This window comes from Pan troglodytes, chromosome 3 (genome assembly GCF_028858775.2).
Source record: "Pan troglodytes isolate AG18354 chromosome 3, NHGRI_mPanTro3-v2.0_pri, whole genome shotgun sequence".
Lineage (NCBI taxonomy): Eukaryota > Metazoa > Chordata > Mammalia > Primates > Hominidae > Pan > Pan troglodytes.
In genome coordinates, this window is record NC_072401.2 from 151700621 (window position 1) to 151817764 (window position 117144).

At 38.0% G+C, this 117144-nt stretch overlaps 1 long non-coding RNA gene and 1 other non-coding gene across 2 annotated transcripts; one reads left to right on the top strand and one right to left on the bottom strand.

The window, feature by feature from the left end:
• The first annotated feature begins 11087 nt into the window (after positions 1-11087).
• LOC112209047 (U6 spliceosomal RNA) lies at positions 11088-11195 on the top strand. The gene has a single exon (XR_002943731.1). It is a non-coding gene; the product is annotated as a U6 spliceosomal RNA (small nuclear RNA).
• Positions 11196-35781: 24586 nt separating this feature from the next.
• LOC107974438 (uncharacterized) lies at positions 35782-95081 on the bottom strand. The gene is made up of 5 exons (XR_001717224.3): positions 94856-95081; positions 78678-78778; positions 70993-71082; positions 45831-46004; positions 35782-44348 (listed from the first exon to the last, which is right to left on the bottom strand). It is a non-coding gene; the product is annotated as an uncharacterized LOC107974438 (long non-coding RNA).
• Between the last annotated feature and the right edge of the window lie 22063 nt (positions 95082-117144).

Genomic DNA, 117144 nt, shown 5'->3' on the forward strand with positions numbered 1-117144 from the left:
TTCAAAATTCCCAGAAATTCTACATTTCTATTCAGAATTCAGCCAATGAGTTACAAAGCAAATATCTCGTCATTGGACACTGTTTTTCAATTTTTCCTAGAGGCTGTCCGCCTTCGACGCAGTAGTTTCCTTGTCAGTAATTTTACCTCTGCTTCCTCAAGTGCAAATCTAACATTATTAAAGATTATTCTTGTCCAGTTTCCACATCCTTACTAGAAAGATGACAACTTCGTGCAAATACCGTGTAACAGGATCACTGGCTGCTTATTCGGCATTTCTGGGAATAGGCAGAGAATGTCACAAACCAGCTTCAGAACAGCACATTAAGCCTGGAAATGTAGTTTATAATTTCACTTGACTTTCAAATATTTGATTTTTACACTTGGTGGGCGGCATTTCTAATCAATAGTGAAAGGGGAAAGGTTCCCTTGTCCCCCTCGCAGGGTGTGTAATGGGGAAGTGGCTCGCTTCTTCAGTGCCCCGCTGCTCAAACCTCTAGGGGGAGCATAGAGATGGGCAGGCTGTGGGGCTGTGACCCCACAGCAGTGTCTAGGGGTGAATGTTTACAGCTCCTGAAGCCCCAGTGGGTGAGTGTTACAGAATACTCTTTTAGTTTGCCATCTACTGGCGGCTTGTGTTAACCAGCTCAGTTAGATCCCCTTCCTTATCACAAAGACAAAGGGATTTCTGTATTCCAGGGTTTCTTGCCTTGGTGTACCAGAAGAATCCGATCACGCATGGTCTTGGAGAATGAGTGCAAGGTTTTATTGAGTAGAAGTGGCTCTCAACAGATGATGGAGCCAGAAGAGAGATGGTTTTCCCCTGGAGTCAGGCTGCTAGGCAGCCCCGGCTCTTCTCAGACTGCTCCGGCCAAACTCTGGGACATTCCGCTAGTGGATGGCCTGCCGGTCTGCTGGTGCCTGTCAGCATGCTCTCAACGACAAGCCACCCATGTTTTCTTCTGCCAGAGTATTCTTCATGACTTCCAGCTGCTTCTGTCTCTGCCTTGCTAGGGTCTCAGGTTTTTATAGGCCCAGGCTGGGGGTGTGGCGGGCCAGGGTGGTCTTAGAAAATACATTTGGGTTGGAAGGCAGAAATGCCTGTCATCACCTAGGTCCATGGGGTTGGAGCCCTAGCCAGGGACAGGCCTTTCTCTACCCAGCACTTCCCTTCCCCGTTCCTTATCATTTAAAGGGACCACAATCTTCCCTTCCCAGCACTCCTGTATCAATAGTATTGATAAGCACTAGGCAGGTGACAAGGTGGAACTAAATGTACCATAGTTACACGCAGAGCAGTGTTTCAGCAATGAAGTGCCTGAGATCTTAAGGCAAAATTGCTTCAAATTTCATTGTTCACTTAAAGAAAAATGTTAAAAGATGACTCAAAGACTGTTCCTTCACAATTAATATTCTTTAAACTGTACTCTACTAAACAGAAATTGTGAGGTCAGGCCAAGCATACATTAAGTTGACTAACGCATTAGATAAAAGTAAAATAATCACAGCACTTTGGGAGGCTGGGGTGGGTGGATCACCTGAGGTCAGGAGTTCAACACCAGCCTGGCCAACATGATGAAACCCCATCTCTACTAAAAATACAAAAAATTAGCCGGACGTGGTGGCCCACACCTGTAATCCCAGATACTCAGGAGGCTGAGACAGGAGAATCACTTGAATCCAGGAGTCAGAGGTTGCAGTGAGCCGAGATTGCACCACTGCACTCCAGCCTGGGCGATAAGAGTAAAACTCCATATAAAAAAAAAAAGTAAAATAAAAGTAGGTTTTCGTACCACAGCTGACACTCTGGTTAACTCTTATTCAAATAAAATGTCCCTCAAAGTTTAATTCCAGACACTTAGTTCAGAAACAAAATATTGAAGTACTTAAGGTTTTTTTTTTCTGATAAAATGTGTGCAAGCTTATATAAAATGAAGATAAGTATATGAAATAAAATATGAAAATGCTTTCACATAAAGAATTTCCATTTTTCAGTCTTCAGATGAAGTATCTTATGAATGTATTGGTGTTCATTCTGACCAAAGCTGAAGAAATGTTGAATGAAATGAAAGTAACATGCAATAGACTGAATGTTTGTGTCCCCCCATAATTTATATGCTGAACTTCTAATCCCAGTGTGATGACATTTCGAGGTAGGGTCTGTGGAAGATGATTAGGTCATAAGGATGGAACGCTCATGAACGGGATAAGTGCTTGATATAGTTTGGATGTTTGTCCCCTCCAAATCTCATGTTGAAATGTGATCTCCAATGTTGAAGGTGGAGCCTAGTGGGTGGTGTTTGGGTCATGGGGGCAGATCCCTCATTAATGTCTTGGTGTCCTTCCCATGGTAATGAGTTCACATGAGACCTGGTTGTTAAAGACCCTGGCACCTCCTCCTCTCTCTCTCGGTCCTTCTCTTGCCATGTGATATGCCGGCTCCCCCTTCACCTTCTGGCATGATTGTAAGCTTCTTGAAGCACTTACCAGAAGCAGATGCTGGCACCACACTTCTTTTTTTAAAACTTTTAAGTTCAGGGGTACATGTGCAGGATGTGAAGGTTTGTTACATAGGTAAACTTGTAGCATGGGGGCTTGTTGTACAGCTTATTCTATTGCCCAATATTAAGCCTAGTACCCATTAGTTATTTTTTCTGATCATCTCCATCCTCCCTTCCCCCCACTCTCTGAAAGGTCCCAGTGTGTGTTATTCCCCTCTATGTGTCCATGTGTTCTCATCATTTAGCTCCTACTTACAAGTGAGAACATGTGGTAACTTTATACCATAGTATTCCATGGTGTATATGTACCACATTTTCTTTATCCAGTTTATCACTGACAGGCATTAAGTTGATTCCATGTCTTTGCTATTGTGAATAGTACTGCAATGAACATACTCATGCATGTTTCTTTAAAATAGAATGCTTTATATTCCTTTGGGTATATATCCAATAACGGGATTGCTGGGTTGCATGATATTTCTGTATTTAGGTCTTGGAGGAATCATCACACTGTCTTCCACAGTGGCTGAACTAATAATTTACACTCCCACCAATAGTATAAGCATTCCTTTTTCTCCACAACCTTGTCAGCATCTGTTATTTTTCAACTTATTAGTAATAGCCATTCTGACACACCATACTTCTTGTACAGTCTGCAGAACTATGAGCCAAATATAACTCTTTTCTTTATAAATTACCCAGTCTCAGGTATTCCTTTACAGCAATACAAAATGGACTGGCAGAGTGCCTTTATAAGAAGAGGCTGGAGAACTAAATAGCTCCCATTCCACCACATAAGGATACAAGGAGAAATTGGCTGTCTACAGCCCAGAAGAGGCACCAGAACCTGACCACACTGGCACTCTGATCTTGGGCTTCCAGTCTCCAGAACTGTAAAAAATAAACTTCTGTTGTTTATAAGCCACCCAGTTTATGGTACTTTGTTACAGCTGCTCAAACTAAGACATAACAACCACCAAGGAACTAATGATAATCATCTTTGAGTTTACAAAACCAAGAATAAACATCAGAATATTTATTCTATATTTTTAATGTATTAACTGTGCCCTCCTACTCACTTCCAAATAATAATATATGGTGAGTTAGACAAGACTTTACAGAGTAAATTTTATGATATTAGGTAGAATGATTAGGTACAATGCTGCAGGGTATTTAGAGTCAAATTTATCTTACTCTTGGGAAACTGCCCATTAGAACCTACTTCCTTGGCCACATTTGACCCAAGAGCCACCGGCTACAGGTTGTCATGCAACTTATATGAAGATCTAGGAAAAGACTCCTAGCCACTAGAGATGTTTTATCGTAGATAGAGATGGACTCACCGAGTCAGATCTCACTCAGGAGTCTGAATACAAGACAAATATAAAGTGTTAGAAACAGTTGATGATGAGGGCAAAACCCAAGAGATAAAATATTAAACTCAAACTACAGGGCAGTAAATGTCATGTTAGCTGTTTAAGTAATTGCCTTTAATGTCAAATAAAATGATTCTACTCAATTATTTGCATCATCCAGCCCACATGATAGCATAATCTTGTCATCATCTAGTATATTTAGGGAAATTGAGTTTTTCTCATGCCTCCATCCAATTCAATCCTCCTCACTGCCAGCTGGCTTCTAACCATTGTTCTCAGCTCACTGGAGATTTGCTACTGTCCCAGACTGAAATTCTCATTGCCTTTATTCCACCAACACTCTTCACCTAAGGCCATTACATATAACATATACAACATATGTTTACTGAGGATAATTAAAGTCGGGAATAACTTTATAGTGAACATTAAACACCAGTATCTCTAGCAATTCATCGGCCATTCCCTACCACAGGTTAATTACATTGGCCATTTTTCTAGGTAAGCCCTGTCTTTTCTCCATTCTACAGGGCACGTTTCTCTCCAGGCTTATATGCATATGGGTGCAAGGCAATAAAGTTAATGAGTAGCTTTTACTTTCACAAATAAAGTTTTCTTCAAACACATGGCTTTGTCAGCCTTTCCTTTTGCAAATTTTTACCTTATTCTTAAAGTTACTGTTTCTAAAAATATATATTTGTATGTATGGTGTGTGTGTGTGTCTGTGTGTGTGTCTGTGTGTGTGATGTGATTGATTTTGGCCTCATTTTCTAGTAAGTAGGGGATGGTAAGCACTCAAACAAACTAAAAAGTGCCTTCCTCTTCTAAAGGAGGCAACTGGTCTCCAGCTCCAGCCTCTGTTGCCGAGGCAGGATGCCAACCCAATGCCACCAGATCTGCCAACTTTTCAAGAGAAGCCAGATATCCAGTATGTATAAATTTCCTAATTTTAAAAGACCTGGCTACTATTTTAATTTTTTAAATACTATGTGAGAAAAATAAAAATACTTCCTTGGCAGTCTATCCAGCTAGAAGAAGACCCTGTCTTCCATCTCAAATTCTAGGGTTCCTTTCTGCTATTGGAGATACCAATGGACAACTCTAAAATTTCTGTTTTAAATATTGTAGTAACAGTTTGAACTGGTTTAAGAAAGGATAATTCATTGAGTGTATCTTATGGGGCCCAAGCTGAGGAATGTGGCTGGATCTTGGGAACACTGGGTTCAGGGATTCAAATCTCATCAGAATTTTCCAGTTGTAATGGCTACTTTTCCTCCGCAGCTCCTTCATTTCTCTCTCCGCCATACCTTCTCTCTCTCTCTCTCTCTGTCTCTCTCATTGATTTGATTTTATTCATGTCTTCTGATGGCAAGGCTGCAGCCATGAATAACTCCCAAATATTTTTACAAGATTTAGGCTTCTAAAGAGAGCTAGCCACCTCTTTCTTGATTTTCAAAATTCCCAGGAAGCACTCTGATTGTCCAATCCTGGGTCAGGTAACCAAACTTGAACCAATCAAATATGACCACAATGCGGTAATGCTCAGACAGTAAATATGTAACCAGAAGGGGCTGAAATAGTAGAGAATGTTGCACTGAAAAAAAAGAAAAAGGTGTTGCTATGCAAACACCATTGCAAACACACAATTACATTCACAAACTTTAAGTAACAGCAGGAAGTTGCCCATAATTAAATGTGCAGCTCTGTATACAAGCAAGTTAAGCTACAGAATTTTCAAAGGATTTATTAGCTTAGAATTAGTAGAGAAAAACTTTCTGTAGGATGAGGGATATGAGCTACCCTCTGAAGTATACATAAGATTTTGTTTGATTACAGGGAGCCAAAGATCCAAAATGCAAAGCAGAGCCATGAAGGGCGACATTCCATTCAATTCCACATAACTTTTTCAGGGACCTGTGCAGTATAAGGGATTGTACCAGAAACCAAGGCCCAAAGTCAATCGTGAAGAATTAGACAATAACAGTCTTTCTGACTGAACTCTTCTTGGTTAAGCAATGTGCTCAAAGAATGTTAATAGATTTTTGTCAATATTAAGGGAAGTCCCTAGATGCATTCCACAGAACATTACAGTCTACTCTGACTCTTAAATGTGTTATCAACTTAAATAAAGACATTTAAAGCATGCTCACAAAATCTGCTGAGAATACAAATTTGAGAAGGTTTAAAAATGACTATTTCAAAATTGTAAAATAATAGGTCAAAACCAGCATAATAAAATGTATTAGGAATCAATGTGAAGTGCTACACTGAGGATCAAAAGAAAACTGCCTTGGAGTTCAGAATGTGGTAGATCTGGCACAAGAGCAATCAAGTGGGGCAAAAAAGCAATCTATGAGCTTCTTTTAATTGCAATGTGGCTGTGAGTAAAAAAAAATTTTTTTTGAGACAGAATCTCACTCTGGCACCCAGGCTGGGGTGCAGTGGCACGATCTCCACCCACTGCAACCTCCGCCTCCCAAATTCAAGCAATTCTCTTGCCTCAGCCCCCCGAGTAGCTGGGATTACAGGCACCCAACACAACACCTGGCTAATTTTTGTATTTTTAGTAGAGATGGGGTTTCACCATGTTGGCCAGGCTGGTCTCGAACTCCTGACCTAACTGATCCGCCCCGCTTGGCCTCCCAAAGTGCTGGGATGATACGTGTGAGCCACCAGGCCCAGCCAGCTATCGGTCAAACTTCTGGCAGGGCACTAACATATAAGATGCATCCTTAAGGAGAATTAATCCTTGTGTCCAAAACAAGAATATTGGTCATACCACTACTCAATATCATTACATCTAGATGATTCTATTCAACTCTGGATTCTGCATTTAAGGGATACATTGACAAACACTTCCAAGGAAAGAGGACTAGAAAGTGGAAGGGTCTAGAAACCATGTCATAAATAATAACTTAATGGGGTCTAGAGAAAAAAGGACCAAACAAGAAAAGACTTTCCTGAGAACTTAGACTAACTCTGAGGGTCTCTAGCGGGTGGAACTAGTACCAATTTAAGGAAGTTGACAAGAAGCAGTGTTGGATTCACTTTGAGAAAGAAGTCCATAATGAATACTGCTATCCTATAAAAAATTGATTGCCTTTTAAAGCAATGAACTAGATAAATACCTGCCAAAGAGGTATTGATTATATTCCTGCCATGAGAAGGAGGTTGGGTTCACTGACCTAATAATCTCTTCCAACATTCTATACTCCATTAGTTTCTTTTTCTGTATTTATTTACATATGTTTACATATAAAGGGATGGCTCCTTTAGCCATGCCAAATAAAAAAGCCAGCCAATGTCCTTTGGCTTCAACATATTCAGAGTTTAAAAACTAATATCAACTCAGCAAAGATTTTTGGCAATTTTATTTTGTTCTAAAAACCTCAAATTCAATTTCCCCAGAAATAGACATCATAATATCAATTCACGGATGACTTACTTAGGTAAGAATGAACTTGGAGATTCAAATGTAAATAATTTTTGCCTGAAGATCAAACCAGAAATTGTACCAGTGTCTACAACTCATTTCAGGACAAAATAAGTACTACTAAATGTTCTTCCATGAAGCTTCTGTCTATGGCTGCTGAGACAGACTCTCCAATAGAAACTCAGTTTGAGTATGGGCTATGTTGCTTACTAGTTATTTTAACTTGGGCAAGTCATTAGACTGTCTGAAGCCCAATTTTTCATCCGTAAAGTGAAGCTGTTTGTTAGTGCAATAATATCTTCCACGTACCTTTTGGGGTACAATGATCAAGTTTGATAATATGTGTGAAAATATTTATAAATTGTAAAATATTAGCTATTATACGCTGAGGAAAAACAGCGTATATTCAATTACAAATTTCTGCAGCTGCGATACTGAAACATTTTAATGTTCCATAAAAATCCCAGCTTCCACCTGCAAGGCTCTCTGGCTTTACTATACAGGGTTACATTTTAAAGATAAAACCATTCCCTAATTATGGTTGCCGGCTACGTTATAAAATTAACTGTTTTGCTTTAGTGCAGAGTTTAGCAGCTGGTTCAACCTTAATGCTTTTTACTCAGACTACACACTGTGGCATAATATCCTTTCATTTTATTCCAGTGTTTCACATTAATTTTATACTTAATTGTCCTTTACAGTATTTCTGTCTTAAAAATTTTTTTGGAGGTTAAGTGAAGCTTATCCTAGAACCAGGGGCAACCAAACAATCAGAACCTTCACTTTTCCTAATAAGTCATTCAAAAATACTGTAAAAATAAAACTGTTCAACACCAAAGCTGAGATTTTAATTTAAATTATTTATAAAGCAGAAGGGCAGAATTAGGTATTGCGGAAACAAAAAGATTTTGCACTTTCAGTATGTTAAATGATTTTACATGCACAGTATGTTTTTAAAAGTTTACTGATCCCACATTTAGTAATAAACTCCATGGGATGTCTGGCAGAAATTCCCAGCCACAACAGTTTACGCCGACCATCTGTGTCTGCAAGAAGCTTCCAGATATTCTGCCACCTGATTCACTGTCCCAACTCTTCTCACTTCTATTCACAGGCTTCTTTTAATTTTCGTCATATACTATATCTACCCTGAGAGGAAGAAAATATTACCAAAACAGTACAGTGTTACATATTTCTGAAACCAAAATAAGTTGGGAGAACTTTTAACAACCAATTCAATTTGTAATGGATTGATGAATCTCTTGCTCTTCAGAGTGAGGCTATATCAGCAACACAGAATATCACAGAAGGAAGGGTCTTTATAGATTGTCTAGTTCACTGCCTTCATTTGACAGATAAGGAAACTGAGGCCCAGGAAGTCAGAGGCTTGCCTGAGGCCCCACAGACTGATGCCAGGGAGCAGGGAGGAGAGTGTGGGGTGCAGCTGACCCCACAGCATGAGCATTTTTCAACACACCATTCAAATTCAGCTGTCCTATGTCACTAGTGACTGCCTTGGTTCTAGATCCAAAGACCAGCCTATCAATTCCCAATCTGGCTTTGGAGAGTAGACCTACCTAATAAGAAGGAAAAAATTTACAACTAGATAAAGGCTATCTGCAAAGGCCTCTTTTCACTGACCCTCAGCACCCAATCTCCCCTCACCCAGTGCCTCCAAACTCTTGACTCCAGACCAGTGGAAAGCACACAAGCTTTGGCATCAAGACTCCAGAGTTTCAAGTCTCAGTTCTGCTATTCAGCTCTCTGCCCTAGGGCATGTTGCTAACCACTCTATGCCTGCATTTCCTTCTCTCTAAAATAGGCTTAACATTCTCACTTGTTAGGGCTCTGTGAGATTTTAATGAGATGTATTTTTGGAAGCCTTACGTATAAGTAGTCAGTGGCTTAACAGAACCACAGGATTGTCATGGGCACTAAGGAAATATCTGACTGAACGCTACAACGGGAGTTCTAAAAAGTCTGTCAAGTTTCTCGATGTTTGCAAGAGAGACAATTCTGCAATTTTTTGTAATCTATTTACTACTCTTTACTTCAGCATTCATTTACCTAAAAGAATTAGGGCCTATTATGTGAAAAAATAACAACCCATTGCAAGACTGCTTCTGTAGATAATGATCTCGATGTAAGAGGGGCAGAATAGGTCAATAAATCTGTTTCCATATCTCACTTGTTCACTACCTGCATATTGGCCAGGCTACTCTTAGGGATCCCCGATTATTTGCAGATTGTTCAAATCTCTCCTGTGGCCATAAATATGAGAAGGTGAGTCTACAACTTCTCTTTGTAATTTAAAATAAAATCAAAAAAATTTCACTATAAACAGTTGAGTAACCACGGGTCAGGGGTGGTAAGGATGCTTATTTCTAAGGAAAGTAACTTCAACCTTGACCTGTACTCAAAATAAATCCCATCCATCATCACTCATTTTAATACTCTAGTATTCCATGTTAAGGTTGGTGAGTACTTACAGGTTTAAGAGGAGCTGAGTGAAAAGAGAAAGTTGAGTTTAGAAATACAGTAGCTTCTGCTTATACTCAGTTTTGCTTTCCACAGTTTCAGTTACCCACAGTCAACCACAATCCTAAAAGATTATATTGAAAACTCCAGAAATAAGCAATTCATGAGTTTTAAATTGATAGCTATTCTAAGTAACATGATGAAATCACAAGCTGTCCTGTTCCATACCACTTGGGACAGGAGTCATCACTTTGTCCAGTGTAGCCATGCTGTAGAGGCCACCCACCCACTAGGAACTCAGCAGCTCTCTTTGTTATCAGATCAGCTGTTGCAGTATCTGAGTGCTTGTGTTCATGTAACCTTTATTTTAATTAATAATGTCCCCAAAGCACAAGAGTAGTGGTGGTAGCATGTTGTTATAGTTGTTCTATATTATTATTAGGTATTGTTAATCTCTCAATGTGCCTAATTTATAAATCAAACTTTATCATAGGTATGTATGTATAGAAAAAAAAACATAGTATATATGGGATTTGGTACTATCCATGATTTTAGGCATTCACTGGGGGTCTTGAAACATATCCCCATGGAAAAGATGAAACTGTTATAGCCAGTTAGTATCTGCTACACAGAGGAAGCCTATTAAACACACTTCTAATATTCTGTCATCTTGAACTTTTATAGGTCCCTGGATTTAATGATTAAGATTTTGCCACACTGAAAATTGTGGCAATGGTTGTAACAATTCCAAATTAAATTAGTGCAAACATAGTAAAGAGAATCGAGAAGAGAGCTAACTAGCTAATGAATAATTTTATGAAGTGTCAAAAGCAGCTGACAAGAAAATAGTAATATTAATTAATACCAACTGGCTTCTTAAAACATATCTAGCAGCCCCTCTTGGGATATGTGATTACTGGGTCACAGTCCACAGATTCACATGGCATTTGGAGTGAGTCCTGCATCTCTCAACATTCTGGACTGTGAAGAAACCTCAGATGGAGCAATGATCTCACTCAGTGTAAATCGTGCCAAGCCTTGGGTAACTCCCCCATCCTGTATTCTCTGGAGAGATGCCACCTCCCAAAAACTGTGGAGTGTAACACATTAATGTCTCAGAAGGTGGGAGGTGGGGGGGGTGTAGATTTTCTCTGTTAAAATGTTAATACAATTATATGAGTTTAAATGTTTAAAGGAAGATAATTAGGATTTTTCAGGGCAAGTTGATAATTTTCTTTTTTTCTCAATAACTTCTGTAACTAATTGCAAAAGTAATGCCCACTTGGAGGTGATAGAAAAAGAAGTGCTTGCTTCAGCAGCACATATACTAAAATTTTAACAGTACAGAGAAGAATTAGCATGGCCCCTGTGCATAGGTGACATGAAAATTCTTGAAGCATTCAATTTTTTTAATTAAAAAATAAATCAAGGAAAAACCCAAAGAAATGAAATTAAATTCACCAATAATCCCCTCCATTCTGAAATGACCACTATAATAATTTATTATGAATTTGGCAATGTGGAAGCTGAACCAGGACTACGATGACAAGACTCGGGGCAAGAGGAAAACTTTGGCTAAGCCAGAAACACAATGATGCTCGGGGCAAGAAGAAAAGGGGTTAAAAATTTTTTTTAAGAAACCTATAAACATTAAGGATTATTTTGGTGAAAACTAGGTAGAACATTGTAAGGGAGGTGCACATCCTCATTGCCACACTAGACTAGTTCACAGGGGCAGAAGCTGAGATGCACCTTTGTAACTTAGCACCTAGCCCACCTGGAAGGAAGAAAGGAACTCTTTGCTGTCATTCACCCCAATCAGGCTCTCAGGCAGAACTCGCCTGTGTGAGAAACAGCTTGATTTTACATCAATGAAGCAGAGTCCTTGGGATTTGTCCATTTAAGATTCATATTCTACACCTTTTTTGCTTTCTCAGTCCAGAATATCTTAATACATAACATGTCTGTCCTCAAAGCAGTCCTGTAGTCCTTCTGCTCTCAGGTTCAGATGACATCTTTCCCTTTGAGTTATCGCCCAGAGCCCGCACAGAATTTGAATGTTATGCACATCAAATACTTTCTATTTTAAGTCAGAAAATCACAAGCATACTCCACGGTTGGGGAATATTTGTTCAGCGATTTTCCCATAATATAGTAGCATGCAGAGAGAAACAGCTAATGGTGGTCAATTTCAGCTCAGTTCACTGCAACAAATATTGATTATGTGTTGTGTGTCAGCAATGGTCCTAGGTATGAGTATATAACAATAAAGACATTCTCCCATCTTGAGAATCTCACAGTCTGTAGAGGAGAGACAGACACAGAAATTATTTTTGTACAATTGTTAAGTACAAGTGTCTCTGGTACATGAAAGAAAGAAGGATACTGTATTCCCTTCAATTAACTTTCCTCTACTCATAAAACTAACCCTTTAGTTTGTTTGTTTTGGGGTTTTGAATTACTTTTCATTCATTAAGCACCTATTACATATGGCTGCCATTGTATTAAGTGCTTTGTAGATACTGTCTAAACTCTAACAACCCTGTGAAATGAACATTACTTTCCATATGTTTTAAGCTTTATTGAGGCATAATTGGCAAATTTAAAAATTGTATCTATTCAAGGTGTACACTGATGTTTTGATACACATATACCTTGTGAAATGATTACCACAAGCAAGTAATATATCCATCACCTCATGTAATTACTTTTGTGTGTGTGTAGTGAGAAGACTTAAGATCTACTCTTTTAGCAAATTTCAAGTATACGATACATTATTATCAACTATAGTCGCCATGGTGTACATTAGGTCTCTAGCACTTATTCATCATAGAACTGTCCATTTGAAGCCTTTGACCAACATCTCCCCCATTTCCCCTATCCCCAGGTCCCTAGTAACCACTGTTCTTTCTCTGCTTCTATGTATTCAACTTTTTTAGATTCCACATATAAATGAGGTCATGCAGTATTTTTTTTTCTGTCTGGCTTATTTCACTTAGCATAATATCTCCCAAATTCATCTATGTTGTCAAAGATGGCAGAATCTCCTTCTTTTTTAAGGTTGAATAATATCACATTGTGTGTGTGTGTGTATATATATATATATATATATATATATATACACACACATATATACCACAATTTCTTTATCCATTCATTTGTCAATGGACACTTAGGTTGGTTTCAAATCTTGGCCATTGTGACTAAAGCTGCAATGAACATGGGACAACAGATACCTTTTCAAGGTACTGATTTCATTTCCTATGGATACATGCCCAGAAGAGGGATTGCTGGATCATATAGTAGTTCTGTTTTTAATTTTTGAGGAATCTCCACACTATTTTCCACAATAGTTGTACCAATTTACATTCCCACCAACAGTATACTAGGGTTCCCTTTTGCTCACATCCTCCCCAACACTTGCTATCTTTCATCTTTTCATAATAACCTTCCTAACAGGTGTGAGGGATATCTCACCATGGTTTTGACTTACATTTCCCTGATGATTAGCAATGCTGAGTACCTTTCCATATACCTGTTGGCCATTTTTGTGTCTTCTTTGGAAAAATGTCTATTTGAGACCTTTACCCATGTTTTAATCAGGTTATTTGGCTTTTTGCTATTGAGTTGTTTGAGTTCCTTTATATTTTGGATGTTAATACCTTATCAGGAATGTGGTTTACAAATATTTTCTCCCAATCTGTCAGTTGCCTTTGCATTTTGTTGATTGTTTTCTTTGCTGTGCAAAGCTTTTCAGTTTGATATAGGTCCATTTGTTTATTTTTGCTTTTGTTGCCTGTATGATGACCAAAATTACATTCCAAAGCCAATGTCAAGGAGCCTTTCCCCTATGTTTCCTTCTAGAAGTTTTATGGTTTCAAGTCTTACTTGAATCCATTTGGAGTTGATTTTTATGTGTGGAATAAGATAAAGGTCCAATTTTATGATTTTGCATGTGACTATCCAGTTTTCCCAACATCATTTACTGAAGAGACTATCTTTTCTCCATTATATATTCTTGGTGCTCTTGTTGAAAATTAGTTGACTATATATTCCTGGGCCTATTTCTGGGCTTTTAATTCTGTTCCATTGGTTTACGTGTCTGTTTTTAGGCCAGTATCAAACCGTTTTGGTTACTATATATGCAGTAACTAATTTGAAATCTGGAGTATGGTGTTTGCAACTTTGTACTTCTTTCTCAAGATTGGCTATTTAGGATGTTTTGTGGTTCTGTATGAAATTTAGAATCTTCAGGATCTTTTGTGGTTCTATAGGAATTGTTTTTTCCATCTCTATGAAAAATGCCATTGAAATTTGATAAAGACTGCATTGAATTTATACATTGCTTTGAATAGTGTAAACATTTTAACAATATTAATTCTTCCAATCCATGGACACAGGATATCTTTCTACTTATTTCTGTCTTCTTCAGTTTCTTTCATTAGCGTGTTATAGTTTTCAGTGTATAGATGCTATGGTGTAAATGTGATATTCTCTCCAAAATTCATGTTGAAACTGAATCTCCATTGTGGTTATATTAAGAATTGAGGCCTTTAGGGAAATGATTAAGTCATGAGGGCTCTGACCTTATAAATAGATTAATGCCCTTATAAAAGAAGCTTCAGAGAGTGTTCACCTCTCTTACTCTTCCATCTTCTACCATGTGAGAGTGCCAATGTGAGAAGACACTATCAATGAAAAAGGCCCTCACTAGATACTGAACAAGCTGGTTCCTTGACCTCAGAAAAATAGATTTCTCCATGAGACAAATCTTTGCTTGGTGTAGCCCATGCCACAGCTTTCACCAATTAGAGTAGGGTGCCTGAGGCTTTTCATTCTTTATAAATTACTAAGTCTCAGGTATTTTGTTACAGCAGTACAAATGGACTAAGACAACCAATCTGTCACCTCTTTGGTTACGTTAATAAAATTAGAAAGGAAAGAAGAGACATTACAATGGATGCCTCAGTAATAAAAATTTTAAAAGATCACAAGGGACTATTATGAACAATTATATGCCAATATATTGTATAAGTGAAAATGTATACATCTGTGGAAATATACAACCTATCAAGACTGAATCAAAAAGAAATAGAAATCGTGAACAGATTAATAACTAATAAGGAGATTGAAATAGTAATCAATGTCCTCTCAACAAATAGAAGCCAAGGACCAGATAGCTTCATCACTGAATTCCACCAAACATTCAAAGAAAAATTAACACCAATTCTTTTCAAACCCTTCAAAAAATAGAAGTAAAAGGAATGTTTCTAACTCATTTCATGAGGACAGCATCATCCTGAAACCAAACCAAACAAAGATACCACAAGAAAAGTAGACTATAGACCAGTATCTTTGAAGAGCATAGATGTAAAACTCCTCAATAAAATATCAGCAAACTGAATTCAACAACATATCAAGAGCATTATACATTATGACAAAGAGGGGTTTATCCCCAGAATGCTAGGCTGGTTTAACATACACAAATCAATCACTGTCATACACCACAGTAACAGAATGAAGGATAAAAATCAACCCAAATGTCCAACAATGATAGACTGGATTAAGAAAATATGGCACATATACACCATGGAATACTATGCAGCCATAAAAAAGGATGAGTTCATGTGCTTTGTAGGGACATGGATGAAGCTGGAAACCATCATTCTCAGCAAACTATCGCAAGGACAAAAAACCAAACACCGCATGTTCTCACTCATAGGTGGGAATTGAACAATGAGAACACATGGACACAGGAAGGGAAACATCACACACTGGGGCCTGTTGTGGGGTGGGGGAAGGGGGGAGGGATAGCATTAGGAGATATACCTAATGCTAAATGACAAGTTAATGGGTGCAGCACACCAACATGGCACATGTATAGATATGTAACAAACCTGCACGTTGTGCACATGTACCCTAAAACTTAAAGTATAATAAAAAATAAAAATAAAAAAATAAAGCAGAGGGAATAAATGGAACCCCAAATAAAAAAAAAACACAATCATCTCAATAAATGTGGAAAAATCATTTGACAAATTCAACATCCTTTCATGATAAAAACTCTCAACAAAATAGGTATAGAAGGAAATTCCCTCACACAATAAAAGCTATTTATGAAAAGTCCACAGCTAACAGTACAATCAGTGGGAAAAAATTGAAAGCTTTTCCTCTAAGATCTGGCATAAAGCAAGGATCCCAACTATCGCCACTTATATTCAACATAGTACTTGAAGTCTCCACCAGAGCAATCGGTTAAGAAAAAGAAATAAAAGACATCTGATTTAGATATCAGAAAGGAAGTAGTAAAATTATTCCTGTTCGCAGATGACATGATCCTATATGTAGAAAACCCTAAGAGCTCCAAAAAAAAACTGTTAGAACTAGTAAAGTTGAAGTATACAAAATCAATATTCAAAAAAGTGAGGTTTAAATTTAACAACATTCTGCAGCTGGTAAAGTTGCAGTATACAAAATCAACATTTAAAAAAATTACATCACTGGTCATTAGAGAAATGCAAATAAAAATTGCAGTGAGATACCATCTCACATCCAATTAGAATGACTATATTAAAAAATCAAAAATAGCAGATGCTGGTAAGGTTGTAGAGAAAAGGGAATGCTTATACACTGTTGGTGGGAATGTAAATTAGTTCAATCATTGTGGAAAGCAGTGTAATGATTTTCCAAAGAACTAAAAACGGAAATACCATTCAACCCAGCAATCTCATTACTGGGTATATACCCAAATGAATATAAATCATTCTATCATAAAGACACATGCACGTGTATGTTCATTGCAGCTCTCTTCACAACAGCAAAGACATAGAATCAACATAAATGCCTATCAATGTTAGACTGGATAAAGAAAATGTGGTACATATACACCATGGAATACTATGCAGCCATAAAAAAGAGTGAGATTATGTCCTTTGCAGGGACATGGATGAAGCTGGAGGCCATTATCTATAGCAAACTAATGCAGGAACAGAAAGACAAATACAGAATGTTCTCACTTACAAGTGGAAGCTAAATGATGAGAACACATGGCCACATTGAAGGGAATAACATACACTGGGACCTACCTTATGGTGGAGGGTGGGAGGAGGGAGAAGACTAAAAAATAAATAAATAATGGATACTAGGCTTAATACTTGGGTGATGAAATAATCTGTACAAAAAACTCCCATCACACAAACTCACCTATGTAACAGACCTACACATGTACCTGTGAACAAAATAAAAATTAAAAATTTCACACCTGCAATCCCAGCATTTTGGGAGGCCAAGGTGGGTGGATCACAAGATCAGGAGTTCAAGACCAGCCTGGCCAGTATGGTGAAACACTGTCTCTACTAAAAATACAAAAATTAGCCAGGCATGGTGGCAGGAGCCTGTAGTCCCAGGTACTCAGGAAGCTGAGGCAGGAGAATCCCTTGAACCCAGGAGGCAGAGGTTGCAGTGAGCCAAGATAATGCCACTGCACTCCAGCCTGGGCAACAAAGCAAGACTCCATCTCAAATAAATAAATAAATAAATAAATAAAAATAATAATAAATTTTAAAAGCAGTTGCATTTATTTCATTTATTCACACTAATAACTATCTAAAAAGAAAATTAAGAAAATAAATCCATTTACAATAATAGCATAGAAAAAAACAAAATACTTCTAATATCTTACAGATATAAAAGCTAAAACTCATAGATTAGAAAATTTGCCCCAAATCACAAAATTAGTAAAATGACAAAGTCATAAGTTTGCATCAGAATGCAATATTACAGTCTTCAAACAATCTTACTTTTTTCGTGATTGTACTTACCTGGGCCCACTGAAGTTCTCACAACTAACTCAGTATCATGCATTCCATCTCTTAATATCCAACCATGTTACAAAGCTGGTTTAACTTTGGAGGTATCAAAATCAAATAATTACAGAAGAAAAGTTTGCCACTCTGCTTTGGTCATATAATTTCTTTTAAGCAACAATTTCCAAAGATTTACCATTGCCTTTCAGAAAGATTTCCATCCAAAGCAAAAACCCTGACATTCAAGGCCTTGTTGTATGTAATCTGTTCCACTTCCACTGTAAAGCCTATCTTTACAAAGCCCGTTTTGAGCCATCTTCCTCCTTAGGTAAAATCATTTATCGGGAGTGTCTCATTTACCATATACTACCCAATAAAAACAAATCTCCATTATATGAACATTCGAATTACTGATGGCAATATGGAGGAACAATTTTATTTGATAATGTTACCAAAAAAATGCAGTAATACATGTGAGGTGCTTAGAAGACCAGGCAAAAAGCGATAGGCCAATTTTATTGTCATTTAAAAACTGGAACTACAGAATGAATTGTTTCCTTTATATTTTGGACTTGCTGCTCTCACTCATTCTCTGGGCTTCTTCCTGTTCTGCAATGTTTGGAAAACATTTCCATTTTGGTTGAGAAGTAATTTGGACATTTTTCTCTAGCCTGTCTGAACTGATAACCTCCAGCTGTGTTGCTAAGCAGAGTCTGTGGATGCTCATGAAGTTATCTATAAAAGAGAGCAATTCACCATCAAATGAATTTGTACTTCCTTAGACGTTCAAGACTTTTTCTCTTTTTGCTTATCTGCCCCATCTCTTGGGTTTCTCTTTACACTAGAGTTTACTTTTTCATGAACACAGACACAAAATACAGTTAATAGATTTATTTTGATAGAGACAAAACATTTTTTCCAACTGAATGTTCAAAAAATAAATTTTGAGAAAAACGGTTTCACACAAAACATGGATATACACTAAAAGGTTAAGAATAGTAATCTCTTGGTGATAGAAACATGATATTTTAATTTTGCTTATCTGTACTTTCTAACTTTCTACAATGCAGATATACGGCTTTTATAAAAATTAAAAAAAAAACACAACTCTGGATCAGCTCAAAATTATGGCAGTTGTACTGTTATTGTCTTATTCAAATAAAAACTTTATATAATTTGAACTTGATCTAAGAGAAAGAAACCTAAAAGTTCTTTAGTCTGGATGCAGAATACAACAAAACTGAATTCCCAATAAAGTCTAATTATTTTTCTCTTAAATTATTAAATATATATGCTAGCCATGAAAAATAGCAAGTACTTTTGTCATTTTAGACTTATTTTAATTTTAGTCCTATGGGTAGAGTCAATGCTCACTTTCAGTTCTATTTATTGGAGGTTCTCTATTCATCTCTTTCCGTTGCTGTTTGTTCTCCAACATCATCTTTCAGAAGGGCTTAGGGGGAAATGTATTCTTTGACTTTTTAGAAGTGCAAATTTTTCCCATATTTTTATATTTGAGGCTTATTTGGTTGGGGATTAAATCCTTGGGTTACTGTGAAATAATAAGACATATATGTAACTGCCCCTAGCCCCTGGCCCAGAGCTCCTAAAATCCTTGCATTTTCCTGAGTGATAGGGGTGCTAGGAGAATCTTTTGTTCAATATTTGATCTTTGACTCTGGTTCCTGACAATGAGCTCCTAAATCCCTTGAAATTTACTGGGTAATAAGAGCATATTTTGTTCTAATGAGGTGACTTTTGCTGGGCTCCTAAAGGGGGCTGGTCACCAGGATGACCAAGCCATGATTGGAAGCTTGGAGCTTTCAGCCTCACCCCTCATTCTCTAGAGCAGACAGAGGGCCTGAAAATGGAGTTAATAAACCTCCATAAAAGTCCTTAAACTATAAGGTTGGGAGAGCTTCTGGACTGGTGAATGCATCATGTGCTGGAAGGGTGGCACAACCACGTAAATGGGCACAGAAGCTCCTGTGTTCAGTCCTTCCAGAGCTTGCCTTGTGCCTCTCTTTATCTGTATTCTTTATTATATCCTTTATTGATAAACTGGTAAATGTAAGTAAAGTGTTTCCCTGAGTTCTGTGAGCAGTCCTAGCCAATTATTCAAACTGAGTTGAAGGTCATGAGAACCCTGATTTATAAATGGTAGGTCAGAAATATAGGTCACAGCCTGGAACTCGTGATTAGAATTTGAAGTAGGGGAAGAGTCTTCTGTGACTGAACCCCCTGTGGGATCTGGGGCTACCTCCAGGCAGACAGTGTCAGAATTGAATTGAATTGAATTAGAAGACAACCCAGCTGGTGTCCACTGGAGAGTTGCTTGATTTGTGGGGAAAATCCCACACACATCAGGTGTCAGAAGTATTGTGTTGAGTGGTGAGTGAAAGCGGGAAAACAACTTTTCCGCCCGTATCTCAGAGTTGTTTTCTTTCCTGAAGATTTTTCATGTATTTCCCATTTATGTATTCATGTTAAATGTTGCTGAGGAGAAATCCAAGTTGAACCTAATTTTTTTCCCCTTACAGATGGCTTGTTCTTCTCTGCCTCAATGCCTAAAGGATTATTTATCTGAAGTCCTTTCATTTTACTTGGATATGTGTGGTTTTCAAACTTTGTGTGTTAAATTTTCCTACAACAGTGTGTTCTCTTTCACTCTTCAAATCTTTTCATCTTCTTTGATTTATTCTTTGTTTTTTGACTTACATATTTAAAAAATCTTAATTTGTTTCTCATAATTAGAGATACCAAACACCTACGATAGAGCTCCTTTGTCTTTAATATCAGTCATTTTCTCTCTTTTGTTTTTTAAAAATTTTTTCACTTTTCTCATTTCTATCTCATGTGTCCCTTCCTTTGTTTCCAACAGTCTTACTTTCTTGAGTTCATTTCCATCTTTTTCTGGTATCTGACCAACTTTTCTAAACTCTTGTATCTTTGCTTTGAATATCTATTTATTAATGCCATCAAGTCCTGGCAATGAATTTTTATTTTATAAACGTCTTCATTGCTTCTTTTTTTAAATTATACTTTAAGTTTTAGGTTACATGGGCACAACGTGCAGGTTAGTTACATATGTATACATGTGCCATGTTGGTATGCTGCACCCAGTAATTCGTCATTTAACATTAGGTATATCTCCAAATGCTCTCCCAACCCCCTCCCACAACCCCACAACAGGCCCTGGTGTATGATGTTCCCCTTCCTGTGTCCATGTGTTCTCATTGTTCAATTCCCACCTATGAGTGAGAACATGTGGTGTTTGGTTTTTTGTCCTTGCGATAGTTTGCTGAGAATGATGGCTTCCAGCTTCATCCATGTCCCTACAAAGGACACGAACTCATCATTTTTTATGGCTGCATAGTATTCCATGGTGTATATGTGCCACACTTTCTTAATCCAGTCTATCATTGATGGACATTTGGGTTGGTTCCAAGTCTTTGCTATCGTGAATAGTGCCACAATAAACATATGTGTGCATGTGTCTTTATAGCAGCATGATTTATAATCCTTTGGGTATATACCCAGTAATGGGATTGCTGGGTCAAATGGTATTTCTAGTTCTAGATCCCTGAGGAATCGCCACACTGACTTCCACAATGGTTGAACTAGTTTACAGTCCCACCAACAGTGTAAAAGTGTTCCTATTTCTCCACATCCTCTCCAGCACCTGTTATTTCCTGACTTTTTAATGATTGCCATTCTAACTGGTGTGAGGTGGTATCTCATTGTGGTTTTGATTTGCATTTCTCTAATGGCCAGTGATGATGAGCATTTTTTCATGTGTCTTTTGGCTGCATAAATATCTTCTTTTGAGAAGTGTCTGTTCATATCCTTTGCCTACTTTTTGATGGAGTTGTTTGTTTTTTTCTTGTAAATTTGTTTGAGTTCATTGTAGATTCTGGGTATTAGCCCTTTGTCAGATGAGTAGATTGCAAAAATTTTCTCCCATTCTGTAAGTTGCCTGTTCACTCTGATGGTAGTTTCTTTTGCTGTGCAGAAGCTCTTTAGTTTAATTAGATCCCATTTGTCAATTTTGGCTTTTGTTGCCATTGCTTTTGGTGTTTTAGACATGAAGTCCTTGCCCATGCCTATGTCCTGAATGGTATTGCCTAGGTATTCTTCTAGGGTTTTTATGGTTTTAGGTCTAACATTTAAGTCTTTAATCCATCTTGAATTAATTTTTGTATAAGGTGTAAGGAAAGGATCCAGTTTCAGCTTTCTACATATGGCTAGCCAGTTTTCCCAGCACAATTTATTAAATAGGGAATCCTTTCTCCATTGCTTGTTTTTCTCAGGTTTGTCAAAGATCAGATGGTTGTAGATATGTGACATTATTTCTGAGGGCTCCGTTCTGTTCCATTGGTCTATATCTCTGTTTTGGTACCAGTACCATGCTGTTTTGGTTACTGTAGCCTTGTAGTATAGTTTGAAGTCAGGTAGCATGATGACTCCAGCTTTGTTCTTTTGGCTTAGGATTGACTTGGCAATGTGGGCTCTTTTTTGGTTCCATATGAACTTTAAAGTAGTTTTTTCCAATTCTGTGAAGAAAGTCATTGGTAGCTTGATTGGGGATGGCATTGACTCTATAAATTACCTTGGGCAGTATGGCCATTTTCATGACACTGATTCTTTCTTCATTGCTTCTTTAAGATTTTATTGATGTTGTGGAGGGTTTTGGTCACAATTTTCATGGACTTGGTGGCTACATTTATCTGGTAAGCTTTGTGTGTTACTTGTTTTCCCTGTTACTTTAGTATAATAATGCCGATAGCCAGAAGTCAAAAGAGATCATTTAAAGTGAACTTTTCAAGTAATGGATATACAATATACTTAAAGGTAAATACTTAGAAAAAGAATGTAAATAACTAAAACCAACTAGTTGGGTAAAAGCAGTCAGAGAATGTAGAAATATACTCATTTTCTCATTGCTTATAGTATGGAGTTGATATATTTACTAAAAAAAAGATTAAGAATATTTAATAAAGTTTTAACCAAGTACAAACCCTCCAAATTATCAAAAGAAATAGAAAGCAAAGCAAAGGCAGGTTATTTATGAGTTTTTTAAGTTACAGAAACAGAGTGAAACTTAAGATAATGAACAGAACTAACAAATATATCAGATAAGAAAACTCACTCAAAAATAAAGAGAGGAAGAACTGATTGAACTCAGCAAAATGCTAAGATATAAAAGAAACAAATTTAAAAAGTGATTCAAAAAACTTGAAAGTGAAAAATAGTGGGCAAATATGTCAGCGTATATAAACCGTTAGGAAAGAAGTAGTCATGATCTTAATATCCAGATCCAGCTGAATTCAAGGCCAAAAGTATTTAACCAAAACAAAGATATTTTATCAGAATAAAAAACATGACACACAATGGATATCTAAAAGTAACATATACCTATGCACCTAATAACCAATCATCAACATTTATGAAGCAAAAATACAAGGTACTACAAGAAGAAATATACAGAAATATATTAATGGTAGTAGTTTTTATTCATTTTTCCCAGCTTATGAATGCTCAAACAAAAATAAATAAGAATTTAGGGAAAAAATGCCTAATAAAATAGATATATATGCTATTTTTTTAAAACCACTTTTATACTCTGGAAAGAGATGATAAACTTTTTTTCCAAATATCTATGGACCAATCATATTATTTAAAAAAAAATCCTATAATAGCCCTCCCAAAAAAATGCTAAATTCTGAAGGAAAAAATAATTAAAAATAATATTTTCTGATATGAAAGACTGTAGACTAAAAAGACAACAGTGTGGTCCTGGCATATAAACAGAACAGAAAATGAAATAGAATACATCCAAAAATAGACCCAGTAAAAAAATTAACAAAGTGGCATTTCAGAAGTGTGGATGACAATGAATTACTTTATAAATACTGTTGGAACAGGCAGATAGCCATCTAGAAAATTAATAAAATTGGATCTTGTGGCACAGACTATGAAATATCCCTCAATATTCATTCTCCGCTTCTTTTTTTGTCACAGAATTCCTGATCTTTAGCTGGATACATAGTTTCATTTCCCTGATTACCTGACTGTTCACTGTGGCCTTGTGACTTCAGTACTAGCCAATAAGGATGAATATAGAATTGATATACAGCTTTCAATAAGTGTTTTTAAAGGGAAAGGATATGGCTTTTTTCATCCTTTCCTCCTTCCTGCTGGCTGGAATCCGTAAGTCTTGGATGGCACTCCGACAGCCATCTTGGACCATAAAGTGACCTTGGAAATAGAAGTTTCTGATAGTGAAGTAATGAAATGGAAAGAGCAGAAATCCTTCATTATGAAATATCATACAAACTCTGAATCTGCATGAGAGAGACACAGAAACTTCAGTCTTATCCGTATCTCATTACTTTAATTATCATTCTTAGCTGAACTTAACCAGTAGAGTTCCTTTTGTCCCAGTATCATATCTTACACCAAAAAAAACTTCAGAAATCTTAAATATTTAAATGTTAAAAACAAAACAAAAACTATAAATGTATGAAAACATGAGAGAATTATTTTTATAATTTTGAGGTAAGAAGGCCTTTCTCAATGTAATACAAAACTAGACAACATAAAATGAAACGTTGATAAATTCAACTACATAAAAACTCTACGTGAAAAAAAAAACACCATCACAAGGTTAAAAGAAAACAACAAATTGGATAAAATATTTGCAATATATTTTGCATTACACTAGGGCTGAATGCCACTAGCTCTGTTGAAAAACTGGCAATGATTATGAACAGACAGTTTCTAGAAAAGAAATGTGGAGAAAAGACTTACGACCTCCAAAACTATAATTTAATAAGTTTGTGTTGTTTTAAGCCATTTAAAAAACAGGAAATGTGAATAAGTCTTAAATATATAAAAAGATGCTCAGTCTTACTCATAATAACAGAAATACAAATTAAAGTTACTAAGAGGTAGCTTTTTCTACCCATTAGATTGATAAGAATCAAAAACTTGGGAATACCTAAGAACCTGTTTTCTCAAAAGCTTGCCCAAAGAATATATTATCAGTGTAAATTGATACAACATACTGACAGCAATTTGACAATATATATGAAAAGCACAAGCGTACATAGTTTTTGACCTAGGAATTCCAGTTCCAGATATTTATCCTACAATGCGTATGAATATTTGCCAAATTATGCATGCACAAGGATATATATCATTGCATTATTTGGAAAGATTGGAAAGGACCTAAATGTCCGTCAACAGGAGCTGCTTAAATAAAATATAGTATATTTACACAATGGAATTCTATGTAACTGTTAAAAGGAGCTTTCTATATACTAATTTGGAATAAAAAGATATATTGTTAAGTGAACAAATGCAGAAAAATATGTGCATTATAATTCTTTTTGGGTTTGCAGAAGCAGAGAAATATATATATACACATACATACATATGCTTGCTTACGTAATGAATATCTTTCTAAACATATATAAGAAACTCATAATAAAGGTTGCCTAGAGGGAGGAGAAGCTGGCCAGGAGAGAGGAAGTAAGGGAAATGTACTCTTAGTATTCATGTCTCTGTGCATATTTTTAATGCTGTAATATGTTTATATATTAACTATTCAAATTAATCATTTAATTAGATTTAAATACAATAGAATAAAAATGAATGGCTCACAAAATGAAAAAGATAAAAATTATAGTTTATAATCTCCAATTAAATGTGTCATCCTGGGCTAACATTAATGTTTGAAAAGATATGTAGGCTTTCAATTTCAGGTAACATTCCAGATAAAAAGTTGAAAGATTTCAATTAGATAGCTCTATAAAATGCATTGTTGCAACAACAAACCTAATGTTGAAATAATTTATTTATAATTGAAACTTAAAAAATAATAATTCAAACTTGAAAAAGGGACAATGTTTATTTCACTGTGTAAAAACAACAGTTACCGCAATCCCAAATAGCCTCAGTGTTCTGCCATTAAAAAAAAAAAAATTAGTATGGAAGGCCAAAGCAGGCAGATTGCTTGATCCTAGAAGTTTGAGACCAGCCTGAGCAACACAGTGAGACCCTGTCTCTACAAAAAAATACAAAAACTAGCCAGGTGTGGTGGCACGCACCTGTAGTCCCAGCTACTCAGGAGGCTGAGGTGGGAAAATGGCTTGATCCTGGGATGCGGAGGTTGCAGTGAGCTGAGATTGCACCACTGCACTCCAGCCTGGGTGACAGAATGAGACCCTGTCTCAAAATGAAAAGAAAAGAAAATTAGTAAATTCAATGAGAATAGAGTCTTTGTCTTGTTCCCTGTCATCCCCAGAGGCTGTGACAGAACCAGACACAGTATAAGTGCACAAAAGTATTCTGAGTAAATTAAATATGTAAATTGAATTATATCTAAAAGAAACAAGGAAAAACATAATGCTATAATGTATCACTGAAATTCTTTGTAAATTGGGCTTTGTTTTAACAAATATTAATCCAAATTTCTGCTGTTCTGATTTTCACAACATCTAGGGTCTCACTGACTTTTTACCTGGCACATTTACTGTACTGTTAGCTCTGGAGAACAGACTGTAAGGTTTACAATTTATGGGCAAATTTTCATATTGTGGCACTTTCTCTCTCTTCACACACACGCACGTGCACACACACACACACATGCTCACATGCTTCTCACTTTTACTGTTGTCAGGCTGCTCACTTCTCACACCAGCTGCTCCTCCCACCTGCTCCCTCCAAACATAATGTAAAGCCTCCATCTGATGCACAGAAGGGACACCAACAAAGATAAGAGTAAGTTTCTGAGGCTGGTTCTATTCTCCATTGAGGCAGAGGGTGTTGAAAGAGTTCAAAAACTAGGTAGCAGGAAGATAATGTGGTTTCAGTCTAGACACGAAAATAGAAACACTGGCACCAATCAAAGTAAAGGAAATTGTCCTTTTAGGAAAGGACTTTTCCTTCTAGATGACATTCAAAATCCCAAATCCCTTGCTAAGAATGAAGGGCATTTAGTGATAAAGATTTAGTCTCTTCTGAGAAAGTCATGGAATTCCTGATAAGAATTTCCATGTCTTGATTTCCAACTAGTGGTGGGGTTTAGTAAGGTCATTTTAGGTGTATTTCTCATCACATAAATTGATTAAAGAATTTGGGCACTCTGAGTTCCTGGAAGAATATCCTGAATGTAGATTTTTTTTTTTAGTAAAACTTTCAAAAGTGGTTCATAATAAATAGTTTCGTTAAGTCTTACAATTGGAGTATGGAATTGAATAACCAACCCATGTATTATTTTTAATTGTCTAATTAAGATGACCTCAGCTGGGCATGGTGGCTTACACCTGTAATCCCAGCATTTGGGGAGGCTGAAGGCAGACGATCATGTGAGGCCAAGTTTGAGGCCAGCCTGGGCAACATAGTGAGACTCTCTCTACAAAAAAATTATTTTTTAATTAGCCAGGCAGGCTGGAGTGTGCCTGTAGTCCTACCTACTCTGGAGGCTGAGACAGGAGGATCACTTGAGAACAAGATGAGGCTTCAGTGAGCCATGATTGTGCCACTGCACTCAAGCCTGGGTGACAGAGAGAAATCTTGTCTCCAATATAAATAAATAAATAAGAATAAAAAATTTAAGCTGAGCTTAATTAAAATTATGTTAAAATCTGGCTTTTATTTTTCTTTTTATGAAAGTATAGCTTATTTTTGTTCAATTAAATTTTTTTTAATTTTAATTGGAATGCATCTGCTATGGGAATCTAATCCAGTCAAGTCAGTGACAATGTCACAGGAGCCATTGCTAAGAAGGAAAGCAGCAGGAGTTGGGAGAAATCAGGTCAAACAGCAAAAACCAGAGGCAAAAGCCGTAGTGGAGAATCAGGGTGACATGGAGCAAACGTAACAGTCATCTACAAAACAGAAGCCTAGGGCCCAGCCAAACCAAGATAATAATGTGAAAAGGATTAGATGAGACAAAGTGAGTATAAGCAGAGAGGTTTTTGTTGAAGTGCAGCACTGCTGAGGGGAGGAAAAGGAACTACCAATTGTACAGCCAAGCCTGACTCCTGGGAGTTCCATTTGCACCTTACCCAACACATATTAATTGATACTGTTTTCTGTACAAACACTATGCTGAGTACTGGGGTAAAAGAACAGTCTCTAACTTCATGGATCTTATATTATGGTAGGGAGCAGGGAGTGGGCAGCAGATCAAACAAATAAATAACCTGATTAGGAAGTAAGCAAATGCCACTTTAAGATTATGATAGAGCTATGAAGGAAGCAGGCAGGATGCTGAGAGGCAGAACAGGGAGAGAGGACCTATTTTAGAAAGCACGGTCATGGAAGGCTGAGAAGGAGCCAGGCACAAAGAAAAGTGAAGGAAGAGCTTTTTATACAAAGGGCACAGCAAGTACAAAGATCCAGAGGCAAGAAAAACCCAACCTATTCAAAGAACCGCAAGAGAATCCATGTGGCTGCAAACTGGTTCTCCTGAGGTGGCTCCCAACACCCATCACAACTTATCCCACAGCTCACAACCCTCTTGAAATCATAGCTTTACTGTAGTGTCTAAATTATTCTTCCTCTTTCATTTCTCTTTAGAAATATTGTCTAAATCATACCCTCAAGATAGTGATAAATAGAAAGAAATTTTCTTCACATTGTTTTTTGTTTTGTGTTCGTATAATGATACAGTTCAAATACAAAAAAAAAAACCCTAGGAAATTGTTTAATCAATGAATATGCATTTGTATGTGTGTCTACAAAAGCCCGCCCACATGACTTAGAATCACCCACCCTTCCTTGTTCATGAGGTTACCATGGCACACATCTTTTCAGAGCACACAGCTTGTATCCACATCTAGCTGTGTTGGCCCCGCTAGGTCTCAGTGGGGAGAAGTCTCTTTAGAGAGCTACAGCTAGAGAAAGTCAGTAGGCGATCTAGATCTGATGAGAGAACAAAATATGCAAGATTAAATGAATCATGCAGTCTGAAGTCAATTTCCTGCCTTGTATTTGTTGGTGGTAATGTTAATACAGCATTTTAAAAATAAGTTTTTTATATATGAAAAAGGTTTGATTTTTGGTCCACAAGCTAGTAATACAAAAAAAGTCACATTTCTTTATTTCCTTTCTATAAACCTAAATAAAACTCAATCTCCATCCCAGCAGGTGGTGGGAAATTCAATTTTAATCATTATGGGGTTTTGTTTCTTCCTACTCACTGCCACCTCCAACTCAAGGTCATGCAAAGGTCTCCTTTTAGAGAGGTAAAAATGACATTATCTGAAGGCTCTAGAACCAGACCACCTAGATTTGCATCCTGGTCCTGCCACTTACTAGTGTGAGTTGGGTAACTTAATTAACCTCTTTGATGACTAATGGAGATATGATAGTAACTACTTCATAGAGTTTTTAGACAATAGATGAGTTAATATATATAAGTGTCTTAGAATGATGTCTGGCACTTAGCTGTGCAGCAAATATCTATCATCATCATTGTCATCATTTTCACATGATGTGAAATTATCTAAGATATTTCTCCAGCTGCTGGTTCACTCTGGTTATCAGAGAGGCCCAGTCTCCCAACCCAAAGGATTTTCTCATATTTCAAGGTCCTGCTGCTTCTGCCTGGAAGCTCCTAAGCCTCTGAGTTGTTGTCCCCACTCCAGGACAACACCTTGGAATGACCCACAGGCCCCCATCAATATTCCAACTATTTCCCAAGAATCTCTTTGCAAGCATCTCCTCCATTTTCCTCTCTTAGGACCACTGAAAGCTTCCCCTCCCTCTCAGAACACCCAGCAAAATGTCTTCAGTGAGCTTAGACTTCACAACAAAACTCAACTTCAGAAACTAATAGAAGCTCCAAGCAATTTTTGCTGCTGGAAAAAGGCTGGTTACCTACTATGTGGGGAGGAGTCAGGGGAATGGAATCGCACAGAGAGAATAAATACAAATCTTTATTTTCCTGTCACACTGATTCTGTCATACTTGCTTAGGCTGACACATGCTCCAAACGACTGTAAATATTGTACAACCAACAGCAGTTTCACAAGTGAAAACGAATCTGTCTTTGGTAATGGCTGATTGTTCCTGCCTGTTTCAGGTGGTGCTCCAGGATAGAAGAGCAAAAGGACTGTGACAGAAAGCACAGGAGCCCTACTAGGTTTCATTTTTAAAAGAAGGAGAGAGGCCAGGCATGGTGGCTCATGCCTATAATCCCAGCAATTTGGGAGGCCAAGGTGGGTGAATCACTTGAGGTCAGGAGTTCAGGACCAGCCCGGCCAACATGCTAAAACCCCATCTCTACCAAAAAATACAAAAATTAGCCAGTCGTGGTCCCAGCTATTTGGGAGACTGAGGCAAAAGAATTGCTTGAACCTGGGAGGCAGAGGTTGCAATGAGCCGAGATCATCACTGCCCTCCAACTTCGGCAACAGAGTGAGACCCCGTCTCAAAATAAAAACAAAAACAAATAAAAGAAAGAGAAAGAGAATTTGGGAAGCCCCAAATGACTGGGCAGTGTGGTTTGCAACCTCCACTTGAATTTGGGGACCATTAGAGTTTGGAGATTCACCCACATTCAAAACAAATCCTGAAACAACTGCAGTATAAATGATACTGAGAAAAGCAAACTAGGACAGGACAGAGACACAGGGACGGGAGTACTTAGCAGGTACAGAGGAGCTGTGACAACAGTGAGCTGAGGTTGGGGGACCAGTTAAGGGAGAGGAGAAATAAGTACTGGAGATTCAGGCAGGGAGCCAGAGAGGATGGTTGTCCTTGATGCATTTGGGCAGCAGAGGCAAGCAGGAAGTCCACTCATGGTGGGAGCAGAGCAAGCGAAAGCCCTGAGGGGGAAAGAAGGAGACACAAATCCCGAACAATGACTGGAACCTAGATGGCTCCACCTCGTTCTTTGACACTTTGCTCATCTTTTGTTGACACTCATACTAGAAGCTCACTTTGATTTTTTCCATATGATTATCTCTAGCTTTGTTTCTAACTGTGCTATCTGACTTGCTTTCCAGGCCCACACTTCTTTCATCTGTTGGGGAAGACAAGGAAGGGAGAATTCTGAGAAGAAAACTTATTTATTCAGTAAGAGGACCACTGACCCTTTCCATGGCTTTTGATCACTTGAATTTGTCAGTCCTTCTCTGAGCCTGGGCAGAATTCCAGCTGAGAGGGACAGGGGGTTGAAAGAGAGGGGTCACCTGTCCTTTCTCCCCATCCTAGGTGTCTTTACTCCCGATGACCCATTTAAGGCTTGAGGGTGGTGGAGGGGGAAGTCCACTTCTCTGAATGCCTATGCACTAGTTGGGACAGAAGGGACAAGTTTTTCTTTCTAAATAGACGTTCTAAGATGTGACTTTCTACCTCCAGGGTGTCCTAGATGAAGTTCTCACTTTGCCTTGGCTCAAGAGTTCATGAACCCTGTCCTATACTCCTAACAGGAACTGCGTCACCTCCTTTTGGATGGAAAGCAACCTCTTGCTCAACTAAAGTGGCTTTCTAAAGGCAGCCAATGCCTTTCTTTTAATTGGCCTTCAAAGTTTCTAAAATAAGTATCAAAGGAAACTTTCTTGTTCCTTCCACAGCTATGTGGAGCAGGGTGCTCTGTGGTGTGTGCCCCTGACACCCTCCCCATAGGCAGTCATATTTAACTGCAGCACACACCTATATATGGGGCTGAGGAAGTTAGCTCTGGGTCCAGTCTCACATAAAGGCAGGTAAAGACTCACAGATGGGAGCCCCACATATACTAGGAGACCCTGATGATTGAATGATGGAGGACCAAGCCTTGTCTATACTCCTTACAGCAACAGCTGGACCTCACTTTGAAACCTGAAAAGTCATTCAGCTTTAGAACACATTGAGATAAAAGTGGACTTCAGTATTACTATTTGCTCTTTCTTACCTTGGGAGGTTACTGCCTGAAGTCTCAGTTTCCTCATGTATAAAATTAGCATAATAATAGGACCTATCCCACAGAGCTGGTGTGAGGATTTAATGATATCATATGCATATAGCTTGCAATAAAATGCCTAGCACAGAGGAAGCACTCAACAAATACTAGTTACCTACCTTCACTTTTTCTTTTTTTCTTTTTTTCTTTTTCTTTTTTTTTTTTTTTTTTTAGTTCATTGGTGCCATCTCAGCTCACTGCAACCTCCGCTTCCCAGGTTCAAGCAATTCTCCCACCTCAGCTTCCCGAGTAGCTTGGGACTACAGGCACCTGCCACCACACCCAGCTGATTTTTGTATTTTTTGTATGCTGGCCAGGCTGGTCTCAAACTCCTGACCTCAAGTGATCCTCCCACCTTGGGCTCCCAAAATGCTGAGATTACAGGAGTGAGCCACCATGTGTGGCCTCACTTTTCCTTTTCTATAAAAAGACCACCATTGTCTATTCTTCCTGACTTAAAAGTTTCATTATAAAAATCACTTTTTTGAGTTTAAGCAAAGGTATAGTCTCAAGAAGACAATAATTAAATGCCCTTGAATTATTGGGGATGTAAAGGGGGTTGAGGGTTTAACCTTTTTTCAAGAACACATTAGCCTGGATTTGGTTTTATTAAACAAATAATATGTCTACTATTTATCTCATTAACCAGTTTCAAGGAAGTAGCAAGAATGGCATAGGGAGAATGGAGCTTCAGACCTGTACCCTTATATTTTTTTGTGAAGGCGAGGAAAAATCATGAAATGTCTAGAGCTTAGCAGTTACACAGGGAGAATAAGCCTGAGATAGAAATGAGGGAAGGGGTCCTGTGGCCTCTTGCCAAGGGACAAGTATCAAGTCACAAGGAGGAGAGAATAAAGACATGGTTTTCTGAATTTCTATTCTCCCTAGAATCAGCCCTGCATTAGAAAATAAAATAAAATAATGCAGATTATTAATTGTATCAGCAGGTAGGTATTTTAATCCACTCTGCTCAAACATGTCAATAAGAACTTGCAAGCAATACTTCTTGTCTTCTTAAAGTTAACTATATTCTCTTTCAATGACAGGGTTTCTCTAAGACTAAAGAATTCAATTCAACCAGCATCTATCATGCCCCTATTTTGTGTCTTCACCCTACAAGTCTCTGAAGTGACAGGGAATAAATCTTGTCTCCACTAAAAGCCAACTCTGAAAGGCCCACTCTGAAAGACAAAACAGGGATTCAGGAGTAGCATGCTAGTCATACAACGTTAGTAATATTAACACAGAATTTATTGTTTCTGTTCCACTTATAGTTGGATTGAGACTATCATAGTGATAAGAGGAAAAATAAGTTCTAGTGATTAACACAGAGGGGTGTGTGTGTGTGTGTGTGTGTTTGTGTGTGTGTGTTTTACATATTCTTTATTTTCTTACTCTGTTCAAGGCCAAGAGCATTCTCCAAGTAACTGATATCTTCAGCAGAAGGTGGTTGATGAGGTAATTGTGCTCTAAAGCCTATAATGCTCTTCAAAAGAAAGATCAATGCTGGGATAATTCCAGCCCAGCCGACAGAAGGGCTATGGAAGACGCTGAAGTTTAGGGTGCACAGAGAACTGAAGACAAGCATGAACCACATGAAAGGCTTTAAGAACATGTAACTGATGATTCATGTGATAACAAATGCAGAGGGAAACCTGGGGTATTGTTGATCATGAGGGTCTTGGAAACAGAACAGGGAAGGGAGGACATTCCTGATAAGGGCAGCAACATAAGAGAATGCCCATCTTTGGAAATAATCATAGGTATTTGGAGACACATATTCAAGAAAAAAAGTGCGCAGAAACTAAATCACTCCACCAGTCAACCTCAAAACCTTCACATTGATCTCTGGTATACCTTTTTGCCATTTAACTCTACTTAGTATGGTTTATTTTTTTTATATGGTTGAATCTATATAAATTGAACGGTGTGTCAGTGCTTGTCTTACACTTTTTTGTGTATACTTCTCAATATAGTGGCTTGCAGATAATAGACACTCAGCAAACATGGTTGGATTCATAGTTGATGCCCAGGCATTGGAAACTGGATCATCAGCTGCTCACTCATAGCGCTTTGCTAGTTTCACTCCATCTGTTCTATGTTCTCACCTGACTATTGATCTGAAAGCTGCACTACTAAACTCTAAATCATAGGTTTTCAGCCTTTGCTGCATTGGCATCTCCTGAAATCCTGGAGCCTGAAATACCCACCCCCAGATATTTTGATAACTGGGTAGGGCATGACTTGGGCATCAGGATTTCTAAAAGCTCCTAAAGTGATTCCAATGTGCTTTAGAAGCAGAAATGAAACAAGAACAGGAAGGCCAATGGGGAAAAGATGAGTCCAGAAAGTTGTCTTAGCTATTTTAAAGTCATTTATCTCAGTGTTATTGGTCATATTAAAATGGCAACATTTAAGTAAGCATATGAATAGAAATGTCTTTGCTTGAAGAACTAAGAGAAAATTATTATGTAATTTTAGGTCATTACTATTATCGGGTATTATTAATAAGTACAACTAATTGTAACCTTTGGATTAGATGAAACACATATGATACACTTATAATTAAACTATTTGAATATAGAATACATTGTGTTAATAGCTTGAGCAATTTTAATGATGTATATATGAAAATTTCAAAGCTTGAACTCTGTATACATGTCACAGATATTTCAGGAAAGATGTCCATTATCATACCAACTAAGGCAAAATATCTATATATTGTGCTCCACACTGAATAACTTGCCTTATGTTCCTAATAACCATAATAACAATAGTTACCACTTATGGAAGCATGGTAATAAGCACTTTGGGGTTATTAATGTCAGCTTCATGACAATCCTTAATGCAGGCATTGTTTTCTCCTTTTGATGAGGGAATTAATATGATGAAGCCAATACGGTCAGGGTGGTAAATTTGAACCAATGACTGTGGGACACTAAAACCTATGTTCTTGTGTACCACACTAAATTTTGAATCTAACAAGCAAGCAAATTTGAACCAGTTCAAATTTTTGTATTTTAGTGTTTATTAACAAAACTACTCCCAATCTTAGAACATAATTTCAATTACAACCTAACCTTTTCATCTGGTTGTACATAACCCCCTGCACTTTTCTTACACTCTGTTCAAACTATATCAATCTTTCTTTCCTGGATAATTCAATGATATTTTTCTCTTCCATTGCCTTAGTCCATGCAATTACTCTGCCTAAAATGCCCTTCCAAGTCTTGTGCATCTTATCATTTTCCTCACCCTTTCATATCCATCTCAGATGTTACCCCTTCTATATGTCTTCCTTGATCCTTTGGTTTCAATCTGTCCCTCCTTGAAATTTTCCTAGAACTATCTTGCTTTTAGCACCTGTATTGTACCTACTTGCATTACAATTATTTCTTTACTTATCTTATTCTCTCTAAATTATGAACACTTGACCATAGAAACTCTTACTTTTTGTCTTCATATTTCCCTCAGGGCCAAAAGAAGAGGTTCTCAACATGTGGAGCAGCATCACCTAGCAAATTATTAGAAATGCAAAATCTCACACCACACTCCAGATCTACTGAATCAAAAACTGCAGGGCAGGGCTCAGCAGTCGTGGTTTGTTTTTGCTTTTTGGTTTTTTTTTTTAAACTTTTTGTTTTGAAATAATTAAGGATTCACAGGAAAGTGCAAAGAAATGGACAGAGAGATTCCATTTGCCCTTCATCCAGCTTCCCCTCCATGTTAACATCCTGAATGAGTATATAAAGCAATTTCAAAACCAAGAAATTTATATTGGTACAATCCATAGAACTTATTCAGAGATATCACCATTTGTGTGTGTGTGTGTGTGTGTGTGTGTGTGTCACATGAGCAAATTTATCACAAGTGTAGATTTATGTAACCACCACCACAACCAACATATTTAACTAGGCCACACACAGTGGCTCACACCTATAATCCCAGCATTTTGGGAGGCCAAGGTGGGAGGATCACTTGAGCCCAGGAGTTTGAGACCAGCCTGGGCAACATGCAAAACCTTGTCTCAACAAAAAAATACAAAAATTAGCCAGGTGTGGTGGCACACACTTGTGGTCCCAGCTACTCGGGAGGCCGAGGTGAGAAGATTCCTTGAGCCGGGAGGTCAAAGCTGAAGTGAGCTGTGATCACACCACTGCACTCCAGCCTGGGCAACAGAGCCAGACTCTGTCTCAAATATGTATATATATATATATATATGTGTGTGTGTGTGTGTGTGTGTGTGTGTGTATATATATATATATATATATGTATGTATATTTAACCATACCATCACAAGATCCCCTGTGGCACCCCTTTATAGCTATACCCATCCTGAACTCCTGGAAATTACTAATATGTTCCCTATATTATTTCATGAGTGAAATCATGCAGTATGCATACTTTTTCATGTAGTGTATGTGCTTTTTTTCACTTAGCATAAATTCCTTGAGGTTCATTCAAGTTGTGTGTACCAATAGTCCATTCATTTCTACTTTTAATAGTGGTCCGTGGTGCTATGGTCTGAGTGTTTGTGTCCTCCCATAATTCATATCTTGAAACCTAATTCCCAATGCCACAGTATTAAGAGATAGGACCTATGAGAATAATGAATTAGGTCATGAAGTTCCAACCTCATGAATGTGATTAGTGTCCTTATAAAGGCTTCTGGAGGGAGTTAGTTCACCCTTCCTACCTACCATCTGAGGATGCAGGTAGAAGGTATATGAAGCAGAGAGCAAGCCCTGACCAGACACTGAATCTGCTGGCACCTTGATCTTGGGTTTCCCAGCCTCCAGAGCTATGAGCAACACATTTCTGTTGTTTACAAATTACACAGTCTACAGTATTTTGTTACAGCAGATCAAACTAAGACACATGATATGGACATACAGCAGGTCATTTGACCATTCATCTATTGAAGGATAGTTTAGGTTGTTTCTAATTTGGAGCTCTTAAGAACAAAGCTGCTAAAAACATTCATAGAAAAGTTTGTGTACAAATAGGTTTTTATTTCTCTGGAGTATATTCCTGAGAATGTAATTCCTGAATCATTAAAAAGGGGTATGTCCATTTTTAACTGTAAAAGAAACTACCAAACTATTTTCCAGGGTGGCTGTACCATTTTACATTCTGACCAGCAATACATGAGTGATCTAGTTTCTCCACATTCACATCAGCCAGTGGCATTTATCACTACTTTTTACTTTTAGCTTTTAGCTGTTCTGATAGGAGTGGAATGATATCTCATTGCAGTTTTAATTTGAATTTCTCTAATGCCTAATGATATTGAGCATCTTCTCATCTGTTTAGTTGCCATTTGTATATCCTCTTCTGTGAAATGTCTGTGTATGTTATTAGCCCATTTTCTGGTTGGATTGTTTGCTTTTTTTACTGTTGAACTTTAAAGCTTTATTTATATATTCTACATACAAGACCTTTGTTAAATATGTGCCTTGAAAATATTTCCTCCCCATCCGTAATTTATGTTTGATCCTTTTAACAGGGTCTTAAGCAGAACAAAAGTTTTTTAATTTTGATGAAGTTCAGTTTACCAGTTTTCCCATATTTATGTATTGTGCTTTTGATGTCAAGACAAAACAAGGGAGGAGTAATTCCTCCTACTTTATTATCCTTTTTCAAAATCATGTTTATTCTACAACCTTTCTCTTTCTAAATAGAATAAGCTTTTCTATGTCTACAAAAAAAACCTTGCTGAGATTTTATAGGAATTGCATTAAGTCTAACAATCAACTTAGAAAGAATTCACATCTTTCCTATGCTGAGTCTTCTAATCCGTGAACACGTGTCTCTCCAAATATTTAGGACTTCTCTGATGTTTTTCAGAAGCATTTTATAATAGTCATCAAACCAATCCTGTACATGTTTGTTAGATTTAACCTAAGTATTTCATTTTCTTTGGAGCAACTATAAATGGCATTTTTAATTTTGGTTTCCACTTATTTATTGTCAGTATTCAGAAAAACAATTATTTTTTCTATGCTGTTCTGGTATTCTGTGACCTTATTGAATTCAATTAATTATAGGAGTTTTGTTTATTTTTGTAGATTACTTGGGATTTTCTATGTAGACAATCAAGTCATCTGAAAATAGAGACAGTTTTATTTCTCCTTTTCTAATCTATATGCATTTTCTTTCCTTGTCTTGGCTTAGTTCACTGACTAGAACTTCAGGCATGACGTTTAATAGAACAGTGGTGAGAGCAGACATCCTTAACTTAGTGGCAAAAGTATGATGTTAACTGAAGTTTTGTGTTCATGCTCTTTATGAGTTTGAAGAAGTACTGTATTCCTAGTGTACTGAGTTTTCTCATAAATAACAGCTGAATTTTGCCAAATACCTTTTCTGATATGATTATGTGATTTTTATTGTTTAGTCTGTTGATATGGTGTATTACATTGATTGAGTTTCAGATATTAAACCAATCTTGTAACCTGGAATACATTCCACTTGGATGTGATGTATTATTCTTCTTATACATTGTTGGGTTTGATTTGCTAAGATTTTCTTGGGGAATTTTAGATCGAAGTTCACAAAAGATGTTGGTTTGTTTTCTTCTAGGGGTACTTGTCTAGTTTTAGCATCAGGGTAATATTGGCCCCATAAAATGAACTGAAACATGCTCCCTTAATTTTCTAGAAGAGATTATGTAAAATTTATATTAATTTTTTAAATATTTGGTAAAAATCCTACAAAAAAAGGGCCTGGATATTTCTCTTCAAAGAATTTCTAAATGACAAATTCAATTTACTTAGTTATTAAAGTGTTCTTCATGTTATCTACTTCATCGTGGCTTAATTTTAGTAGATTGTGGTTTTTGAGATATTAGTCCATTTTTTCTAAGTTGTTTGAATTTATTAGTTTAAAGTTGTTCCTAGTAAGCCTGGACTGTCCTTTTAATGGCTGTGGGATGTATAATGGGATCTCTTGTCAACACAGATATTGGTGATTTTTTTCTTCTTAATTTTTTTTTGTTTTTTTGAGTCAAGGTCTTGCTCTGTCACCCACACCGTAATGAAGTTGTACAATCTCAGTTCACTGCAGACTCAACCTCCCAGACCTAGGCGATGCCCCACCTCAGCCTCCCAAGTAGCTAGGACTACAAGTGCATGCCTCCATGCTTGGCTATTTTTTTAAATTATTTTTTGTAGAGACAGGGCCTCACTATATTGCCCAGACTGGTCTTGAACGCCTAGGCTGAAGTAATCCTCCTGCCTTGACATCCAAAGTACTAGAATTACAGGCATGAGTCACCATGCCTGGCCTTCTTCTCTATTTTTATCTTTGTCAGTCTTACTAGAGGTTTATCCATTTCATTGATTTTAAAAAAAAGAGAGGGATTTGCTTCATTAATTTTTTCTAATGTTTTCCTATTTTAAATTCCACTGATGTCTGCTATCTTGATATCTGCTGCCCATGTTTCTGCTTGCTTTGGGTTTATTTTTACTCATTTTTCTAATTTCTTGAGGTAGAAACTTAGGATGATGGTTAATTTTGTGTGTAAACTTGATGGGGTCACAAGGCGCCCAGAGGTTTGGTTAAATATTATGTCGAGGTGTGTCTTTGAGGATTTCTCTGGAGGTTAGCATTTAAATCTGCAGGTCCTAAAGCAGAAGTAAAATAAAGAAGTTTGCCCTTCCCAGTGTGGGTGGGCCTCATCTAATCCACTGAGGACTGAAAAGCACAAAAAGATAGAAGAGAGAATTCTCTCCGCATGACTGCTTGAGCTGAAACATCAGTCTTCTGCCCTTGGACTAAGGCTTACACCATTGGTACTCCTGGTTCTCAGGCCTTCGGACTTGAGCTAGAATTGACACCACAGATTCTCTGGTTTCTCTGGGCTCTCAGGCCTTCAGACTCAGACCAGAACTGGCTTTCCTGGGTCCTCAGCATGCAAATGGCAGAATATGGGACTGCTCAGCCTCAATAATTACATCAGAGACAATTATTCACAATAAATCTCTTTCTAGATACACAGATATCTAGATAACTATATATATCCAGAGAGAGATCAATAGATAGATCTCCTATTGGTTCCATTTCTCTGGAGAACCCTAATACACTTAGATTATTGATGTGAGATCATTCTTCTCTAATGGAAGCAGTGAGCCCTCATCCCAGCTTTATCTGCATTTTGCAAATTTTGATATGTGTTTTAATTTTTATTCAGTTTTATGTATTTTTTAATTTCCTTTGAGATTTTAGCTTTGACTCGGATTATTTAGCGGTATGTTGTTTAATTCCTAAGTGCTTAGAGATTTTCCAGTTGTCTTTCATGCAGTAATTTCTAGCTTCATTTCATTATACTCAGAAAGCACATTCTTTGTGATTTTAATTCTTTAAATTGCTTAATGTTTGTTTTATGACCCAGGACATAGTCTATTCTCTGAATGTTCTATGGTGCTTGAAAAGAATGTGCATTCTGTTTATGTCAGTTGAAATGTTCTATAAATGGCCATTAGATCCTCTTGTTTGATGGTGTTGTTCGGTTGCATATCCTTGCTAATATCTTTTCTAGTAGTTCTATCAGTTCCTGAGAATGGGGTGCTGTTGGTCCCAGTCAAATACAATAAGAGTTTTAACAAGCTCTCCAGGTGATTCTAATGTGCACTAAAGTTTGAGAGCCACTGGCCTAGAGTAGAATAATTCAATTAAGTTTGTTGAGTTGGATAAAACTTCACTTTCTTATAAACTGTAAATTAGAATGGTTTATTTTATAACTTGATACTGTTTTTAGGCAGTACAAAAAATTATTCTGAGTTAGGAAGGTAGGAAGACAAGGGAAGTTCTCACCCTGTGTTCCCATATGTAACTAAAATAATTATTATTTTAATTATTTGCCCCACAACTCCTCCCATAGATACAGGTGTATCTCAAGCAGCAATGCGTATGCATATAAGGGAGCAATGCATATAAAACTCCAAAAAGCTTCAGAGTTTTAACTAAACCCAAGTTGTAAATTTAAAGCCAATATTAAACTTAAATGAAGAGCCACATAATACCTTAGCCTACCATTTCTGAGACTGGTCAGTTTATTTATGTGTGCATTTGATTAATGCACATTTATTTTCTCCTCTCATGATCCAAGAACTGTACCAGGTGCTAGAAATAGATTAGAGAATAAGACATGGAGCTCACTATATATGCAAATATTTAGTGTCATTGTAGCAAGCATTATCAAAAAGATGTACAGAGTGCTAAGATAGCACAGCAGTAGGCCTAGCCTGGTCCACGAGGATCAGGGAAGGTTTTCCTGATTAAGTATCAGGTGATCTGAGGTTTCAAGAATGAGTCAAACTTGGCTTAATGAAGAGGAAGAAAATGAGATTAAAAATCAAGCAAACCACATTTGCCAAGAGCTAAAAGAAACAGCTTGACCTCATACACTGGGAGGGGCAGTAAAGCTGCACCATCAAGAAAGTCCAGGGTGATGGTGGAAACTAAAGGAAGTACCCGTCTACCTGAAGTGTTCTATATGAAGATGACGGCTTCCAGCCAGCTCAAGTGCATTTCACCAAGTCAGTGAGACTGAGCACCTGTAAAATCACAATAGGCTCCACTTACCCAACCCAACTATCTTCTGGGAACAATACCAGGATCCTTCTGAACATTCACTCCTGTAATTTCTTGGGTCTACATCAACACAGTTTGGCCTCTACTGGAACAAAAGCCACGAAGGGGCGTATTTACAAAGTAAATGGGAAAACAATCTGCATTTGGATTTCCAATTCTGCATTTGGAAACCTTTTTCCATTAACCCCTGGGCATTGGAGGAGGATAAGAAAGTAACCCAGAGACAGGAAAGAAAATTAACATTTTTCAAGTGCTTACTATCTGCCAGGCACTAGACTGAGAGTTTTACATATGCTATCTGTGTTTATCTTTTCTAATCTTCACAGGACCCCAGGAAATGGGCATTATTTTTCTCATTTTAAAATATGGGAACAAAATACAGAAAAGTGAAGTAACTTTCTCAAGGGGGAAGTAAATGGCCAAGTCCAGAGCTGAGCCCCGGGTCTGTATGGAAACAAGCTGGGCAGATCTCCACTTGGGGCTGCTTCCCTGGGAGCTGTGTTCCATCCCAAGGACACAAGTCCCCCTTTCTCTTCCACCCCCATTGTTGTTTCTTTTCCTTCTGCCCTCCTAGTCAGCCCCGCAGATTTACTCTAACTCTCCCCCGATATCGGCCCCTCTCTGATTCTCCCTCTTACATGTACCAAAACTTCTTCTGCAATACTCAATCACCAAAGCAGGATGTTCTCCCCAAGAACCTGAACATCTATCTTATAAGTGTAATGTTGAGAATGTATAGTGCCAGCCATACCGTGCTAAGAAAGTTCAAAACCACTATTTGCCTACTTCCTTTATTACAGTGTTATAGGCAGAATCTTTGGACTCAACAGTCTAAAGGAAACATTTTTAGCTCTACCACTGATATATTACTCTGTTTCAAGATCTTATTGCTATTGTATTCATATGATTTTATTTGGATTCTAATATGACTTTGGGGGAATGTCAGACCTGTAAAACATATTTATGCAGCTGCAGTAAAAGAATTGAGATGGCTGTGAAGGGAACAAGAGAGAACAAAACACTGGAAGATGCCAGGAGTTACCGTGGATACACTATTTCTGTTATCTGTTATGGAACTCACACAGGAACAATTTCCTAAAGTATACAGATTAAGATTGAAAAGCCAAAATATAATTTCAGTTGAGAAGAAGATTGTATTAGTGTTTTTTTTTTCTATTCTAGACAAAGGACATATAAGCTCCAGAAAATAATATTTTCCAAATTCTAGTGTACACATTTATAGTAACTTTAGATTTTAATCAGTTGTAAAAAACACAATCACAATTTATCTAGGCTGCAATGGGAACTATCAAGTAGAATGAGTATGAAAACATGTGAATACAGTTTTTAAGATGAGGTGATTTCATTTGATGGAAGTAAAATGTTGAGAATCTATGAAGCTCATATACTTTTTTTTCTCATCTCTGGAACCAAAGAAAGCATTAGCTTAAAATGGCCTGATTATGAATGTTATTTCAAACAAAATTTCTTTATTTTTTTTCTCCAGGTGAACAAATATTGTACAAATATTGGCACTAGGTTAGCATCACTGTCCAGGCAAGCAGAGAGTCCTGGAGAGTCTAAACAATAAAGAATAGAAAGCCACCCTCACTTACTGTAGTAGCTACCTGGCAATACTGGCAGAGTCTTATACTGTCGAGAAGCAGAGTGAAGTATTTGGTTTTCTATGCGGCATTTCGTTTTGAACTCTCTATGTTGTACTTAAGACCACAGATTTACGTCCTTAGAGGAAAAAAAGCTGCCAACAGGAATTATTAGCCTGACTCTAGCTGCCTTGATTCAGATGCTCATTTAGTGCTGATGGACAGACTAGCAGATATTCTCTGGCTTAGGAAAGCTGCTTGGGAAAAGGTTGGTAGCGCTCTTAGAAAAAAAACTCTAACATTTTACCTTTCTCTGGGATCACCAACTTCAGGCAGACATTTAAGTGGACTCAGACTAATAAATTGACTGAATTACTATCCTAGCCTCCTGAAGTGTTCTTGTTAGTATGTGCATGTGTGCACATGTGTCTGTATTGATATTTAGGTGGGGGAGAAATCTTGTCACCCTTGATCAAATAGCAGACATGCTAGGAAGCCAGATCCTTGGCCATACCTATAAACCATGTCTATACTCACCTCCCCACACAAACACCTTTCAGATGTATTTATCTTATGAAGGAACACACTAACAACCACACACACATCCAATAAACATGTATCACATACAGCCAATGTGATTCTGCAAATATGTATGGGCCACTTTTATGTTATGAGCATGCATGTCCTAGATATCAGCACTGGAGATATGACAATGATAGGGCACAAGCTGTAACTTCAGGAGCTCACAATGAATCTAGATCTTAAAATATTTCAGCAGTTGAGGAATAGAGAAGAAAACAAGGAAGATACTTCAGGTGAAGTAAAACACATGACTCCAGGAGACAAAACTGCCTACTATTACTCCAGGTAATAGTAAAGCTCATAGGAGTCAAGTTGGTCTTAATTTGTCCATGAGAAACTAGGAGCCATTGAAAGGTTTTTGTGGCTTTTCTTGGGGTGAAAGAATGACAGTACCCGAGTCATATTTTAGAGATAGGACTCTGGCAGCACTGTGGAAGAATTGGTGTGGAGAGGGAAATGGAAAGCAGAGGGACAATTTAGAAGACGATTTTCACAGTGAAAACAATACAACAGGGAAGCAAAGGTAGAAATTGGGTAATTTTTAAGAAATAGAATTTACAAAACTGACTAAAAGAGAGAGAAAACCTAAAGAGGAATTAAAATAGAAAAAGAAAAAGTTGTCAAAGAGCTCACTACCTCATCACCCACCCCGCCCTCTATGCACACACACAACCATCTATAAAAGGACCTTGTCCAGATAGTTTTATAGGGGAAAAAATCTACCAAACTTTTAAAGACAAGTAATTCCAATGCTACTTGAGTGATTTCATAGTATAGAAAGAGGCATGTATAAATGAAAATCCACATTAACACCTAAATCTGAGAGAGCACATCAAAAAATACAAAACCATAGGTGAACATCTCAAGAATGTCAATGCAAAATGCCTAATAAAACTATCAACACATGGCCGGGCGCAGTGGCTCACACCTATAATTCCAGCACTTTGGGAGGCCGAGGCGGGCTGATCACAAGGTCAGGAGATCGAGACCATCCTGGCTAACACGGTGAAACCCCGTCTCTCCTAAAAATACAAAAAAAAATAATAATTAGCCGGGCATGGTGGCGGGCACCTGTAGTCCCAGCTACTTGGGAGGCTGAGGCAGGAGAATGGCATGAACCTGGGCAGCGGAGCTTGCAGTGAGCTGAGATCGCACCACTGCACTCTGGCCTGGTGACAGAGTGAGACTCTGTCTCAAAAAAAAAAGTGTTAGAAAATTATCAAGGAACATTGCTATAGTTTGAGTGTGTCCCCCAAAGTTCATATGTTGAAAACTTAATTTCCAGTGCAACCATGTTGAGAGGTGGGACTTTTAAGAGGTGATTAGGTCCTCAAGAGCTCTGCCTTCATGAATGTATTAACACAATTATCAAGGAAATGTGTTTCTTATAAAAGCATCAATTTAGCCCCTTTCCTTCTCCTCTCAATTCCCCATCCCCCACCTCATTCTCTTGCCCTGCCACCTTCTGTCATAGGATGACACAGCAAGAAGGCCCTTGCTAGATGTGGCCCCTTGATCCTCCAGAAAAACTGTAAGCCACACAAATTTCTATTCATTATAAGTGATCCTGTTTTTGGTATTCTGTTATAGCAGCACAAAATGGACTAAGACAAACTTCTCCAAATATGCTGCAAAGATATTTGATAAAAGCCAACATTTATTTCTGTTCATATCTTTCATCTATTTTTCTATTGGGTTATTGGTCATTTTTTATTAATTTGTAATGTTCATATGGAAAAAAATATTAATTTGTAAGAGTCCTTTATGTATAGTCTATATATAATTCCTCTGTGGCAAATATCTTCTCCTAGTTTGTAGTCTGTCTTTTAATTCTCCTTATGATTTATTCTGAAGAACAAGCAGTCTTAAATTTTCATCTAGTCAAATATATCAATATTTCACATGTTGTTTCTTCTTGTTTGATCTAAGCATCACTCTCAAAAATTTCTTTTTAAAAGTGTTCATGAATTTTAAGATCTCCTCTTATTAAAACAGCTTTTAATAAAATAAAAACATGTTTGTATGAGATGCCCAGTGGCACCATATGGTTTATTTTGGTAGGCAGCATCCTTGCAGATAAAAGAAAATCTATGTTTAGTTGATTTTAATTGAGTTATATTATAGAATAGACTTCCCTGGAGTAAATTATGAAATACCCACTAGAAATGTAAAAAAGATCAGTGAATGTTAAGAGTATAGCTAGATATGTAGAGTGTATGAAATTATGACAAGGATACACTCATGTTCCAGGAGCAAGAAGTGAACCTGGGTCTCCTTTAGGACAGAAGATGAAGATCAGCCCAGACTAACTTTGCACAGGTCTTAGCCAAGATCATCAGTGTGATGTCTAATCTACCTGCACTAGACAGATAATAAAGTCACCAGACATTACTCTGGTCAACTAACCAGATAAAGAGTTGTTGAAGGACCCCAACTACGCCTCCTGCCACAGGACAGCCAGCGAGTTCTATGCCGAGCCTTAGCTTACCACGTTATGAGCTTACCAGGTTATGAGCAGGTTATGAGCAGGCTCCTTTCTCGAGAGCCAGGATGAAGAGGCACTGCCCTGCCCCAAATCAGGCTTGTATGTGCCAATACGCAGTTGCTCCTTCTTTAATGATTCTTTTCTTCTGAAAATCTTCTAGTGTATTCACTATTTTTGAAAGCAGCTTTTAAATCTGAGAAGAACATTACCATACATTAGTTCTCCATTTCTGCATTAACTTCATTTGTTGGAAAGAAATTATATATTTTGCCCACGAACCAAAGCCAGCCATTAAGTTATATGAGTTTACCTTCTTTGCACACATTGAGGTCTGGTAGAGAAGACACATGTTCCCTGGCCTGGAGTGGGCTGACAATATTGCTGCCTTCCCTAAATTGACTCAATCCTGAGACCTTAGGAGCCAGTAAATCCCACATACTACAATGACAGTTGACAATGAATCAGAAATATTCCTTTCTCTCCTAAAGGAAATCCGTCATGGCATTATCATTCTTTAAGGACAATAAGATGTCCTTTCCCTCAAAACTTAAAGCCCTTGATGAAAGATTCAGCTCAGATTTGCTGCCAACCCATTGGTGAGCACAGAATGAATGGCTGTGCTTTGGCATGGCTTCTATATCATAGCAAATCACTTCTCAGAGGGGAAAAGCCAAGCTCCAGACAAGGAGTGCCATTAGCCCAAGGGCAAGAGCAGTAGACACACAGGCTGTAAGCACAGGGCTGTACACAGAGCCCTTATTGGCATCTCCATGGGGAGGCCTAGCAATCCGATATTAGAAGCGAGGACTCATGGCTCTGAGTGCCGTGCATACAGGAGATACTCTATAATACTAAATCAAAGCACATAAGCAAGTGCTGGGTAAATCATACCTAATGGAATAAAGCGTAACATTCGGTTATTATTTTGGCTATTTTTTAAACATTACTTCATACTTCAGAAGTATGCATGTATGAAATTGTATCTTATTTCTGTTTTTTAGAGCTTAAGAAAGATACTGGCTCTTAATTCCTGTTATCTGAACGCCAAATGAATTTTTGAAATAAATGTTTTACCAGCAAAAAAAAAGAATATATATTTCTTATCATAATATAATACATACATCCCAGTTCCAAAGCTAGCATCATACTTAGTGAGGAAGCACAAGGAGTATCTCATTAAAGCCAAAAACAATACAAGGTGAATGTGAGAGAGATGTCTAGAAAAAAATATATAAGGATGTCCATTACCACCACCACTATTCAACATTGTCCTGCATATATTATCCGAGACAACTAGAGAAAAGAAAGACATAAAGTATATAAATTAGGAAGAAAAGTGCTGAAGTATTTGCATATGGTTGTATCATATACCTGAAAAACCAAAAGAATCAACTAAAAAGTTATTATAAACAACAACAAAATTCAGTAGAGTGAACAAATAAAATATCCAGAAATCAATAGCTCCTGTTGAGAAGAACAACAACCAGTTAGAAAGTCTGGCTATTTTTACAATAGAAATACATTACAATAGAAATACACATTCACATGTGCAAAATCTACATGATTTAGTGTTTTAAATCATGTAAGACCTAAAAAATATTTGAACAACTAGAAAGTCATATGCTATTCTTTGAAAGACTCTATATTATGAAGATGATGAAAATGTCAAATTAACATAATACCATTAAAATGCCAAAACAACTTTTTTAACTAGACAAGTTGATTCTAAAATTCAAATGGGAAAAATAATCCACAAAAATAAGCAGGATAATTCTTAAAAAGAAGAAGAAAAGGAGAAGACTAGCCCTAAAGATATTAAAATGTACACATATAATAATGTAACAATTAAAAGTGAGATATTGAAGCATGATTAAACAGACATGGCAACTGAACAGAAAAACAAATGCCAGAAAAAATTCCAAACTCATGCAAGGATCTGTCATATAATAAAGGCATTATTTCAAATTGGCATTGAAAAAACTGGGTACCATGCAGAAAAATATGATTTTGTAACTATATCCTGCATCCTAAATTCTATATGGATCAAAATTCTAATGCAAAAAACTAAAACAAAAAAAGTATTTAAATGAAATATTAAAAAATCTTAAACTCTCAGCAATTTATTTTATGAATATCAACAAACTGATTACAAAGTTTATATGGAGAGGCAAAAGACCAAGAATAGTAAAAACAATATTGAAGAAAAATAAAAAAGTTGAAGGACTGACACCACCCAGATTTGACTTACTATAAAGTTACAATAATCAAGACAGTGTGGTATTGGTGAAAGAATAGACAAATAGCTCAATGGAACAGAATACAGCTCAGAAATGGACCCATATAGACCGGGCATGGTGGCTTACATGGGTCAAGTGCTTTCAGCAATCCCAGCACTTCAGGAGGCTGATGCAGCAGGATTGCTTGAGCCTGGGAATTCAATATCAGCCTAGGCAACATGACAAGATCTCTTCTTTACAAAAACTAAAAATAAAAATTAGCCAGGCACAGTGGCATTCACCTGTAGTACCAGCTACTCAGGTGGCTAAGATGGGAGGGTTGATTGAGCCCAGGAGGTCGAGGATGATTGTACCTCTGTACAGTGAGCATGATTGTACCACTGCACTCCAACCTGAGCAACAGAGCAACTCCCTCTCTCAAAAAGAAAATAAAAAGAAAAATAAATAGACCCATATAAAAGTGGTCAACTGATCTTCAAAAAGGTGCAAAGACAATTCAACGGAGCAAAGATATTCCTTTCAAAAAATGGTGTTGGAACAACTAGACATCCACATTTTAAAAAGTGAATCTAGACACAGACCTTACACCTTTCACAAAAATTCACTCAAAATGGATTGTAGACCTAAATGCAAAATGCAAAACTATAAAACTCCTAGAATATAACATAGGAAAAAAATCTAGGTAATCTTAGATATGGCAATGACTTCTTAGATACAATAAAAAAGCACAATCTATGAAAAAAATAATTGATAAGCTAGACTTCATTAAAATTTAAAACTTCTGCTCTGTGAAAAACACTGTCAAAAGAATGAGAAGACAAGACACGGACTGGGAGACAATATTTACAAAGGACATGTCTGATATGTCCTGATCATATCTGATATATCCTGATCATATCTGATAGGGACTGTCATCCAAAATACACAGAGAATCCTTAAAACTCAAAAATAAGAAAATAAACAACATGATTTAAAAAATAGACCAAGAACCTTCACAGACATCTCACCAAATAAGACATACAGATGGCAAATATGAAAAAATACTCAACATTATATGTCATTAGAGAATTGCAAGTTAAAACAATGATATACTACTATACAGCTATTAGGATGGCCAATATCTGAAACATTGAAAATGCCAAGTGTTGGAAAGGTTGTGGGACAACACGGATTCTCAGCCACTGCTAGTGGGAATGGAAAATGGTACAGCCACTTTGGAAGACAGGCTGACAGTCTCATACAAAACCAAACATATTCTTGTAATATGATCCAGCAACCATGCTCCTTGGTATTTACCCAAATGAATTGAAAACTTATGTCCAGACAAAAGCATTTGCACGGATGTTTATAGCAGCTTTATTCATAATTGCCAAAAACTTGGAAGCAATTAAGATGTCCTTCAGTGAGTGAATAAATAAGTAGACTATGGCACATCAGACAACAGAATATTGGAATATTATTCAATGCTAAAATGAAATAAGCATTGAATTATATTGCTATCAAGCAATACAAAACACAGAGCAAACTTAGTATGAATATTATTAAGTGAAAGAAGCCAATCTGGAAGGGCTACAGCTATGTGATTCCAACTATATGATGTTCTGGAAAAGGCAAAATTATGGAGACAGTAAAAAGATCAGTTGTTGTGAGGGGCTGAGAGAGCAGGAGCGGGGTGAATAGGCAAAACACAGAGGATTTCCAGGGCAGTGAAGCTATTCTGAAGGACATTGTAATGTTGGATACATGTCATTGTACATTTGTCAAAATCTACAGAACGTATAACAATGCCAAGAGTAAATCCTAATGTGAATTATGGAATTTGGGTGATACTGATGTGACAATATAGGTACATCAATTGTAAAAACTGTATCACTCTGGTGTGGGATATTGATAGTGAGGGAGGCTGTACATGTGTAGGGGCAGGGAGTATATGAGAAATCTCTGTAATTTCCACTCAATTTTGCTGTGAATCTAAATCTGCTCTAAAAATAAATTCTATTACAAATAATCAAAAACTGCTGCTTGGTAAAAGCCACCATAAACATGACAAAGTATGTAAAATATGTACAACAAACATCACAGTCAAAGGGCGAATTTTCTTATGCAAATATCAACTACTAGAAAAAAATGGGAAAAATAAACAGTGCAAAGAAAAGGAAACACAAATAGTTCTTAAATGTGAAACCTCATACACTATGATATTAAAAATTAAAATTACACTGGAGAGCTTCAAAATACATGAAGCAAAAACTGACAGACCTAAAAGAAGAAATAGGCAAATCCACAACTTATCATTGAAGACATCAACACGCACTTCACCAAGCAATTGGTAAAACAGTAGACAGAAGATTGGTAAAGATATAGACTTGAATGACATTTTCAACCAGCTTGACCTAATTGGTATTTGTAGACCACTATATCTAAAACCCGCAGAATAGACACTCCTTTAAAGTGCACATAGAATACTCACAAAATAGACTACATTAGGCCATAAAACAAGTCTCAATAGATTTCAAAGGAAATTATGCCGAGTAAATTTTCTGAATACGAGTGAATCAAATTTGAAATCAAAAAATGATATTTTTAAAAATCCCCAAATATTTGAATATTAAAGAACATAGTTGTAAATCACTAATGTACCAAAGAAGAAATTACAAGGAAAATTAGAAAACATTTTTAACTGAATAAAACTGAAAACACAATATATCAAGATTTGTGATATGTAACTAAAGTAATACTTAAATGGAAAGTTACAGCTTTAGATGCTTATACAGAATTAGAAAATAAAGAAAGTAGTAGGAAAGCCTAAAATTAAATCTCTCATTCCATCTTAAGACACTAGAAAAAGAGAAACAAATTAAGTTCGAAGTAAGCAGAAGAAAATAATGAAAGTAACAGTAGAAATCATTGAAATAGAAGAGCCAAAAGCAACTTTAAAAAGTAATGAAACCAAAAAGACGACAGTTCTTTGAAACAAATCAATGAAAATTGATAAATTTCTAGCTAGACTGGTCAAGAAAAAGAGAAAACACAAGTATTCAGTATCAGAAATATTCTATAAATATTAAACAAAGAATTAGGGAATACTGCAAGCAATTTATGCCAACAATTCAACAACTTAGATGAGACAGGCAAATCCCTAAAAGATACAAACTGCCAAAGCTCATGCAACAGTAAAGGGAAAATCTAAACTACCCCAACACCAAAATCAGACTAACACTTTGCAAATAAATACATAAACTAATATCCCTCATGAACATAGATGCAATTCTTAGCAAAATATTAGCAAAGATCAAGGGATATATAAAAAACGTAACATATTTTAATAAAATAGAGTTTATCCCAGGGTTATAGGATCAATTTAACCTTCAAAAAATCTATCAGTGTAATTAACTATTAATAGAATAAATAAGAATCATCATAGGAATCATCATAAGAATCTCCACTTTATTGGATGGAGAAAAAGCATTTGGACAAATATAACACCCATTCTTCATGTTTTAAAAAACAAACTTATCAAACTATCGATAAATGGGAAATTTCACAACTCAGTGTAAAAAAAAAAAAAGATCTGTGAAAATCCATGGCTAACAACATACTTACCGTGAAAGACAACAGTTTTTCCCTAAGATCAGGAACATGGTAAGGATGTCCACTCTCACCACTTGTATTCAACATTGTAGTGAAAGTACTATTTATTGAAATAAGTCAAGAAAAATAGAAAAATAAAAGGCATACAGGTTGGAACGGAAGAAGTAAAACTGTCTTTATTTGCAGACAACATGATTATGTATGTAGAAAATCCTAATACTTCTAGGGCTTATAAGTGATTTTAGCAATGTCATACGTTACAAAGTAAATAAAAATAAATTGTATTCCTATATACTATCAAATGACAATTACCAAAAAATACCATATATAATAGCATAAAAATATGACATAAGGTTAAATTAAACACATATGTGCAAGACTTGTACAATGAAAACTATAAAACCACTGCTGAAAGAATTGAAAGACGACCTAAATAAATGGAGAGATGCCCTGTTCATAGATTAGAAGACTCAGCATTTTCCTGAGTCTTCCAAAATTGTCATATGTCAATAAAGAAGAAATTTCTATGAATATTTATAGAAAATGTTTTGTGGACACATGTTTTTCCTTAACCTCGAGCAGAATTACTAGGTTCTTTTTCAGATACACATTTTATGTATATCCTCTCCCAATCTGTGGCTTGTCTCTTCATTTTTTAAAGAATATCTTTTGACAAAGGAATTTTTTAAATTTTGATGAAGCATAATTTTCCTTTTTTTTCTTTTATGGTTCATATTTTTTATGTTCTGAGAAGTCTGCCTATCATAAGGTCATGAAAAATTTTACCAACATGTATCTGACAAAGGGCTTGTATCCAGGATATATAGATAACTCCTATAACACAATAATAAAACAACCAACCCAGGGCAAGATTCAGACGGATACTGTATACTAGTAGATAGATGAATAACCAGTAAAAACATGACAAGGTACTCAACATCATTAGTCACCAGTGACATGCAATGAAATACCACTGCACATCCCTAGGATTACTAAAACTAAAAATACTAACAATTACAAGTTTTTACAAGGTTATAGAGCAACTAGAACTCTCCTACACTGCTAGTAGAAGTAGCACACCAAGTAGGAAAAGAGTTTTCAGTTTCTTATACAGCAAAACATATGTAACTTGGCAATTCTGCTCCAAGACAAATGAAAACATGTATCTGCAAAGACTTTTACATGAATGTTCACAGAAGCTTTCTTTATCCAAATGTTTGGTGGCAGGTGAATGGATAAGCATATCCTTACAATGGAATACTATTCTGCAATAAAAAGTAATAAAGTACTGATACAACGATATGCATGAGTCTTATAAACACTATGCCACATGGAGGAAGCCAGACAAAAAAGAGTGCATAAAGTATAATTCCATTTATATGAAACTCTGAAAAACATAAACCTATTTATAGTGTCTGAAAGCAGATTAATTGTTGCCTAGGATGGAGTGGGAAGGGTTGACCACAATAAATCAGAAAGGAGCCTTTTGGGTGTTATAAAGATTCCATATTTTGGTCATGATGATGGTTACACAGGGATATAAATTTTTCAGAACTCTTCAAAATGTACAAGTAAAATGGGTATATTGTATGAGGGGACTTCAAAAGGTTCATGTAAAATGAAATTAAAAGATAAAAATATAAACTTTATTTCTCAATAAATTCTATCAAGTTCAAGATACCTTTGTAAGTGATGATAGCAGCCCTTTAGTCCATCCCCAAGGAATTGAGGGTTCTGGGAATTCAATCATATAAATACAGTGTTTTTTCTATTATTAACTAGAGAAAAATTGGTGCCCTTTAAAGATTTTTTAAAATTAGAAAACAAAAAGAAATATGAAGAAGCCAAATCAGGATGGGAAAGCAGATGCCTAATGATGTCCCATCAAAACGCTTGCAAAATTGCCCTTGTCTGATGAGAAAAATGAGCAGAAGCATTGTTGTGGTGGAGAAAGACTCTCTGGTGAAGCTTTCCTGGGTGTTTTTCTGCTATATCTTTGCCTAACTTTCTGAAAACACTTTCATAATAAAAATATATTATTGTTATTTGGTCCTCCAGAAATTCAACAAGCAAAACACCTTAAGCATTTAAAAAAAAAAATAAAACAGTTGCCATGACCCTTGCTCTTGGCTGGTCTGCTTTTGCTTTGACTGGACAGTTCCACCTCTTGTAGCCATTGTTTTGATTGTGCTTTGTTTTCAGGATTGTACTGGTAAAAGCATGGTTCATCTCCTGTTACAATTCTTTGAAGAAATCTTTGAGGATCTTGATCCCACTTGTTGAAAATTTCCATTGAAAGCTCTGTTCTTGTCTGCAGCTGATCTGAGCACAACAGTTTTGACCCCCTTCAAGTAGAAAATTTGCTCAACTTTTACTTCTTGGTCAGAGTTGTGTAAGATGGACCAGTTGAGATGTCTATGGTGTTGCCTACTGTTTCTGCTGTTGTCAGTCCTCTTCAATTCGGGCACAGATAGGATGAATTTTTTCCTCACAATTTGATGGGGATGGTCTGCCACTGTGGGCTTCATCTTCAGTATTGTCCCATCCTTTCTTAAAATGAGCTATTTATTTATAAACTTGTATTATTTGGGGGCATTGTTCCCCTAAATTTTTTGTAAAGCATTAATGACTTTGCCATTCTTTTACCAAGCTTCACCATAAATTTGAAGTTTGTCTTGCTTCAATTTTAGCAGAATTCATGTTGCTGTGATAGGGGCTCTTTTCAAAAAATATCTTATCCTTCATAGTACCTCAAACGAGATCCTGTTCAGGCATGTTTTAACAAGTGAATACAAGGTTGTTTTGATGCAAAAAAAAACTTCTGAAATCCATGCATAGTTTTTTCATAGTATGTATTTTCCATGAACTTTTTGAAGACCCCTCATATTATATGTAAACCTGCCTCAACAAAGTTGATTTTTAAAAATTACACTAGAATACTATTTTTCACCTAGAAGATTTGCAAAGAAATGCAACTGTGTAGGTATAGGTATAGGAAACAGTCCTTATCAGACATTGTCAATAACAGTATAAATTTATACAATCTCTGTGGAAAGTATTTGCCAGTATCTTTCAAAATTACAAATGCATGTGTGTTTTGACCTGGCAATTTCAATTCCAGGTATTTATCTTACAAGTATTTTTATACATATGTTGAATGACCTCCGTACACTGCTACTTGTTGAAGTTTCATTTGTAAGTAAAAAATGTTGGAAACAATCTTAGAGTGTATCAATAGGAGACTGATTTAAAAAAAGTAGTCAGCACTCACACAGTGGAATACAATGTAGCCTTTAAAAAAGAATAAAAATATGTTTATAAAGGTACTCAGGATACACTTAAAATGTTGTAAAATAGTCTGCATAGTGAGTTTTTAAAAGACCTGCTTTTATATGCATCAAAATGTCAAGGGTAAACCACACATCTACAACCATCCGATCTTCGACAAACCTGACAAAAACAAGCAATGGGGAAAGGATTCCCTCTTTAATAAATGATTTTGAGAAAACTGGCTAGCCATATGCAAAAAACAGAAACTGGACCCCTTCCTTACACTTTATACAAAAATTAAGTCAAGATGGATTAAAGGCTTTAATCTAAAACCTAAAACCATAAAAACCCTAAAAGAAAACCTAAGCAACACCATTCAGGACACATGCATGGGCAAGGACTTCATGACTAGAACACCAAAAGCAATTGCAACAAAAGTGAAAATTGACTAATGGTATCTAATTAAACTAAAGAGCTTTTGCACAGCAAAAGAAACTATCATCAGAGTGAATAGGCAACCTACAGAATGGGAGAAAATTTTTGCAATCTATCCATCTGACAAAGGGCTAATACCCAGAATCTATAAGGAACTTAAACAAATTTACAAGAAAAAAACAAACAACCCCATCAAAAAGTGGGCAAAGGATATGAACAGACACTTCTCAAAAGAAGACATTTATGCAACCAACAAACATATGAAAAAAAGCTCATCATCTCTGGTCATTAGAGAAATGCAAATCAAAACCACAGTGAGATACCACCTCATGCCAGTTAGAATGGCGATCATTAAAAAGTCAGGAAACAACAGATGCTGGAGAGGATGTGGAGAAATAGGAACACTTTTACAATGTTGGTGAGAGTGTAGTTCAACCATTGTGGATGACAGTATGGCAATTCCTCAAGAATCTAGAACCAGAAATACCATTTGACCCAGCAATCCCATTACTGGTATATACCCAAAGGATTATAAATCATTCTTCTATAAAGACACATGCACACATGTGTTTACTGCAACACTATTTACAATAGCAAAGACTTGGAACCAACCCATATGCTCATCAATGATAGACTGGATAAAGAAAATGTGGCACATATACACCATGGAATACTATGCAGCCATATAAAGGAATGAGCTCACGTCCTTTGCCAGGACATGGATGAAGCTGGAAGCCATCATTCTCAAGAAACTAACACAGGAACAGAAAACCAACCACCACATGTTTTCACTCGTAAGTGGGAGTTGAACAATGAGAACACCTGGACACAGGGAGGGGAACATCACACACCGGGGCCTGTCAGGGGGTAGGGGACAAGGGAAGGAAGAGCATTAGGACAAATACCTAATGTATGTGGAGCTTAAAACCTAGATGATGATTTGATAGGTGCAGCAAACCACCATGGCACATGTATACCTATGTAACAAAACTGCATGTTCTGCACTTGTATCCTAGAACTTAAAATTTTTTTAGAAGTCAAGGTTATGCAAGAAATTGTTACAGAGGTTATCTCAACTGAGCTAGACTGGATATGAAAGGGGCTTTTCCTTCTCATTTTACATCTTTCTATTTGGGAAAAAATTAGAAGATGGAAACAAAAAAAATCTAGGTAGCAAAAACAGACGAATGATTGTAATTTTTATCACATTGCTTATTCAAGTGGGTTAGAAGTTGAGAAAAGAGAGACCACACAGAGACAGACATACACACACATTTGCAAATATATGAACTGCATGTTTTTGCTTTATTTAACCAAAGACACTAAACTTAAACTAAGCAGCAAGAATGGTTTCTAAGAACAGGGCAGATGCAGCATATCTTCAATCTTTTCCTGGCCCCTTGCTTCCCTAACAGGAATCACAGGCTGGTAACTCATTTCCCTGGCAGAGTTCTGGTAGGCCTGAGAAATGGTTAAATTCTTCCTAAGTGTCAGTTGTGGTTAAATTCTTCCTAAGTTGTGTTATACTCACACTTACATCACTATTCTTAAACAACTTATACAAATAATCATGTATTTCTATTTTTTAAAAGCTTAACAAATATTAGGATCTACTAGTTCTTGAACCAAATTCAGTAAGGTCCTATCTTTATCCAGCAGAAGAATGTGAAGTCAGCACCAGATGTCACCAAATAGTAAATCAGCCTCCAGCTTCCCAGTGTCTCGGAAAGTGGTTTTCTCATACTCTTATGAAAAGATCTGCTGAAAGTAAGCACAGAAAAAGTGACAACAGAAAGTAGAAAATATCTGCATATATCCTCTGCTCGTGTGCCTTCTCAGTTTGAAACCAAATGGTTCCATAAGCGTACCTTATTTGAGACTCTGACCTAGGATGGCCAGCTCATCTTCATTTTCCCAGGACTTTCCCCATTTTAGCACCAAAAATCCCACATCCTGGGAAGCCCCTCAGTCTCTGGAGAACCAGAACAGGGGTTTCCAGACGTGAGCCTGAATTCTGTTGTGCTATACACCCAAACCTGATTCTCACCTCCCAGAAATATTTCTGCTTCTTTCATTTTGCTTCTTCCTTCACTCCCACAATGTTTCATTCAAAAGAGAAGCTAATTGTCAAGAGGAAAATATCAGCATGAGAAAATCATTCTTATTTTTTTCTGCTCCTTCAGCCCCTCCTGTTTCCAAGGGCCTATTAGTAAACATGAATTTAAAAAACAGTCTGACTGCAAAATAAAATGCACATGGGAAATTCTTACATCACAGAACTTAGAATTCAAATAATTGTTTTTCTGTGAATCTGAGAATATTAACAGAAGGCATCAGGAAGAATATTTACAAAGTGACAAGGTAATTGCATTCAGTCCTGAAGACACAGTTGTATTTACCGCTCACTTTCGCCAGATGGCAGACATGAGCGCTACTTCGCTTCTGCCTTACTGAGATTCTGAATTGAGTTAGATTTTTCTCAGTTCGAAGTAATAAATCAGAAATGTCCTCAGAGTGACCTATGGATGTAAATTACCAGAATTTATCATCTGCTGTTACATATGTGGGATCTTTCCTGATGTCCTGTCTCACAGAGTCATTTATTAAGTGTGTTCAAAAGGAAGTTTTTCCTGTGAGGCCCCGCAATGTGGTCACTGCAGTGGAAAGCCTGTTTCCCATGCTTAATGACATACCCCTCTCTGGGGAAGGGACAAAGATGTAGAACACTTGCAGAAGTATTAGGAGGCACAAAAGGAAGGAGCTGGGTAATATATTCCATGTCTTAACATCTATAACAACCTCTAAAATGAATGTATAAATTAAAAGACACAAATATAGCATCTGAAGAAGTTCCAACCTTTCTTGACTGTCTAAATCATCAATATTGAGTAATATCGACCTGTATCTGTCCTTGAAACAAATTTCTAAGGTTGTTTCTTCTGCTTGTTCTATTGTATTATAAAATTGTAGTGGGCCGTGACTTAGTCACACTACACTAAGATAGGCACAGAACATATAGTGTCTTTATTTTTCTCTTATCTAGGGATTTTCCTTGTGGATACAGGAAAACTTTAAACCTGCTGAGAAATACCAGCCAGTCACTTCTCATTAAGCAGTCTGTTTCCAGTTTGCTAAAGCTCTTTTCAGGTAAAAGCTCAGTCTTTCAGAATTTCCTTCCCTGCCCCTTCTCCTCCCTAAAGTGGCCTCTTGAGATGGGGGGAAGAAAACTCGGCCCTTCCTGGAGACCTTGGGGCATTCTCCAGGTCCTTGCTGGCCTCAAGGGAAGTGTGTATATTATGAACCTGGTCAGACTTACCCTGCTGACATCCACAGCTGACATCCATTCTCTCTTCATCTCCTCAGAGTCCTGAGGGCCTTCCTACTGGTTTCACAACACCAGCCCCAGATTTTTCCTCAGCTGAACATTACCCCTGAGATCAGGCTTTGATTCCCAGTACAAATGGTCCTCCCAGCACCCTTTGGTTTCAACATCATTTTACCCCCATTGCATCTACGACCTTGGTAAGATTCCCAGCCTTCCTCACCCTCCCCGAGACGAGCAGAGACATCGAGATGCCTTTTGCCCCATGTCAAGGAGGTCAAGGAGTCTCCAAGGAGGGGCCAAACTCAGGCTCTTCCTCTGCTTAACCAAGTTACACCCTGAATTTCACTGTGGGGTGGCTGCTCTGCTCTTGGAGTGCCAAATGCAAAAGGAGACAAAAACCTCTTTGTGTTTGGCCTTTGGCTTCGATCTCTGTAGTGTCTACACACACTTGCACATATACACACACACACACACAAAACCACCCTGGGATGTTTGCAGGGAAGCCATGATATGCTTGGATCTGACCATTTCCCTGCCTCCTTCCTTCCTTCCCTCTCCTCCTAGTCTGACCACCATATATAAAGGCACAGGCTTTCCACTTCCTCTTCCTCCCTACCTTGCACTTCCTAGTATCATCTTCACTTCTTCCAGGGGCATTACACTCACTGCTCAGCTATTAGAGCCAATCATGACTTTAGGACTACTTTATTCAACTAGAGCTGACTCTTGATACCAAAAGTTGGGTCTTGGGGCTTTCTAAATCCCATCTCTTTCCAAAAAGCCCAACTTTCAAGACCCTCCCCCACTCCACCTAAAACAGTGAGGAAATATACTGTTACCTCTTTGTTCTGTATAGTATGACATTTTTCTTACCTGGAACAGTAAGCCTTATAGTTTAGCCTCGACTAGAAGTTAAAGGTTAAAAAGGAATAAGATTTAAGGGACAAATGGATACAATCATTTTCAGGTATTTAAAGTATTATTCATTATAGAAACTAAGAACTCCATATGCAAAGAGTTTAAAATAGGACTGGGCACATAAGCACAGCTGTAATCATTACCAATATTTTTACTGAATGTAAAGCAAAGGCAGGCCTGTATGCCAGAGATAAGGAGGGAGAGAGTACATTGCCATTTTGGGACTGATTATGCTGAAAACCTTCTATTATGAAATAAATACTACCTTTTGAATTTCCATTTGCAAAAATCTTGGGGATATAGAAAGTGTGAGAAAGAGTTAAAAATGAAATCAGAATACACTTTGCATTGGGTTTACGAGAGAAGGTCGGCTGACCGATTCAACATCTGAAACCTAAAACCTGTTTTTCATATCTCAATTTTGACATGTTCTAGCTTTTCCCAAAATTCAACGTAAACAAAATCAGCTGCCTCATCACCCCAGAAAGTATGCGACAACATGGGGCATAAAGGATGTTAAAGTAACTACAACTCGCAGCTAAAACAAGATCATTGTAAAAGAAAATTATTGACAGAAAATCATTGACTCACGATGGAGACCATTTTGGTAGAAAGGACGAAGAGAAGCTTAAATTATTAATCACAGTTAACAGAAAGTTGCCTCAGCTATAAGTTTTATGACCAAAACATCCAAGTTAAAATGTACATGTTGTTTCTGCTTTCTCTCAATGTGACAGTTGCTAAGCCTGGTCCATTAAGCAGGCAGACCTGTGTGTGAATCTGCTGGGTGAGGCAGTATTAACCTCTTTGACATTAGTTTTCCTAACCCAGTGTCTCCTGTTTCTTCAGTTAAAGTGGATTTGGTGTTAATATTTCCAGCCTTCCGAAGGACATGATTATAAGTGCCACCCAACCTTTGAGTACGATTATACTCTTTGCTACAAAGTACGGAGTGTCCTAGAAAATCAATAAGTCAGTCCCAATGGATAAAGTTAAAGATTTTTAAAAAATCAATATATCAGGAGGAAAAAGTCTCCAGCCATCTAGATATTTCAAATGTTATATTATTTTTAAGTGACACCACCATTTGAGGGCCCATTTTTTCATAAAAACCCTAATGGTTTAACTGTTGTGACATCTTTAGTCATTGCTTAACAAACCTGAATCCCTCAGAGGGCTTCTTGGGGCCATAAAGTGGATAACAGAACACAGAACAGAAGTGACCGGTACTTGATTACTCAAGGACTGTCCCAGAGGCCTGGCCGGATCCCTTTGGTAGGCAAAATACAGGGAGGGGGTGCTATGTCCTAGAGCCTTCTACTTTTCACGGAGGAAGATTCTGGCCATGTCTGAAAGCTCCCTCCTGCAATGCCTGAGGTTCTCCTACAGTGCCTCAGCAGCCTTGTGAGGACCCAGAGGATGGAGGAATATCCAGAATCTCACTTCCAGTGATTCTCAAGAGAGGGCTTTTCTGTTTTGAAAACACTTCTAAAGCCACTATCCTAATCCTGGGTTGTATAATCACGATAGAGGGAGGGAAGAACAAGCACCATTTATTCTCACAGTTACTCCCACCTCCGAGCTAATGTTAACCAGGAGCACATGTTTTGAACTCCTGACCAATTGTTAGAGCGTAAAAACAACTAGAACAAATTGCATGTAAAATATCTTAATACAGTTCATTTTAAAAATAATAACTGAAATACAAGAAATATGCACAAGGTGATGGGTGCAGTTATGCGCAGTCCTGGCCACACATTGGAATGACTGGGGAACTTAAAAAAAGTCAAGAATCTAACTGAAAAGGTTCCACTTTAATTGGTGCGGAATGGAGTTGAAGAATCAGTGTTCTTTAAGTTTCCCATGTGATTCTAATGTACAAAAGCAACTGATTAAAACCACAGTATTACAAATACACAGAGAAAGATTCTATCTATCCAAAGAGCAGAAGCGCAGAAATACCTCATACAGGATCCCAAAGCTTCCAGATACCACAATGGTCTCCTAGCAACTGCTTCACCTGAAGGCCACTGAAGTAGCAGCTGTTATGACTAAAAGTTAATGGGAGCAGTTTTCATCCTTGTGTCTCAGTCTGATTACATTACCATTTGCTTTGGTACAGTATTTCCAAAGCTCATAATCATAAGTCACCTGAGAAACTTGCTCAAACTAGAGATTCCAGGCTTTTCCTTCCTAGTTCTATTCAATAGGTCTCTATACTACAGCCTAGGAAGCTGTACATTCAATAAGCACCTCAGGTGGTGCTTATGACTTGGCAAGTTGGAGAAACTCTGCTCTAGAATCTAAATTGTTAAAACGGCCTCTCAGTTCCAGTCTTACCATTTCACCCAGCTTCAGTTCATCACATATATTATTTCTAGAACACTCTTCCCACTTCCTATATCCATTATGCCACTCTCTGCTGGCTAGCACAGCCTGGCTACATGTTCTCAGTTGTGTCATTTGTGTACTATTCTTGTTTGAATTCCCCTCCCCTCTGGAAGGGCAGGAACTGGGACTGGGCATAGAGGAGATCGTTATGATCTTGAGACCACAGAACACGGAGGTTAGGATAATCCAAAAACAATAACAAAAAGTAATAATAAAAAGTGAAACTATATTTGGAAGTCAAGCAGACAATGGAGCTAAACAGCCTATCTGAAGCACCCTAGCCTACAAGGCCTTCCTGTGTACTCGTTGGGAAAAAGAGATGTTCAGCACCATAGCAATAACGGCTGACACCTTTGCAATTACTGCCAAGTGCTTTTCATACATCATCTCATTTCATCTACATAGTATATAAGGCATACACTACTCTTGTCCTAGTTTACATAGGAGAATGCATAGATGTTTAAGTAATTTGCCCAATGACAAACAACTGTTACATAATATAGAGCCAGGAAGCAAGCCCAGGTCAGGCAGGCTTTGAACCACTGAGCAATACTGTCTCCCACTTACAGAGAACAGAACAAATAAGTAGGTTCAGGAAACAGCCTCAGTTTCCTCATCTTATGCCCTGGAAACAAGTGGACTATAAGAACTCCTAAGCTTAGATTGGAGTCTAGTGTTTCAGGGAGGCACCCCAGATACCATGTCATGCTTCTTCCTTAACCTGCTTCTTGGGAATTTTTATTTAATATTGTTGAATGTGCTTTTTAAAAATTTTTTTTAAATGTTGATTGAATGCAATTTACTTAAAAGTGACTTTATTCCGAGCCACATTTGTTAGAATCATCTTCATTGGCTGACAATTCAAGACAAAAATTTTGGTACCTAACGTAGGTTCTATATTCTGTTTCACATTCGTTTTTAATCATGTTTCTGAGAAATTAGGCCATTCCTTTGAATGTGTTTCTTGTAGTAACAGGTTCAAGGAAAATGATAATGAAAAACAAATCTGATGTCTCTACTTTTCTGAGAAATGTGGAAGGAAATCCTTTAAGAAATTGATTATAATGTATGTTATAGTGGAAAACAAATAAACTTGGTATCAAACAAGCCAAGGTTTGCCTCACTGTAAGCTGTGTTACCTGGATTAATTACCTCCCTTCTCTGAGCAATGATGATTAATCTTAAAGTAAGGATAGTATTACCTAAAACAGAGCTGACAAACTATGACCATGAGCCAAATACGGCCCCTCCGGACTGTTCTTTAAAACCCTCCCTCCAGAGAAAAATAATTTTTACATTTTTTAAGAGTTGCAAAAAAAAAAAAAAAGAAGACGAAGAAGAAAAAGAATATTCAATAGAGTTCCTATGAGGCCTGCAAAGTCTAAAATATTTATTAATACTATCTGGCCCTTTATAGAAAAAAATTTACCAACCCCTGACCTGAAGGCAAGACCCGCCTAGGTTATCATAAAAAACAAAGCTAAGATGAGATACAGAATCTATATTTTAAAGTAGGTTCTCTCACTAGATCCCAACAAGGCTCCCAGTACTTGAAATTCAAATTTGTGTTTCAGCAAAATTTCAAATGACCACAGGCCTCCTAACAAAGGAGAGAAGCATCAAAGCAAAGACTCATTCTGTGAAAGGCAAGGATCTGCTACCTGAATTATTGCTAAGCTTGGTGTAGCATAAAGGTTTTCAAACAGGGAAGGAGACATGACTTGGAATCTACTGTCCTTTAAAATGTCACGCAGAAGCATAAACAAACAAAACAAGTAACCTCTGGCGTTGTTCTGAAGGGGAGGGAATAAGAATGGGTGGGCTGGACCTTCACTTGACCTCTCCTGTCCCTCCGGAGCAGGCAGCCTCAAGAGATCCTTGGAGGCACAAAGACTGTTCTGTGTGTGTGTTTGTATGTGTGTGCACATATATATGTTTGTATGTATTTCAAAATTGGAACAAAATGAAATTCATTTACAATAACATGACTTTTAAAAATGATAGAAATGCTATATAAAGAGATAACTACATTATGAAAGTCTGAAAGTTCCCTCATCATTGCAGCTAGAGAAAGTTAAGTGTCTCCGCCAGGACCTGGAAAGTATTGCATTCTGTCCCCCACCTCAGCCACTCACTGTTTCTGGTTAAGGGATTCATACCAGTCACAAGGAAATTTGGCTTCCATCCAAGAGGAGGGGGAAGAAAACAAAAACAACTCCTCTGTAAAACAGAAAGGAAAATGAGTCTGACAGATTTATTCCTTTCTGCATTTCCTGTTGCTGCTTCCCAAGGTTGGCTTTCAAAAGCAAGACTTTGTCCCATGAGAATAACCACTATAGCGTGGCAGCCCTCTCTGAGAAAGATCAGCCTCTCCATTTTCATTTCTTGATTTTTTTTTAATTCCACAGCCCCAGAACAAGCCCCAGCTGCCCTCTGTGTCCAATACAAACATGTAATATTCTCTTTCCTTTGTTTTTATAAGACTTTAGAAAAGAAGAAGGTGGGGATTGTTATCAAAGTCACAAGGACAGAGAAGGTGAACCCAGGCGTGGTCCCAGAGGGAGGAAGAAGCCATGTGATATTTGCAGAACAAACAGAAATAATGACAAACTAACACTTTCAAAAAAACTAGAACCATTCTCACTCATGTGTCTGCTTAAAAATGTATGTTTTTTAACTACATGTAAGTGATACCCCAAAGACAGATTCAGGAGATTGGAGATAGGCATGCACATAAGTGCAGACTCGAGCAAAGGATAAAATGATTCCACGGGGGCAGAATGGTGAACTAATGTATATTACATGTCAAAGTGTCTGCCAATTGGGTATGTTCTTATAAAGAATTAATGTTTCACTCACATTCAATACAGTTGACTTGCTCCAGCTGAAATGGACCTAGATAGCTATTTATTATCTGAATAGCTTTAACACAGTATTCTCCACCCCGCAGCTGAAGTTATTGAGTCTAACATGTGGTATTCATTAGTAGAAATCCTGGAGTGTAATTGTCTAGATTTTAGGCATAAAGCTTTGCAATAAAATTTTGCATTAAAGAAAAGATTTATTTGCAGTCTCCTGAGTTCTGCCACCAACATAGTAGAAACAACAACAATTTTCTTTTCCTTTGGCCTAAAACACATTTCACTGGCTTTTTAAAGAGAAATTACATTCAGAAAAATCAGAGCTCTTTTTGCAACAAATTTTTTAAAATATTTAAGACATCCTTTCTGGAAAATCATTTAGGAAAAATAACTGAATCCTTCTTGAAAGGATAGGGAAGAGTGATTTCTGTACGCAAGACATTTAACTCCCTCCCACTTTCTTCCTCCTCCTTTTTCCCAGTTCTTCCTCCCACCCACTTATTTGAGAATTATAATTATATAGAGAAAAAGCTATTAATAATTTGTAAAATAACTTGTTAGGTTTTATTAATTAGCAAATAATATTTTATTCCCATTTCATATAATTTGAAGTATTTTTTTTAAGAGTCAGAGTCTCACTCGATTGCCCAGACTGGAGTGCAGTGGCATAATCATAGCTCACTGCAGCCTCGAACTCCTGAGCTCAAGCAATCCTACCACCTCAGCCTCCTGAGTAGCTAAGACTATGTGTGTGCACCCTCGTACCGGCTAATTTTTTAAATTGTGTGTGCGTGTGTGGAGACAGGGTCTCCTTATGTTACTCAGGCTGGTCTTGAACTCCTGGTCTCAAGCCATCCTCCCACTTCAGCCTCCCAACGTACTGAGATTATGGCCGTGAACCACCATGCCCAGCTAAAGCAAATTTTATAATCTATTTTTGTTAATTTGTTTATTTTAGCAGTGATGAAATTATAATATCAAGGGCCTAAAAAAATTGAGAAACATTATGAGAGTAAGGTGTAGGGAGCAGTTTGGGCTTTTTTTTAAAAGCCTTTATACCCAAAACGGAAAAATTTTAGATCCTCATTTTTTAAATATTGAATAAAATATTTAAGATAAGGTCATCAGACATTGAATACTTTACTTAAAGCTTTACTACCACCAGCTCCACAATAATCTAAGGACTATGAAACAAGAAGTCACATAAAATGAACTGGAGTTTCAAATCCTAGCACATTTGTGTACACACAAAAAATACATTGCTTATATTTCTTTCCCTTTTAAAGTGTGTGATTTTTCATTTCTATCAAAGTAATATATACAGATATTTTTAAAAATCAAATAGTACCTGTAAAAGAATGAAGTTGGACTCTTGCCTTACACCACATACAAAAATTAACTTAAAATTTATCTAAGACCTAAACATAAGACCTAAAATACAAAACTCTTAGAAAAAAACATAAGGTGGTCTTCATGACATTGGATTTGGCAATGGTTTCTTGGATATGACACCAAAAACAAAGACAAAAGAAAAATAGATAAGTTGAACACATCGAAATGAAAAACTTTTGTGCATCAAAGAACACAATAAACAGAGTAAAATGGCAATCTCCAAAATGGGAGAAAATATTTGCAAATCGTATATCTGATAAGACATTAATATCCAGAATATGTAAAGAACTTCTACAACTCAACAACAATAAGAAATAAATAATTCAATCTGAAAATGGGCAAAGAATTTGAATCGACATTTCTTCAAATAAAATATACCAACAAGTATATGAAAAGATGTTCAACATCACTAATCATTAAAACAATATAAATAAAAACCATGATGAGATATCATCTCACATTTATTAAGATATCTACTATTTTTATAAAAGAAAATAACAAGTGTTAGGGAAAATCTGGAGAAACTGGAAACTTTGTGTACTATTGATGGAAGTGTAAAATAGTACAGCACATTGGCAAACAGTGTGGCAGTTTTTCAAAAAATTAAAACTAGGATTACCATATGATCTAATGATTCCACTTTGGCCATATATTTAAAAGAAATGAAAGCAAGGGCTCAAAGAGATATTTGTATACCCATGCTCATAGCATTATTCACAAAAGCTAAGTGATGGAAGCAATGCAAATGTTCATGAACAGATGGGTACATAAACAGAATGTGGTATGTATGTACAGTGAAATATTATTCAGCCTTTAAGAAGTAAATTCTGACACATATTACAACATGGATGAATCTTGAGGACATTATAGTAAGTGAAATAAGCCAGTCACAAAAAAATACTGTATTGAGCCGGGCACAGTGACTTATGCCTGTAATCCCAGCACTTTGGGAGGCCAAGGCAGGCGGATCGCCTGAGGTCAGGAGATCGAGACCAGCCTGGCCAACATGGCGAAACCCCGTCTCTACTGAAAAAAAAAAAAAACTACAAAAATTAGGCAGGCATGGTGGCAGACGCCTGTAATCCCAGCTACACAGGAGGCTGAGGCAGGAGAATCGCTTGAACTCAGGAGGTGGAGGTTGCAGTGAGCCGAGATCGTGCCATTGCACTCCAGCCTGGATAACAAGAGTGAAACTCCATCTCAAAAAAAAAAAAAATACTGTATAACTCCACTTACATGAAGCATCTAGAGTAGTCAAATTCATAGAAACAGGAATTAGAATGATGGTTGTCAGGGCTGGAGGGGGAAATGAAGAGCTGTTTGATAGATCTAGAGTTTCAGTTTTGCAAAATGAAAAAGTTCTAGAGATTGATTAGATAACAGTGTGAAAATACTTAGCACTACTGGACACTTAAAAATAGTCAAGATGGTGTCTGTCTTAGTCTGCTTGTGCTGGTATAACAAAATAACTGAGAGTGGGTAACCTATAAGGACAGAAATTTATTTCTCACAGTTCTAGAAGCTGAGAAGGCCAAGCTCAAGGCACCAGCAGGTTTTGTGTCTGGTGAAGACCTGGTCTCTACTTCCAAGATGGCACCTTGAATGCTGCTTCCTCCAGAAGGGACAACGGCTGTATCCTCACATGGTGAAAGAACAAAAGAGAGCAAACTCACTCCCTCAAGCCGTTTTATGAGGGCTCTAATCCCATCCACAGGGGCTCTACCCTCATGACTTAATCACCAACTAAAAGCCCCCCACCTTGTAATACTATCATATTGGTGATTACATTTCAGTATGAATTTTAGAGGAGACACAAATATTCAAACCAAACCATAAGGTAAATTTTATGTTTCGTGTATTTCATGACAATTAAAATGTTTTTAATTTAAAAATAATTTTCTAAAAGTCAAATAGTGGGGTTGGGGGCAGGTTTAAAAAGAATTAAAATGGAAAAAATAAAGAAAAGTCAAATAGTGACTGCTAATGGCTATAAAGTTTACTTGTAAGACACTGAAAATGTCCTAAAATTAGACTGAGGTGATATTTGCACAACTCTATGACTATACTAAAAGTCATTGTATTATACACTTTAAATTGGTAAATAATGTGGTTTGTGGATTATATCTCAATGAATAGAACAGAAAAGCTGAATAAAAGAAGAGTCCTCCTGCTTAACTGCCTGAGCTGGGACTTTGGTCTTTTCTTGCCTTCAGACCCAAACTGACCTTGGATCTTCTTGAGTCTCCAGCCTGCCATCACTAGGACTGGAACTTATACCATAAGCTCTCCAGGTTCTTAGGACTTTGGACTCAGACTGGAACTATATCATCGACTCTCCTGAGTCTCCAGCTTACTAATTGCAGATTTGGGGACTTTTCAGCCTCCATAACTGTGTGAGCCAATTCCTTATAATCAGTCTCTTTATACACACACTCATACACACACACACACACACCCTATTGGCTCTTTCTCTGGAGAACCTTAAAATACCCCCATATCTCCAAATAATATGTTCAACTTATTTCTTGATATTATCTTCCTTCAACAGAAGATAAGAATCTAGCTCTCATCCCTAATTAAGTTATATTACATTGCAATGTTGATGGAGTATCACTACATTGTGTTCTATAAGACTCTGTCTTAGCTAACTTGAAAGGGAGATTATCCTTGGTGGCTTGATAAAGTGAGCAGCCACACTGAAGAGGCTCATTTAGCAAGCAACAGTAAGTGGTCTCTAGGTAGTGTAGGCAGCCTCTAGGATCTGAAGGCAGCCTGCAGCTGACAGCCAGCTAAAAAGATGGGGCCCACAGCCACACAACGATAAGGAAATCGTTTTGCCAACAACTTAAATATGCTGGGAATCAGCTCTTTCCCAAGTTCAGTCTCTGAAGAGATTGCAGCCCCATTTGGAAACTAAATTGTAGCCTTGGGTGACCTGCAAGCAGAGAGCCTTGCTGAGCTATGCCTGAACGTTCATCACACAGAAACTAAGATAAAATGTCATGCACGTGCCTGTTGTCCCAGCTACTCAGGAGTCTGAGGCTGGAGGATCACCTGAGCCCAGGGAGGTCAAGGCTGCAGTGAGCCATGATTGTACCACTGCACTCTAGCCTGGGTGACAGAGTGAGACCCTGTTTCAAAAAAAAAAAGAAAAGATAAAAATGTGTGTTGTTTAGGCCAGTAGACTTGCAGCAATTTGTTATCCAGCAACGAAAAAAACAATACAATGGATTTTTTCAACTTCATTAGCAAATTTGTTATTAAAGTTTTAAATTTTTGTATTATATTAATTTCTGATTATTATGCTTGTTCTTTGAATACTTTTTCAAATGTCAATTGTGTCCAGGTCTAATTATGAAGGAAGGGAAGAAAAAATAATCTGAGGACTTCCTTACAATTGATAACAAAAATATTAATACTTCTCTCCTCCCTGTATCCATACCCTTTGCAATATGATTTTTTAACTCCTTTCATGAAGATATAGAGTTATTTCCCCAACCCTTGAATCTGAGCTGGTCTTGTGACTTGCTTTGACCACTAGAATGTCGGGGGAAAATGACTGAGTTAGATACCAGTTAGAGCCTAGTCATCAAGAAGTAGTTTAAGCTTCTACCCATTCTCTTGGGACCTTGCCTCTGCCTAATGAATAAGCCTGTTGGAGGACCAGACAGAGACCACACAGACCAGAGCTGAGTCAGCCTAAATGCACCTGCCAAAGCCCCAGAGATGTGAGAAAGCCAAGTCACAATCAACAAGGCCACTCACCCAACCTGGCAGATGACCTCACATCCAGCCCACTGGTGACCAGAATATTTGTGAGCTAGAAAAGTGCTTGTTATTTTAAGATACTACATTCTGAGGTGGTTTGTTATATAGTAATAGCCAAATAACACACGCTCTTTATACATATTTTTAGCCTATCCTTTCGTTTCAGCCTCACTCTCACCTTTCTTCGGAGATACCTGCTGCTGCCTCCAGTTGCTGGGAATGTGCAGTGTTAGTCACTGTTTTTCTTGTTGACTTCTCCCTTTGCATGTCATCAGGTTTCATCTTCCTATGTTCTGCTAAGCCAGAAGAGCATAGGAAGAGTTCCAGAGCCAGGCAGAATTCTGTCTTTCAAATTTTCATTGCCAATTTCCTTTCTTTCTTTCTTTCCTTCTTTTTTTTTGACAGAGTCTTGCTCTGACACCCGGGCTAGAGTGCAGTGGCATGATCTCGGTTCACTGCAGCCTCTGCCTCCCAGGTTCAAGCGATTCTCCTGCCTCAGCCTCCTGAGTTAGCTGGGACTACAGGCACGCATGACCACGCCCAGCTAATTTTTGTATTTTTAGTAGAGATGGAGTTTCACCATGTTGGCCAGGATCTCGATCTCCTGAGCTCGTGATCTGCCCGCCTTGGCCTCCCAAAGTGCTGGGATTATAGGCGTGAGCCACTGCACCCAGCCTTGTTGCCAACTATCATTTGGTGTTATAACCTCTTTCATTCTTTTTAATGTTCTTTATTCCTTTACTATCATTTAATGGGATTTCAGGAAAGAGTGGACATAAGCGTGGCACTCAAATGTATCACTATAACCATGTGTTCAATACAATCCTCAACTGCAAAAGCAAGATGTATTTCTGCCTCCAAATGCAATGCCATTTGTATAAAAAGAGATATGATGTGCTCACTCTCCATCACTTGCCACTTTTTTCTTCATGATTTATTTTTGACGTAGTTGTCCATAGCAACTCTCATTACCTGCCAGCACAATCTACCCACCTTATCTTGGTGTATTCTTCATCACTTATCAGAGTTTCTTCACTGGGGCTCTACAGAATCCCAGGAGTCTATAACATGTTGCTAGGGATTCTACAAGAGACATAAATGAGAAAAGTAAACACTGATTTTTAAATTTTTCATGCCTTGGAATTCTAACACTCATAGTAATGGATGATGACCAAGCAGCCCTGTTAGAAGTTTTTTTTAGCAGTCTTTCAGCCCATCTGGCATTATAGAGTAAGACCATTTCATTTGATTGGATTCTCTTTTAATTTTCTATTTGAATTACAGGTGGCCATTAATAATTATTGAGCACAGAGTTGCACATAGCAGGAGTTCTTCAGAACTACATTCAACAACCCCTTACACACACCAAGTGACCAAGGGAAGAAAAAAATAACTCCACTAGTGCAAAAGAAAATCAGAGGGAAGTTTGTATTCTGAAGAAGAACTTTCTATGCACCATAACTCAGCTTGTTAATTTGCGGTTATTGTAAATGTTTCATGGATTGTGTAGGTAAATTGAATTGGATGTTTCTGTAGTCTTGGCTCCTTTCTTATTTATTTATTTATTTATTTGTTTATTATGATCTTATGTTTTCTATTTTATTAGCCATTTTTTGGTAAACATGACTGATAATCCAATGTGGTGATGTTTGAAAATGAGAGATAGAAGATGTCGATTCTAGACCTATAGGGAGAGTTTGCATAAGGTTAACAACAAAGAATTATAGTCTTCTGAGTCATTTCACTTTCTGGTTGAAATAATTGACACAATAGGAAAAAAGGAAGGGAAGGAAGGAAGGAAGGGAGGGAGGAAGGAAGGAAGGAAAAGAAAGAAAGAAACAGAGAGAGAGAAAGAAAGAAAGGAAAGAAAGAAAGGAAAAGAAAGAAAGAAAGAAAGAAAGGGAAGGAGGGAGGGGGAGGGAGGGGGAGGGAGGAAGGAAGGGGAAAAGAAAGAAAGAGGAAAAGAAAGAAAAAGAGCAAAAAAGAAAAAAGGAAAGAAAGAAAGAGAAGAAAAAAGAAAAGAAAAGAAGAAAAGAAAAGGAAGGAAGGAAGGGAAAGAAGGAAAGAAAAGAGGGAGGGAGGAGAGAGGGGGAAGAAGGAGGGCGGGAAGGAAGGAAGGGAGGGAGAAAGGAAGGGGGGGAAGGGAGGAAGGGAGGGAGGATGGCAGGCAGGCAGGCAGGTGAGAGAGAGGGAAGGAGGGTGGGAGGAAGGAAAGGAAGGAAGGGAAGAAGGGAGAGAATGAAAGAAAGGTGACATGGTTTGGATGTCTGTTCTACCCACATCTCATGTGGAAATGTAATCCCCAATGTTGGAGGTGAGGCCTGGTGAGTGGTGTCATGGGGGTGGATCCCTCATGAATGGCTCAGTGTTGTCTTTACCACAGTGAATGAGTTCTCCTGAAATCTGGTTGTTTAAAAGTGTGTGGCTCCTCCCCGCTCTCTTTTGCTCCTGCTCTAACCATGTGAGATGTCTGCCTCCCCTTTGCCTTATTTCATGATTGGAAGCTTCCTGGGGCCCTCACCAGAAGTAGATGCTAGAGTCATGTTTGTACAGCCTGCACAACTGTGAGACAATTAAACCTCTTTTCTTTATAAATTACCCAACCTCAGGTATTTCTTTACAGTAATGCAAGAGCAGGCTAATATAAAAAGAAAACAAATGTCAAGAGCAAGGATAAAAATAATCTCATTTCATTCAAAAACAAAATTTGTATGCTTATCTCAACAGTGAATTGATTATGCAGCAAAAAACTCAAACATAAGTATCACATTTTTACAAGTATCATATTAAAGAGGTACATATCATTCTTTGCTTTTGCTTTCAAAAATAATGCTTTGTACATATACAGACCTATAAAAGAAACCACAAAACCAACTTGTGTATAATAATTTTGTAACTCTATACGTTTGTAATAATTTTGTAACTATATTTAAGCCAGATCATGTCAATCAGTAGCAAATTATTTCTTCAAAATCCTGACTAAAACTGTCTTAGACTATATTTTATTCATATTGTTTGGGTTATGGCTTTAGGAGCTTTACTATTCAACATCATCAATGTTCAAGTTGAAAACATTAATTAAAATTAATTTACAGCTTGTATTTAAATTAAGTCTACACAGTCTACCTTTAGGAAATTAAATCCCATTTTGGCTTAAGACAGTTATTTAGCAGAAATTTATTACGTTTGTCTCATGAGCTTTAAAAATTTATGAATGGAAAGAAATTAATTTTAAGTAAAGTAATCTAAACTTAACTGCCTATAATTTTCAAGAAAGTTTCAGCCAGGCACGGTGGCTCACCTGTAGTCCCAGCACTTTGGGAGGCCTAGGTGGGTGGGTCATTTGAGGTCAGGAGTTCAAGACCAGCCTGGCCAACATGGTAAAACCCCATCTCTACTAAAAATACAAAAATTAGCCAGGCGGTAGTGGCACATGACTTTAATCCCCACTACTCCAGAAGCTGAGGCAGGAGAATCCCTTGAGTCTGGGAGGCAGAGATTGTAGCGAGCCTAGATCGCGCCACTGCACTCCAGTCTGGGCGACAGAGTGAGACCCTGTCTCAAAAAAAAAAAAAGAAAGAAAGAAAAAGTTTTGCTGAAAAGTCATTTTTTCTCTAAATAAGAAGAAACTACTCTTGCACACACCATATCAGTTTTTTGTCCCATAAAAATTTGTGATAAAACTTTTAGGCTGTGGTAGGCTGAATAATGACCCCCAAAGTTGTCCACATCTTAATGCCTGGAATCTATTAATATGTTATCTTACATGGCAAAAGAGAGTTAACAGATTGATTTGAATTTAGGGTCTTAAAATATAAAGAGTAGCTCAGATTGTCCAGGAGAGCCTAATGTAATCACAAGGGTTGTTATAGGAAAGAGCAGAAAAGCTGGGGTTGGAAGAGAGGGAGAGAGAATGATTTGAAGATGTTAAGATGCAAGATTTGAAGATGGAGGAAGAGTCCACTGCCAAGGAATGCAGGCAGCCTCTAGAAGCTGGGAAAGGCAAGGAAATTGATTCTTCTCTGCAGCCTCCAGAAGAATGCAGCCCTACTAACCCATTTTGATTTTCTAGTCTCCGGAATAGCACAATAATAAATTAGGGTTGTTTTAAGTTACTAAGTTTGTGGTAATTTGTTACAGCAGCAATTGGAAACAAATACATAGGCCTAATTGGATAAGGTGAAAGCACACACATACACACATGTACACACACACAATCAAACAGGTAATTTTTTTTAACAGGAAAGAAAAACTGAGTGTCATCCACCTACAACTACTGATTTGCTTTGTGGGGTTTATATGCTTGGTGGAGAGGGGGAACAAACAAAATGAGTAGGTTAATAGGTTGGCCAAAATAAATGGATCCCCAGGAAAACTGCATTCTCTATTCAAAAGACCATTGACAATCATTCTTGGATTATCATACCCACAAATTACTGACCCTGCTAAAGCACCACGAGCTGCAGATATGAAAATTTTTGTGCAGTTTCCCTGAGACATGAAAATTATTTGAAGGGTTCATCCAGATAAAATGATTCAAAGTGGCTATATTACACATTCACTTGCTCACGTGTTCACTGTCTACACCCACACTCCACACAGGAGACAGAGCACAGTGGCAGTGTTACCAGAACATGAGGCTGACCCTAGAGACCAACAATAAGGAAGCCTTCTATTCCTCACTCCTACAGAGGTGTGAGCGTTTCATCTTATTTGAACACTAGCTCTCTGTTAACACTTTGCTTGTTGCTGACTCATCAGGCACCGCCTTCCATGTTTGCTCATCTGTGTCATTTGCAGTTTTGAATCCAGTAGTATCTTAGTCTTTGCTCATTTACTCTCTCACACTGCAGTCTCATAGCTACTGAATCATTGTCCCTGAAAGTCCTGCTTCCCTCTACTTCCATGCCAGGTTCTGTAGCTCTGCATGTCTTTCTGGAGCAAGTTTTCTGGTTGTCCCTGTAAGAGCAGTTCTCCGTTCTGAAGCTACATACTCAGTGATCTGTGCCAGGAGTTGGCAGTTACGGCCCAAGGCCAAATCCAGCCCACTACCTGTTTTTGTAAAGTTTTATTGGAACACAGCCATCTTCTCTTGTTTACAAGTTGTCTATGGCTGCTTTCAAACCACAACTTCAGAGCTGAGTAGTTGTGATAGAGGTCTTATGGCCTGCAAAATCTGAAATATTTACTATGTGAAATATTAAGAAAAACATTGGTGGCTTTTGCTCTATGATTTTATGGCTATCAAAAGAGGGTTTTGACCCTTATTCCATTGGAAGAGACACTTCCTTTCTGTTTAGAGTAAAAATTGAAAATTGTTCTGGCTTGCCTGGTGGTTCACATCTGTAATCCCAGCACTGTGGGAGGCCGAGGCAGGCAGATTACTTGAGGCCAGGAGTTCAAGACCAGCCTGGCCAATATGGTGAAACCCCATCTCTACAAAAAATACAAAAAGTAACCGGGCTTGGTGGCGCACACCTGTATTCCCAGCTACTTGGGAGGCTGAGCCACAAGAATCCCTTGAGCCTGGGAGACAGAGGTTGCGGTGAGCTGAGATCATGCCACTGCACTCCAGCCTGGGCAACACAGCAAGACTCTGTCTCGAAAAAAAAAAAGAAATAAGAAATAAGAAAATTGTTCCTTCGTGCTTGCAACACAAAATCACCTGCTGCATAACAGTGTTACCACTATCCAACACTGTTTGTGTCTTGAGATATTATTGTTTATTCACAAAATGTACAACAGCATACAGATTATTAAAAAGTGCTGTGCAAAAAGAAGATATTGTCTTACCAGAGAAAAGGAGCATTGCAGGTTTTGTGATTACCCATGAATATGTATTTTAAAAATCGGTTTTATTTTTATGATAGGAAAAAGGTTTTGTTGATTTGCAGAACTTCTGATCAAATATTTTCAGAACCTGGGTTCCAACTGTTTCCTCCACAATAGCTATTCTTAATAACGTCAATGAGAATTCTAAACACAAAGCTGCTTTTCTGTAGCAAGTACCTGTGCATATGTTTTCATAATAATCGGAGCATTTTTGTAATAATTTTTAAACTTATACACAATGACATTGAATCAGTAAGACAAAGTCCTAAATCTTCTCTCTTCTCTAAGAAAACTCCCCATATTTCAAATGCTGAAAATAGGGATTTTGTTTACTCCAGCCAGCATTATTTATAGATTGCCCAAAATTTGCATTTTTGAATGGGAATTTATAGACCTCCCATTATTTTAGCATTTTAAAAATTATCTAATAAATTCTATAGCATAAAGAACTGTTTGAGCATCAAATCCAGATTCTCATAATGGAAATTATCTGAGCATGTTTCTCTGCCTGGCAGAAGGTGGCACTAGAGTTATGCTTGCAAAACCAGTGCGAAATGTCTGCAGAGGCAGTATTTAATTGGCCAGACTTCAAACAGCGGGCTAGCATGGAAATCAGCATATATACTGTTAGTAGTCTTTGAATCAGAATCAAGGCCATATTAACCAAACTTCTCAGAATCCTCCTCCAAATCCTTCAAACAAGTGTCACTAAATAATCATTCTATAGATATTTATTGAGTCCCTAATACTGCATAAAATACCCTCTCTATATATTAGTAATACCCAGTAAACAATACAGATATTGAAAGTTATCTGTTAGTGAAAGAGACAGATATAAACGGGCCATAGGCAATTATCTATTTACTGACAATTGTCCTGAGTATCAAAGCAGAGACACAGGTTGCTACGACAGGGTATTAAAAGAGAACTTGACGCAGTTGTGGCAGCAGGGAGAGAAGTCTTCCTTGAGTCCTTCTTCCTGAAAGTGCTTATTCTTCATTTCTCATATGTCATACTTTCTAGGCCCTATTTCTGTTTCCATGCTTAAATACCACTCCATAATTAATTGCAATATTACACTTCTGTTCCATATTCCATTAACTCATCTAGCACTATGTAATTTCCCTTGGCTTTGCAGTGCTAGTTTCTTCCGAGTATTCAATAGAGCAGTAGTTCTCACCTGCAGCAAGACCACCCTAGTGGCAATTTAGAAATTTGTGGAGGTCATTTTATGGATTCCACAATGATTTGGAAGGTGTTCCTGGCATTAATGGGTGAGGGCCAAGAATCCCGGGCATCTGACCAGGTGTGGAACCATCCTGCCCTGGGAAACTGACACTCTCCATCCCTCATGTCTTTCCAATGTCCCATTGGTCATTCATCTACATGAACAGCCTCCTTATACTTATCTCATGTTTTACATGTAAACCCAAAGTCTTTTGCATGATTTTCATGCAAACTGAATCTTACAGAAATTAAACAATAGCATAAATTGAAGTAAAACTATACTTTATTTAGTTTGAAACTTTCCCAAAAATTGTTAACCATTTTAGAAAATTCTTTCACCTATATTTGAGTCCTGATACTACACGCCTACCCCATTCTGCTTTTCCAGCTGACACATTTATGAAGATTCTGCAGATGAGCATAAGCATCTGACCACTTCATGATGACTTCTAGTATCATCAAGTCAAAGTATTTACTTATCGAAAACCATATTACTTCATAAAAAATACCTGCCTTGAATTTCTCCTTTATATTAAAGTCAGGGAATTTTTTTTAAATTGGGGGGTATTATGTTTTCTGTGAATTTCATGTCAGAGTAGTAAAGAAGATATTATGTGATACTTTTCTTAAAAAAGACATTGGTTCTGATGGGGAGAATCACAGTAGTAGTGCCTACTAGTCAAGGAAGCCTGCAAAAAGCCACTTCTGGCTTAAAAACCTGCCCCCACATGTTGTCTGTGTGACCATGGGCAAGTTCTTAAACTCATTCCACTGTCTTCATTTATACAATGAGACACCAATAGGACCTATCTCAAGGAAACGTTAAGGAAACAGGAGGATATGAGAGCTAGGGTGACACCATTTTAAAATAACTTCATCCTTGCCAGTCACAACCCATGGTCATAACATGTTTAGAGTTGAGGAAATGGCATAAAGATACCTGCAAGTACATACTCCCACAACAATGGATAGTCCGGGTGTCCTGATACCTAAAACAATACATGCTTTCAAGATAATTATAGTTATGCTTTGATGTGCTTACACACTAAAATGCCAAGGATATTGTATTAGTCCATTCTCATGCTGCTATGAAGAAACACCCAAGACTGGGTTATTTATAAAGAAAAGAGGTTTAATTGATTCACAGTTTCTCATGGCTGGGGAGGCCTCAGGAAACTTACAATCATGGCAGAAGGCACCTCTTCACAGGGCAGCAGGAGAGAGAATGAGTGCCGAGTCCCTTATAAAACCGTCAGATCTCAGGAGAACTCACTCACTAGTAAGAGAACAGCATGGGACACTGCCCCCATGATTCAATTATCTCCACCTGGTCCCACCCTTGACATGCGAGAATTATTACAATTCAAGGTGAGATTTGGGTGGGGACACAGAGCCAAACCACATCAGATAGTTTTCTTTAAATCAGCAAAACAATAAATTTCATCATGCAGTCAGCCCACCCACACGTATACATAGCAGAGCTTTTATATAGATAATACCCCTATATAAGAAAACCTTAAAGATGAGGCATTCCTCCTCTCGCTTTTTGAAGAATGCCCTATGCTGTATCTGAGTAGCTTTCAATAAACCATCCCTTCTCACTGCACTCTGTGACTCACCTTAAATTCCTTTCTGCACGAGATCTAAGAACCTTCTCTTCGGGTCTGAATCAGGACTCCTTTTCCAGCAACAGAACCACTGTCATTTCTGCAATGATTAACTGAGATAATATTCAGGAAATGTGAGGCACAATACCAAGAACATCATAAAAACTCATTAAATGTAATTTTACTATTTTTTCAGTTAAAGTGGCAACTGATCATGGTTTAGCGATGATTTTCCTAGTTAGGTGAAGTCTACTTTGCAGTATCTATCTTTTGAATGTTAAACTCACATAATATGATTGAGAGTATGTATGGTATGTGCACTTTAAAAAACAGTTCTTGATTGCTGTTGTTTTAGTGTTTTATCCTTCAGTATAAAAGCCATCTTGCTTCTACTCTCTGAATCCAGCTATATCCTGCTCCATCATCTAAATTTACATTCTTGCTGCATCAACCTACAATCAGGGAGAATAAGAAAATGTATTTAGTGACCTGAACTGATAAGTGAAAGTGAAGACCTTGCCTTGGATGGGTAAATATTCTTAGCCCCACTTCCTCTGTAACCACCAGACCACATTGATCAGAACCAGGTAGGTTGCTATCCATATGAAATAGTTTCCTAAATCGGGTTGAGAAAAAGATTTATATTATCTCTGAATAAACTATTAAGCATTTTATGATTCTGAATAATTCATCTATTCAACAAATATTTATTTGGCTCATACTTTGAACAAAGAGATGTGTTGGGAGCTGGAGTCAATAATGAACTTCAACAAATATGCATTGTCATGATAGGCTCTGGGCCAGGTGCTTGTGGTACAGAGGAATGAGATATGGGCAGTACCTCAAAAATCTGAATCTATATTAAATAAACCAGCAGAATTTGAAATGTAAACTCTCTTATTACATCTCAAGGAAAGTTTGTAAGATGAGATGTAAATTAATTATTGAATACCCACCATGTCTAGAGTACTACAGTATACTACACTGTCATATAAACCAACATTCATTTTCCTTTCATCCTTATACCCACCCTGTAAGATAGGCATTATATTCATTTTTTTGTTCATGAGGAAAACAACTTAGTAAGATTATGTAAGTTTTTCAAACTAGGAATAACAACAGCTAGCTTTTATTGATACAAATACTGTGCATTACATTTTTTTTAGTCTTCATAAAAATCCTAGATGGTATTATTATTGCTCATATTCTACAATGTGGAAACAGAGGGTGAGGGAGGCTAAGTGAATGTTGCAATTTCACACAACTAGCTCTGGAACCAACATAGAGCCCCAGCCATCTGTCAATGAGAGTTGGGACCTCCAACCACTGCATGACAACTCTTTATAGTCCCGGCAGATTGAGTAGGAGAGTCAGAATGAGAACCCCAGCCTGACTGCAGAGTTCCAAGCTCTTCCTTCTAGACTCTGCTTCCTCTGGCTCTGGTCCATGACGAGTGACCATGGATGAGCTGTAGACTTTTTGAACCCTAATGAGATGAAACTGAAAAACAATTGCATGGATAGACTATTTTCAGGCAGGCCAATGTACCTACAACCAGAAAGCTAGATAAAATACAACACACAGATTTTTTTAAAGCATCCAAGATTTGCAGAAGTAAAGGGGAAGTAATTCAAGGATTAAAATTCTAGAGAGGAGAGAGCCTCTCAGAGGTAAGCTGAAGGTCTGAGCCTCTTTTTCCAGGCTTTTTACCAATTCCAGATGGATAGGGCTGGAGACAGAAATGGAGTTAAACTATGCTGTGGGGCAGAGAAAATGGCAAACAATTGGCAGTTGCTCCAGGGTTGGAACAATAAGACCGGAAACTTTGGGGGCCTCAAACACGTGGCCAGTTTACCATCCAAGACTTCACTAATCCTGAAGTTGCATGAGGCAAGATCTTAAAAACCGAAGTCTAAAGTCTCTGATCAGCAGAGCTGACATTCTTATTGTCTCTCTCGGAGTAGAGGAAACAAAAACTTACCATTCTTTGAATTAAAGCCCAGGTGGGCCATGTCCTAGGAAAAGGGAGAATCAGAAGCAGACTGAGTCTCATTAGAATGTAACTCAGCCTCCGCAGACCTAAATTTGGAGAAGTAAACTAAATAGGACTTCCTAACAATTTTAAGCTAAAAATTGTAGCCCATATTTGTATAAATTTAGACTCAAAGTATGAACTATCTGAAAAAAATAGTATTTTTTTCTCTTTGCTGAACCTACTGCTTCAAGTTATAGATCCTCAAAATGAAACATAAACAATCAGAAATGAGCAATAAACTTTCATAACAACTGATTTTTTTACAGCATTCTTCCAAATGCCAAAACTTAATGCAGGGCAGTTAGTTATTTCTGCAGAGCTAGGTGTTTGTTCATTTTCAGACTTCTGGAAGTGGCATTTCCGACATCATTTAATGGTTTACTGAAAATATTTACTTGGAGTATGAGTTTCATCAGACACCTCTTTGTGGTTTTACTCCTTCATTTGTTCTTAAAAATGTGTCAATGTCTTAATAATAGAATTTAAGTGAAAACTTAAACATTATAGCCAACAGAGGTTCTTAACTGATTGTAAAGTTGTATTGAAGTCAGGGGTGTTTCTTCCTAATTTGGAGTCAGCCAAGTTCAGACTCCAGACGCAGGGAAAATGCAGAACAGGACTATCAGTCTTCTTTGTTCAAAACAGATGACTCTGTAAGTATTTGCCTAGTTAAAAATAACAGCATTCCTTCCCCAAGTCATCAGCTGGACAGTCTAGCCTGCTCATATTTTTTTAACCCAGTCAGGGGAATACAGGTCAAAAGGCTATGTACTCTGAATTAAATTTTTTTCACAATAGGTTACACCAAAAAATTTGTCTACCTTTGATATTTTTCTTTAATGATTTTCCTTACTTCTCATTGTGGAAAACGTAACAAATTTACCTTAAATGGTTACAAAATACATCACTTTTACAAATTTTTCATATTGTTAACAGAAAAGCTAACTAGTTTTCACCAAATTGTTATTCAGCTTTCTTTATGATAGTTTCTACTGATTTCAATAACAACAATCTTGTTTAACGAATTCAATCTTTTCACGGCTGTTTGCAAAAACTGTTAATTAACAATTAGTGTGTTGTTTCATTTACATAATACCCATTGTAAAATGGGCATGTCCTTTTATTTGATTCAGATAGAAACTTATCACATTATCACTTTTTTTCATTCTCTCCTGCCTACTCTTTATCCCATCTCAAGACTTTCATTTGAGTAAATAAATATATTTGGCATTTTAGGATAATGTATCAGTGGAATATCCCAGACTCCTACCTCTGTCCCATTAATCCATGCTCCCCTATAAGCACCAAAAACAAAAGAGAGAGAAACCAAAAAAGTTACATGAATTTGTAAAATAAATGTCAAAGCTCTTTCTTTTAAAATTCATATATAATTTATTACTATTATAAAAGAGTGATAGTGAAAGAGTAGTTGGTAGCATGTTTTTGGCTATTAAAGCATTGTAAGTATGGAGGAGATATTTATATTGTAGCTGAGAAGTTTTCAGAGTCATCAAGAAGCCTGCATGTGGTGTTTTATATTTTAATAATTCATTAGATATTCTGATTTAATCAGATGTTAAGCTTACCCAACAGTACTTTACAGAGCTCTGGAAAAAAAAATACGTTGCTACACAATCCACAGCCCTATGGGGTTCCTATTACTTTCCATCTTAATGCCCAGGAGCTGCGATTCAAAAAGCAGCACTGGATGATATATGTCAATGTGGTTCCTGATCCCACAGATAAAGATTATGTGGTTGGTGCTGCATGTAAATAATCAGCACTGTTGATTGTGATCTTGACAATTTTGCACAGTTTGGGTCCTGGCTACCTGAGATCATCTTTCTCCCCCGGGTGCTTCACAATAGCCACAAAGGGCAATGGAAGGCTATAAACTTGGTCAAAGACACATGGAGCCACAGGGTGCTTTGAGGGTCACTGAAGGGCAAGTATGCTTTGTGCACCATTTGTACCCCCTCCTCTGTGATCACTGGTGGTGAACTGGGGCAAACTTCCTCTAATGATTCCCCAAAGGAGGATTTTTTTCCATCAAGTTCATGCCCTTGGCCTTCAGATCAGGCAATGAAATCAGAAATGTTCAATAGCAGCAAGGCTAGGAACATTTATGCTGCTCTAAATAGCCACAACATAGCATCCATCGTATGATTTCTGAGCTAATATTGCTAATATAGAATTTTTAAATTAACTTATTCACTCAATAAATTTTTAATTAGGACATAGAGGTGAGATGACTCTCCATCCAAGCAAGAACACAAGTCAGGCTTTCAACTTTCAATAGAAGATTAAACTGGCCTAGTGCATTCTGATATCTGAAACATGTGAGTCTCCTTTCAAGCAATAATGCCAGATATTTGCACTCTAGGATTTTTGCCAGAATTTAATTTGAACAGACTGCTCCATGGATTCTGTCAAAATACAACAGGGAGAAGCGATTTTTGAGCAAGATGGTTTATCCATTCCTCTCTTTAGGTATTCTAAACTGTCTTCTTTATCAAAATAGATCTCCAGAAAGCTATTTACTTGGACTACATAGACTTAAACCACTGAAGACCTATCTTCACTGAATTTACATTTTATTGTTATGCATTTAGCAATTCCTTTAAGAAATATCTACCTGAGAAACATTCCTACAACCTTATATTGTGGAAAGAGGAATTGAAAGTATTAGAAATTAAAGGGAGTTCAGAGACCTTTATTTCAGGATCAGCAATATCCTCATGCTGCCTGGGTAATATCTTTAAAATTCAGCTCTCAGATTAATAAGAGAACAAAGTACCTACATTAAGTAATGATTAAAGTAAATGAGGTAACATAGAGGTCTGACACAAAGTAGATGCTTAAAAGAGTTGAATCTACATTTTGTATGAAATCTGTTGCTACTATGTTATTCTCAGTTCTTCAAATAAGAAACCAACACCAAGAAAATATTTGTTTTTTTTTTTTAAGAATCATTACACTTCTTTCTTAAAAATAAAGAGAAGTGTCCACATGTATTTTTAGACTTGGCTGACAGGGTATAGCTAAATTTTTTTTTTTTTTTTTTAGAAGGAATCTCACTTCTTCTCCCAGGCTGGAGTGCAGTGGCATGATCTTGGCTCACTGCAACCTCTGCCTCCCAGGGTCAAGCAATTCTCCTGCCTCAGCCTCTCCAGCAGCTGGGATTACAGGCATGTGCCACCACACTCAGCTAATTTTTGTATTTTTAGTAGAGATGGGTTCCATCCTGTTGGCCAGGCTGGTCTCGATCTCCTGACCTCAGGTAATCCACCCACCTCAGCCTCCCAAAGTGCTGAGATTACAGGCGTGAGCCACCGTGCCCAACCGGTATAGCTAAAGTTAATACTTTAACAATGATATTTACCTGGTTGTTTTCCATTGTTCCACATGGTCTTTTAAATTTCTATTTCTTATTTCATCACCCTATCATGGCTTTAAAGGTTCAGGAAATATTCAGCTAGATTTAAATCAGCTCCCTCTGTCTTTTCCCACAGTGGCTTTTCTGTATCTTCATCACTGTCCCCAAGACAACACTATGCTCTACACCACTCAAAAAAATGGTCATAAATCTGTACTCGATTCTTATGGCTGCTATAACAAGGTAGCTTAAACTGGATGGCTTAAAACAACAGAATTTTATTGTCTCATGGTTCTAGAGGCTGGAAGTCTGAGAACAAGATAGCCACAGGCATGCTCCCTGAGAGACTGTGTGGAATCCTGTCTCACCTCTTCCTAGTTCCTGGTGGTGGCCGTCAATCCTTGGCATTCCTTGGCTTCCAGCTGCATGACTCCAGTCCCTGCCTCTATCATCAAATGGCATTTTCCTCTTTTTATAAGGACATAGGTTGTATTGGATTAGGTCCCACCTTAATGACCTTATGAAGTTACACCTAGACCCTATGTCTAAATTAGGTCACATTCATAGTTACCAGAAGTTTAGACTTTTATCAAATCTTTCTGGGGAACACAATTCAATCCATAACAGCTTCCCACTTCTAGGAGAAAACTGAGCCCAAGTATTAATTGCTTCCAAATGTCTTCATAATATGTTCACAATTATCCATTGTGACCCTAATTCTTATGCACTTCCCTGAGCATCAGGAGGCAGCTCTCTCCTCTTTCCCAGGGCTGCACCTTCCAGCTGACCTCTACGTTCCCTCCCCTCCCTGCTTCTCCAGTTACCCCTCGCTCCATCTCTCTCAGAACTTCACTTCTCTTCCTTTTGAATTCCTTTACTCTAGAATAGATTCAAGTCTTCCCCATCTATTTTTAAAAAAAAAAACCTTTATTTTGAATTTATTTGCTATTTTGAATCTACTTTTGCTATTATTAAGTTGTTCTCCTTCCCTTTGGAATCCAAACTTATAGAAAACTTATGGGACCAAAACATACAGAACTCTCCATTTCTGCATTCTTGCTACACGTCCATTCCACAAGGAATCACTGAGTGAAAAGGCACTGCTTGACCCTGGCACTGGAGCCACAGAGGTGAGTCGGGTGACACAGCTCCTGATTTCAAGAAGAGAAAACAGATATTAGACAATACCTTCACTTCTCAGTAGAAAAGAAGCTCCAGAGCTGTGAGAGTGCATAAGAAGACAAGACTAGACTGGGAAATTGGAGGATACCCTGCAGACGATGTGGCATAAACTAATAGGCAAAGAGTTCCTAAGTATTAACTACACAAAGGGGAAGTGGGGAAAATGTTCCAAGCTAAATGATTAATGGATGGGAAGTCCCTGAAGTAGAAGGAAATGTGTTTTCAAGGAACTGGAAGAGGGCTGGTGTTTCTTTACTGTAGAGACTCAGGGGGAAATGGTACAAAATGATGTTTGTGGGACACCCAGTGAGCCACAATGAGGATTGGTTCTTTACTTTTAGGGTGGTAGGAAAATGGCTTTAAGCAGGGATGGGACCTGATCACACTGCTTTTAAAAGGATCTCTCGGCTGGGCGCAGTGGCTCATGCCTGTAATCCCAACACTTGAGGAGGCCAAGGTTAGTGGATCACTTGAGGTCAGGAGTTTGAGACCAGGCTGACCAACATGGTGAAACCCTGTCTCTACTAAAAATACAAAATTAGCCAGGCGTGGTGTCATGTGCCTGGAATCTCAGCTACGTGGGAAGCTGAGGCAGGAGGATCACTTGAATTCAGGAGGCGAAGGTTGCAGTGAGCCAGGATTGTACCATTGTACTCCGGGCTGGGCGACAAGAATGAAACTCTGTCTGGAGAAAAAAAAAAAGATCTCTCTGGCCATTAAGTAGAGAATAAATTAGGAGAGGGGAGGACAGATGGGAAAGAACAGTTAAGACACTGTTATAGGAGTCCAGCAGAGAGAGTCTATAACTGCATTCTAGGGATAACAGTGGAAATAGAGTCCTGGGCATGTTGAAGACATATTAAGGAGATAGAATCAATGTGACTTAGTAATTGGTTAGCTATCTGGGGTGAAGGATAACCACATGTCCAGCCTGACCCCCAGGTTTCTGGCTTGACAGTTGGATAAATGACAGTGTCATCCCCAAGACAGGAAACACTGATTTCAACGGTAGGGTGTCAGAATCAGAAAAGCGATGAGTTCCAATTAGAATATGTTGACTTGAGGTAGCCATGAGATCAAGTGGAATTGCTAAGCAGGCAATCCTCAACTTTAGCAAAACTGCTTAATCCTGCCAATAACCGGCCATTTGCTGAGTGTAATATTCAGCTCATTTGAACTCTGCAGCATTTGACACTATTAGTCATTCCTTTCTTGAAGCAAGAGCTCTTAATCTTTGATTTCTATTTAAAACAGTGTTCTCTTCCAGTTCTCTTCCTTCTCTGGCTTGTCTTCCTCTGCCTAACCTTAAAAGATCTGACTTTCAAATAGGACCTGAAATGAATAAACCTCAATTCTCCATTCCCAACATCCCTCAAGACATACATATGAGATTCCTCTACTTAGATTTTCCACAGGTAGCTCAGATTCAATAAGCCCAGCCCAAATTAATGTCTACCTCTCCTCTCTCACCAAATTATTTCTTCTCCCAAATATGCTTCCTCATTTTATAGCGTCACAAGACAAACGAGGAGGATGAGGAGTCATCAGGCACTCCCTCACCACCAAAATTCAATCTAATTCTTATATTAAATAATTCTACCCAGGAAAGTCCCTGCCCCACTCCTTCACCACCTGTTCTCTCACTTCTCGCATGGGCTATGGCAATCCTGGTCTAACTGAAGGACTGGTGACCTTTTTCTGTAAAGGGTCAGACAGCAAACATTTTAGGCTTTGAGAGCCATCCTGTTCCTGTGATTATTCAACTACCCGGTTGCAGAGCTAAAGGAGTAATGGACAGGGAATGGGCATGGCTGTAATCCAACAACAAAACTTAATATATAGACATAGAGATTGAATTTCATATAATTTTTACATGGCATGAAATAGTTTTCTTCTTTTTTAATCCCCCCACTTAAAAATGCAAGCACCGTTCTTAGTTCACAGGCTGTACCACAACAGACAGCAGGCAAGGTTTGTCCTTCAGGTCATCGTTTACTAAACCCTGGTCTAATGGCGCTCTCTCCCTCCACATGGCAGCCAGAGAGCAAGTCTGAAGTATGGAACTCACCTTCTAAAAAACCTGACTCCTTCCTTTGTGAATACACTTATGAGACCGAAATACACATCTCTTCCACAAGGTGGCCCCAAACTTATTTTCTAAATTCATTCCGTACTACCTTTCTCCCTGCACACAATGTTCCCAGACTCCAAGCATTCTAAACTGCTGGCTGTTCCCTGAGCGCTCATGCTCTGTGCCTTTTAGTTGGCTCCAAGCTCATTCACATTAGACCCAAGCTAACCTAGTCTGGTGCTTTTGGGTAGCTAATGATAGCCCCAGAAAACATTTGAAGTAGGTGAGAGTTACCTACTACCCCACAACCTGGCTTCTTGGTTATAATTAAAGTAAGTCTCATACCAAATTCTTCCACAACAGACATTAATTAGCAAGCAGACATAAGAGTGAAACAGCATATTTAACTTGAACTTCAGTGCAGTTTGAGATTTTGTCCATAATACCTCACCAGAGGCAAATGAAACAACATTCTGGTAGCAGGATTCAGCTAACTGAATATATTGTGTATACTGAATATACTGTATTTACTCCAATTCTGGCAACCAAGAATCAGAGAATAAGCCCTTACACCCAGAACTGATTGAGGATTACATCTGATATGCCATTCTTAAGAGTAAGAGATAGAGACCTTGCTAAATTTCTATACCTAATCATGTAAGATAGGAGTGTCTCAAAAATATATTCACCAAACTACATACCTTGAACACCACTAATATAACTACTGAAAGCCCATTTCTAATATCTTCAATGGCTAATTAGCGACTAATTAGCTAGCCACTAATTTCACCAATGAAAGTTGATATAACTAGCATGAAACTAATAATATACATGTATTTTCAGCCTATAGTAATGAAGAGAGATTAAAAATAGCTAAAGCTTTTTCTCTATACCCTTAGAGTATAGGCTTGTGACTAAATGGCAGTGTACATGCCCCTTAGGTGTGCATAATCCAAATTAGGGGTCACCAGTTGACCCCTAAAGTATAGGTTTTTTGTTTTTGTTTTTGTTTTGAGATGGAGTCTCACTTTGTCACCCAGGCTAGAGTGCAGTGGCACCATCTCAGCTCACTGCAACCTCCGCCTCCTGGGTTCAAGCAATTCTCCTGCCTCAGCCTCCCAAGTAGCTAGGATTACAGGTGTGCACCACTGTGCCTGGCTAATTTTTGTATTTTTAGTAGAGATGGGGTTTCGCCATGTTTGCCAGGCTGGTCTTGAACTCCTGACCTCAGGTAATCCACCCGCCTCCACCTCCCAAAGTGCTGGGATTACAGGCATGAGCCAGCATGTCAAGCCTATAGTTTTAAATATTATACTCTCCTCTTACATAACATGTGACATTTCCACCACCTGAATGTTCTTCTCCTTCTTCTTTACCTAGAGAAAGTCTATTACCTTTGTGTGTGTGTATGTGTGTGTTTGCATGTGTGTGGATTAGTACATTTTTAAAAATTTTATCATCTTTTAAGACCCAGTTAAAAGTTGCCTATTATTTTAATAAATTCCCTACAACTTCTGTACATTACTTGCAGCCTAAGAGTAATAAACTCTAATAAATAAAGAGTAATGGTTACTCTTTAACCATTTCATAGATAAAGAAACTGAGGCTCAGGAAGTTTAAGTGGTTACCCCAGGTTAGGTGACAGAGCCAGAATTTAAACCCAGGATGGTCATACTAGATCCTATTAGTGAACTTATGGGGAAATGCTGAACAAAACAAAAAAGACCTAATAAGTTCAATTTAAGACCTACCTTAAGAATCCGTGCTATACTTTGTATGACTATTTACCTGAGGATGATTAAACTGGGATAAAATATAAAGAATAATAAACAAAAGCGTCTTACATGCCTACCTCAAAGCTATTCGGTTTTATTCCATAGGTTTGAGATGAAACTCGCAGTATTTTATGTATTTTTAATTAGGTATATACCAAAATTCAGTAAAGCCCTTTCCCTGCAATAATCAAAAGACTCTGGTCTCTTACTACTTAAAATTAATACATTGATGACTTATATTAAGTAGCCTGGCATATATTGGGTACTTGATAAATATTTATTACATAGATGAGCTACATTGGTTTACCATCCATTTTAAAATCTGACTCAAAGCCAGGCTACCAGATGTAGATTCTAGCCAATGCTCAAGGAAATAATGTCTTGATATACATCTTATCATATTACTAGGGTAATGTGAAGATTCCCTCTTAGATACACTTAGTCAACGGTTATTGAACCCTCATAGGCACTGAGAAACAATGTAATTTTCCCACACAAGGCATCTATTTGGAGCATATAACTTATACATTTGGTTATTTAGATTTCTCAGGCACGCCATCCACATTCACTGTAAGATAGAGGTGATCTGAAAAACCTACCATCATCTATTTAGTCATCTGGACAAAGTGAGTCAGGGCAGTTATAAAATGTCAGAATTCCCAGCCAGTATAGTAAAGCACAATCCAAGTTCACTTATGGCAAAAGGATTAGGACATCAGCATTTAAAGTAATTCTCTCCAGCTCATAAATAAGCTCAAGGATATATGCACTTAACAAAAGACTCCAGAGCTCCTTACGCAGTGACCTAATGTAGGGCATGGGATTATCCTTATAAAAGGATCACCAAAGAGGCATGTGATAAATACAAAATTAAAAGCATGAATACAGAAGTGACTGTAGAACTTCTTGGCCCTGCTGATAACAGCAAGGATTTTTTTGTTGGCCTTATGTTCTATGGATGACACTGGTTTTGATTAGGAAGCAATTGAGAACTCAATGCCTCTCACATTTAGTGCCTTAGTGCTTCTCTATCTCTGCTGGGAGAGCAGCAGTAATAAGAAACAGGTTCATGCTCATCATAATGTACCATTTCTGACTCAGAAATGAATACTAACTTGAGATTATGAACAATGCTCTTCTACTGGAAGCCCAACACCGCAGAGGGTCTTTCTAGAACATGTGACAAAAATGACACATTTTGAAGAAGAAGAAAAAAATGTTAGAAACCAAATAATCCTAGAAGCTTGGAAGTGTTTCTTTTTTTATAAAGAACATCATGGGTTTTCCATGTTCTATCTTCAGTAGGATGATGACCAGGGTCATTTTTATAGTTGCCTAAGAAATATATTTTTCCTCTATCACTATATTGAAATAAAAACTTTCTGTAAGTTCACTTTCTGCTATTACCATGTTAATATCACAAACAACATTAGATATAATTCTTGGAATTCTAGAAACTGTCATCTGATTTTTTAACAAATAGGATATTCCAGGCACTATGGAAATTTCTGATACTTGACTCCAAAAGCTCCTTAATAAACAACTTGTTAACTTCAGTGTCAATGTTGAGGGGAAACTGTTGATAAGCTATTAAGGTTAAGTTTTGCAAGGGCTTCCACCTTAAGAGAGAAAAAATAATCAGAATTTCATTGAGAGTAGCCTCTATGCAGAGGTACTACTTAAGTGCCTTATTCAATTACAGTCTCAGTTCATGTGACTTTGGTACAAGCATAGTTGATATAGCACCCCCAGGCTTGTGAAAGTGAATTGAAAACATATGTCCAGATGTTGGGGATATTGTCTTGTACATGATACTTAACTTTTCTATACCTCAGTTTCTTTAACTATAAAAACAGGGGTAATAATAGCACTACAACTTAGAGCTAGTGTGAGAAATAAATTAACTGATCCCTGCAAAGTGCTTGGAAGAGTTCCTGGCACATAATAAATGTGCCACTTTTTAAAACATTTTTTTTCTGACTTTCAAGTGAAGTCCCTCTAATTCTTGAGAGAAACTGCTTTTAAGTTTCTCATTCTCGGAAAACATGCTGAAAACTTCATGTCATTGAAGATATCCTCAAAACCGAAATACGTGAAGTATTAGCCTGTGTTCACACTGCTACAAAGAACTGCCTGAGACTGGGTAATTTATAAAGAAAAGAGGTTTAATTGACTCATAGTTCCCCATGGCTGGGAGGCCTCAGGAAACTTACAATCATGGCAGAAGGCGAACGGGAAGCAAAGACCTTCTTCGTATTGTGGCAGGAAAGAGAGAGCTAGCAAGAACAGGGAAAGCTGTCTCATAAAACTGTCAGATCTCTTGAGAACTCACTCACTATCACGAGAACAGCATGGCAGAAACTGTTCGCATGATCCAGTCACCTCCCACTAGGTCTCTCCCTCAACACCTGGGGATTACAATTCAAGATGAGATTTGGGTTGAGGACACAGCCAAACCATATCATTCCATCCCTGGCCCCTCCCAAATCTCATGTCCTTTATACATTTCAAAACACAATCATGCCTTCCCAACCATCCCCCAAAGTCTTAACTTATTCCAGCATTAACCCAAAAGTTCGAGTCCAAAGTTGCATCTGAGACAAAGCAAGTCCCTCCCACCTAGGAGCCTGTAATATCAAAAGCAAGTTAGTTACTTCTAAGATACAATGGGGTTTGCAGGCGTTGGATAAATGTGCTTATTCCAAATGGGAGAAATTGGCCAAAACAAAGGGGCTACAGCCCCCATGTAAGTCCAAAATCCAGCTGGGCAGTCATTAAATCTTAGAGCTCCAAAGAGCTCTTACTCTCCTTTGACTCCATGTCTCACATCAAGGGCACACTGATGCAAAGGGCTGGCTTCCACAGCCTTGGGCAGCTCCACCCCTGTGGCTTTGAAGGTAACAGCCCCACACCCCTTCCCTGGCCACTTTCACAGCTGGCATGTGTCTGCGGCCTTTCCAGGCACACAGTGCAAGCTGTCAGTGGATCTACCATTCTGGGGTCTGGAAGACAGTGACCCTCTTCTCACAGCTCCATGAGGCAGTGCCCCAGTAGAGACTCTGTGTGGGGGCTCCACCCCACATTTCCCTTTGGCCCTGCCCTAGCAGGGGTTCTCCATGAGGGCCCTGCCCCTGCAGCAGACCTCTGCCGGGACATCCGGGCATTTCCATACATCCTCTGAAATCTAGGTGGAGGTTCCCAAATCTCAGGTCTTCTCTTCTGCACACCCACAGGCACAACACCACATGGAAGCTAACAAGACTTGGGGCTTGCACCCTCTGAAGTAATGGCCTGAGCTGTACGTTGGCCCCTTTTAGCCATGGCTGAGATGCCAGGCACCAAGTCTCAAGACTGCACAAAGCAGCAAGTCCCTGGGCCAAGCCCACAAAAACCATTTTTTCCTCATAGGCCTCCAGGCCTCTGAGGGGCAACCATGGGAGGGGCAACCATGAAGACCTCTGACATGCCCTGGAGATATTTTCCCCATTGTCTTGGAGATTAACATTTGGCTCCTCATTACTTATGCAAATTTCTGCAGCTGGTTTGAATTTCTCCCCCGAAATAGAGTTTTTCTTTTCTACCACATTGTCAAGCTGCAAATTTTCCAAACTTTTATTCTCTGCTTTCCTTTTAAACATAGGTTTCAATTTCAGATCATCTCTCTTAAGTTCAAAGTTCCACAGATCTCTAGAGCAGGGGCAAAATGCCACCAATCTCTCTGCTAAGGTATACAATGAGTGACCTTTGCTCCAGTTCCAAATGAGTCCCTCATCTCCATCTGAGATCACCCCAGCCTGGACTTCATTGTCCATATCACTATCAACATTTTGGTCAAAGCCATTCAACAAGTCTCTAGGAAGTTCCAAACTTTCCTACATCTTCCTGTCTTCTTCTGAGACCTTCAAACTGTTCCAACCTCTGCCTGTTACTCACTTTCAAAGTTGCTTCCACATTTTGGGTATCTTTATAGCAGTACCCCACTCTGTGTGGTACCAATTATTGTATTAATCTGTTTTTACACTGCTATAAAGAACTGCTGGAGCCTGGGTAATTTATAAAAGAAAGAGGTTTAATTGACTCACAGTTCCTCATGGCTGGGGAGGCCTCAAGAAACTTACAATCATGGCGGAAGGCAAAGGGGAAGCAAAGACCTTCTTCCCATGCACAGGAAAGTGAGAGCTAGCAAGAGCAGGATGCATTAGTTCCTTTTCACGCTGCTGATAAAGACATACCCGAGACTGGACAATTTACAAAATAAAGAGGTTAATTTGGACTTATAGGCTGGGGAAGCCTCATAATCATGGCAGAAGGCAACAGGAGCAAGTCCTGTCTTATGTGGATGGCAGCAGGCAAAGAGAGAATGAGGAAGATGCAAAAGCAGAAACCCCTGATAAAACCACCAGATCTCCTGAGTCTTACTCACTACCACAAGAACAGTATGGAGGAAGCCACCCTTGTGGCTGAATTATCTCTCACCGGGTCCCTCCCACAACACGTGAGAATTATGGGAGTACAATTCAAGATGAGATTTGGGTGGGGACACAGAGCCAAACAATATCACAGGGAAAACTGCCTTATAAAACCATCAGATCTCCTGAGAACTCACTCACTATCACAAGAACAGCATGGGGGAAACCTCACCCATGATCCAATCACCTCGCACCGGGTCCCTCCCTCAACAGGTGGGGATTATAGAGATTACAATTCAGGATGAGATTTGGGTAGAGACACAGCCAAACCATGTTACGCAAAAAGATAATGCAATTTTCCAAAATAAAATGATGCATTTATCAGTTTGATGATCCCATTTATGAAATTTAAATCTTTGAAGAATGACTGGAGGTGTTGTAAGAGCTACCCATCAATTATCTCACAAAGTGATTTCTACAGTTCTGTTCTACTTATTTTAAGCAAAGTTGGAGTAGTGATGGACCTTATTAGCCTTGAAATTTGCACACAAAGAGTGCCAATGGCATAGCAGATTTCTGTCTTTCGTTCTCTATTTGGTTTATTTTGGTGAAAAAATGAAAGTTTTTATTCTACCAACCACAGGAGATAGCTGATCAACTTAAAATCTGTAATATGCTACCAAGACAATCATTTATGTTTTTCACATAAGTAACGTGTATTCAGTATAGAAATTTTAAAAATATTTCCCATATCAATGTAAAATATAATTGTCTTAAGCCAAACCACACAGAAAGGTTCACTGTTAATATTTTGATGTGTAAAATTCCAGTCTTCATACCTGCCATGTATATATACATACATACACATGCATGCACACACACACAAAATTGAGATTATACATGGCATACTATTTGATAATGTACTCTCTTCACTTAATCTATCATGAGTCTTTTCCCACTCAGAGTGGGTGTCATAAACAGACAAATCTTCAGAGAAAGTAATAAGTGGTGATCATGTCAAAGAAGTCGTAGGTTGTGGGGACTCTCTCAAGGGACTGGCAGGAATGGTCAGAGGAAGGCAGGACCTTGGGCAGGATGAGCAGAGATAGAAGACAAGATTGCAAGACAGAGTGAGAATCAGACATTGGGAAATAAGACAGGGACCCAATAACTGAAAATGGAACACAAAGTCAAGACTTGGCAAATCAAAACAAAGAACAAATACACAAACAAAAAAAAAAGAGTGCAGTTATTAATTAGACTTGAGACTAGTAACAAGATTGTCCTGATGTTTAGAGTAACAGATGCTCCTGTGGTGGTGAGCAAGCAAGGTCAGACTTACAGATGTGAGGATTTGGGGTTGGATTCCACACTTCAGCATTGAATTGCCTTTGGAGTGGAAGCAGTCATGGCAGCAGCATCTTTTTAACCTCTAGCTTAAAGTTATGGTGGTGAGAACTTGACCTCAAGAGTTTAGTGGTAGCCCCAACTTCCACTCTTCCAGCCTCTCCCAAGAACCTGTAAGTACCTAATCCCTTGTATTAATTTGCTTTCTGGGAAACTTCTAGTTTCCAGTCTGACAAATAAATAACTTGGACCTTGTCACTCCTGTCCTTACAACAGGGAAAAACCTGAACAAACTTAAAATCAATGACCCTGCTTAGATCCATCAGAGAATTGACGTCATAGGACAAACTGCTGTCCCTAAACCTTCAGAGACACACAGTAGAATCAGAAATTCACAGCTTACTAGAAGCTGAAGCCAGTGTAGGAACAGTTAACACTGTAATGGAGGAATTACTAGAGGCTCAGCATACACTAGCTTTAAAAGTTACAAACTTCCAGGGTGTGCAGTCTTAGAGGGGCTCCCACTTTTATAAGTTTTACCTTTAGAAGCCCCAGCAGGCTCTCACTGTGAAGATCGCAGAACAATCCCTTTGTGCTTCCTGCAGGAGGAAGGAAAAGTAATCATTTTGAAATACACCTGGAGATTTAAATTTTCCTTAACAAAGCCTGCCTTTAAGGGAAACTATAGATGGTCCCCAACTTACGATGGTGTGACTTACAATTTTTTAACTTTGTGATCGTGTAAAACTATTGCAATTTCTACACAACATATAGTATTCAACAAATTATATGAAATATTCAATACTTTAATATAAAATAGACCTTGTGTTGGATGCTTTTGCCCAACTATAGGCGAATGTAAGCATTTTAAGCACACTTAAGATAGACAAGGCTAAGCTATGCTGTTCAGTAGGTTAGGTATATTAATTGCATTTTCAACTTATGATATTTTCAACCTGCAATGGACTAGAGTTTTACCAAAGCCAAATTGATCTTGGGGAAAGGAAATACCCAACTCCAGCCTCCTGTGCCTTTCCTGTCTCATCTAAGGCAGGGGAGCAGAAACTGAGAAGTAAGTGAGAAGGTCATGGCCCAGGGACACAGCACACTAAGAAGCAGACCTAATGATAGGACGATAGAATGTTTTCCCTCTCTCTTTACCTCACCAATATCAATAAGGCTCCTCTATAAAAGCAGGGGATTACAACTGAGAGAACTGCAAGCCTCACACGTTATTTCAGGAGTCTATAGGAAAATGTAAATATGAGAAGAGAAACAAAAACAAGAACACTAATGAAAATATTACCCTCTAACACTTGTAGCTACAGCAAACGGTAAATCCAGCCCAATTTCTGGGCAAATCAACATAATACCTCATACTAAAGGCATATTTACCTCCATTCATTTTACCTGTTACATCATGTCCAACATTCAGGAAAAATTACAAGGCATGCTAAACGGCAAAAAATACAGTCTATAGAGCCAAAACAAGCATCAGAACTAGACTCAGATATGGCAGACATTTTGGAATTATGAGACCAGAATTTAAATAAACTATGATTAATATGCTAAGGCATCTAATGGAAAAAGCAAACAACATGCAAGAACAGATGGTAACAAGATCAAAGAGATAGAAACTCTAAGAAAGACCTTAAAGGACATGCTAGAAATAAAAAAACACTGTAACAGAAATGTAGATTGCCTTTAATGGGCTCATCAACAGACTAGACATAGCTAAGGAAAAAAATCAGCAAGCTTGAAGAAATGTCTATAGAAACTTCTAAAACCGAATCCATAGAGAAAAAAGAATGAAAAAGACAAAACAAAATAGCCAAGAACTGTGACACAATTACAAAAGATTAACATACACATAATGGAAATGCCAGAAGGACAAGAAGAAGAAAAAGGAACAAAAGAAATAATAATGGCTGAGAACTTTTTTAAACTAATGACAAGACACCAAACCAAAAATTCAGGAACTTAAGAAAATGCTGAGCAGAATAAATACCAAAAGACCTACACCTAAGTATCTCATATTCAAAATGTAGAAAATCAAATCCTTTTCTGCTTGAAACCACCAAAGTTGTTTCTGTTTTCCGTACTGACTACCAATGTGACATTTCCACATAACTTCCTAAGTCTCAGTTTCTCACATAAAACAAGAGTAGTAATATCTGATTCAGAGAGATGTTATGGGAAATTTTTAACCTTTTTATTCTTTTGTAATAACAGCTTAAAACACAAACATGTTGTCCAGATGTACAAAAATATTTCCTTTCTTTATATCCTAATCTATAGGCTTTTTTCTATTTTAGAACTTTAAAAAATATTTTCTTACTTTTAAACTTTTTTGTTGAAAACAAAGACACAAAGACACACAATAGCCTTAGCCTACACAGGATCAGAATCATCAATATCACTGTCTTCCACCTCCACATCTGGTCCCGCTGGAAGGTCTTTAGGGGGAATAACATGCATGGAGCGATCATCTCCTACGATAACAACGCCTTCTTCTGGATACTTTCTGAAGGACCTTTCTGAGGCTGTTTTACAAGTAACTTTTTAAAAATTAAGTAGTAAAGAGGCTAGGCACAGTGGCTCAGGCCTCACAGCACTTTGGGAGGCCAAGGCGGGCGGGTCACTTGAAGTCAGGAGTTCCAGACCAGCCTGGCCAACATGGTGAAACCCCATCTCTACTAAAAATACAAAAATTAGCCAGGCGTCATGGTGGGCACCTGTAATCCCAGCTACTCGGGAGGCTGAGGCACGAGAATCACTTGAACCCAGGAGGTGGAGGTTGCAGTGAGCCAAGATTGCGCCACTGCACTCCAGCCTGGGCGATAGAGCAAGACTCAGTGTCCAAAAAAAAAAAAAAAAAAGGTAGAAAAGGTACGCTCTAAAATAACTACTGAAAGTATACTGTAGCTGGGCGCAGTGGCTCAAGCCTATAATCCCAGCACTTTGGGAGGCCAAGGCAGGCGGATCACGAGGTCACGAGATTGAGACCATCCTGGCTAACATGGTAAAACCCCATCTCTACTAAAAATACAAAAAATTAGCCAGGCATGGTGGCAGGCACCTGTAGTCCCAGCTACTCAGGAGGCTGAGGCAGGAGAATGGTGTGAACCCAGGAGGCAGAGCTTGCAGTTAGCCGAGATTGCACCACTGCACTACAGCCTGGGCGACAGAGTGAGAATCCATCTCAAAAAAAAAAAAAAAAAAGAAAGTATAGTGTAGTAATACATAAACCCATAACATAGTCATTTATTATTATTATCAAGTATTATGTACTGTACATAATTGTATGTGTTATACTTTTATATAACTGGCAGTGCAGTAGGTTGTTTACACCAGCATCACCACAAACATGTGAGTAATTTGTTGCTCTATGACATTAGGATGGCTATGATATCATTAAGCAATAGGAATTTTTCAACTCCATTACAATTTTATGGGACCACTGTCATATATGCCATCCATCATTGACCGAAAACTTATTGTGCAGCACGTATTTTTTTGCTCAATATGTATTAGCTACAGTTACATTATTCCAGATCATGAGGCACCATTTCAGGAATGCTTTCATTTTTCTGATGGCAAATTACTAGCCCTGGTCTGAGCCAAACCTCAGGAGGAGCTACATGGCCCCATGCTTGAGGGAGAACAGATATCAGGGCAGGAAGCCAGACAGAGCATTCTGTTAACCTCCTTGATCTCAGGGACATGCTTTTCCACTTAACTCTCCAGGGTGCTATCGCTTCTTTGCCAACTTCCTGCACCATATGGCCCCATCCTATACCATGTGGCCTCTGTTCTTCCTATATGCTTGGACATTTTACTATCTTCTAATATCAGTTTTTCAACATTTTTGCAATTCCTATATTTTTAATTCACAGGAGCTAATCCAGTTTTGATTACATTTTCCCACAGGTATAGCACAGTACTTGGAACGTAGGTAATTTCATTAACCCAAAAGACTTCTCGTGCCTTTGATTAGGATACTTGGAGTTGGTATTGTATACTGTCAGTGCATAACTATAACCCAAATAACTATTGGGGTCACATGTGGCTCCTCTCTGCTGGATGTTTCATGTAGAGATTTTCAGTCCAATTGCCAAGATAAATTAAAGAGGACTCCATTCTTCATTTGTGCTCTTGAAAAGCATTAGGAAGGGTTGAGATTCATAATACAAAGCAACATTTCCCACATCCTTTCCTTTCTCCAATCTTCTCACTTGCCACAGCTATTCCTAAGCTTCTCATTCACCAACACCCTCCAATAAACTTCTCCAGGCTACCAAGTTTCAGTTCCACCATCTTTATTCTCTCTCCTATAGCAAATCTCTTTACCATATTGGTTGAATTAACCTCTGTGTCTACATCCTGTCCATTTTCTTCCAGCCTAGCTAAGCAAATGTTTTCCTCTAATCCATTTCTCCTGATTCTGTAAACAAAACAAAACAGAATTGTTCTTGGATAAAACAAAACAAAACAACAATAACAAAAAACCTAAACAAGTGGAGATAAAAAGAAAAGTTCACATATATGTAAATCTTGATCCCATCTCAAAGTGTAGGGGTTCCTTCTTGCTACTGCAGATTGAGTACCCTGTCCAGTCACCTCCCACCTTTGATGCTGGGAGGCTTCTACCTTGGGTCTCTGCCAGCTTGCGAGAAGCCAAGTAGGGCTCCGTGGCAGGAGGACACCTCCACCTCCTCCAGCCCTAAAGCCCAGGGCCCATCTATCTCTTGTTCCTCTGGACCCTATGCTGACCCTTTCTGGCTTTAGAAAAATAAAAACATCTTGCAAACGGGAAAAATAAAGCTCCTAGCTGCATATCTCCAATGTCCCTAAAATCAGAGAAAGTATTTATGATTTTTTCCCTCCTCCCCTAGAAGTGTAATTTTCTCTGGGAAATAAAAGAGGCAGAGGAGGACATTGGTGTCATCTAACTCTAACCCTCCTCATGTCTCCTTCCAGAGTGTGACGGTGATGAACCAGCCAACGCCCCACTTCCCTGAGAGACTGTTTTTCTACCTCCCCAGCCTCTCCTACTGACGCATCTGGGTGTGATAGAAGGGCCAGTCCCGGACCCTTTATAAAAGCTCGCGGTAAGGAGGCTGTTGTTCCTAATTGTGTATGTAGAATGTAGGATACTGGACAGCTTTCATCCTTAGTTCTTGATCTTAGTAACGATTTGGGGACTAAAAGAAATATCATACCAGATATCTACACACAAAACCAATTATTGGAACTGGAAAAGAGTTAATCCCAGTGTGCGATAAAAAACAAGGGGAAAAATTTCAAATGGTTCTATTTCCATTTCATGTTGACATTCTCTAACCCAGTGTACAATACCAATTCACTGTTTTAAAATAGGGCTGAGAACCATAGGTGGGATGTAAAATCAATTCATTCAAGCAATTGAGTGGGTCTTGGCCAGCATCATTTTAAATGACTAGAAGAGATGAGTGTATCTTGTGAAATTTTGTTTTGGGAAGCTGCTGCTCTAACTGGTTGGGCGGAGAAAGGAAATGGAAAACTATGCATACATGGTAGGAAATCTGCTATACTGAGAATTCCACAGAAGAATCCTAAGCGAAAAAGGCTGATTTTTCCTCTAACCTAATGAGTGTCAGCTCCAGAGAACACAGAGAATATATAAAATACAAAGAAAGTCATGTTTTGGAATTTGAAATTTTTTTGAAGATGGAATACATTATTTCCTCAAGTTAATTTATGTCCCACCGAAGTCTGTAGACTTCCTGGAATTTTTATTAGAAATCTCAAATATAACAGTTTCCAAGTATCCCTACTGCCACTAATAAGTACTCCCTATTCCCAACTAATTCTGCTACAGAAGCTGCTCAACTAGATTCTGAAACAGAAGAAGTTTATATTCTCAAGGTTAACAACTATAATTATAAAATGACATTCTGGAAATTGCTTCTGTGGGGTAGAATTGTATCCAATTTAGCAACTATATATTCAGATAGAATGAACAATTAAATGTTTGGCCTTTGTTTGTCCCCAGTTCCTGGCACACAGCTCCTATAACCCTTGGAATCTCCAGAGTGATGTCTTTTGTATGCTAATGAGATGACTGGTGGCTGGGGGACCCTAGGTAGCTTCAGGAAAGCGGCAAGGAACCAGATAGCCCAAGGCGTGATTAGAGGGTTGGAACTCTTAGCTTCACCCCGACTCCCCAACTCCCACTCCCCACTCCTGCCTCTTGTGACCTGGGGAGGTAGGGGGATGGCTTGAGATTAAGCTAATCACCAGTGATCAATGATTTAATCAATCATGCCCATGGAATGAGATTTCCATAAAAATCCCTAAACAACAGGATTCAGAGACCTTGCAGGTTGGGGAACACATCCATGTTTTGAGAGAGTGGCACACCTCCAACTTTATAGGGACAGAAGCTCCTGTGCTTGGGACCGTTCCAGACTTTGGCCTATGCACCTCTTCATCTAGCTGTTCATTTGCTTCCTTTCTAATAAACTGGTAAATATAAACCAAGTGTTTCCCTGAGTTTTGTGAGCCATTCTAGCAAATTTTCAAGCCTGAAAGGGAGGTTGTGGGAAATCCCAGCTTTGTAGCCACATCAGACAGAAGCGTGGGTAACCTGGGGAGAAATTTGGCTCAATTCCAAATAAAGCATGGGCAAGTGGGAATTTATAGCCAAGGAGCAGGGAGGGAGTCAGTGGATAGAAAATTGGTAAGTGGAAACATCAGGCGTAAGGGGGATTCTGCCTAAATCCGTCCATGAAGTATTCCTGCAGCAGGCAGGCCAGGGTGATCAGGCATCACCTGGAGGCTGGCAGAGAATGAAAAATTCGATCACCATCAAGGATGATCTGGATATCGAGGGTGAGGGATTCTGGCTAAACTGATTTAGAAGGATTCTTGCCAAAACTGGGCTCTTAAGGACGTGCCCAAGGATGGAGCCTAGCTGAAAAGGAGCCTAGTTGAGAAAGAGCCCGGAAGAGTCTAAGGTTTCGTCAAGGAGATAATCTGCCACTTACTTAGTGCAGTGTTTTGTACCTGGGGATATACCTGGTAAATTCATTTGTGCTCATTTCATATAGCCTAGAGATTCAAATAGGAAAGCACCTAGAGATTGGGCTATCTCTAGCATTTCATTTTCTCATAAAGTTTGGCAGTTCATGGAGGCCATCCTGGGTCGTACCATTGGAGAATCAATGTGACAGACTTAAACTGCCAGCTTTTGGCTTAAGGGGAAATTAGCCTGAATGACCAAAACAAAACAAGTAAAATTCTATTATTAAATACCCCAGATGGTGACTAAACTAAAGTGAAAGGAAGAAGAAAAGCGCCAGTCCCTGCTTTGCAGGCAATAGGCATTAATTAAATACTTGTTGAATTATTTGAATGTGATTCTATTTCAGCCTCAGGCTGCCTGAGTTTAATTCCAGCCCCACTAAGTTACTAGTTTTATTGTTCTTGGGCACTACTTTCTTAACTTCTCTAAGTCATAACTCCACATCTGTAAGATCTTGCTGTGAAGAATAACTGAGATAACTCATGGAAAGGTCTTAGCACAATGCTTAACATACTTCAAGTACTTTATTTAGGTTATTCTACATAATAACAATTATTATTATTATTAGTCCTTTTCCTGAAAGTTCTTTCTAGTCAGATACTATCTGATTTCTCAAAGTGATACAACACTTTTTAGAATTATCTCTATATAGGCAAGGATTGATGTGAGAAAAAAATAATAAATAAATAAAAATAAACAAAATTATTTCTGTATAGATGATATGGTTTGGCTCTGTGTTCCCACCCAAATCTCATCTTGAATTGTAACCCCCATAATCACCACATGTTGAGGGAGGAACATGGTAGGAGGTGATTGGATCATGGGGACAGTTTCTCCTATGCTGTTCTTGTGATAGTGAGTGAGTTCTACGAGATCTGGTAGTTTTATAAGGCACTTTTCCCTGTTCTTGCTCCTCTCTCTCCTGCTGAAAAGGTCCTTTCTTCACCTTCACCTTTCACCATGATTGTAAGTTTCCTGAGGCCTCCCTAGCCATGTGGAACTGTGAATCAATTAAACCTCCTTTGTTTATAAATTACTCAGTCTTGGGCAGTATCTTTATAGCAGTGTGAAAACAGATTAATACAGTAAATTGATACCTCAGAGAGTGGGGTACTGCTATAAAGATACTTGAAAATGTGGACGCGACTTTGGAACTGGTCACGGGCAGAGATTGGAACAGTTTGGAGAGCTCAGAAGAAGACAGGAAGATGTGGGAAAGTTTGGAACCTCATAGAGACTTATTGAATAGCTTTGACCAAAATGTTGATAGTGATATGCACAGTGAAGTCCAGGCTGAGGTGGTCTCAGGTGGAGATGAGGAACTTCTTTGGAACTGAAGCAAAGTTCACTCTTGTTATTCTTTAGCAAAGAGACTGGTGGCATTTTGCCCCTGCCCTAGAGATCTGTGGAACTTTGAACTTGAGAGAGATGATCTGAAATTGGAAGTTACGTTTAAAAGGGAAGCAGAGCATAAAAGTTTGGAAAATTTGCAGCCTAACGATGCAGTAGAAAAGAAAAACCCATTTTCAGGGGAGAAATTCAAGCCAGCTACAGAAATTTGCATAAGTAACAAGGAGCCAAATGTTAATCACCAAGACTTTGGGGATAATATCTCCAGGGCATGTCAGAAATCTTCGCAGCAGCTCCTCCCATCACAGCCCTGGAGACCTAGGAGGGAAAAATGGTTTCCTGGACCTGGTCCAGGGCCCTCCTGCTGTGCACAGCCTTGGGACTTGGTGCCCTGCATCCCAGCTGCATCAGCAGTGGCTAAAAGGGGCCAAGATACAGCTCAGGCCATTGCTTCAGAGGGTGCAAGCCCCAAACCTTGGCGGCTTTCATGTGGTGTTGGGCCTGCATGTACACAGAAGTCAAGAATTGAGATTTGGAAACTTCTGCCTAGATTTCAGAGGATGTATAGAAATGCCTGGATGTCCAAGCAGAAGTTTGCTGAGAGGTGAAGCCCTCATGGAGAACCTTTGCCAGGGCAATGCAGAAAGAAAATGTGGGGTTGGAGCCCCCACACAGAGTGCCCACTGGGGCACTGCCTAATAGAGCTGTGAGAAGAGGGCCACCATCCTCCAGACCCCAGAATGGTATATTCACTGACAGCTTGCACCATGCATCTGGAAAAGCCACAGACACTCAACACCAGCCAGTGAAAGCAGCCAGGAGAGGGACTGTATCCTGCAAAGCCACAGGGTCACAGCTGCCCAAGGCTGTGGGAGCCCACTTCTTACATCAGCATGACCTGGATGTGAGACATGGAGTCAAAGGAGATTATTTAGGAGCTTTAAGACTTACTGACTACTTTGCTGGATTTCAGACTTGCATGGAGTCTGTAGCCCCTTTGGTTTGACCAATTTCTCCCACTTGGAATGGGAGCATTTATCTAATGCCTGTATTCCCATTGTATCTTGGAAGTAACTAACTTGATTTGATTTAACAAGCTCATAGGCAGAAGTGCTCTGCCTTGTCTCAGAGGAGACTTTGGACTTGTACTTTTGGATTAATGCTGGGATGAGTTAAGACTTTGGGGGACTGTTGGGAAGGCATGATTGGTTTTGAAATGTATAAAGGACATGAGATTTGGGTGGCACCAGGGGCAGAATGTTATGGTTTGGCTCTGTGTCCCCACCCAAATCTCATCTTGAATTGTAGTTCCCATAATCACTACATGTTGAGGGGGAAACCCGGTGGGAAGTGGTGACTGGATCATGGAGGTGGTTTCCCCCATGCTGTTCTCATGATAGTGAGTGAGTTCTCATGAGATCTGATGGTTTTATAAGGCAGTTTTCCCTGCTCTTGCTCCTTCTTTTTCTCTCCTGTCACAATGTGAAGAAGGTCTTAGCTTCCTCTTTGCCTTCTGTCATCACTGTAAGTTTCCTGAGGCTTTCCCAGCCATGTGGAACTGCAAGTCTATTAAACCTCCTTTGTTTATCAGTATATATATCTCAGAACATCTCCTTTGGTATACATATATATGCACATATATATATACACACAAGCACACACACACACACATATATAGGTGTATATGTATATATATATCTGAGATATACTATAATCTTTATTTAAAACCAGGTTAGAATATTTAGAAAAAAAGACAATTCTAGGTCCTTTTCACCTATCTAGGCATATTTTTTAAAAGATTTTTATTTTTGTGTGTTTTAAATTTTTATATTTTAAATTAATATTAGTTTTTAATTGATAAATAATAATTGTATACATTAATGGATTAATGGCATACAAGGAGATGTTCTGAGATATATATACACTATATATCTCATATATGTGTATATATCTATATATCTCATATATGTGGATCTATGTATACATATATCTCATATATGTGTATATATGTATACATATATCCACATATATGAGATATATGTATACATATATCTCATATATGTGGATATATGTATACATATATCTCATATATGTATATATATACACACATATATCTCATATATGTATATAGATCTCATATATGTATATACATCTCCTATATGTGAGATATATGTATACATATATCTCACATATGTGCATATATGTATACATTTATATCTCATATATGTGTGTGTATATATATATCTGAGAACATCTCCTTGTATGCCATTAATCCATTAAAGTATACAATTATGATTTATCAATTAAAAACTAACATTAATTTAAAATATAAAAATTTAAAACACACAAAAATAAAAATCTTTTTAAAAATATGCCTGGATAGGTGAACTGGAACTAGAAATATCTTTTTTTCTAAATATTCTTACCTGGTTTTAAGTTTAGATTACATTAACCTGACTAAATGAACTGGGCAGATTTCATATCCCTTTTCTACTTTTTTAAAGACCCTGTATAACATACTAATCAACTGTTCCTTAAAAGTTGAATAGAACTCAAGCTGGGCATGGTGGCACATTCCTGGAATCCCAGCCACTTGGGAGACGAGGTGAGAGGGTCACTTGAGGCCAGGAGTTCAAGATCAGCCTGGGCAATATAGTGAGAACCTGTCTTTAAAAAAAAAAAAAAAAGATAAGTTTAAAAGAACTCAGTTGTAAACCCGCTGAGGTGATGATGATTTTTAGGAAAGAAAGGGCTTTGACTATTATTTCAATTTCTGTAAAACTTCTTTTTTCCGGCGTCAGTTCTGGAATTTTATATTTTTATAAATTTATTCATTTAATCAACAATGTATATTTCTCTTTCTATTTTTACTATAAATTTTAAAATATTCATTATCTCTCATTTTTAATTTGTGTTTTGTTATTGGCACCTTCTCTTGGTTTTATTAATCTTTTTCAATAAATTGATTTTGGCTTTTGATATGGTTTGGCTGTGTCCCCATCCAAATCTCATCTTGAATCGTAGCTCCCATAATTCCCACATACTGCAGGAGGAACCCAGTGGGAAGTAATTGAATCATGGAGGCTTTTTCCCCAATACTATTTTCATGGTTGTGAATAAGTCTCATGAGATCTGATGGTTTTATAAGGGGTTTCCCCTTTTGCTTGGCTCTCATTTCTCTCTTGTCTGCCACCATGTAAGATGTGCCTTTCACCTTCCGCCATGATTGTGAGGCCTCCACAGACATGTGGAAATGTGAATTCATTAAACCTCTTTTTCTTTGTAAATTACCCAGTCTTGGGTAGGTCTTTATCAGCAGTGTGAAAACAGACTAATACAGCTTTAAAATAAACAAGTGTTTCTATAGCCTGGGGAAAGAGGAAATGGCCTATGTTTTTAAAGTATTTTTAAATGTTGGTTTGTTATTTCTTTTGTTTATGCCCAGTACTCAGAATGGCTTTTTTATTTTATTTTATTTTATTTTTTAGCGATGGGTTCTCTCTATGTCGCCCAGAATAGAGTACGGTGGCTATTCACAGGTAGGATCAGAGCATACTACAGCCTGAAACTCCTGGGCTCAAGCAGTCCTGCTGTCTCAGCCTCCCAGTAGCTAAGACTACGGGAGCCAGGTCACTGTGCCTGGCTCAGAATGACATAATTTTAGAAGGAAGTGAACTTAACATTTATTTTCTTATTTTCTCCATTTTTCCCCAGCTCTGTAACACTTATTTTCATCACAATTAGAATGATTTGCTCTGCCTTTTCTGTAGGCAGAAATTTAAATCTAAATGAGATTCTGAAGCGGGAAATAACATTCACAAGCAAGTACTGTCAAAGCTTATGCCAGATGCTACTCTGTTAATTTTTAGCGCATTAATTTCAGCATTGTTATATCCTAATATTAGCTGACACCACAAAGACTCAAATGTATCAAGGCTCTTTTTGCTGCTCACTCGTGGTTCTGCCTGCCTTTCTGCATCTAGTACTAATTCTCTTCTGAGACAGAAAATGGCTAGGTAGTCATTTGTTCAGTATCAGACCTTAGTTTCCTCATCTGTAAAGTAAAGATACTAACAGTAACTTCTTAGCACAGAGCCTGGCACATCAGAAAGAGCTTGATCATTACTATTAGCTATCATGACTTTTATTATCATTGTTATTATTTTTGAGACAGAGTCTCACTCTGTCACCCAAGTTGAAGTGCAGTGGCTGATCTCGGCTCACTGCAACCTCCGTCTCCCGGTTTCAAGCAATTCTCATGTCTCAGCCTCCTGAGCAGCTGGGATTACAAGTGCGCACCACCACACCCAGCTAATTTTTGTATTTTTTAGTGGAGATGGGGTTTCACTATGTTGGTCAGGCTGGTCTCAAACTCCTGACCTCAAGAGATCCTTCTGACTCAGCCTCCCTAAGTGCTGGGATTTCAGGCATAAGCCAGCACACCCAGGCCTGTTATCATTATTTTTAACAAGCTCCAGTCTTCTCCTTGATATATTTTTTTTCCAAAGACCATAATTATACCCTTGCTTTTTATTTTCCCTCGTAGATCTTCCCTAAATTTGCCCATCTAGACAGCCGTCCACAAATCTATATCTACAGATTGGACCAAATTATTCCTCTAAAGGACTAATATCTTCTTTTCTTTTTTACTCACTACAGAAGCTAGCAAAAATGTTAGCAAAGCTTTTGAAATAATTTCATTTTATTTAAATTGCATCAAAGCCACAGAATAATTTCTCAGAAGTTGTTTTTTTCCTTTCTTGTGTGAATTTTTTAAAAGCATGCTAGAATAATGTAGACTCTCTCTCCACTGGAAATGTTTTTAAAATGGAGAGTGAAAATCAGAGTCAGCTAAAGAGTAAATACAAAAGTGCTTGGCCCTAGCTTAAGGACACCTGTAAAGCGGGGAGGTGGGGCTTAAAACAGAAGGGCTTCCAAGAAATGATTTCCTTTGTGCTCAGTGATTCTGGAAACACTATAACTGTTCTTTGGAAGTGATTCAGGACTTTAAAAATTTGTTTTGAAAGTGTATAGCAAACAAAAATCAACAGTTTATGTTTCCAAGTTTGAATGAAATAAATTTGAATTCATAACAATATTTATTCAAAATCTATGACATAGAGAAAATATTTGCTTTAATAATGCAGCTGTTCATTTATAGTGTGTGATGGATGTCAACTTATTTTAAAATTTTGCATCCTGTCAAAATCACTTAGAGTTACAGGTCTAGAGTAATAAATTTTGAGGGAAGATCCTACTATTAAATGGCCGCAAATTTGTGAAACCCCTGTCAGGGATTTCAATAGAATCAGTTCAGGAGAAGCAGCACAGCCATCCCAGTAAAGGCCAGCCCTTCACCCTTCACACCCCAGACTCCTGCTAGCAGACCCTGTGTTGCTGTCTCCGCAGGGCAGGCTTGCACTTCTGCAAAGTCAAACAAACCAGTAAGTTTTTGGCAATAGTGGTGGCTAAGACATTAGGCCTCGATCTATATGCTGTCTCAGTTATCTACTATCTACTGTGACTTTAGACAAGTTACCTTTCAATACATTTCACATACTCATTTATTCATTCATTCAATAAATATTTTTGAGCGCCTACACTGTGCCAGCGACTATGTTGTACATTGAGTATACAATCAATGGTTTATAGAAACAAGTGTGTTCTTTGTGGCAGACACCATAGGTTCGCTGACTAATGCCCATTATACACCCCCTTTGCCACTACTATTCCACAACTAACTGCTTGACATGACTTAACTTCCCTGTTAAGTTAAGATGTTTCTCATCTGTAGAATGGCTGGGTTGGGCTATATTTACTCTATGGTCTCATCCAGCTCTGCGATGATGTCTGCCTGAATTCTGGGTGTTGTTAAGATCTTACCTTGTGCAAGCACTAAATATAACTGAGCTAGCAGGGGTGGGGGTAAGAACACGATGGGGCAGGGGGTGGAATATAAAGCATGAAAGCAGACTAAGGCCTACCAATGGTACAGGAGGAGTAGGCATTGTCTACATAGCATGTCAATAGGAGAACCACAAATTTTCTCCACCCCAAATATCTCTCCTACCAAAGCTTCTGTCAATGGAGGGGGCATAGAACCTGGGAAATCACATTATGTTCTTTCCAACCACCAAAAATTTTACACCCATAAAGCTAGGCTAAAACAAACATCAAGGGCAGAAAGAGATCACAAACGAGGGAGGATGTCATCTGTCCTGAGGAAGGAGGGAAAGCAGGTTGATACATTTGCCCTGGTAATGAACTGCACATAATACCAACAGCATGTTATATAATTTGCCCTGGTAATGAACTGCACATCATACTGACAGCATGTTATATAATTTGCCTTGGTAATGGACTGCACATAATACTGACAGCATGTTGTATAGAACATTTGCTATGGAATGTGTAGATTTTGCTATTTGACTGCGGTGGTTTTTGCATTACTTTGGTCATCCTGTCAAATTCTTTAACAGCTAGTTCACACCCATCTCCCTCTGAAAGGCCGCCTGAATTCCTGACTTCATGCAGGAAAGAAGGCAGAGCTTTAGGAGGACTTAGGGACCACAGGAACAGGCCTTAAGCAGCGAGGAAGGAACATTCAAGCCAGCTCTCTTATCCTTTTCTTGTCCTACATTTTGATAAATCACTGTAGCTAATAAAGATCCTCCCAAGTAGAGGAGAATAAAGAAAATCTTTGAAATTGGATTTTGGGAAGGAGGTTATGCAGGGACAATTGGAGTTAGGAAAAAAAGGCTGCATACATTATCTGGATTCATGTTGCTCTAGTGTTAATTTCCTTTTGTTATTCCTCATTTGGGGTAAAATTTTGCTTAACTAAATAGTTAAGCAAATCTCAGCTTATCTCAGCTGAACTATAGGGTGTGAAGAGAAGGTTCATGTATCAGTTAAGGCTCCATCAGAGGAACAAAACAGTTAGAAGGATATATATATAGAGGGAGAGAGAGAGAAAGAGATATATTATAAGGATTTGACCTTAGACAATTGTGGGATCTGATCAACCAGTCTATGTGAAGCTGTTGGCTTTGCATTTGGTGCTGGATCCTGAAGTAAGCAGGACAGAAAGTTGGATGGGGAAGATTGATGTGAAGTGAAGGAGAACAAAGACAAGCTAGAACTCACAGAGACTGACCAGAGCTGTGTTGGTTTCTCACTGCCTCCAAGCCTTCCATTTTGATGATGCAGTATCCTACAGAAGTTGGTGCCCTTTATCACAGAGTTCAATATGCACGTGGTCCAGGAGTCAGAGAAACTGCATGAGGATCCAGCGGGAACTAAAGGAGCTGCAGCCTTGGCTGTATGCCCAGCCAAGAAAATGAGCCAGAAGATAAATAATATGCATGAGCAGGAGAGCACCTGGTGCCTCTGGATTGGCCTTCCAGACATAAAAAGAATACAGCTAGCTACTTCCTCAACTTTCAAATCTCATGCAAATGATCTTTTATGGGCCCCTAACTCAGAAGTATGCAAGGAAGTGACTTCTGGAAAATACAATTCCTGCTTAGCTAGGCTGACACAATACAAATCGACCACAAATAATTTTTTCCACACTTGTACTTATTAAGTGAGGAAGTAGTGCTCTAGGACCATCACAATAACAGCAATAATCATTAGGTGATTCCAAGGGGATAATAATACAAGACCTGGGCAGCATAGTCTTGCTGTCCCTCCCCTCCAGAAAATTCCACTTACAGTGCAAACTCATTTACTTGTAATATGGATGGAAGTATTTCCTTAAATATATGCACAACCATGGGTATTCTTCAGTATGAGCTAAGAGAACCATCCCCTTAACTTTTTTTCCCCATCTTCTGCCTCCCTGTTTCATTACTCAGATACCTGAAAAGTCCTGGGTGAAGGACTGTCTTCCCAGTTCACTATACCTGAAGAGTAGCTCTAACTCTACCAGTCTAACAATGTACACATTTATCATTCCTACCAATAAAATTAAGCCACTTCTAAAAAAATTGCAGTGCTTAATTATACAAAAAATGTTTTCAATAATAAGATGCTAAAATTAAAAATTAATATACTTCTGCTTCTTGTTAGGGTATAGAAAGTCTCAAATGACTACTGTTTTCACACTAACAAGAACAAGCTGAGTAAGCTAAAGTATCAAAATAAATCATAGTTTTTAGGAATCATCAAAGAACTGAGAAGTGAACATAAATGAACTTGAGCTTATATGGAACTAAATTCCAAAAAAGGAACCAGTCTTTTTAAGAGAAGGGAGATCCGTGAATGCTTATATCCCTGTTAGGAAAACAAGAGTAAACCTGCTGCTGATAAAGGCGTGGAAAAACCAACCTAGCTTTTAACAAGTTTTGAATGGTTATATATAGGCTGGCATTTCAGAGGAGGAGACCAGAAAGCCCCAATAATACAATAATTTTACACTCACTTGCCAATTGTTTCCTACAAAGCTTTTACACAGGGTACAACATGGAAAGCTAGGAGTGGAACAAGAGAGCTAGAAGAAATACCTGTGAGGTATATCAAGTATTATCCAAGAGGAAGGGAACGACCAGTGAACAACGGGGACGAGATCAGAAAGCTCAGAGATCCCCCTGAGTAAAACTGAGCCTTCACTCAGTACATGGCAAGCAGAAGGTATACAATGGCCAATGAGTACATGAAAAGGTACTCAATATCATTAGTCATCAGGGAAACACAAATTGAAAACACGGTGACATATAATATCATACTCACTAAATGGCTGCTATCGGAATGACTGGCAATAAATGAATATTAAAGATGTGGAGCAACTGTTGCAACCATTTTGAGAAATCAACAGGTTGTTTTTTGTTTTTTTGTTTTTTTTTTTTTGAGATAGAATTTTGCTCTTGTTGCCCAGGCTGGAGTACAGTGGCACGACCTTGGCCCACTACAACCTCTGCCTCCCGGGTTCAAGCAATTCTCCTGCCTCAGCCTCCTGAGGAGCTGGTATTACAGGCACCCGCCAACATGGCCAGCTAATTTTTGTATTTTTAATAGAGAGGGGGTTTGACCATCTTGGCCAGCTGGTCTTGAACTCCTCACATCAGGTGATCCGCCCACCTCAGCCTCCCAAAGCGTTGGGATTACAGGCTTGAGCCACCGAGCATTTCTGACAAAACTGTACATACTCCTACTCTATATCCAATTAATTCCACTCCTACGTGTTTATCCAAAGGAAATTAAAACTGTACACAAAAATAAAGACCTTTACTAGAAATTTCACAGCAGCCTTATTCTCAACTTGAAACAATTCAAATGTCTATCAACAGGAGAATGAAATACCTACTCTTCATTAATAAAAGGGAACAAACTATTGATGCATCTCATATGGATGCACCTCACAAAATCATATTGCATGAATGAAGCCAGACATAAGAGTAAATACTATAAGGCTTCAGTTTTACAAAGTACAAGAACCATGGTAACCCAAGAACCATGGTTGCCCAAAGCAGAGAGGATCTTTGGGAAATAATATCTTTGTATCTGCAAAATCAAGCACAGAATGAAGTGATGTTCTTGGGTAATAGAAATATTCTAGATCTCAATTTGGGTGTTGCTTACACAATTGTATACAATTTTCAAAACCCATAAAACTATGCATTTAACATCTTTGCATTTTATTGTATATAAGCTAGCTCAACAAAAAAATCTAAAATTAAAAAATACATATTGAAACTATATTGGAATAATTTTACCACTAGCCATTCTAACCAACCTGTACAACAGTCAGCAAACATTCAGTTTTGAGCTTCCTGTAAATTAAGGTCAAGGGTATGTCCATATTTTACCTAAGAGAAAAGATCTTTGACATATAAAGGTTTGTTAACACATGAACAAGGGTAACTATATCAGATTAGTTATGTATCAGCTTACAACTAGCTCTGTCTTCATCTTTATAATTAATCTTTAGCTTCATCTATTACCAGTCGCCTCCCAAATATGCACTCTGCCTCTACACATGTCCCTCTCCAATCTATTTCTTTACTTATAATCAGAGATCTATGAAAAATGTAAATATTACAATGATTCCCTCTTGGCTACAAATAAAATCCAGACTTCATAGAGTAGCAAAGAAGATTCTACATAACCTCACCTATACATACCTCTCAAGCAAGGAGCCAAGGAGCCTCCTACCACTCCTTGCATTGTACCTTCAAGTCTTGTAAAAACCCATTATTAAAATGTCCTTGCAAACACTGTTGTTTAAAATCTCCATGCCTTGCTCATACTCTTCCCTTTGCCTAGAAAGCCTTTTCTGCCTGCCTTATCCTAAATAACTTATTCATCCTTTCCAGACTTAGCTCAGGTGTCATCTTTTCAGGACATGATTCTTGAACTGTCTCATTCCCACAGCATCCACTACAGACTTAGCTTTGAGCATATCATTACTTCACCTGCAAATACTTTTTGAGTGTCTACTATGTGCCAAGCACTGTTTCTGTCCTTAAAATACAAAATACATCAATTAGCCAAAACAAACCATCTTCATGTAAATTTGATAGTTTGCCTTTTCAAGCTAAACCACAAATTCCATGAAGTTAAGTCATGGATTTTCATCTCTGTATCTGCAGCACCAAGCACTGTGCCTGGCACATAATAGCTGCTCAGCACAAATTCTTGTGATGTGAAATGAACCAAAGGATGGGATAGGACATGTGATGGATACATGTTGATTAGTAGGAACTGAGATGAAAAGATTAATTCAGAACTGCCTGCAGCGCATAAGCCAAAGAAGAAGACTCTCAGCTGTAGGAAACAACAGAACAGCTCTGGAAACTGTGGAGAGATGAAGTACAGAAACCAGGCTTCACTTACCACACAATCTTGCCTAGAGCTGCCCTACATGAAACAGCCAGAAATAATTCCAAGACCACATACGTGCTGAGTTTTTAGTGGTGGCAGATCCCTGCTGACATCCCGCCCGAGGATATTTGATTGATCTGCTGTATTCCAAACCAGATGTCTTTGGATGGCAATCTACTTTCTCTCACCTTGGGGTGGCCAGAGGGGAAGTGGATTAGAGGTAGGTGGGCCATAGGGTGAGGGTTTTAAAAATTATATTCCATGACTGATTGCCTGAGATTATGTATGAGGTGTGATTATAAAGTAATGAGAACCATTTTCATGTGTGACTTGTCTTATGTTTTAGTTACACCTCATATGTGGAATGTGTGTCATTTTATACAATGTTTAAAAATTACCACAAGCTAGGGTATTTGGCAGGAAATGTTAAAATTATTATTGAGTGCTTCTCTGCAAGGTAATGATACTCTGGTTTTAAGGGTCTTTTCTTATGAGAATAAGAGTCTTTTCTTTTGAGAATATGCAATTCCAGACATGTTCACCTAAGAAAGGAAGAGAGAAATATTTATAAAGTTGTGGTCATCTACACGTTCTGCAGGCTTTTGACAGTTCTTATAAATTACTTGGCAATAATGATTAACAAAACTTTTGATGAATATATCTTGGACATATATTTAGGATTAAGGAGAGAATTAAAATTATGAAAATGAGAATAGTAAAGTATTTGTATACTGAATAATCATCGTAATTCTTGCAAGCATTTACCATTATTATCCAAATGTTATTTAACTGAATCTAGGCAGGGACTGGACAGATATTATAATACTAAGCAGAGGGTCATATGGACTTTTGTAAAAGAGTGCCTAGTGTATCTACAATAATCCTTTTTGCTGAGTAAGCAAGAGAATAACCCCATTTTAAGAGCCTAAGATTAGAAGTTAAAGATGTCAAATGTGGAAGAAGTAAGAAAAATAAAAACAATCCTTTATGAGGTTTATAATAACTGGATTCTGTCTGTGGGCACAGGGAGCTAAATTTCTTCACTGTCAATATTAGACCTTGAGGGACAAACATAGTCAAACCAGCATGAGAAGCATAAATGCCAGCAGAAGCCAGAGTTGCACCCAGCAGACTATGAAAAGAGGAATTCAGAAAGCCATTTTATCTGGAGTGTGTAATTTCAAAATGACATAGAGTAGTAGCTGTCGAACTTTACGGTTCACAGAAATCACCTGGGGTGTTTGTTGGAAGTATCAGTTCCTCATTAAGGGTGGAATAAGATCTGCATTTGATTCTAATGCGGGTGGCCTTCTAACCACATTGTTTAAGTAGTACATAGAAAGGAGGGATTCTTACATAGTTGTAATTTGCTGTTACAACTTTACTATATAACCTAATGGTGATAAGACTGAGACAAAGAAAGATTCAGCAAAATTCTCATTTTGGGCATAAATCTATTTTAAAATGTTTTCTCTGGAGTTTAATTATTTGAGGGGGTCTATATCCTTTAGGGTATATAAAAGAATGCAGTGAGAACTTAATTTTCTCTGGACTATGATTAATGACCTGAAAGTCATGAAGAAATAGGGGAAATAACATAATATAAAATTTAAGGTTACATTTTCAAAGCCAGGGGTTATAATAAATAATCAAGATGGATAGATCAGTGTTGCCAGAGGGTGATGATTTGACATGGAAACCAGGTCAGAGGCATTCATATTTGTACTGATCTAATTTTAGTATGCAAATAGAGACTCCTTGCTGAGAACTGATTTTGCAAATTTTGCCCAGAATTGCAAATGTGAGCTCAGAAAGTACTACTCCTACAGCCTCCAAGGGGTCCATGGCTGAGCTTGTCCCATCTGCCAGGGGGATTCTACCATTTGTGTAAAAGTAGCAGCTGCCACTTCTTTATGTTGATGTGAAACTCTTGAGCAAAATAAAATATTGGCATCTGGGCTTAATTCTACTTTGATGGACACTTTTTCATGCTATATTTGTAATGATTCCAGGGGGGATTTTTGAAATAATTAATGAGAAGAATGCATTTCCCAAAATTCCCATTTGAGTTTGATGTAGGGCAGGTTCTTGGCTTCGCTTAGGAAAGAATTCAAGAGTGAGCCAGTGGTAGAAGAAAGCAGCTTTACTGAGGCAGCAGCAGTGCTGCAGCTCTGGGATTGCTCCTGCAGAGCAGGGTTACCCCAGAGGAAGTGTGTCGAGAGTAGCAGCATATGGGCAGTTTGCAGTCACATTTATACCCACTTTTAATGACATGCTAATTATGGGGTGGGTTATTCAGGAATAGAAAACAGGCAGTAACTTCCTTGTGTTGCCATGGCATTGGTAAACTGTCATGGCACTGATGGGAGTGTCTTATGGTGACGAGCAGCAGGAGGTACATTCAGCATCACTTCCCTGTTTCATTCAGTCTTCATTCTGGTCTGGAGATGAGTTCCACCTGCCTCCCACCTCAAGTTCTCATACATGTTTTATTACAAATAAGTCTGTGACACAGAAACAGGATCTTATTACTTATGCTAGTACAAATGGGATTGATAAGGTGCTGTATAAGCAAATACAGGAAAAAACTAACTTTTACCAGTTTAAGTGTGGTACTTCCACATAACAGTAGCTATGCATGTGAGGTTTTAAGATCGTTGAAAATATCTTTATGAAAATGACATGAGGAAAACAACTTCCTTTTCAGTGCCATTAGGAACATGGGGAAAAGAGAAACACATGTAAAAAAATGCACAGTTGCTATGATTCCAGTATATACAGATTGAAAAGGGGGTAAAAAGCAGAGAGTGAATAATTTTACCTGTACTTGACTAAAAATCTATCCTAGCAGAGATGGACTGAGTCTTTTTAAAAAATGGATAGACAAGGTGGAAAAGTGCATTGCATACAAGGGGGTTATCATGGGTATTGGAGGAACCACCGGGAGTTTGATAGGCTACAAGGTGGGCAAGATAAATGTGAAAACTAGAGAGTTAGCCAGGAACAGGGAGTGACCGTTCAGGAGGCTGGTCTGATTGGGAATA